This window comes from Acomys russatus, chromosome 26 (genome assembly GCF_903995435.1).
Source record: "Acomys russatus chromosome 26, mAcoRus1.1, whole genome shotgun sequence".
Classification (NCBI taxonomy): Eukaryota; Metazoa; Chordata; class Mammalia; order Rodentia; family Muridae; genus Acomys; species Acomys russatus.
This window is the reverse complement of record NC_067162.1, coordinates 8,868,894-9,013,072: the sequence shown is the minus strand read 5'-3', so window position 1 is coordinate 9,013,072 and position 144,179 is coordinate 8,868,894. Positions and strand designations below refer to the sequence as shown.

Here is a 144,179-nt window from a genome sequence, read left to right as displayed (position 1 = left end):
TCTTCCAGGTCTTTCTATCCCCCAATTTATCCCTAGGACTCCCTGCACTCTGCCCAAAGTGTGGCTGGGAGACTCAGCTTCTGCTTCTATCACCCGCTGGGTGGAGTTTTTCAGAGAACAACTATGGTAGGCTCCCATCCTGTTCCCTCTCTTCAACTGCTTCCAGTGTCTATTCTATTTGCCCTTCTGAATGAGAATTAAGCATCTTTCCTAGGGTCCTCCTTGTTACTTAGCTTCTTTAGGTATGACTATCCTGTATTATATGGCTAATATCTGCTCTGTACACCATTTTTAAGTTGGGTTACTTTGTTAGTTGGTGTTTAATATTTTGAGTTCTTTGTATGTTTTGGATATTAGACCTTTGTTGATGAAGGGTTGGTGAAGAACTTTTCCCAGCCCACAAGGCCTCAACCATACACAAAGAACTAAGAATATATATGCATATATGTATACATATGTGCATATAACAGTGATTAATATATAATGAGGCCATTAATTTTTTTTAAAAAGCAAAGAGGGTTCCATGGGGGGAGGTGGAGGGAGAAAAAGGGAGGGAGAAATTATGTTATTATGTTATAACCTAAAAAAGAAAAAAAAAAAAGAGAGAGAAGATAGTTTTTTAAAAACAATGAATTAGAAGACAAAAATCTCCAATACATATTTAAAAAATAAGAAATGGAGATATGGCTCAGTGATAAACAGCATTTGCTATTTCTAGGACCAGAGTTTGGTTCCCAGTACCATGTTTGGTGGTTTACAATCACCTCTTACTCCATCTCCAGAAGGTTCAGTGACCTCTTCTGGCCTCAGAGGGCATTGGACTCACATGTGCGCGTGCGCACACACACACACACACACACACACACACACACACACACACACACCTATGTATAATTAAAAATAAAAATAAATCTTACTAAAAGAAAATTATTAAGTTATATATTACTTTTATTATTTGATAATAATATGAGTTATATGAATGAATTAACTTAGACAGTATCCACAATATGGCTATGAGCTGAGCTTGCTCAAATGGCAGTACGTTATCACAACACTCCTGATTTGCTTTAAAAAGGAAACAAAACACAACAACAACAACAACAACAAAATCAAGACAATCCACATCTACTGATGTTATGTGAGCATTTAAAAATAGTATCTACCAAATGCCTTTAGGAGATTGTTTTTAAGCAAGTGCCTTTTTTAATTTCACTTTTACAATGACCATCTGTTATTTTTATTCAAATAATGTAGTCATAAGCTTCTTCTGCCTTGTATTCTGGTGGTGAAAAAGTAAAATAGAACAGAAAAGTTAAAAATGACACACATACACTATTCTTCAAAAATACATGTCTCGGTGCAAGTAAGAAGATTTATGAGTGGGCTGGAGAGATGGCTCGGTGGTTAAGAGCACTGTCTGCTCTTCCAAAGGTCCTGAGTTCAATTCCCAGCAACCACATGGTGGCTCACAACCACCTATACTGAGATCTGGTGCCCTCTACTGGCGTGCAAGCTAACATGCAGGCAGAACACTGTATAAATAATAAATAAATAAATCTTAAAAAAAAAAAAGATTTATGAGTAGAAGGGGTGTGTGTCTGCATCTGCGTACGTGTGTTAAGCTTTTCTTTGGAGTGAACAAATAGGCTGAATTTGAATCTGGACTCTGGCCTCGCTGTGTTGACTGACCTTAATGATCAATAATTCTTTCTGTTCTGCACTTCTAAAGCATGGATTAAGATAGTAGTATCTAACAGAATACTCTTCAGTCAGAAGATGCCTTGCTTCTCCACACAGCTCAATGCTTCTCTCTGGTTTTGCTGAGCTTTGCTTAGGGGCGTTCTAGATTATAGTCATTTGGGTCCATGCCCTGAACGTCTGGGATGCCCTTCCCCATCAAGTAAAGGGGTCCAGTTTTGTATTTCTTCCCAAGCAGAGTGTGAACTTCTCTGAAGATCATGAGCATCTTTGGAAGTTTGGCATCTCTAAACCTGGAACCTCATTATTCTCCTTTCAGCAATTTTACCACAAAATTCTCCCTTTGGAATTTTGATAGCTTGGAGTCAGTGTTTCTTCCTTCCTTCCTTCCTTCCTTCCTTCCTTTCTTTCTTTTTTTCCTTTCCTTTCCGTATGCTATATCATTGTTATTACAAATTTGATTAATACATTTGCAATGTGAAGTCTCCCCACCCCCAAGAAATCTGTGACAATCAGATTCCTACAGTCGAAGCTCTTTAGAACTCTAAAGCCAAATCAAGACAGGGTCATCTCCCTGGGGCACCTCTGAACCAAGAAAAACAAACACTTCAGAGACCAAGCCATAAATCTTTAGTGTTTACGTCCAGTCCAAGCCCTGGAGTTGTGTCCTGAAACCTGATTCCACCTTGAACCTCAGCTGAGCTATTGCTGGCTTGAGCAATTCATAAATCTCTCCGGTATTAGTCAGAGCACTGGGCTCACATTCTCTCTGCTGCTGCCTTAGAATTGGTTTACGAGCCCTTGACCTTTATCTGGTTCCGCAGAGCCCCTCCCCCATCCTCCGTACATGCCGCTTCGGCTAGTCATGCTGGAGGTTAAGGAGCACGATTATCTCCAAGCCAGAGCAGCTCTGAGGGAACAGACCCTTCACAGGATAAAATTCCTAAACCAAGAAGCTGTTCATCCGCCATGTTGAATATGAACCTGTAGATGATTTGTCTTTCAAATATGGCTACAGATAAAGATAAAAAGATGACCTCTCAAATCCCGGCCAGCTTACTTCCATATGACAAAATCCCGGCATGGCCAGAGGGTCCACACAGCATTTTTAAAGTTATGAGAAAATCCAGGGAGGGATGGTTTCTTATTTTTCTTTCCACTGACTTTTGATGCGCATCAGTTTGCATGATACATGAAGAAAGGACATGATCGCACACAGAAGGCTCAGGCTGGGCCTTGCAAAGAAGGGGACCTTTAAACAAACATTTGAAGCAGATAAAAGGGTCAGCCAAGCAAAGCCTAAACAAGTCTCAGCTGAGGTACTAGCTTGTCCTTTAACACACATCCACTTTCTCTAAGCCCTTCGCCCCTCGGAAGCCAGCCTGCTTGGCCAAGTTGTCACCATGCCCTAGGCTGGCAGGCTCACGGGGGAACACTCACACAGCATCCCCAGTGGGAATTATCTATAGGTCGAGCAGGTAGACTGCCAGGGTTTAATATAGCTTTCTCCTTCCTGGTCTCACTATCACTTAGTCCTACAGCCCCCCCCCCACCCCTAGTAAAAGATGTATTAAAAACTCAAGTCCAGAAATAGCTCAGCTCCAGTTCAAAGTGGCTGCAAGCTTCAGGGCACAACTCCAGGGCTTGGGTTAGATGTTTACACTGAGATTTATGCTTCAGTCTTTGAAGTGTTTGTTTTCCTTGACAGAGAGTGCACGTACCTGGTTCCCACAACCCTTTCTGGAATGTTTGAAAATGTATTATCCCCAAATACATCATGTCTAAGTTACTCATGGAGAAGAGCCAGGCTACTTTACATGAAAGAGCCTTATGGAGGCTCAGTGGGAGGACCCCTGCTCAGCATTCACAAGGTCTTTGACTCAGTGTCCAACACTACACACGTAAACACACACTCATACAGACATAGAGACACACTCAGGCACACAATGCACAAATAACTCTCATACACAGACACAGATATATATATATATACACATACACACTCAGAGACACACATACTCACACTGACACAGAGATACAAAGATACACACTCAGACACACACGCACACAAACACAGACAGACTCATACACAGAGTACATAGACACTCACTCACAGACACACACACACACAGACACATTCATAAACAGACACAGTGAAACACAGACACACACCCAGAGACACACAGACACCTAGTTATGGTAAAATATGAATTAAAAGTAATGTTTTTCTGGATTTCACCTGCATCTTAAATTCTACCAGCTTGCTTTTTCCAGACTTAAGATTTACTTTTAAAATTGCTTTGGATCCTGCATAATTTGGATAATATTTTCTTTTCTTGGTGATGTTTTAAAATTGTAGTCAGAGATGGCATGTCTGTGTAGGTAGAGGGCCACCAGTGAGGACTGACGAGTGTATTGTTGAAGGTGAGACAGGCCCTTTTGTACTTTACAAAATGGAGGATGTGTGCTTAATGAGCAAATCCTCTACCTTAAAATAATACTGGGATCTATGCAGTGGGAGCTGCAACACAATCAGACAAGTGACGTAACTTTCCTAAGCCTAGCTTTTCTCTTCTGCAAAACAATGACGTTTTCCTTCGGCTTTCTCAGAGGCCGGTTGAGACCCATGCTAGCGTCTTCATGTTGGAACTAGTGAAAAACTCTAGGGGTGGATCCGCATAAGACAAGGAAGTGACAGCTCAGCTCACCCTGGCAAGTCACACATGTGTCCTAGAGCTGTGTCCCACGGGGACATTTCGTAAGATTTCCCCACTGGCCTCCTAGCCTATAGCTTCAGCATCTACTGGGTAGGAAACACGCTGCTGGTGACTGGAACCTACAGGTTGCACTCTTAGATGCAGAAGGAAGGAAACAGGAAGCATGGCGACAGCTTCCACCAGGTTACCACACAGACTGAATGAACTTCCGTGTATCTAGGGCTTCAGAGGACACTGGCTGGGCCCAGGATCTAGCTGAGACCTCCAGTGCATGCTTAGTATGTGAGAGGTACTGAGCTATCTTTACCACTGAACCCCAAAACCAGCACTGCACCTACTCAAGGTGTCTAGCTCTTACCTGAGAGCTACAAATGAAACTTCATATACTTGTTTTGATAAATATCTTGATAGTCACTTGAACAGACTCTCTAAACCTAATTTAAATATTTTTTTTTGCAATGCATTAAATGAATAGTTGCTTTAAAAAAAAAAAACTTTTAGCGACTAAACTCCCAACTTGAATTTCAATGTGTAGTCACAATATTGCCATCTCTCCCGCCTCCCGCTTTGGGTCCTTTCAATAGCCTGGGTGCTTAAGAAAACAAAGCAAAACAGAAAATCCGTGCTTTTGCCACTGTCATATAAAAAAGTCAGTATAAGAGCAAGAAGAGTGAACCGAGTTCTACTCTGCCTCGTATATCAATGAAATTGCCCCCTGAATTCCGGCATGCTGTTATTTTCGGGAGTTTATGACATATGAGTTTGGAATATTGCTGGGTTCCTGGGTTACAGTTCAGTTAATGGCAAATTGTGGCTTGATTTGTAAGGAAAGGTAAGATGACAGGGAAGATATTGATTGGAAAGACCTATCAGCAAGACATTGCTTTAACTGTCCATCTTGGGCTATCAGGAGATTTTAAAGACAACATTTGATCTGTGCCCACCTGACAGGGCTCTAAAAGCAAAGGATAGGCAGGTTTCTTTAGTCAATTGATAAAACTGGAGCTATTAGGGCACCGTGGATTCGTGGCCGTTTATTATTGACATTATGAGGGTTATAGGTAAAGAGGTTACGCACCCAAGAATGGAAAATGTTTGTCTCCTTCATTCACAGGGCAAGCCAAGGTTTCGTAAGAACTTGAGCTTACATAGGCTTCTGTGCTGGGCATATGTCCCAGGGGCACAGTGTGTGGTTATCATGCACCAGGCTTTGAATTCCAAGCCTAGCACCATAAAACTCCAGACCAAACAAAAGTAAAGCAGAAAACACGCTTCCACCGTCTCTTCCTCTTCTCTGATCTAAGCAGTACCAGCCATTTTAGGACTCCCAGCTCATCCTGCTGCACACGCAGCAAAGACTCCTAATGCAATTTGTGGGGCTGGAGTGGAATTTCTCTAAGTCACTAGACAGACTTCAATTAAAAAAAAAAATTTTTTTTTGTAGTTATGGGTGTCCAGTAAGGGTGAAAGACAAACACTTTATCACTGAAGTGCACAAGGTTTTACTCTTCTCCAAGGTTCCCTGCTTTCAGATTAAACGTGTGTGTGTGTGTGTGTGTGTGTGTGTGTGTGTGTGTGTGTGTGTGTGTGAATGTGTGTAACCATGCATGTAGAAACCAAAGGATAGTTTCAGGTGTTCTTCAAACACCATCCATCAATTTTTTTTCCTTTAGAGAGTCTCTTGTTGGCCTGGAACTGGCCAAACAGGCTCAGTTAGCTGTTTAGTGAGTCCAACAGACTTGCCTGCCTTTGCCTATCCAGCTGTCTGCTCACGAGTGCATGCCACCATGCCTTGCTTTTGCATGGTCTCTGGGGGCAGGGGTGTCAAATTCGGGTCTCATGCTTACAAGACGAGCACTGCGCCCACTGAACCATCTCCTTGGTCCTCAGGTTGAGCAGCAACAACACTACCAGGAAAACCTGGACAGTATTAAGTATCCAGTGTTAGAAATGATCTGTTCACACGTTGAGAAACAAGAAGTAACAGAATACAGAAGATGAATCTCCTGGTTTCTGGGGTTTTTATTTTCTTTTTCTCCAGGACTACAACACTGTAGCTGAGACATCGTTTGTCCTCATGCACGTCCAAATGCATGCACTATGCTGGAAACAACTTCAGCATAGAATGCACCAGTTACTGTGTAAAAAACATTTAGGACAATGTTCCTAAATTTGATAGGCCATCTGTTTTGGCACAGCTGTCTTGCTGGGATTAAGGTTATGCAGGATGTTCCAGAAAGGACTCAAAGAGTGACCTCTGTGCTGATCTTAGCATGGGACCATGATGTGACTTATCAGCCCAGGTGAGATGTGTAAAAATTGACGGTCATGTGGGGAAACTACCTCCTGATTATATGCCATTAAAAAGAGACTCAGAACAGGTTGTTAGACTTCTTGAAGGAGAAAAAAGACAAAAATTCAGTGGGAAGGTTATTTACATGAAAATAATCATCATTAAAATTAGATTTGAATGTCAGATGACAAAGCTCTTGAGCATTCAGTAGCCTGGGCCACTCTACAGTGTGAATGCTTCCTCATCTATATGTAATGTAAGGGGCTATCCCAAGGAATGGTGCACCAGGCACTGTGGCTAAAAACAGCACCAGCAAACCACGTGCGCTTTTTAATGCATTGGTTTTAAGCTTGGTAACTATGTAATTGAATACATTTCCCAGCTGTAATTTCTCATGCCAAAGCAGTCTGTGTTTGGTGGCTGAGAGTGAAAAGTTGTCGTAAGGGGATTCAAAAGTCTGGGGGTGTCATGGTCACCTTGACTTTTGGTGACACAAGAGAAAATGGAGCAGCGTAGACATGTGCACATATTACAAGTCAAAAGAGCTTGGTGACTGGTTTTTACCAGTACAGTGGGATAGGGAAGTCACTTGTGGTCCCCTTCTTTTGGGCTGAGCAGGAAACCGTGAGTGAAAGATAAGATACAGTTTCCTGTTATCGAAATGCCGCAGTGCTCCCTGAATCATGATTGGGATGGATAGCATTATTTATGAGATCACTATGTAGGACATAAAACAGTGTAAACAGCCGGCTCTCTTCGGTGTACTTGTGAATAGTTTTATCAATAATAATTAACATAAGTTACTGGCTTAGAGTTTACAGAGTGCTTTTGTGTTTATCACTTCATATGGAATCCCCTTTGTGGCCATAGAAATATGCCAGCATATCTCAAAGTAGGGACCCGCTTAGCTGGCGAATCCATTCGATCCTCGGGTCATGACGTGGGGATCACATTCTCCTGCACGATTTCCATTCTTCAGTCTCAATAAAGCTCTTTAGTATAAATTTACCAAAACAACAGAAAAAAGATGGGCTTCAAAACACCTGTCATTGCCTTTATACCAATCTGTGGATTTCTAGATTAGTGTTCTTTTGCACACAGATTCATGATGGGAAGAAATATGAACTCTTGCTAGTCACAGCACCATGAGGCCTAACCACAGTGCCTAGTTCGTGATAAAAATAAACAAGCTTTTGTAAAGACTAGTGTCTTGGTTACTGTTTTATTGTTGTGAAGAGACACAATGATAAAAACGACTTATAACAGAAAAAAATCAATTGGGGCCTTACCTACAGTTTCCTAGGGTGAGCTCCTGACCATCACGCCAGGGAGAGGGATGGCAGGCACGCAGGCACGCATGCACGCATGCACGCACGCACGCACGCACGCACGCACGCTCACAGGCCGGCAGATGTCCGAGCAATAGCTGAAGGCTTACATTTGATCCCCAAGCATCAGTCAAAGAGAGTGCTAACTGAGGTTGGCATGGGCCTTTCAACCCTCTGACAAAAGACGCAAAACAATACTTAACATAAACATGCAGAATGTTCTCTCCTCATTTTCTGTTATCGTCAGGAACCTAGATGCAAGTATGTCTGCATTTTGCTGGCATGGATTCTATATGGCTACAAGCAGAACAGCAAATGAAGGCAGCTCTGTAGATTTGTCTAAACTGTGAGACAGAGGGGCCACCCAGAAGACTAGGTGTAAGCAAAGTCTTCGTAAGGACCAAGTCTCTAAGGAGACAAATGTGTTTGTGCTTGGGTAGTGGTGGAACATGACTGCTCTACTGATGCTCGTACATATTGAGGCTCTGCTGTTGGGTGTGTTCCTCCAGCTACTGCGGTATGTGTTCTGCATGATGCCTCCCTGCCACCTCCTTTAGAGTTAGAAAGGGTGCAACAACTCCCCGGGCCTTACACACAGTCATCAAAGCTGATGCTCTGTTCCATAGACCATGTGCCCCAGTTGACTGGTCTCAATATGATGCTCAAATTACACTAGATCTTTGATTCTATCTGTACACGTTCCAACAGAAGACAAAGTAACCTCTAGGAGAAAACTTTCTTCTTATTCACGTCATGATTTGGTTACTACCGAGTGAACTCCTCGCACCATTGTCACAAAGCTCTGGATCAACTTTTGTCAGATGCTTGAAGTGTAGACTCTCACTGAAGAAGAAAGCACATATTCTGATGCACTGTTCCAGGCCAATAGTTCATCATTAAATACAACAAAAAGTAAAACCATCAATTATTTAAAAGTTATTTAATTAGAATAGCATTTTATGAAGAATTAAAATGTTAGAATTTTTATGTAAAATTAAGGATATGCCAAACAGGAGGACAGTGAATAACTATTATGTCATGAGGTTTGATATAGATATTTAAAAAAATGGGAATTTCAAAATGATAACACGTTGGACAGTGGTGAAGTAATAAATAGCTGGACAGGGTAGTATAAGCCACTCACAAGATATAGGCATGACAATCACAGGTTCAATGTTTGCCAGTGCCTGCTTGGGCTACTGAACTATTTTGAGGTTAGCCTGGGGAACAGTGCGCCGAATCTGAATGTTACAAGAGGGCTGAGGTTGTAGGTAAGTGATGAAAGGCTTGCCTTGCACTCGTGGGACCTCAGGTTCAGCCTTAAGAGTGTCCCTTCCAAATAAACAAATAGCATACAGATAAAGTCACATAGTATATAAACTATAAATAAATGGGTAGCATGTGCAGTTGACCTACTGAGAAAACAGTAATTAATCTTCCAGAGCTCACATGCTTACCTGCACATTAACTATATCGTGGAAGATTCTGCAAGCACAGAATGCAAAATTACTTGTATTTGTCTCTCATTGAGAGCAGAAACATGAACATGGCATCTTAGCATTATTATGAAATGTTTTAAAAAATTCAAAACTCTTTGGTTGGTTGGTTGGTTTTGGTTTTTTGAGACAGGGTTTCTCTGTGTAGCCTTGGTTGTCCTCGACTTGCTTTGCAGACCAGGCTGGCCTCGAACTCACAGTGATCCTCCTGCCTCTGCCTCCTGAGTGCTGGGAGTGGCATGTGCCACAAAACTCTCCAAGGGATGGAACATAGGAGTCTAAGAACCACTGCTACAGAAATCTATATTTCAGAACTGGGAAGAAGTCTCAGTGGATGAAGGCGCTTGCTGCCAAAACTCATGACAGCAAGTTCTAGACCTAATTCTCACATGACAGAAGGAGACAACTGGCTCTTGAAAGTTGTCTGCTGGTCTCTACACATGCGCCACGGCACGTATTTGCCCACAGTAACCCCACTACATACACAATTAGTTAATTAATTAACAATAAATCATTTTAAAACACTTAAAAATTTAAAACAAATGCCAAGGCTCCACACCTGCATAAAGAGTTACTGGCAGCCAATAGCTGCTAAAAGAAGACTCAGTTCCTCAGGGCTGAACCAATGATGTGTTAAAAATTTACCAGTAGTAAGTAGTTAGCCCTATATGTGTACATATGGACCAAACCAGTTGGGCTTAGAGGTATAATATATTATGAGATATAAATATAACAATATACAAATACATACATTACACACATATATAAAATGGTAATCATAGAAGAAGAGATTATGGATTCGAGGGTTTACAAAGGAGTTGGAAGTAGGAGGGGGTGAAAATAATGCAAATTGTGCTTTCAAAAACTTAAAATGAAAATGAAAACCTGTAAGGGCTGGAGAGATGGCTCAGACGTCAAGCGCTCTGACTGCTTTTCCAGAGGACCTGGTTTCAGTTCCCAGGAGCCACGTGGTGGCTCGCAATTGTCTTCAACTCCAGTCCAAGATGATCCAAGGACCTCTTATGGCCTCTGTGAACACCAGATGTGCATGTCAAGAACTCACAGACATCAAATAAAAACTAATAAAATATCATAAAAATAAAACAAATTAAAAACACTGTATTTTCCCTTGATATTATTTTAATGGCGTTCTTTCATAAAGGCATAGTATAATTATCTCATATAAACATTTATCAGTGATATATTTATTTACTCAGCAGGCCACCTGGATATTTTGCCACTGGTTGATATTTTTTCAGCCAAGAACATTAATCTTCTTTTATAATCAACTTTGTCTAACATACAAGAAGACTTAAAATATATAGAGGGACAAAATGAATATACACACAGAAAAAGGCAACAAAGATGAAAGTGGAGCCAGGCACGGTAGTGCACGCCTTTAATCCAAGCACTTGGGGAGGCAGAGGCAGGCAGATCATTGTGAGTTCGAGGCCAGCCTGGCCTAGGAAATGAGTCCAGGACAGCCAAGGCTACACAGAGAAACCCTGCCTCGAAAAGCACAAAACAAAACAAAACAGAACAAAAAGATAAGAATTGGTAATTGACAAAACTATATAGTAATTTTCTACAAATACATAGTAGATAGGGAAATATAAATTATAATATTTTCAGGAAAGTATATCTAAAACAAGAAAGCACTCATAATACCAAGCTTGATAAAGTTTGCATATTCTCAAACTAAATTTTTAAAATAAATAAAAATTAGTATTATTTATATGTTTTTAAATCTAATTACTCAATTGTAAAATTTTTGTAAAATTCTTAGAGGAAAGCATGGCAGTGTTTCCACTTCCTGGAATTTGTGTGAAATGAACAAATGCAGTGGCTGTTTAAGGAATAAGCTTGTGTGTCTATTCATATATTGATTCTACAGAATATATTCTCTCCACTATTGAAGTATTTTGAAAGAATAATAGTATGTATCAGTTGGGATTTTGATAGTTCTCCCAATAGAACATTATAAATTTTTAGAGAAGATGATACAAGTTATTTCAAGATGAAGACCAGAGGTATTTAAATCATAATAAAATATATTGAAAAAAGCATAAATATTATGACTACTTAAAAACACAGTATGCATGGCTAAGGGTAAAGGCAGGAGTTAAGCAAAAGAAAAGATGCTGAAAAATGTCTGGTAGACAATGACACTGTGAGGTTGCCATTTAGGTTAACTTGAGGCTTGATGATGATGAAGAAAGCACAGGACTACCCCACCCCCAAATCTGAGAACGCCTGGCAGCACTGGGAACAGTGAGCACTTTCACAATTGGGAAATATTATTGGAACCCATAGATAGAGATCAGAAATATTTCTGAACATCTTATCCAGTCTAAAGGGTTGATAGCATCAGGACCTTAAAGTTAGTCAAGCCAGTTCAGTTTTTACAACTGTCTGTTGAGCCGGTAGGATGTGAAATATTTTGCCACTATGGCAGTAAATGTAAGAGTTGAGGCTGCCATAAGAGGGACGATGCATATAATACCTTCTAAAATGAGCTAATGAACTGGCAACAGTGGTCAAGTTGTAGTGATAAAAGGAACGGAAAAGGTGGGTCTTTTAAAAGTGTGTTTTCTCTTTGACCTTTCAATGACACTCATAAGAATTTTTAAGTGAATAAGAAAAGCCCATATATGTATATATACATGTATAAAATTGATTTGATTATTTAATGATTAGTGACAATGGTGAAAAACTGGAAGTAAACAAAGTATTGGTTTGGTAAAATAATGTATGTTCATTCAGTTGATAGATCAACTTGAAGCTTTTAATGTACATACTCCTGAAAAACTTTGATGAGAAAAAAAATGTTTATTGTATAAAGCTAAATGAAAAAAACCCACAAATCTCTGAGAACAGCATGACCTAAATCTTATAGACACATGTGGGGAGAACTTTAGCCAGAAATATAATGAGTTATGAGCGGCTCTCTCCATCTTGTGCATTATAGGCAATTGTAAACATATTTTTCTTTATAGTGTCTGTTCCTTCTAAATCATTGAAAATGACTGCATGTTATTTTTATAGTTAGACAAAAGACAAGATGTATTGATTAGTACAGTCAAGGCCTTTACATTATTAGCAAAGAGGGCAGCGTGAGTGCTTTGCCTTGAGAGGTTTAAATATGAAGCAAGGAATGGACTGTGTGAACCTGGGAAGTTTGTGATTAGTAGTAAAATAATAAAACAGTAAACTACAGAAAGGGTAACACACTCGCCCCATGCTAGATGGTGTTTTCCAACACTATGACATTTCGTGTCACCAGCCATCTTGTACAGTTGATATTACTGAGCTCATCTGAGTGATGACCTTGTCCCAGGTCACCCACCAGGGTAAAAGTACTGCTAAGATCTCATCTAAGATCTGAGTCACATTTTTAGGACTGGCCCTCTCCTTTGCGTGCTCTTTCATGGTGAGACTACAAGAAACTATTTCAGACTCATTATGTCTCAAAGAGAGCCAGAAACTCTCATTTGCTTTTCTCCAGGGCCATAGAGACAGTGCTGAAGGCATAAATTGAATGCCATGGTTCCTCCAAGGATGAGCTCAGTGGAAACCTTATGTGCCCGGTGTGCTGTCCACATAGGATTTTTATAGTTTAGGTACTTTTTCCCTTTAAAGGACATAGCACATATCTTTGCAAACTCAATTGCTTCCATAAGAAGAGATCTCCAACACTGAAGGGGAAGGGATGACGTGTGATGGATGACTGGAGCTCGCTTCCTCCTCAGAGTCTCCTTATCTACAGGTGATAGAAAGTAGAGAGAAAGGCACAAAGTCGTTGTTTTCATCAACGTGCTTTCATTCCTGACAGATCTACGCACAGCAGCCAGCCATTCTGTGCTTTGCTTCAGCCCCTATCACCAGATCTGGCTCTTCATTTTCTGTGACATGATAGAAGAATTCGTTAGAAATAATGGTTCTCATTTAGATAGGGGAGTAAGATCCATCACAGCGAATGGGAGAACGTGGCCTCATCCTTCCTCTCTATTAAGCAAACAAGCATCACTCTGTGTCTTCTGTTGAAAAACGCCCACTAGCAGCCCAAGATTTATTTGTTCATTCACTAACTCCACTATTGAAAGTGTACATTATTTCTTCTGGTTTTTAATTAACAATTTTAACCATACAGAAGATGTGGGGGCCAGAAAAGCTTAAAAGGTAGTTGATGTTTACTTAAGAAAAAATATGGAAATACTTGGTCTTTTTATATGCTTAATATCTTTTTAATAATGCTTTACTTTTTATATACTGAATGTTTATAGTGACTAGTTTTATTAGTTTCAGAGCTAGCATCTTCATTTTTCCTCATAATGCTGCATTATTAAACAACTTCGAGAAAAGATCTATTCTGTAGAGGAGTTTTAATCCAGTAACATGGCTGCTGTAGCAAGGAATCATATCCAAAGACCTTCTAGGGCTATGTGATCTGGCTAGAAGGCTGACATGTCCTCAGCATACCCCTTTACTCCCAAATAATGATGTCTCTTTGAGAGATAAAGTGGCAAATCAGAGAAAAATTTGAGAGAACAAGTCAGAGATAGGATAATCTCTAGTCTCATGAGAAGCCATTTAAGAGCAGCGCAGGGAGAGAGCATAAGTTGCGTGTCAGTTTTGGTCCAGTTCAGTTGAGTAGAGTTCGGTCTGGTGTGATTTCGTTAAGGTCCTTAGTTGAGCTCAGTTCAGTCGAGTGCTGAGTCAGAGCATGCAGTGCAGTTCAGTGAAGCTGAGTTTGTGACTTCATACAGGTCAGCAGTGGCAGTTGAAGCCATGTAATAAGAAGTAGCCAGAAGATTACCAGAGTTAGTTTGAGACCAAGCAGAACAATTCAAGTCAGAAGCCGAGAGAAACCAGATTGAGTCAGTCAGCTTGGAGAGGAGTTTAAGACAGAACAGCTGAATTAAAACAGCCAGCCAGCATTCAGAAAGAACTAGAAAGGGAGAGTTTATTTAGCGATCAGCCTCTGAGATGACAATTACGTCTGGTAAATAAGAAAAAATACTTTTAAACTATTCACTATTAGAAAAGTTGTAATCTAATCTGGAATTTTGCCAATGTTCGGTCTCCTCAAATAAAAGTTGAATTTGTTTCTTATTTTATGAATGATGGTCATTTGAGTGTGAACTGTACTCGCTACCAAGCAAATGATATTCCTTTCACTTCCTTAAATGCAGATGCTGAGGTGCCAATGTTCAAATAAATTATTCAGGTTCATAATGTGGTAATTATTTAAGTGAACCGTATCCCATTGTTTCTATACATATCTTCTATGGTCTTTCATACACAATACTCAATTTTATGTCAAAAATAACTGCTGAAGAGATATAGAAATGCTCAACGTTGCTAATCATTAGAGTAATACAGAATAAAACCATGCTGGTTGTACTTCATATTCGTTAAGAGGACATCATCAGACAAAACTCAGGGAGCAGAAGATAACAGGTGTTAATGATGCAGAATGGATGAAATTCTTGTGCACTGCTAGTGAGAGCAGAAACATTGGGAAACTAAGATGCAGAACTGATGTGTGGTCCAGAAATTTCATTGTGGTGTTCTGATGTTCAGTTTTCCTTTCGTCTCTTTTTTTTCTCTTTTTTCCTCCTCCTCCTCTTTCTCTTTCTCCTCTTTCTCTTCCTCCTTTTCTTCCTCCCTCCTCTTCTTCATCCTCTTCTTCCTCTTCCTCCTCCTCCTATAACCCTGACTAGCCTTGACTCACAGACATCTTCATGACTCAGTCTTTCATGTGTGCCTGATATTTAATCTGGATTTTCCACTTAGTTGAGTGGAGGAGGGGGGGGGAGATCCCTCAGGACCTGGGAAAGCACATTTACGGTGTTTCTGCAAAGATGTTTTCAGTGATGACAGGCATATGGAACAGTAGCCGAGGGAGGAATATGCACCTGCAAAATATTGTAGAGGTGAGGATACCTCCCATTAAGCCTGAGCACTTACATTTGTTCTCCAGAACCTGGGGAAGCAGAGAGAGAGCCAACTTCAGCAAGTTGTCCTCTGAGTTCCACACAGACACCACGGCATGTATGACCTTCCCTCACCAACTGATTGAGTAAACAAACAGATGAATGCATATCTTTAAACATAATTTACCTGGCATACTAGTGGTAGCATCCAAAGATATGTAACTATCAGATTGGAAAAAAAAAACCTGAATAACCTAGCCACTGTGTGAAAGATTCTCCCCCACCCCAAGTATATCTACTACTGTTGGCATCAGACCAACTTTCAAGACCTTTGAACACAGACTCACATCAACAACTCTCCAAGATGTTTTCAGGTCTTCACCCTGGACTGTATCATCAATTCATCTTCTTTAGAGACTGACATTTTCTTGTACTAAGAAACTGTGGTATTTTCTGTCTCCTCAAAGAGAAGATATCCATCTAGATTCCTCCTGGCATGACAATTTTATAAAGCATCTCTTATACAGAGATCGCAGGAAAGGAAATGTTCATCAAGACATAGAACTGAGCCTTTGAAAGTGTCAGAAGAAGGTACTGAGTGACCATGGATTCCACACTTCAACCATATAATGGGGGTCAGAGTATGGCAGTTACATTTACAGATAATCACTTCCACTGGCTTTGTTCCTGGGATTTTATTCCTGGGTGTTCTGGAATAGCTCTAGACTTTGCATACCTGCCCCAGATTATTGGGACAAAGGATATGTTAGAGTGATTTCACTGGAAGTGGTTTAAAAATAAGCTAATATAATGTTAGACTCAAGCACACTTTTTGGCATCTTAGTTAAGTTATACATGACCACTTTCTATTCTAGTGGTTTCTTGTATAGATTACTGGAAAACTCTGAGGTCATGGTGGACATAACACAATACAAAGACAGCCACAGTCATGCTAAGCTGATGGACCTTTCCTGATGTTCTGACACTTAAGTGATTAGATTATTATCACTTAAGGGTCAACATCTCTTCCTCTGAAATAGTTTATTTTGCTTAATTAGTCTCTAATCAACCTCAAAAATTACAAATGAAATACAGATGATATATAGTATGGCAAGATCATTTATATCTTGAGTACAGTTGGTAGAATAAATATTTAAATGGGGACAACCTGTGCTTTCAAGTTAAAAATGTACACCGAATTTGACTGTGTACAAAAACTAAAATTAAACACAAAAATTAAAGATGCAGTTCATTTACTGTGTCTTTTGTGATATTTATGAGATCGCTTTAAATATTTAACTGGGTTTTTCTTCAAAGGGCTTTGATGCACCACATTCACATTAGTGCATTACAGTGACTGTTTGCTTAGTTGACTTGGGTACATGTCCACAATAGTTGGCACATGATGTTGAGTTGTTGAGGGTTGGGTGGGGGAAAGCAAGGCTGTGCTGCAGGAACATGTGCAGTGCATATCTGTTTCCATTAGCAGGTGCTGCAGATCCACACATTGGAAAACATCAGCCTTTAAGGGCCTCTATTTTTTTTCTAAACAGTAGGCAATTTTTATTGGGCTTCACTCATTTTAGTATCCTAGATTCAGAAATTTAGTGTAATGCTCTGCTTTCTTTTCTGATTCCTGTTTATGAGAGCATCTTTGCTGCCTAGAATCTATGGTCCCTGGGTCATGACACTACCTAATGATGGCTTTTTAAAAAATCAACAGTAAAATCAGAAAAATTGTCAATAGGGATGATGGTCATCACTGCTGTTCTATGTATGAACTTGTTAGGCAACTTTGAAATTGTCATAAAGAAATCAAACCTGTCAAATTGTAAATAGAGTTTAAAATATTTTAAAAATGCAATTTACTTAATCTGTCAATAAAATTAATTATGTAATGTAATTTATTTAACAGAAATTGAACACTCATCAGGCACACACAAAAAAGGAAACATAAAAATATAGTCTGGAGAGATGACTTAAGAGGTGTCAAGCCTTTGCCATGCAAATCGGAGGACCTGAGTTTAGATTCCAGCATCCATGTGAAGCCAGATGTGTTAGGGCATAGCTGTAAGCCCAGTGCTCCTTCAGCATCATGGGAGGCAGAGCCAAGGGAAACCTCAAAAGCCTAGTGTCACCAGCAGCATGGCTCTGCCAACCAAATCCAACAAAAGATGTCATCATTATCCTCAGTAAGTTCAAGCAACCATCACTGAGGACAAGTATGATTTCTTGCCATCAACTGGATCCCAACATACTTCCTGGAGGCATAATGACTGGCTTTAGCATCACACATTCTAGCACAATTCTTTTTAGATAAGAAGTCCCTCTAAAAGGATTGCACCTCAGAGCTGTGGCCACATGGGCTTTCTTGTCCTATTTATGATGCAATTTCTTGTCCCATCAGTGACTATGGAGCTTCCTGGAAGGATAAAGTTGACCCTTGCCCATCTGTCAGTGCCATGAACTTGGGCAAAAGAGTACATGTCATTTATAGTTATGATATGTTTCAATAGATAAAGTTTCTGTCAAGATATTTAAAAGCTCACACCGATGACACAAAAAGATACAGTCGTGAGAAATTCCCAGCAGTGGTGGACATAACTTTCATTTAGGATCTAACATATCATTAATATAGAAACTCCAACAATGTACAGTTCATTTATTTATTCATATACGTTACTTCTATATCAGCCTTTGTTCAGTAGCAGTTACTTATGAGTTGTAATACACTGGAGTATCTGGATCACCTGTGCTCACGTGGAGACACACACACACACACCACCTGAAAAAGTGCTGAGTGACTAAGAAGGAGACATATATTGAAATCAAGGGGGGACTTTCCAGAATATCTTACTATTTTAGAGTCTCAGTGTAGAATATTATTATATCTCGCCACACAGGTTTGTGTAGATATTCCTATGGGTCGACCCCTCCATAAAGGTTTTGGGGGAACAGGATGTGCATGACACATCATATTTAAAATATTAAATTGAAGGTTAAATTTTTTATATTTCTGGATGCTGGAGGAGCACTTCAGTGGTCAACAGCACATACTGCTCTTGAAGAGGACCTGGCTTTTGCTCCCAACACTGATGTCTGGAAGTTATACCTGCCTGTAACTCCAGCACCAGGGTATCTGATACCTCTGGCCTCTGCAGGCACCTGCAGTACTCACGTGTACACACCCCATCCCCCGCACCTCTAAATAAAATAATCCCATGCATCATTTATTATAAATCAATTAAAAGTTCAAGCTGTTTCTCCACCCATGTAACTTGCAGGTCATGTCAGGAATCTCAAATGAGCTTCTAACCTGTTGACTTTCGTGCACCCCTGCCCCGCTGAAGATCCTTGCTGCTACCTCTCTTTCCCCTCCTTTCTCCTGGAATTCCATTGTCATCCTCAGCCAACAGCAATGCTTTCTGTTTTTCTAAGAAGAGGAGAGCAAATTCCTCTGTTCATTCACTAACCCCCTAACATGCCTTCTTCCCCCGCCCCCTCTGTTCCTAGCTAAAGCTATTTCCTCTTCTTTAGGTTCAGAGTCCCTCCTGCCTCGCTGTAATTCTCATCGACTACTAAGGAGTAGTTTTCTTGCTTTTTACGACCTCAGTACCATCTCTGTGAAGATGTTGCAATTGTTGTCATTATTTAAGCCTCTCTCAGCTTGACCTCTCTTTGTCCCCTTGAAGCAGAATGATTCTTGAAAGAGTAGTGTGACCTCAAATCATCAATTCATCTCTGGCTCCTCTGACACTCCCTCCCTCCTACCTTTGCATACAGTCACCACTTTACTCAGAGTGTCTTCTTGGTCATGCTGCTGTGCATCCCACACGCCCATTGTGCTGCAGCTTATCCTGAAAGCGATGAGGATGCACATTCTTCCTGGGAGCTCTTTCCATGGTCTGAGAACCGGATGCTCAGGTGGGCAGGAAGCTGTTAGCTTCAGGGATATGACATCACCTTCACCTCTTCTTAGCAGTCTCCTAAACGTAACTCCTGGGGAGATAAATACCACCTCTCCTTTGCTCCCTGGGTAAAATGTGACATTCATCCCCTCATCAGCCCCGATAAGACAGTAAGACCCAGGAGACTCAAATGGTTCTGGTGATAAAGCAGTAGTGGGTGGACATATCATGTATGAAAGACTATATTTGGTAAATCAACCAAACCCAAAACTGTCAGTTCAGTTTCTTAGAAAACATGAGGACTTCAAAGATCCTGACAGTCTGTGACATATGCAGGAAGTTAGAGTTCATTGATTGCACCTCTGTACATTTATAGATCAATAAAAAGAAATGTAAAGAGATTTACTGACTTATAAAATGAACTGCCAACCAACAGAGGTAGAAAATCTTTTACTACAAATTCAAGACTTAGACATTTTTCCATTATTACCGCATGGAATTAAACATATCTTAAGAGAAATATATAAAATATAATGATTAAATTCTGTGTAATATCAACCAGAATGGTTTATATACTATATTGTACCTTCTTGTCAGAAAATAAAAATACAAGGGCAGTATCGCCTCATTAGAAGATTTCAGAAATGCATGGCTGCCTATAATACTCAGAAACTAATCAATGTAATTGACCACAATGTGGTCAATTTAGTGGAGGATAAAAGCCAAATGACGAACTCAGTAAAGCACAGAAAAATCTCATGAAATTCATCTTGATAACAATTCTCAAAACAAAGTAGGAGTAGAAAAGCACTGACTTTATAATGAATATCTTTACGTTATAAATGTAAGTGAGAAGTGGAGGCCTGTGCCTGCCACCTTAACTCAGGAAGTTGAGGAAAGTGGATTTCGATGACTCTGAGGCTAATTTAGTTCTCAACCAACCTAGGTTATTGGGCGCATTCTTCTTCCTTTCTTTCTTTCTTTCATTCACTTTCCTTCACTTTACATCTCTATCTTAGACCCCTTCCCTCCTCTCCTGGTCCCACTTCTGTTCTTCTTCCCCCTCCTCCCTCCCCTACTCCTCAGAAAAGGGGAGCTACCCTCCCCCAAACCCATCCATGCCCATCAAATCACACCAGAACTGAGCGCATCCTCCACTCAGGCCAGGTAAGGCAGCTCCACCAGGAGAAATAATGGAAAAACAGAGTCCCTGTCAGAGACAGCCCTTGCTTCTCTTACTAGGGAACCCACATGAAGACTAATCTGCCTGTCAGCTATAGTAGGGGGCCTAGGTCCAGTCTATGGGTGGTCCTTGGTTGATGCTTCAGCCTCCATAAGCAGCCCTGGGTCCAAGTTTGTTGACTCTGTTGGTCTTCTTGTGGAGCTCTTGTCCTTCTATCCTTTTCCCAACTCTTCCACAAGACTCCCCGAGCTCTGAGCTCCTCCTAATGTTTGGCTGTGAGTATCAGTATCTGTTTCAATCAGCTGCTGGGTGGAGCCTATCAGAAGACCAGCTATGCTAGGCTGTCAACTGCAAGCATATCAGAGTATCATTAATAGTGTCAGGGGTTGGCTCTCTCCCATGGGGTGAGTCTCAAGTTGGGCCAAGTGTTGGTTAACCCTTCTCTCAGTCTCTGCTCTGTCTTCATCCCAGCATATCTTGACAGTAGGGTAAGTTTTGGGTCAAAGTTTTTGTAGACGGGTTAGTGTTTCCCTCCCTCCACTAGGAGGTGTCCTTTTCAGTCTTCAGACAAGTACTACTACAAAATGAAATAATGTAAAGCAATTAAAAAAAAACCCCATAGCTAGTCATAGCTTGATGGTGACATATTGAATAGGTTTGCCCCATTTTAGAAATGAAGAAATTCAAAACTGTTAGATAGTTTATGGGTTATATCAGCCAATGAAATAAGCTGGCAAAGCCAACAAGGACTGACCATGGCAAGTGTTGATGGGAATGTGGCATCACAGACAGTTACCATTTCCCACTGGTGGAAGAATGAGAAACCAAACCATGTTGGGAACCAAAAAGTAACTTTCTTTTTCAGTTAGATATGGCTGCCTTGTATCCCACAATACATCACTTTTACTTTTAAGTGAGTAATAAAACATAAAAACATACATTCAGAAAAACCTATACATAGAAGTTTATAGTGCTTATAATTATAATCTCCCAAACGAAAACACACCATTTTAGCATGGGATTGGCTAACTGATATTGAACCTTAAAAATGCAAAACAAACCTTGGATAATATAAGCCCAAGTGATGTTGGCCATAGTGGGGAGGTGATTTACATGTTACTAGTAAGTAGGTATTTGAAATGTTCTACTTATTTGAGTGACATTTTCATGGATACGTACCTTTGGCAGCTATATATCAAGCAGCATATTTAAAATTTATGAAAATTCTATGTGGCATATGTATACACTAATAATAAAATAAGAGGGAAAAAATAAGAAAGAAGAAGACAAATGGGCAGCATTTGCATATTCTATAGTTTTGGATAATCTATGTGTAAATAAGTGAGTAAAGGGGACAGTGTGTAAGCAGAAGCAGTGTGTGAGGGGAACGTGTTCTGCACTACCTTCTACTGATAATACCCCGTTAACATACATGCTGCTGATGCCGGTATATGAGGAGGAGTTTATTTTCTTAGAAACAATAAAAATTTTGCAGGGGACTCAGAAAATAGGACGGCATAAGAGAGAGAAAAAGAAAGTGGGGATGGGGGTGCCACCTCTCCTGGAACTGAACAATTTACCCGAGTGACTATGAAAGGTGATTTACTTGGGCAGTCATGCATGGCTCTGTGAATGCTACAGTGCGAAGCAAAGATAATTGATTGAGACAAACCAGAGCCTTGGGCCTTGCCTATGATTTTCTTCCCTACTCCCTATCTTTCTGCCAATCATCAGGCTTCAAGGGTTTGTTTTCTCTCTTTTCTGTTGATCTGAGAAGGCTCTCCCTTCATAAAAAATAATGTTTGACCAAGATTATCAAATACGCCTCTTAGGACATAAAGAGTCTAACGAAACTAGCTGGGGAGGCCTTCTCTTTTTAGACAATATCTGGTTTATAAGACTCATCTCCTGATTTTGACCAAGAAGTTGCAGTCTGAACCTTGGACTAGTTGGTACTGACTTTTTGACTTGGCCAGGACAATTGAGAGATGGACTTAAACTCAGTTTGGAAAGCCTGTGGATGCCAGTGAATATGATTTAATGGAGAAATAAAATCAGTTTAATGTTTAAAATAGACATTCTTGTCATATCTACTTTTAACCTGAGCACATATTTTGTTGAGGAGTAGATTTTACTGCCACTTTGCATAGTTTGTTCCAAGAATGATAAAATGTTTGTGCAAGGCCTTAGCTATTTCACCTCTCTGGTTTTCCATTTACCCACAAAGGTAAAGGTTTTAGAATTGATACATATAAGCTTGGGAAAGTCACTTCAGCTCCCTGAGTTTCCTTTTCCTCCCAGGTACAATAGAAGCTGAAGAAAATGCTTTGCTAATCCAATATGCTGCTATTCTGAAATATTTAAATACCTTCAAGCTTCACAAATTTTCACATAGAACAATTCAATATCATGAGATCCAGAAGGGAAACTTTCAGAGACAAATGGTTTTATGGAATACAATTCAAATTAGGCCACAGAGCCACAATATCATAATATGGCTAAGGCAGATTCTACTAGGGATTGAAATAAGGCCCCTATAAAAATAAAGGGTTTTGGAGAATATTGTCTTTCTAAGAAAGCTGGTCCAGGATACCTAACTATCTAGAGCCAAAGCAGCTGATAACTCCAACAAACGCTAGAGCTTCAAATAGACAGGAAGACTGAATGACAGAACACAGGGTGGTACTAAAGCGATCAAGTGAACATTTTGTTCATCATTGATTGTGGCTCATTATTGTACTACTGTGCTTTAGATACAAGTCCTTAATTCTACAGATTCCACAAGTAACTCTTTAGGTTAAACACTGTCAATTCAAACTCTAGATAAGAAAAACAACCCCAAAGAGTACAACTATTAGGGACTGTGGCAGATGGAGGATTCGTGCAGCCTTGAGGCATCATGGAGTGCCCAGGCCCAGTACAGGTGGTGTACACAAGAGGCTGATGTAGCAGCCTTGTATAAACTCTAACATATTTCACGAAGAGATGAGTGTCTATAGTTTGAGATTAACAGACTGTGGGGAGACCAGCTCTGGTGCATACTACTATACCATAGCTCCTTCATCTATGGCTCAGGAAACATCATGGAACAGGGGGCAGAAGGACAGTAAGAACCAAAACACAAGTAAGACTGATGTGAAACAGTCTTTTCTAGAAATGGCTGCATAAACAAGACCAGAACGATAATATCAATCAACATATTAATATGAAAGAAAGAAAATGTCAAATAACTACAGGCAACCAGTAGCTCCTGAGAAATGGAGAATTATCCTCTCACAGGGTGAGCCTCTATTTATTTGTTCAGTAAAGTGAAGTTGTATTTATATGTTTGTACATACATACATATATACATACATATGTATACATGTGTATGTAAAAAGGCTAATCAAAAATCGATTATAAACTTGAGAGTGATGGAACATGGAAGGGATCTCAGAGATAAAGGAGGGTATCTGAGAGGTATGAAGAAGGGGGAAAATTGTGTTATTCTATTTTAATTAAAACATTTTTTGAAAACTGTCACTAAAGACTTACTACAGCATTAAAATGACTGTGATATCAGTGAATACCCTGAATTTTGCCTTTAGAGTGCTCTTAGTTAGTCTTTGAAAATGCTGGCAAGGGCAGACTATTGCTAGGCAGGAGGACTTCATGTAAAAACTCTGTATCCTGAATGTACAACACTCAGCTCTGAGCCAGATAAAGAAGATTCAGGGAATGAAGATGGAGGTCAAACAAATCCACGGTTCATCATTCTGATGCTGAGAGTAACAGTAATTCTTTGCTAAAACATGAGAGGAGTGACCCAAGCAAGCGATTTGGAGTGGATTGATAAGCATGGAAAATCCAGGACCCATCTTAGAAAAACAGCAGACATTGTCACCATGGAGCGTGACATTCTCAAGACAGCCAGGCTTTGTGGAAATCCATCTGGATGTTTGGGGAGTTTTTGTTTGGTTTCTTTTTAAAATTTTGTTTGTCTAGATTCTTTTCAGTTTTATTTAAAACATCCAAAGCTAGATTCCCCTGGGCTGACTTGGAAACTTTTCAGTGTTGTAGAGATACTCACTTTGAATTTATAAGGTGAAGAATTTATTTGATGAAGAAAGCGTCATCAAATCCATGAACCTTGAACTTTTTCTCGGCTATGAGTAAGAAAGTGTTTTCTTTTTATATCCAGTGTATACACATACAAAAGTATGGCAAGCATATCACATCACAATACTCATGGAGCCTTCTAGATGAAGGGCATGTACTTACAACCATCCATCAGTTTCCATGCATCAGAAAAGTGCTGCCAGGGAGTTAAAAAATAGACAAGATTGTATTGTGTGTTCTCAGGATGAGAGGAAGTAGAGTGGGAACATTGATTTTTCTCTCCCATTTCTCCTCAATGCTTCCAGAATAGCTCTGGAAATAACCTAGAAAGCAAAGGTACTCTGAGCCTCTCCTGCTCAGAGAAGTATGCAGGGAGGAGTCCCAGGGCACCTGCTCTAAGACATTCTCACCAACACGTATTCAACTGTGGGCTTAACTGGTGGAAGGTCTCAAGGCCAGCTGCCCACAAGCCTTCCCTTGGCTGTCATGTATTATGAACCACTACATAGCATGTAAAGAGAATTGTAGGAGACTCAGGAGGCTGAAAGTGCATCAGAAACAATTCCTAAAGCAGTGGGAGGAGAAGCCCTGGCTCTATGGCAAGGCAGAAGACACTTCCTACATAGTAACAAATGGAAGTTAAAAGCTACTCATTGTGGATGTGGCATTCTGAGAGCATGGCTTGATACAGACTGTAGGTCAGAGGTCATCTCTTAAAGTGAAGAGCCACAGTATGCATGAAGCCCATAAAATCAATCTTAGGTCAGCAAAGTAGATTAGTGGGTTAAAAAGATATTGTGCAGGATCCCTGCAAACAGTAAGAGCAGTTCAAGGATGCTGTGTTTATGTGTAAACAAACGTATGTCCTGATAGGCTACTTGTCAATCTCAAAGGGAGGAAGAAACTCCTAGAAACAATCCAAGGTCAATGGGCTGGCATAAAATGAATGAACTGGGAGATCCAAGATGGCAGCACCAATCATCCACAGTACAGGATCCATGGAACAGCAACAGCAATGATTCCAGAACAACCAACAGGTCGTCGCTGTGGACCCCCAAACTCCAGGTCTGTGTTCCCAAGGTGAGAGGAATGCCCATGGCGAGGGAAACAGCAGGTCCAAACTTAGGTCACCCAGATAATTCTGGGAAAAGACCCCGAGTTATACCAGAGTGCTTTTTCAGCCATTGGCCACCCACATACTCCCACCTCCCCATGAGTGGGTACCTTTCAGATACCAAGGTGCACAGGCTCCAACCTTGGGCCCCCTGATGCCCAGGATACATGGAGACAGCCCTAGCCACTGCTCCAAACAGCAAACTCACCTCTCCAAGGAGAATAACCAGGTGGGTTCTCCAAGATGGTAGATCCCAGCAAGCACAGTATCTCAGCACAGTGTCTGGGCAGTGGGAGCCTCTTAATCTTGGAGCAAGAGAGTCAGTGGTGGGGCAGATGATTTCTGAACTTCCCATTGCAAGAGAAGGGCCCCCAGACTCCTGAGGAGCCCAGTCAATCCTGAGAATCATACATCTGAGGAGAGCTACAGGCAGTTCCTTGAGAACCACCCTCCAATCAGAGACCATAACCCCCAATCCAAGGAGGTCTCCCACAAGAACATGTAGCTCCTTGTCCAGGGCTCTTCCTGAAACCCTGAGGAACTGCCAGCCAACGGCAGAGACAACCAGATGGCTAAAGGACAGTATAAAGCAAAAATACAATCAACAAAAGCAAGAGCAACATGGGATCTCTAGAACCCAATTATCCACAGGCAAGCAGCCTAGGATGCCATAACACAACTGAAACACAGGAAAATGACATTAAAGCTATGCTAATGAAAATTATGATGGCTTTTAAAGAGGAATCTCTTAAAGAAATACAGGAAGTTATAGTCAAACAGAATGAGGCTTTAAAAGAGGAAATGAATAAATCACTCAATGAAATACAGGAAATTATGAACAAACAGGTTAAGGAAATCGATAAAACTCTTCAAGATCTGAAGACAGAAGTGAAAACAGTAAAGAAAGCACAAACTGAGGAAATCCTAGAGAGGAAGAATTTAGAGAAGAAAACAGGAATTACAGAGGTAAGCCATCACCAACAGAATACAAGAGATGGAGGAAAGAATCTCAGGTATAGAAGACACAATCAAAGAAACTGATGCATTCATCAAAGAAAATGTCTAAAAAATACAGGACACAAAACATCCAAGAAATCAAAGACACTATGAAAAGATGAACCTAAAGCTAATAGGAATAGAAGAAAGAGAAGATTCCTGGCTCCAAGGCCCAGAAAATATATTCAACAAAACCATAGAAGAAAATGTCCCCATTCTTAAAAAAATAAATGCCTATTAGCATACAAGAGGTCTACAGAACACCAAATAGATTAGACCAGAAAAGAAAATACTCCTGCCACATAATAATCAAAATACTAAATGTACAGAACAAAGAAAATATTAAAAGCTGCAAGGGGAAAAGGTCAAGTAACATATAATGACAAGCCTATCAGAACCATACCTGACTTTTCAGCAGAGACCATAAAAGCCAGAAGGACCTGGGAAACCCCCTTGCAAACCCTAAGAGAACACAGATTCCAATCCAGACTACTATATCCAGCAAAACTTTCAATCACCATAGATAGAGAAAATGAGATATTACATGACAGAACCAAATTTAAACAATATCTATGCACAAGCCCAGACCTACAGAAGATACAAGAAGGAAAACTTCCACCTGAGGAGGTTAACTACACCAAAAAACACAGGATATAAATAACTTCACTTCAACAAAACCAAAAGAAGACAATCACACAAACAACCAACATCAAAATAAAAGGAACTAATAGTGACTGTTCATTAATATCTCTCAACATCAATGGTCTCAAGTCTCTAATAAAAAGACACAGACTAACAGAATGGTGCATAAATGGACCCATCATTCTACAGCATACAAAAATATATTGTAGTCATAAAAATAGACATTATCTGAGAGTGAAGGGCTAGAAAAAGGTTTTCCAAGCAAAGGGACACAAGAAGAAAGCTGAGGTAGCCATTTCAATATCTAATAAAATAGACTTTCAACAAAATTTAATCAAAAGAGATAAGGAAGGACACTTCATACTCATCAAAAGAAAAATCCACCAAGATGACATCTAAATTCTGAACATCTATGCCTCAAATGCAAGGGTACCCAAATTTGTGAAAGAAACATTGATAAAATTTAAACTACACATCTATTTCCACACATTAATAGTGGGAGAAATCAACACCCCTGTCTTATCAAGGGACTGATCAACAAAATAGAAAATAAACAGAGAAATAATGACACTAACAGAATTCATGAATCAAATGAATCTAACAGACATCTACAGAACCCTTTGTCCAAACACAAAAGAGCATACTTTCTAGCACCTCATGGAACTTTCTCCAAAGTTGACCATATAGTTGCTCACAAAGCAAGGCTTAATAGATAAAAGAAGATTGAAATAACTCCTTATATCTTATCAGACCACCAAGGATAAAAGCTGGACTTCAACAACAACTGAGATAACAGAAAGTTTACCCATACATGGGAACTGAACAACTCTTTACTCACTATATCTGGGTCAGGGAAGAAAGATAGAAAGAGAGAAAGAAAGAAAGAAAGAAAGAAAGAAAGAAAGAAAGAAAGAAAGAAAGAAATTAAAGACTTCCTAAGTTCAATGAAAAATGAAGTTACAACATATCCAATCTTATGGAACACAATGAAGGCATTGCTAAGAGGAAAGTCAATAACACTAAGTGCCTTCATAAAGAAATTGGAGACATCACATAAAAGCAACATAATGGCACACCCTAACAGCCTAGAAAAAAAGCAGACACACTTCAGAGGGGTAGAGGGCTGGAAATAATCAAACACAGGACTGAAATGAATAAATTAGAAAAAAAGAGAACAATTCAAAGAATCAATGAAACCAAGAGATGGTTCTTTGAGAAAATCAACAAGATAGACAAACTCTTAGCAAAATTAACCAAAAGACAGAGAGACACTATCCAGATCAACAAAATAAAAATTGAAAAGGAGGATATAACAACAGATACGGAGGAAATCTAAAGAATAATTACATCATACTTTTAAAACACATATGCCACAAAATTTGAAAATCTAAATGAAATGGACAATTTTCTTTATAGATTCCACTTACCAAATTTGAATCAAGATCAGATAAACTAAATTAAATAGTCCTGCATCCACTAAGGAAATAGAGGCAGTCATCAAAAGTCTCCCAACCAAAAACAGCACAGGGCCAGATGGATTCAGCACAGAATTCTATCAGACCTTCAAAGAAGAACTAACACTAATACTTTTCAAACTATTACACAAAATAGAAACATAAAGAATATTACTAAACTCTTTCTATGAGGCCACAGTCACATTGATATCTAAAGCACACAAAGACTCAACATATAAAGAGAATTTCAGACCAATTTACAGACTAAGAAAAGGTCTTCATCAATCCTACATCTGACAGAAATTAAACACCAACAAACCAAATAATACAATTAAAAATGGGCTACAGAGCTAAACAGATAATTCTTAATGGAAGAATATCAAATGGCCAAGAATCACTTAAGGAAATGCTCAACATCCTTAGCCATCAGGAAAACACAAATCAAAACAACTCTGAGATTCCATCTTACCTCTATCAGAATGGCTAAGATCAAAATGTCAAGTAATAGCACATGCTGGTGAGGATGTGTAGAAAGAGGAACATCCCTCCATTGCTGGTGGAAATGCAAACTAGTACAACCACTATGAAAATTAAACTGGTGTTTTCTCAGAAAATTGGAAAGAGCTCTACCTCAAGACCCAGATATACTACCCAAAAGATGCTCCACCATACAACAAGGACATTTGCTCAACTATGTTCATAGTGGCATTATTAGTCATAGCCAGAAGCTAGAAACAACCCAGATGTTTCTCAACCAAAGATTAGTACATCTACACAATGGAATACTACTCAGCTATCAAAAACAAGGAGATCATAAAATTTGCAGGCAAATGGACGGATCTGGAAAAGATCGTCCTGAGTGAAGTAACCCAGACCCAGAAGGACACATATGGTAGTATGGTATATAATCACTTATAAGGGATATTAGCCATATAATATAGGATAACTATATTACAATCCACAGACCTAAAGAAGCTAAGTAACAATGAAGACCCTAGGAAGGATGCTTAATTCTCATTCTGAAGGGCAAATAGAACAGACACTGGAAACAGTTGAAGATAAGGAACAGCACGGGAGCCTACCAGAGAGGTCCTCTGAAAGACTCCACTCAGCGGCGGATCAAAGCAGATGCCAAGCTTTGGGCAGACCACAGGGAATACTATGGATGATTGGGACAATAAAAGGATGTGGAGTAGACAGAAGCTTCACAAGAAGACCAACAGAGCCAATAAATCTGGGCCCAGCGAGGCTATCAGAGAGTGATGGACCAGATAAGGAACATGCATGGAGAGGACTTAGGCCTCCAACTCAGATGTAACCCAGAGGCAGCTCAGTAAGAGGAGCAGGAGTTGTCTCTGCCATGGACTCTATTGCCTGCTCTTTGGTCACCTCCCCTTGGCGGAGTGCCTTACCATGTCACAGAGGAAGAGGATGCAGGCAGTCCTGATGAGATTTGCTAGGCTGTGGTCAGTTAGTGGGGAACAAGGGCTCCACCTCTTGGAGGACTAGGGATAGGGAAGGGGGGTAGGGAGGATGGGACCAAGAGGAAACAAGGGAGGGGCAATGATTTGGATGTAAAAACAAATATATTAAAAAAAAATTAAAAATTTTAAAAATGAGTGAACTGCACCTTAAAACTATATATCTCAAGGAGTGCTGAAAGTGGAAGAAATAGTCCTCTCCAGGGAAGAGTGCCCCCAACCAGTTGTCCAATACCAAGTGATCAGCATTGAGATCATATACACACAGGTAACATGACACAGACTGAGCAAGTTGTATGTGTATATTTAGGAATATGTATGTATGTATGTATGAATGTATGCATGCACGTATACATATAATTTGTATATTTAGGAGTGTGTGTGTGTGTGTGCGCGCGCGTGCACGTGCACATAATAGCAAAGAAAGAAAAAGAAGCCATGAATCTGAAAGAGAGCAAGGGAAGTACAAGACACTGATTAGAGGGAATAACAGGAAGTGAGAAATAATGTAGTTACATTATAATTTTTAAAAACATCAGAAATACCTACTTAAAATTAGAGTAAAATATAAAAACATTTGGAAATAAATAAAAAGCGTAGATATCCAAATTTTGGACTATAGAACATTTCTTAATATGAAACTGAACATTTTATCTATAATCTCAGCCTAACTCCTCCATCTAGCTTCATGGTTGCCTTCTTGTGTTTGTGCTGGAAAATACAATCATGACTGATTAATTTATAGATCAGACCAACTCATCCTTCATGATCGATCTGGAGGAGGAAAGCTCCAACACCGAGTCACCAGTAAATTCTGCTTCTAAGATGCCCTTATATGTCAGAGGCAAAAGGAGAAAGACCATTCCTTGCTCCTCCCCCAGGCCTCTTTTATGAGACATTGGTCTCATTTATGAAGGGAGAACATTCACAGGCCCCACCGCAGAAGGACCACACACTTCATTCAGCTGCACAGGAGATCAGGCTCCAGCGTTAGTTTGAAAGGAGACACAAACATTGGAGCATGGCAACAGGGCTTTGCAGAGAGCAATGGGGTGGGCCATAAAGAAAGAGACACTTGGTGTTCTCTGCACATCTGGGAACTGTAGGACAGAATTTCCAGCACACTTACGGATTTCTTCATTGAACCATTAGCTCACTGATAAGCAAATTGTTAAAATGACTTCATATGCCTATGTCAGAAATTATTAGTTGAGCCATGTTATATTTGCCATTAAATCTTCTTTCAAATTTGGCTTGCGTGTTTACAAATCCAGGTACCTTTTGTGGTGTATGATCTGTAGCATTGGCCTTATGTATGTGGTAAATTGGTAGTGAAAAGCAATGTTTAGATGAGTGTAGTAAGGAGGTCCCTATATGAATCAAGCTAACACAAGAATAATTTCTTTACATCTATGTTAGTTTTCATGTATAACTACGATATGCACTCTTTCTATAGTCAGACAAAACAATGTTTTCCTATTACACAAATGTCATTTTTAAATGAACACATTTTTAAAAGGACCCTTCTCTTACAGAACAGAGTAAGCAGTCTACATTATATGCCTATTACAAATACCAATCGTTATATTTCAGTAAAAAAAAAAAAAACTGCAAATATCTGTTCAAGTAATGGTGTTTTCTGAAATAATAGGCAGTGTACTTAAGATAAAAAGATTTTGACAAGAGTTTTAAAAAGATTAAGTATTATAGTAAAAATTTTTATTACACTTTTTTTTCTGGTAGAAAAAAAATTGAGGTTTAGTAGTTGTTTTAAAGTCCATCTGTTGTGTGCTTGTAATGGAATCAATAACAGAAAAAAGAGGGAAGAGATAGTTCTAGAGCACATTAGTCATAGAAGCAGAAAAACATCAATGAAAAATACCTCTATTAGTTTTCAAAATTGGAGTCTATATCAAGACGCCCACTTGGTACCAAGAATAGAGTAATAATACACATAATATCAGCACTCCAAGAGTACCTCAGAGATCTTCAGGTTATCCACATAGCAATTGGTACTGCCATTAGTTCTGGTCTTATTTATGTAGCCATTTCTAGGTGAGGCTGTTTGACAGTAGACTCCCTCTTATTTTGGCTTTGACAATCTTTCCACCCCACTTTCCAGATGTTTCTTGAGTCACACATACAGGATCTGTGACGTAGATGGAATGGTTAGTGTTAGCTGTCAGCTTGAGAAAACCTAGAATCATCTGGGAATGGAGTTCAGGCCATGTCTATGAGTGTTACACTCAGTGAGGTGGGGGGTTTTCGCCCACTGTGAGAGGCACCATTCCTTAGGTAGTGGATCCTATACCATGTAAGAGTGGAAAGAGCAAGCTGAAGCCTAGCATGCATGCATTTACTTACTATTCTGTGCTCTTGACTATGGGTGTAAGGTATTAACAGCTTCAAGTGCTTTCACCTTAATTCCACTACAAAAGGACTGTAACCTGAGCCAAATAAACTCTTTCTTCTTTAAATTGTCTTTTTTTTTTTTTCAGGAGATTTTATCACAGCAACAGAATAAGACTCTAAAATGGAAAAAGTGTATTATTTCCTAACAGTTCCACTAAAAATTATTTGCTGTAGTAGTGGCTTAGAAGTAAGTACCAGAACCCGAACTGAATTTAAAACAATGAAAGGAAAACGGAAAAGGTAAAGAGGAGAAGTAGGCTTTGATAGTTACCACCTAAAGATTATCTGCAAAGAGGAAGTCCAGGTCACATGGCTCCAAACATGACATTTCTATTCATTTGGACCCAGAAAAGATTATATTGAGTGACATAACCCAGACTTAGACCAATGGAGTAAACTAGAAGACTTAAACGTGAGTGTTCATAACTACTGCCATGTAATGTTTGATGAAGAGGCAAAAACGTACCTGTTGTTTCTCAGCAACAAATGGTGCTGAGAAAACTAGACTTCAAATACAGAAGAATGAAATTAGACCAATATCTATCACTCTGCACAAACATTGTATACAAATGGATTGAATATCTCAGTGTAAGCCCCAAACACTAGTCCTTTATTGTAGAAACCTAAAGGAGGCAGTAAAACGTCATTGTTACACAGATACCTTAACTCGCTCCATGCCTGAAGGCATAGGCCATACAGGAAGACCCTTCTGTTTCTACGTAACATTGCTGTCACTTGCAGGTAGGTGAGCCATAAGGATTAAAAGGATCAGTAATATCTTAATGATATTATCTGTGATATAAATAAAGTTAATAATGCAAAAAAAAAATTGGAAATATTGAAAAGTTCCATGACTTCTATGACTGGAGATAAATAAAATTCCAGTTACTATTCTTACACCCGTTTGTGTTTCTTGTCGGGGCTGTTGATATATTAACTATAGTAAGTTTTTTACATTTTAGTTTAGTTTGTATGGGGGTGGTAGTTAAACTCATTTTGAGCCAGCCTGAACTTAGAACCACCTACTAGGAACACCTTTAGTGTGCCTGTGAGGGCATTGCCAGCAGGTTTAACTGAGCTCAGTACCTTGGAAACAGTTATGCCTTATCTGACAATAATAAGTTGTTTTAGAAGTATGCATTGAACAGGACTGTGTCAATGGAAAAAATATATATTATGTGACACTGATAAGATAGATGTAGAATTAAACAAGCAAACATGGCTTCTAGATTTGTGAGCGTGTCCTTGTGTGAGAAACAGAGGACCTTCAAATAGGGTGACAGCATGTGGAAAATTCCATTAAAGTGTCATGGAAAATGAGGGTCGTGTGCTTTGATCTTCACGTCTACTGTTCGCTTGCCGCCTATAGGCTCCACAGATGAAAGAACTTCAGGTGAGAGATTGGCAGCAGTAACCTTAGAACTACAAGTGACTCTGGATGAGGCTACTGTGAGGGTACTTTTGGTGATCCATCTATAGTCACGCAAACAGCCCACAAGATTCTGACAGATTCACAATGTTTATCAAGATCAGGGGTTGCGAAATTTATGACCATTGCCCAATGGACTCACAGATGAGTCTTAATCTCATTGATCTAAAATTTCTATGTATTTCAATGTATTTTCTTATAGTACATACCTTCTTAAAAATTTCACACAAATATCTGTATGACATATACGTGCCAAACATATGTGTGTACATTTTGTTTTATAGTATACACTGTACACTGCATGGAATATAATCATTGTGGTCTCTAGGGGCTGCCATATTATTTTTAGCTTCTGGGATTTTGAATTCATAGCTCCCACTTCCTTGGATGAATTCTTTCATCTCTACTATTTTTTTTTTTTTTTTTTTTAAAGAGTATAGGTTATCTATGCTCCAGTAAAAAAGCTTCTCCTAGGATGCTGGGTGAGTCTGCTTTCACCATATCTTCTGTTTATAAAAATTCTATCCTGACTTTATCTCTCTTAATACTTCTAAGATCACATCATAAAATACCGATTACTTCCAAACACGTTGAGGGAGCCATGTTCTCTTTGTCCTGGAAACACGGGTGCAGAGAAAGACCTCAATAAGCATTTTTGAATGACTATTATTTTATTAAAAAGTGTGGGGCTGGAGAGATGGCTCAGTGGTTGAGAGCACTGCCTGCTCTTCCAAAGGTCCGGAGTTCAATTCCCAGCAACCACATGGTGGCTCATAACCATCTGTAATGTGATAGGGTGCCCTCTTCTGGCTGGCAGGAGTACATGCAAACACAGCACTGTATACATAATAATAAATAAATAAATCTTTTTAAAAAAAGTGTTTATGACCAGTTTGAATGCATTAATAATAATCTCTGACAGAGACAATTTGCTGCCTGAATGATCACCCAAAACTCTCTATAATGTTGGAGCATCTTCTTCAGCCCTCTGGCCCAGTATATCTGACAGACAGTGAGGCAGAAATTATTGAGGGCTTACTTACCCTGCCTTGGCAGAGTTTGGTCGTTGACTACCGGCATCCAAGCTTGCCCAGGTTAGGCAGAATTCTGTCTGTAGCCAAAATGAGGACATTTTTCCCAGTGGTTTGTTTGCCACATTTGAAGCCATCTCCATAAGGAGGTTCTTTGAGTTAACCTGTCTTATAATTAAAGAATCCTATACTGTCTCTGTCATTTTTTTTTTTTTTTTTTTTTTTTTTTTTTTTTTTTTTTTACCTTGGAAGCTGCTAACCTGCACTCTTGTTTACTCAGGTAATTAATTTTCTTCCTTTTAAAATTTCTGATGGGGTTGAAGACCAGAGCTTAAGCTTAGTTGTTTAGGAGTTAAGAAGTTTTTAGGTCTAGATAGATATTTTAACTTGATAGAGATGAGATATGATCGATATTGATTTACATTCAGAATTTTAGACTCACCAAGATAGGAAAGATGCTTTCTACAAGGTTGCCAAATACAAATAACCAAAATACTATGAATGTAACATTAATATAATTCGTGGTTGTTTCATGGTTCCTTTTGTTGTATGTAGCTTATTTTATATATGTATAATAATATAAATGTATATGTAAAAAATAAGACATATTAAAAGAGAAAAAATAATAATCTCTGAGTCACCAATAGTGCATTGGTATAGCATTAAAGGCACAAATCAACAAAGCACTTCCTCTTGGTGTCATCTGACCAAGAGATAGCCAAGAGTTGAACTGGCCAGTAGTTGTCTCTGTCTGTGTCTTCTGTCCTCTGTCTATTGTGTAAGTCTAAATCAGTCCTAACATGAATGATATCTTGTGACCCTGCCTGTGTCTACATATGTATGTCCCCGCCAAAGGGCTTTGACCTGTATTTATTGAACAGTACACAAAGTATCACACAGGGAAGGATCAGGGTGCTTTATAGATGTCTTTAACCATGTCTCACAAAGGATTAAGTCACAGTCTCCCATTGACGTCAGCTGCCTCAGATAACAAACAGTATTACAAATGTCATTGTTTCTCAAGGAATACCCATATGCCATAGTCAACATTTACTGTGGATTTTTATTTCATAACTTTGCTTCCAGCCTGCAGTTGCTGTTTTCATATCATAACGAACATGATCATTTATCAACTACGCTCGTATCAGGAGAAGAGAAAAGCACATGACTTAAGATGACTTCTATGCATTAGCTTAGGTTGTAAATGTTGATTGAATGGGAAACTCAACCAAGTAAAGTTGGTTATTACACCGCTATCTTAAAAGCAGCTTAAATAGACAGGCTGACTACACAGAAAAATAACAGTCCTAAGTGACCTAAACATTTATTATTAACATTAGCTGTGAGCTCCAGCAAAAGTTCCAGTCTCTTAGAAGATAAGAGATCATTTTATCACAATGCATTGCCCAAAGGGTTGGTAAATACCCATTGTTAGATGTAGTTCTTAGGGACTTTCTGAAGGTAATGAGTAGAACAAAGGAAACTGAGACAGATCCTCTAAGCACTAAGCCCACTGACCCAGCTCAGTAGAGTCTTGACACAGCATTCAAAGAAGTCCAAGCCTCTAGTAAGTGTCATTTGGATTACTGACAAAAATAACTGCAACTCAATCCACTATAGCATCCTGGGGCAAGTGTGCTTCTTTAGCATTAAATACTGTTAAGTGGGTCTCTACTATTGGCTTGCTCAATGCCCAGCGTCAAAGTCTGAAACTTGAGATGTGCAAAGGAATAAGAGGCAAGTCACAGGAACCAGGGCCAGAGGTGACTCAAAGCTTGGTATGCCTCTCACAGGTTCTGGAAAGCAAGGTGAGACGTTCTTGGAAGGCTCTTGTTGTTTTTCCTAAGGATAGAGAATTTCCTCAGAGAGAGAGATGGATTATGAGAGACAAATGGAAATGCTGAAAATAAAAAATGTATAATAAAAAGAAGAAACTCTTCAGTAGACTTGTTTGCAGGGAAGCAAAGCACATCACATGAGCCAGAAATCATGTGGTTGATGAATTTGAAAAATATTTTAAAAAGATACACAGCATCTCCACTGATGTAAGGGTATTGAATTCTAAATGAAGAACAATAAAATATAGGGAATATTATAAGATATTTTAAAACAATGAGAATAATCCACTGGTCAAAGAAGCTGCAAAGATAACCAGACCTCAGCTCGGGTTAGAAGGTAATGAAAACAGCATACAAGAATAATGCAACAAACCGTCCTTTGAGAAAATGTATGTGTTTTGTGTTTATAATACAAAAAGAAAAAGTATAAAAATCTATGCTTCATGTTACCCAAAGAAGGCTCCAAGGAGTTAGCAGGTTGGGGGTTCAAAACACCTCTGATTGATGTGGTAAGAGCATCGATGTCTCTCTTGTCTTTTCTAATTGTGACAGAACAGACAAGCCCGTGTCATGCATTCAAACTTCACAGTTTGACTAAACCTTAAAGGTAATGGTGGCGACACTGAATTGGCCTCTGGTGAGGGTGTTGTGGTGCACACATCACCATGGCAGAATCACAGTGGGAGAAAATAGCATGGAGACGGTCCCTCAAGATCAGCATCATGCCCTGATGGGTGCTCCTCAAACCCAACTGTCATGTGGCAGACCCATTTCTCTTCCATAAGCAGAATTACACGGAGAAAGCAACATCATTTTCTAAAATGGTCTTTCCTCCCCTGAACATGACCACACTGGGGAATATATAATTTATGCCTTTGGGAGACAAACACTAGTGTGCTTAAATATTGTAACTCATAGTAGGTTTTAATGAGAAAAGTAGCTAAAAACATGGTAGTGATGGATGATACAAGTAGAAGGAAACCAATCCTAGGAATGCAAACCACAGAAGTGAAGAGTTTGGGGAAGGTGCTTCTCAGTTGGCCAGACACAAAGAAAACATCAGTGAGGTGGAAGAAGTGTCAGTGGAAGCTTCTCAACACAAAGAAATGGGGGGGAAACAGTTTAGGAGGGGAACTGAGTATCCTAGAACGGTGGAACAGTAATGAAAACATGATCTCTGACAGAAACTATTCAGGACCTGGCAAGCTGTCCAACAGGCCAATGCATCAAAGAGTCCCAGCAAGCCTTGTCTGCCTCCTCCCCAAGCAATAGTTAACTGTTTCCATGACCTTGGGGAAGGTCCCTCATTAATCTCATAAGTTTCATGTTTTTTCGTTTTGCTTTGTTTTGTTTTGTTTTTTTCTTTTTAACTTCCCAAGTGTCATGTGTTTCCCAGCCCCCTCCTTCCTCATGAGAGTCTTTCAGTACTGAGAAAATTCCTCTACAATAGATGTGGAGAGAAATCAGCAGCCCTCAGGCTCGTGATTAACTTCATGTTTTTAGTGGACATGAGCCTCTGGCTGAAAACGCTGCAGTGGTTCCTGGTTCCCCTACACCTTTCATTTGGATAGGAACTAATGAAGGCCTGGACTATGGAGTTTACTCACTCTAGCTTGGTTGGACTCTGACAAGACCTTTATCTGCGCCTTTTCTTTTTTTTAAGATTTATTTTATTATTATGTATACAGTGTTGTCTGCTTGTTTACCTGCAGGCCAGAAGAGAGCACCAGGTTATATTTTGGATGGTTGTGATCCACCATGTGGTTGCTGGGAATTGAACTCAGGACCTTTGGAAGAGCAGGTGGTGCTCTTAACCACTGAGCCATCTCTCCAGCCCCGAGTCTTTTCTTAAGAGAAGGAATTCATTAAGGCACACATCATGCCCTGGCCATATTCACAGATACCACTTCACTTCCCTTACCTGGCATGGGAGGAGATTTTCCTGTGTTCTCTACGTTGAGAATTTAGTTAAGTTTCTGTAGCTAAAACTCTTGATCTCCTCCTTAATTGATATCCAGCAACCCATCAACTCCTCTTTAGATGCTGTCCGTTTCCCATTTCTGTTCCTGATAAAATGTGATCCCATGTCCTCCTGTCTACCCAGTCAAAGGAACTCATCTTTTGACGTCAACTTGTGATGGTTGTTAAGACCTTTAGTTTGGCCAGTCATTTTCTTGTGACAGCTGAGAACTAATTAGCATGTTGGAATAGCTTCATAAAGTCTATCCTAAGCTGTGCTTATAGCATAAATCCTTACCTTGTGTAAACACTATCTCCATCCAGTTCAAAGACAAGTTTGCACAATGTCTAATATAGGAAATCATCAACTTGACAGGTTTCTCTTCATCCTTACCTGGAAGATTCAGGCAGCCTAAGTATGAACTATATTATAACCATTTCAGGAATGGTGTCCACTGAGGCCCTGCTACTGTTCCTCACAAGACCAGAGGCCATAAAACCAAATCAAATATCCTTATGTTGAGGGTGTTTCTTGTGCTATGAAGAACAATGGGTTTGGCCTGGAGAGCTGGAACACTGGCTGCCCTTATAGAGGACCCAAATATCTGCTTGGTGCATATCTGCTCCCAGTAGCCACTTGGTGGTTCGTAACAATCTGTCACTCTAGTTTCAAGATAACCAACACTTTCTCTCGATCTTTGTGGGCACTAGGTACACATGTGGTACACATACATTTATGCAGGCAAAACCACTCACACAGAAAATAAAAATATATCAAAAAAAAAAAAAAAAAAAAAAGAATGGGTTTTGCTTCTGACTTAGAAGTCTGAAATCTGCCAGAATCTGAGAAACTATTCTAGCCAAGCTTCTTTGATTGTTAAATAAGGAAACCTCCCTGATTTCTCCACCCTACACACACAGACACACAGACACACACACACAGACACACACACACAGACACACAGACACACACACACAGACACACACACACAGACACACACACACAGACACACACACAGACACACACACACAGACACACACACACAGACACACAGACACACACACAGACACACACACACAGACACACACACAGACACACACACACAGACACACACACACAGACACACACACAGACACACACACACAGACACACACACACACACACACACACACACACACACACAGACATACACACACAGACACACACACATGCACAGACACACACACACACACACACAGAGAAAGAAAGAGAGGCTTATTTTAGAATGATTGTTTCTTATTTCTTCTTGTAGCTAAATTCCTAATAACAGCTACGAGGAAACATAATACCCGACAACTGGTGAGCAGATAAACCAACTCTGGACTTACTGAACTGGGACACTTCTCAGACATGTAAGGAACATGTGCAATGACCATGGGACAGTGCTCTAAGGTATTCAAACTGAATGGAGGAGGCAGAGAAAGGCAAATCCTGTGTGCTTTTATTCATGTGAGACTCTGCAGGCATCATAATTAGTCAGGGTTACAGAAATCACAACAGTATGGGCAGAAATGTTGGTAGAAAGGCTGCTTTGGTGAGAAGATTTTTATACCAGAGTCCAAACTAAACTGAATATGTCAAGGTGTCTGTAATTAACTACTATAGAAATTAGACTTTCACACATAAGCAAAAACTAAAATGTAACTACTAAAGGAATAAAATTTGATATAAAGTTTCCAAACTTGAAAAAAAAAAAAAAACCTAACTGAAGTCAACAATATAAAATAAAGGAGTATGTAAAAGAAAACAATGAAAATATATGTAAATAGCACAAAGCAGAGGCTTGAATAGTCCAAACACACCAATAACATATTAATTATATGGTTGAAACAGACATTTTCAAATTATGTAAATAGCAACATAAATGCAAATATTAGAATCCCAGCTGTTAATGCTATGCAATAGACACACTGTGAAGTCAAAAGGAGGAAAACAATATACTAGGAAAATATCTTACTAAAAGAAATGCTTCCTGGTAATTTCAGAAAACACATATTTCCAGTCAGACAAAATAAATGCAATATGACAGTTTTATATATTGTTATACGGCACAGTAAACCAATGTGCCTGTTATTCATGACTGACACCATGGTTTTAAAGTAAGAAAGAAAAACCATTAAGAATGTAAGAAACACGGGACAAAGAATGTACACTTGTCATTTGATAATTTAGCACACAGAATAAAGAAACAATGTTTCTGGCTTATTCTGTTAACATTAGACATTTTTTAAAAAGTTCTTCTACTGTTAATTAAAAAGCTGAAAAGTTCACAAATAAAATTTCAATTATGTCCAAAAAATTGTGTAGAGAAACTATCAAGATTCTATAGTTTTGATTAAATAAATAATAATAACCACTTAGTAAGACAATGTGGTTGATTCTAGCAAGATGCACTGTTTGTATATATTTTCCAATGTGTTTTGCTTCTAGGAAAGTATGTAACACATGCATGGATTATGAGAGTATTACATGGAGTGTCAATGTAATGAACATTTTGAAATAATTTATTAAGACTTATTATTAATTCATTGGGTCATGCCTGTCATAGCAGCACTTGGGAGAGTGATGTCTGAGGCCAGCCTAGGCTTCATAGTGAGTTTGAGGCCATTCTAGACTAGAGAGTGAGATTCTGCCCCCCGAACCAAAGCAAACGGAACAAGCAAAAGACACAGGGTACACACATTAGTATGTGTAAGGCCAGGAATCAATGAAAAGGACTTATGTACCTGCAAAGCACAGGCTTCCCAGCACGGGCCTGAGGGGCAGGCACAGCGGTGCCTATCTGTCCTCCCAGGACTTGAGAGGCTGAAGCAAGAGCTTTGGCTCCAGAGTAAGGCCCTATCTGGGGAAGGAAATGAACAACAAAGCAAAACAGACAAACAAACAGACACAACCAGCCACACACAACTGAGAAGTGAATAGAAACCACTTGCTTCTTGCCTCACCCCCTGCAGAATCACAGAGACAAAATGACCCTAGAGGGCAAATGTCCTGGAGCTTAGTCTAGTGCAAAGGGCACCCCACCCAGTAGGCAGGAGTCACTTCTAAGGAGGAATGGCATTCGGATGGTAGAGGATGTTTGCTCAAGAGGCACTTGCCTACTTTCTATTTAGTATTAGTTTGAGGCACTTGCCAAGACATATTGTCATGTATCAAATGCTTAAAATTATACAGTAATCTAAATCACCAACGTTATCATTTTTTTTAAGACATCCTGATTTACAGGTTAATAAGGAAAGGCAAAATAAAACTGTAAAATTTTAATTTAACTTAAAATGTATTTTTAAAGCAGTAGTTTTGAGTTTACAGTATAATGTTTTATAGGGATGGAGAGGCGGCTCAGTGGTTGAGAGTACTTGTTGCTTTTGCAGAGGATAGAGGATGTTCAGTTGCCAGCATCCACATGGCAGCTCACACCATCCATCCGGACCGCTGGCCTCTGCAGGCACCAGAGACACATTGCGCACATACAAGCATGCAAGCCAAACGTTCACAAACATAAAATAAAAATAAATAAACATCTTAAATGTTATTAAGGAACACTTATTATTAGCTTAAAATATTACTCGGGGTCTGGAGAGATGGCTCAGTGATTAAAAGTGCATCTACGCAACCATTATGGACCGAGTTCAGACACAAGACAAACCAGGCAATGCCACCTCTAATTCCAGCACCGTAGGGAGTGGAGGAATGGTGACAACAGGAGGGTCCTTAGGGCTTGCTAGTTGTCAAACTAATGAAAAAAAAAAAATAAGCTTTAGGTCCATGAAGAGACCCAACCTCAAAAGATCAGGGTAGAGGTTCATGGAAGATGCTTGGTACCGTCCTTTGGCCTCTGGGGGGTGTCTACACATCTGAGCATTTACCACATACAATATGTAGCACGCCATCACACACACTCACAGCAAGGTAAGACTGAACTTGTAGACAGTCAGCCAAGATATGTGCTAAATTATTTTGAATTTTGACCCACTTGAGATAGTTACAGACAGGAATTAAAGCCAATGAAGCGGATGAGTCCTTTAATAATGACCAGATGAAGAGTAGGCTAAAACCTCTACAATGACGACTCTTGGTACAGCTCAGGGGTACAGCACTTTTAAAGACACGAAAGAGTTCAAAAGAGTAGTTACATCCTTGTTCAGTTGGGCTGGGGTAACCGTGTAACATTTGTCCTTTTGCAAGGCTTAGAGAGCGTCACAGAATTTTGCAGACATAATGCGGAAATTACTTTTGTTATTTGCACTTCCTCCATTTATTTAAGTTTTATATTTTAGCTGCACAAATATTTAATTAGTTTGGTTAATACAGCTGGGTGTGGACAGATGTCAAGGCCAGTCTCAAAAGTGTGGCCAAGGCAGACGTTGCTACTGAGATGGGTGGAAAGCTGAGAGTCATCTAGAAAGACACAAAATGGAGTCGGGATGAGATGGCAGCACCTTGGGCACAACAGTTTAATAAAGCTCTAAGGCTTAGAAAAAGTGGAGAGTAATTAGTAACAATGGCATGCACACATGGCACACCACATTGAGTTGCTGGCAACAGGAGCTTAAGATTCCCGGTAGGAATATAGATTGCATTTTCTCAAGGCATTTAGATTTCAGAACCAAGTGGCAGATCAAACAAGCAAATAAACAAACAATGACAAACATGGCGACTTTTTAGGCATGAGTGAATTGTCTACTGCTGAGCTGACTAAGTGTGGACAGAACAAGCTTAAACCCACAAAGGCTTAGATATATGTCATGGCTACAATTTTAAATATAGTCATGATTTTTGCAAGGTTGAAATGTCTGTAAAATTTGCCTTTAATGTGTTCCGGGTTTCTTCTGTGTTCATAAGCCCTGACTATGTTCAAAGGCAACAACCCTTGCATGAAACAACACAACAACAATAACAACAACAACAAAACCAAACTAACCAACCGAACAAAAAAGCCTACACTGGGCCAATGGTTCCCAGTTTGGGTGTGTATATGGGGCTGAGGGAATGTCAAACTTACTATGCGCTCTTGCTGGCCTGAAGTCCGCTCTACTGTAGTGCAGAATAGAATGAAATGCGTTATGTAGCCCAGGATGGTGGCACACTAAGTTACTCTGGTCCTCCTACCTGCTGGAACTTTCAGCATGCACCACTATGTTTGGTTGATCAACGGTTCTCCTTTTTTGTTGTTGTTGCTGTTGCTGTTCTCACATACATTATTATTATTATTATTATTATCATTATTATTATTATTATATTGTTGTTATTGTTATTATTACTATTATTATTATTATTATTATTATTATTTATTCACCTTACATTCCTGTTGTTATCCTCTCTCTTTTATTTTTCTATTCCCACCCTCCCTCCCTCTTCTGCCCTTTTCCCCTCCCCTAGACCTCTGATAATGAGGCCCTCCTCTCTCACAGCCTATCAGGTCTCATCTGGATAGCCTGCATCCCCTTCCTCTGTGGGCCCACAGGCCTCCCTGACAAGGGGAAGTGATCAGATAGCCAGCTCCAGAGTTCATGTCAGAGGCAGTTCCTCACTCCCCTCACAGCCTTGGAGAATGACCTGTCCATTGGCTATATCTGAACAGGGGGGCTAGGTCTCTGCATGCATAGTCCTCGCTTGGTGCATTAATTTGTGCAGGCCCTCCTGGATTCAGATCCACAGGCCAGCCTTGATGGTCTTCTGTGGGGCTCCTGTACCCTCTGGGTCCTTCAATCACACCCTCTCCTCCACTCTTTTATACCACTCTCATCACTCCTCCCAGAGTCCGGCTGGGAGTCCCAGCATCTGTCCTGATCCCCCACTGGGTGGCATCTCTCAGAGGACATCTATGTTTTTCACATATTTAATATCTTAGTAAGTTGGTCTTGGCTCCTCAAGAAATAAAACAAGATACTTACAGCTCATTTGTTTGTTTGTTTTTGCTTTGTTTCCTTTGTACCTGTATGTATTTTTATTGTATGGATATTTGGCCTTCATGTATATCTTTTGGCTTTGTATGTACCTAGTCCCTATGGAGGTCAGAAGGCACATCAAATCCTCTGGAACCAGACTTACAGGTGGCCATGAGACACTGTATGGGTGCTAAGAATCAAACCCAGCAGGTCCTTGGCAGGATCAGTTACTGATCTTAATGACTGAGCCATGTTCTCAGCCCTGACAGCTCATTTTTGAAGGAGTTGTGTTCAAATACTTTAATAATTAGCGGTGTCTTCAAAACTCAGTGTCCATTTGAAGAAAAGAATACAAACGATTTGAGGCAGAAATCCTAAAGTTTCATTTCTGAAGGACCACAGAGAGTTCTCAGTGACGTGGGTCTACTAAACCCCTGTATCAGATAGAAACCTGCTTCCTGTGCCATCCTGTTCTATTGGTTATCTGCAGTACCATCTTAGCATCTCAACCTTGGGAGCTCAACCATCTTTACACGTGCAATGGTGTCCTCTAATGGCTTTTAACATCATCTGGAACAGAAAATACCCTGAACCAGTATTTCACACAATCTGAGAGATGCCAGATATGAGCATGCTTCTTGGATGCTTTTGAATAGACCTCTCACCCACCTCTGTGAGTCTACAACAATAGCCCAGGCACATTGGCTCACAGTGTGGGAGCAAGAGGGCTATATGAGTTTGTTCACTGGTAGGCCAACCATGACATTTTGAGTGAGGATTCTTGCACAAGAAATTATCCCCTGTAGCGAGTAGATTTGAAGAATCATGGCTCTCTTACATTCTGTGTTTGTCAGAAGAGGCAGGCATGCAAAATCCCAGCATGAGTAGTGGGCGAGGCTCGTGAACTCCTACTGATAATTGAGAAGCTAAAGCCAGTTGCTGGTTACTGGGAAGGGGAGTAAATTTTTTTAATGGAGGCAGCTCTGGTAGGTTTCCCTTGTGTCTGTGGTTGTTTCTACACCCACACATGTACTGGGGGAACAAAGTCAACTCTGTGGATTAAAAATGTTTACCTTAGGTTGGGAGGGAGAAATGGTATGGGGCGGGGTACTGACAGAAGTAGAGGGGCAGGAGTAAGGGTTGGATTCAGTCAAAACCACATTGTATAATTGTATGGTACTCCCAAACACTAAAAAATATTTAGAAAATATTGAAAATCAACATAGAGAAAAGCAAGTGATTTGAAGTTTGGCACACGTGTATATCTACTGCCAAGAGTCAGAGATCAGTAAGACATGTACGTTCCCCGAGCCTCATTTTATCACACCTAAAATTCAGCAAGTGTTACCCATATCTTACTGTAGAGATGAAGGATAAGAATATGAACGCACATTATAAATAGATGCTTAGCATATTCCAATAAACATTTTCTATTAAAATTATGTATTTTTGCCATGCATTGAGTCTGAAGAAAAAGGTTTTTTATGTTTAAAGTGATATATCTATAATCTATATCCAAAACCATCCATATCTATATCTGTATCTATCTATATAAATATATATATATATATATATATATATCAAACAAAGCAAAAAGGTTGTAATATCAAGCATATCACTATGTTAAATTAGGACATTGAGACTTAAATGTTATGGAACCAACTCAAATAGTTCGTTGTCATTTCTGAGGTTTTCATGTTGTTAAATACTATAGGCCATGCTTTTAAAAAGAAATAGACATTAGCTTTTGCTTATTGTACACAATTGTAACCCCTAAACAGATTCCGTTTTACTCTAAGTGTTTCCAGTAGTAGAGTATGGCCCTAGGAAATTAGGAACTATACTGACACAATGAGAACTTTCATAAAACATCTCTTTTAAAATTCATTTTTATTGTTTGAGGCAGAGTCTCCTTATGCAGCACAGGATGACCCAAAACTTGCTGACAATCTCTTGTATCTGCTACCCAAGGTCTGGTATTACAGATGTGAATCACCACGCCTGGATTAAACACTATACAAAATCCATTGCATCGAAGCAGCTAAGTTATTTACATACAAGATTGCACTTGATAAAATTATATTTAACACAACATTTTTCTAACTTACGTAAAGAATAAAACCTTTTCTTGAATCTTCCATATTTCCCCACTTCTTGCAGGTTCTGGTGCTTTCCTCCTGAGGTATGCCAATTTTTCTTTCATCTCTCTGAGTGAAATAGCTCTCTAAAACTGCAGTGTCCCTTTGTTCCTTGACAAGCACATCATCCCCTGGGAGACAGAAGGACTAGGAGGGGCCAGGGAATCAAAGACTGAAATGTTCCGCATACATATCCTTGAGTGAAAGAAAATGCTGGGAGTTTGCTTCACTCTTATCAGTGGGTGGAGCTCATGTAATTGTGCCCTGTTTCAGTAAGTGATGTAAATGTTAACCCCAAAACCTTAGACCATCACAACCGTGCGAGCTTCACCTCTGCCTGAAGGAGTAAGGCTGGTGTCCAGTTTGCCTGCCTCTCGGCTGAGCAATGGGAATTTAGCACACACGGTTGCTTGACTGAAGTTGTTTCCAGGGTCTTTGGCTTCCACGATTGGAGGACAGGGCAGCTGTGGGACTGAGCAGCGCACTCCAGCCGTCTGCAGTGGCCGGAGAACACTCTCTGAAATCGACTCCTTCGAAAACGAGATGGAGGTGAATACAGTGGATGCTTAAGACTCCATGAGGAATGCCAAAAGGGATTTTGAATGTGTAAGACAGAGTTATAAATCCTGTTATAAATTATGAAATCTGAGGAAGTTGATAGAAATTCTCTAAGTCATAGAAGGAGCCCAAGTGGACATATGAGTGGTATAGCTATCCACTGTCTTACTGTCTCAGGATACGTTTGGTAACTTACTCTGCCTGTCTATCTGTCCCTCTCTCTGTCTCTCTCATATTCAGCGTCAGGTATCATTCCTCAAGTCCTATAAACATCCCTCCTCCCTCCTTTTTTTTTTTTTTTTTTTTTTTGGTTTTCCAAGACAGGACTTCTCTGTGTAGTGTGGGTTGTCCTAGACTTGCTTTGTAGACCAGGCTGGCCTCGAACTCACAGGGATCTGCCTGCCTCAGCCTCCCCAAGGGCTGGGATTACAGGCATGTGCCACCATGCCTGACTCACATTTCCCTTTTATTGTAATGCTTTGTATTAACTGTATAGGAGTGTGATGCAGTGACTATACTCTCACGCCTCTCACTCCTGCCATCATGTCTACTCTCCCACTTCTCACAAAACTTTGAAATTACTATTTTTCACTCTCTTCATTCTCCAACAAGCCCAGTTTGTATCACCCAGTGAGGCTTGGGATCAGGTCTGCTCTGGTATGCCTACCCAGCCTACCTGAGGTCACATCATTAAAAACCAAAAACCAAAGCCTACTTGTCCTCTTCCAGAAGCCAGTAAATCCTAATAGCTTCTCAGTCATGGTGGGATTTTGTGGTGATACACTTTCCTGAAAATATCTCTTGGCCCTAAAGAGACAAGATGTTTGCTGGACCCTGCAGCCAAATTAGTAATATGCCTTGAGATGATTTGAAACTATGTACCCAGCCCCCCATCCTACTTTTGGTTGGCTTAAGTTTAACCTGTCTTTAAGCCTTATCTAAATGCAGAGCTTTGATCTTAAGTTCACACCCCAGACCCAGAATAGTGCTTAGTGCATGTGTGCATGTGTGGATGTGTTCGTGCCTGGTGTGTGTGTGTGTGTGTGTGTGTGTGTGTGTGTGTGTGTGTTGTGGCAGTCATTTGCTAAAAGCAAGTAATGGGTTGGAAGCAACCTTAAACAAAATAAATATTCCATACATGTTGTAAGCAACGTGTGGATATAGTTTGATAACATCTAGAGATACAGAGCAAAGCCCTTTGTTAGGGACAGGCTGCAGGGAGAGACAGATCAGACACACTTGACAGACAAGCTGGCAACCACACACTGCAGGGCAGATGGAACGCACGGGAGAAGTGGAGGTTCTGACGACTCTCTCTCTGAAAAGACACCAAAAGATGCTTCTCAGGAAGAACGTGCTGTAGGAGCACATGCTTCATGAAGAGCCTAGAAGGAAGGTCTGGGACATGGAAAGAAATGAGGCACAAAGGAGACTAAGTGAGGAGGGCGCTACGTAACTTCCGGCCTGGGAGTGTAGAATTGTATTACATAGTTACTTAATACATTTTACATATTATATACATTCATGTGCATGTCAAATGATTCACAAGCTTGAAAGCCAATCAAATTCACCTAATGATCTCAGCAGGAAAAAATTTTAGCATAAAAATATTGTATCATAGTTACACAGGCTAAAAAAATGTTGCAGTTTTTAATCTCAGTTGGATCATAACTAATCTCTTTAAAGTTAAGAATCTTGCTGGAAAGTGATTATTTCTTTCATATAAAGAATATTGTTTTTCTAATTCACAGCTGGAGTACTTAAGGATAAAACACCAGGATCATGTATGTATGTGTGTGTATATATAAATAAATAAATAAATATATATCTTATGGGAAAATTTAAAATAAATGAAAAGACTGTGGGGCATTGTCTTTGTAAAGAAAGACTGCTTCCAATCTACTGCTTGCTTTTAGCAAATGACTTCCACAATACACACACACACACACACACACACACACACACACACACACACACACACACACCCCAGGCATGAACACACCCACACATGCACACACACACTTTGCACTATTACCCTCCTCTATAGTCTTGGCTAGACCCTGCAGATACAGAGGCAGCAATAAGGAAGGGGGGAAGAACGCTATGATACCTTCCGTTGAGGTTTGTCCAAAGCCTACTTTGATTCTACAGATCTTCTCAAATACGTTTCATTGTAAATGCAAATGCAGGTAGATTTAAAGGGGAGGCCTGTGTGGAGAGACGTGCAAACAATGCACCAACACCGCTTTACTTCCTGTTTACACACGTTGGAATGTTTGTGTATGGATGGAGGTGTCTTCAAATACAAGGCATGGGTTTTTCTGGTACTTTTTATGATTTTTTGCTATGTTTGAACACAAAGGCCAACTTTGTGAACATAAGATTTCTTTTTTATGCTCAGTACTCTCATTTCTTATTCATGTTGCGAGCGCAATAAAAATGTCAGGCCTCCACTGTGAAAGCCACTGTTCATGGAAATGGCCATTTAGTGTGTGTGTGAATGCCTCCTTCTATACAACAACAGTAAAGATTTTAATGTTTTATTTTATTTTCTTCGAAAGTAGCAGATTTTCTATTTTGGGGCGGGTAAGAACTTGACTGTTGTATCACCTACCTCCTCCAATTTAACCTGCTTCTGAATGGATCTTTAATTTTTTTAGTCCACGAACATATGTTACAACAAAGCAATGCTATTTTATGTCTTTATTTCCACAGTACTTAATATCTATCTTATTAATTAAGGATTGTGTTTTTATTATCATTGGTGGTGCCTTCTCATGACAGTGCCACCCCGTACACCCCATGTAGAACACAGTGGCCTGAAGGTCAACATCTCTCAGACTTTAACTCGCAAATGCTGAAACCCCAAGCAGGGGTTTAATTGATATGCACAGATTATACACACCAACGATGTGTTGTACTAATTACCTTTCTGTTCCTGTGATAAAAATACCACCGTCAGAAGCAACCGGCGGACAAAGGGTTCACTTCAGCTTATGGATCCTGAATGACAGGACCCGTGGTGGTGCAGAAGGCATGGCGTGGCTGCAGGAGCAAGAGTTGCCTGATGACGTGTCACCTGCCCACAAGAAGGGGGGGTGGCGTGGGGAGCAATGCACAAAGCCCTCACAGCTCACCCGGTGGCGTACGTACTCCAGTAAGGCTCCACTTCCTAAAAATCCATAACCTCTCAAAACTTCGCCCCCAAGTAGGGAGTAAGTGTTCAAATATGCAAGCCCAGGGGGCATTTCTCAGGCAAACCGTCCCAGGTGTATTATGTGATGCTTGCTATACAAATTATAATGTTGAATTTAAACATATCTGCCTCCTCAGACCACCACCATGTCTTCATGGCAAAACCATTCAAAGTCATCTATTTTAGTCTTTCAGTGCGCATAATGATATATGTGTTGTCGTCACCTACAGTCCTCCCCTTATAAGGACCATCAGAAAGCCTGCCTTCCCTCAAACTAACTTAGCATCCGTGATCACCTTTTCCTTGTGCTGCTTTCATCCCCCCAACTTCTCATAACCACCCCTTTAGTTTCTATTTCTCCGTGAGCTTCTTGGATTTCTCATATGACTGGCGTCAAGCAATGTTGGTCCTTCTTTGTCTGGCTCATTCCAGAGAGCAAAACAGATTCTGCTTCTATTCACGTTGTAGCTAATGGCAAGGTTTCATACCTGTCAGAAGGGTGACTGTTTATCCTTGGTGTCTGCACAACATCTTTTTTTTTATATAATCAATGCATTATTACTTTACTTCCATTTCTTAGTAGTGTCAATAGTGAGGTGAGGAGTCTAAGTGCAGACACCTTTTTCTCTGGTGGACTCTATTCCCAAGACTTGGAGGTTGGTCTGGTGCTAGGTTTTGTAATGCTAATTCATGCCCCTCCCCCTCCCCCCACTTCCCCATCCCCCCACCTCCAACTCCCACTCCCGAGATCTGGTCCCTGCTCAGAGGAACACAACACATTCTCACACACACCTGTCCATGTTGTGCACAGCTGGCTCCACCTAATTTAAAGTTGATTGGTTAATAGAAACTGCTGAAGCCTGGGATTTGGGAGAAGAGAAGGGAGGGGGATGGTTTTGGGATTGGGAGGCTGGAGATGGGTTGGGGATCAGGAGGAGATGGTGTTGTGATGGTGGTGGGAGGAGAATGGATGGAGTCCAGAGTAGATAATAACACGAGAACCTGGGACCTTGCATGGGAGGAAGATACATTGATAGCAGATCAGTTAGTGTGTTCTCCTCTGTGCTTCATCTTGGATGAGCCATAGTCTCAATATGTGGTTACTTAGGGAAATTATTGACTAATGAATAAATAAGGTTTTACTAAATATATGATCGAGTATTAATTATTAGCACTCATCAAAACCCAACAGTGTGCAAAGTTCTCTGTTTACTCACACACTTATGTGCAATTATTATCTTTTGTCTTTTTAACAATATGTGTTCTTATTGACATTATGTTTATTTTCACTGTGGCTTTGATTTGTGTTTTACTGATTTTTAGAGATATAAAGCTTTTTTTTTTCCCCTCATGTACTTCTTGCCAATATATGTCTTCTTTGAAAAAAAAAAAGTCTACTTCCATTACACATGTATTCAAAACTAGGAATTTTTATTTCTGGTTTATTGATGTTGAATTCCCCATACAATTTGGGTCTGGACCCCTTTGTGTAGTGTGCAGGTGTTTCCTCCATATCTGTGGGTTATCTCTTTACTGTACTGACTCTCCTTTTCTATGCAGAAGATTTTGAGCTTAATGAAATCCATTTGCGTATGTTTGCTTCTGTTTTCGGTGATCTGGGGATTCACCCCAAATTTGTTTCACCTTGAAGAGTTTCTCTCCTGACTTTTTAAATACGTCATTGTGACGGTCCACGCTGGTTGTCAACCTGACCAGACCCGGAGCTGACGGGTAGGCGAGCCTCTGGGTGCTCCTATTCCTTGGTGAGTCCGGTGGCTCCTCTTGATCATCGACTTGACTGCATCTACAGTTAGCTAAAGGCTAAGCACCTAGCGCGTCTCCGAGGGACTGTTTCTGGTTTTTTTTTTTAATTTTTAAATCTTATTTAAATTATTTATTCATATTACATCTCAATTGTTATTCCCTCACTTATATCTTCCCATTACCCCTCCCTGCATCTTTCACCCTATTCTCCTCCCCTAGTCCTGTGACAGAAGGGGACCTCCTCGCCCACCATATGATCACAGCCTATCAGGTTTTATTCGGCTAGCCTGCTTACCCTTCCTCTGAGTGCCACCTGGCTTCCCCACCAAGGGGAAGTAATCAAATAGGGGCGCCAGAGTTTATGTCAGTCAGTCTCCACTCTCTACACAACTATGGAGAATGTGCTATTAGAGACAGAGAAATCTTGAAATTTGCAGGCAGATGGATGGAACTGGAGATGATCATCCTGAGTGACATAACCCAGACCCAGAAAGATACACATTGTATATTCTCACTTATCATTGAATACTAGACCAATAGGGATGTCCTCTGAGATGCTGGAACTTGCTTTTTGGACTCCAGGTGAGAGATGTATGGGAGAATGAGGAAATAAAAGGACACAGAGTGTCCTGGATCCCTAGAAGAAGACCATCAAGACTGGCAGATCCGAACGCAGGGGTGCCTGCACAAACTACTGGACCAACCAAGGACAATGCATGCAGTAAACCTAGACCCCCTATTGAGATCTAGAGTTTTGTTTTTGATTAAATCTTTTGAGATGGAGAGACACGTCTTAAATCGGCCACACCATCTGCCAGCAGCTAATGTATGCACACAGAAGGGGAAGCTCTCGCTCTGGGCCTGCTTGCCTTTTACTCTCACTGGCACGCCCATTCCTTCACCAGCATTGGACCTACTTCTTTGGGGTGCTGACATGTTCTGAAATCCAACTGAGACATTCAGACAAGAAACAAAAGCTAGGGCTCAGGTGATTCTGACTAAGACACTCAAGGTATTTTAAGTAGAAGGAGCCATCTTCCGGTATGAGGGAAAAGTCTTGCTTTCCTTCTGTGTTGCTTTCTAGGTGCTCTGGCAAACTCATCCGCCCTATCGCTGCTGCCGCCGCCACCGCCGCTGCTGCCGCCACGGCTGCTGCTGCTGTTCATTACTGACTTAAGCACTTAGCTTCTTTGGCCTTTCAACGTGGACTAAAGACAAGTGGCGCCCCAGGATCTTCCAGGGCTTCTGTGTCAGGCGGGGCTTGCATTCAGATCAGGAGAATGGGCAGCTACTAGCACCTCTGCCTCTTTGCTGTGAAAACAGCCACTGTTGGCATCTTCACTTGTGTAAGACAAGCTAATAAATCCTCTTTAAATATATATTCAATTCTTTCTACCCCACTAGAACAGCGGTTCTCAACCTGTGGGTTGTGACCCCTTTTGACAAACCTCTAATTCCAATATTATCTATGCCATGATTCATAACAGTAGCAAAATTACACTTACAACATGGCAACGAAAGTAAATTTATGGCTAGGAATCACCAAACAGGAGGAACTTTATTAAAGGGTCCTGGCATTAGGTGAGGGTCAAAAGAGTCCTGATTAATATGCATTGCTCGGTTTCATAGTTTTAAAATCTATACTTACACCTTTGATGTATTTCAAGTGGAGTTTTCAATAAGAAGGGAGGGGAGGGAATGTAAGTCCCAAGGCATTCCTGTGAGCTTCCTGCTGAGCACAGTGTTGACGGGGGCGGGCAAACTGTGGCACTGAGCTGTGCTCTTCTTCTGAGTCCCACATGTGTACCTGGTATGTACTCATCATTCACAACAAATACATGCAAGAAAATGAGTCATACAATAATTGTATGTATGTTTATCATTGTCGGCAGGTATACGCGATACAGAGTATTGAAATAAATATCAGCAATATCAATTCATACTATGTACCTCTTTATACTGTCAAGTGGTAAGGCTCTGCGGGGCAATGTATGTGCTGAGAAGGTCAGCTTTAGAAGCCTGTTCAGAATAGGTGTGTTACCAAATGAATTCTCCTCCTCCTCTTCTTCTTTTCCTTCTTCCTCTTCCTCCTCCTCCTCCTCCTTCTTTTTCTTCTTTTTTAATTTAAATCACCTCTCCCTCCTGGGTAACAATTTGTTTAAGTTTCCATGTACTTTGAGATACATAAAATGTGGTTTTTTGTTTATCCCGTCTACCTTGCACCACATGCCATCTCTCCCTTCGCCATGGATACACCCAGATAATACACTTTAACACAATTGCCCGTCTTTATTAAGAACTAGCAGCAACCTGTCTGCCATTGACTTTGTGGTTTTAACTTTCCAACAGCTCTCTGGCAGCCTGCTGTCAATCACTTCACCCAAATGGCCAATCACTTCACCATTTTTTAGCCAGGGCTGCCTGCAATACTGGAGACACTTTCATTCCAGAAACACAAAGAGCTCAGCAGGCAGAGATTCAAGGCAAAGGACAACAGGCATCAGCCCTCCTACTGGCTAAACTCCTTGAGAGATCCTACCCTAGAAGCCCTGGATAATCCTCTCCAGGCTATTTTAGTAGCAGTGGGCTGAAGCTATCAAGCTAGAAGCAGAGAGTACAGGTCAGGGATTTGAAGCCAGACTGCCTAAGTTCAAGACCTTCTGTAAAAACAAAAAACAAAACAAACAAACAAACAAACAAACAAACAGAAAACCAAAAAAACTAACCCTACCCCACAAACAACAATGACACACAGGAAGAGAGAAACAATAGAATAATCCCCCACAGGCCTGGTTTATCATTTAATGAAGGGGGTGATGCTATCTTACACACCACAGAGAGCAGCTGCCTGCTGTGAGCGCAAGTGTATTCACATCTGTGCTTATGTGTGTGACTGCACAGAATTTCACAGGTGTATGTACCCCACGAGGGAGTGAAATCGAGCTAAAAATAATTGAAAATAACATGGGACCAGAGACGCCCCGTAAGATCTACAGAAGCAGTAGCTAGCACAGCTCAGGTCTCCCAGCCCCCAAGATGCTTGAAAACTTAACCAGTCTTGACAAGCAAGGAAGGAAGGGATGGAGGGAGGGAGAGACGGGTGGATTGGTGGAGAGCATAAAAGGGGAGGGAGGATCATTGCATCTTTTAGGTCTGCACATTTTCAGCATACTTTTTTCAATCATTCATTCATTCATTTTTATATCCCAACACCAGCTTCCCCTCCCTCCACTCCTCCCAGTCCCTCCCTCTTACCTCCTCCCCGCCCCCTCCCTTTCTCCTCAGAGAAGGGAGGCCTCTCCTGGGTATCAAAGCATCATGGCATATCAAGTTGCAGTAAGGACTGGGTGCAACCTCTCCTATTGGGGCTAGACAAGGTAGCCTACAAGGGGAAAGGAATCCAAAGGCCGGCAGCAGAGTTAGAGACAGCCCCTGCTCTTTCTGTTAGGGGTCTCACATGAAGACCAAGCTGCACCTCTGTTACATGTGTGCAGAGGGCATAGGTCCAGTCCATGCATGTTCTCTGGTTGGTGATGGTTCAGTCTCAGTGAGCTACTATGGGCCCAGGTTAGTTGATTCTGTAGGTTTTCTTGTGGTGTCCTTGATCTCTCCGCCTCCTTCAATTTTTTCCTCCCCACTTCTTAGACAAGATTCTCTGAGGGCTGCCTAACGTTTGGCTGTGGGTCTCTGCATCTGTTTCCATTAGATGCTGGATGAAGCCTCTCAGGTGACAATTATGCTGGACTCCTGCCTGCAAGCACAGCTGAGTGTCATTAATAGTGTCAGGGGTTGGCTCTCTTCAGCATGCCTTCAGGGAAACTTGAGATGGGACAAGCCACTTTCCAAAGACCAGAGACCAATAGATCCCTGCTCTGTAATGTACCCTTAAGGGGACTATAAATGAGGTCACTGCTATGGACTGCATTCATTAAATCATATATGATCCTTTCATAATTTCTAGCTCAAGATTTAAAATTTCCTTTTGTTTGTCTTTTTCTTAAAATGTCTCTCATTGTGCTAGATTCATGTATCTCCAGTCTTCTGGATAGACATCTTTCATGATGTGTACTGATGCTGAAAATCAAGATCAGGTAAGCCTTCTCTCTTCTGCTCTACAGGAGATTTCAGTCCTCTGCATGTAACTGTTCCACAGACGTCAAAAACTTCCATAAGGCTTCTGCCTTTCCTAAGCTTACCTCAAAGAGTATTCACGCTTTTAACATAATGTTCTTGGCCCAAATCCCTGGTAAGCTATATGCCTACTGCCTTTTCCTACAATGTGTATGACTAACACTGTGTATTTTACTGCCGATTTCAAACAATGATGAGCTAACATGTCTAAAATTTATCTCCCTTTATGAACTTAAAAGGGTTCTTGTAAACTACAGGAAATCTACCACTTAGGTCAAATGGAATCCAGACAAGAACTGCCAATCCAGAGTCTAAGTTTCCTACCTTTCACCTATTTCAGTGGGTGGGATTTCTCCCCATTCAGTGGTTCTGGGATCCCTTCCCTAACTACCTTACTGCCACCTTTCTGCACCTAACACTAGCTGAAGTCCCCCTTTCTAGTTGGTGTAAATGCTTCCCTTTGTCCGAGAGACAGTCAACACCTCTTTGGTTCACTGGGAACAGAGGTACCCAACCCCAGCCTGCATCACCGTAGCTGTTCCTTCTCACTGACCTACAACTAGGACTTTTCCCACTGGATGAGAGCACCAACACAGCTCTCTGCTGAGCTACGCCCTTTTGGTTGCTCACCAGAACTGACAAGTCACCGAGACAGTCTGTACCTGTCTTTTGAGTCACAATCCATTTCTGAGGATGACCTCATGGATTACTGACTTCACCTCCCCATGAGAAACAGTCTATTCGCCACCTTTCCAGGCTCCTCTGGGGTGTCTTCTGGAGAATTTCAAATACCCATGCCCATTTTACGGGATGCTAAGCATACACACCTCCGCAACCAAACATGGACAGATTCAAAACTAAACCTTATTAATTACTGCCAGCAATAGAGTAAAATGGGAGGAAGTTCCCATGATCAAACTTTTTCTTTGCACTCCAAAATGTTTCAAGCATTGTCTCTTTTTTTCTTTTCAAGCTTTTTCTCTTTGCAATCCCAAGAGTTTCTCCCTAACCTACTAACTTTGTCTTCTGCCCACATATATGCTCCAGTATCCTGCCAGACTTCCTACATCAAAGCAGCTACCCCCAAGTACTCCAATCCAGCCTCAAGGATCATGTCAGGTGGACCTGCATGGCCCCTCCTAGCCACAGATGCTCTCAGACCCTGGGCAGTGAATTCAACCGGCCTACTCTTCTGGTACCACTGTCAGCAGGAAACAGTCAAAGACTGATTACTTCACCTGTTATCCATTTACAAAAGGCTGAAGTGGTGTGCTCCAGACCTGGGACAAACAGCTCTAGGTTCCCCCAGCACTGGTTGGTCCCTACCTGCTGCAGAGCATGGCTGACATAGCCTGCTTCTACCCTGAGCTTTCAGGGCAGAGCTTTTCCGTCCCCTTCATCATATAATCTGGACGTTTCATTGCTCTTGCTTCTCTCTCTCTCTCTCTCTCTCTCTCTCTCTCTCTCTCCCTCCCCTCCTCTCTCTCTCTCCTCTCTCTCATCTCTCCTCTCCTCTCGCTCTCTCTCTCTCTCTCTCTCTCTCTCCTCCCTTACCTACATTTATATACTTTAACTTACCTTATATGAAAACAATCTAACATCCTCATTTTTTTTAATTATAGGAAAAGGTAGGAATGTTAGGATCCTGCTCCAGTCTGCCTATCTGTGAGGTCATAGCCTACCTGCCACTGGGTGTGGTTCTGCTCAGTATGTAAAAGATCAGGCCCCCCTCACCCCTTCCTTTCCCTCCCTCTCCCACCTCACCCCTCCCTTTCTCTCCTTTTCCTATCTCACCCCTCCCTTGTCCTCCCTCTCCCACCTCACCCCTCCCTTTCCCTCCCTCTTCTACCTCACCCCTCCCTTTCCCTCCCTCTCCCACCTCACCCCTCCCTTTCCCTCCCTCTCCCACCTCACCCCTCCCTTTCCCTCCCTCTCCTACCTCACCCCTCCCTTTCCCACCTCACCCCTCCCTTTCCCTCCCTCTCCCACCTCACCCCTCCCTTTCTCTCCCTCTCCCTCTTACTTTTTACCTCTTCTTTCCCACCTCCTCTCTTTTCTTCTCTTTCTTTTTTCTCTGCCCCTCTGTTTCTCTCTGGGGTACCCCTCCCCACTTTTCCTTCTCTCCTTATGCTTATTTAATAAATTCCTCCATATAATATCTGTTGCCTGGCATCTTATTTTTTTAAATCATTAAAATATGAGTTAATGTTTAAGTTCTTTGGTTCAAACATCTATTGAAACAATATTAAGTCCTTTCATTTTTCTTTTTCTTTTCTTTCTTTTTCTTTTCTTCTTCTTTTTTTATTTTTTATTTTTTTGAGGCAGAGTCTCAAAAAACTAAAACAAGCCAGTTTTGTCTTGAACTCCTGGCTTTAGAATCCTAACTACCAGCAGGTGGCTATGAGCTACCACACCCATCTAGTAATTTATTTTAAAGACAGCAAAGTTAATCTTTGGAAAACAATCAGATATTTTATTTAACTTATTAAACTCTGATTTCCTTGTTCATTCTTTGGAAATTGCTGTCATGGCCGCTCCAGGGAGCTGTAGTTAGCTGGTTTTCAGTCCTTCTAGCATTGTAATTGCCAAAGCTCTCTTAAGGCAATTTCAAGATTGTTTCATCAATCTTGGTCTTTTCTTTTAATTTATGTGGTGGAATTTACTTGTTCATTGATGTGAATAATTTTCAATATCTTGCCAAACAGCCTGTGGCAAGTGAAAGTACAAGTTGCATATATTAAAATTTTCTGTTTGAGTGGAATGCAACACAAACAAATTATGCTGCAAAGTGAATGTCACTCGATTGCAGGGACTCGTAAGTAATTCAGAAATTCCCTTTATATCTGTAATTAAGAAAACAAATTTGCCCTAGATGTTTGAGCGGCAACAGTGGAATGCAATGGGTCCTGCGGCTACAATGCTTCATTTGATTTTAATGTTATTGGTGTTATTTTTATGGAAAATCTGCACAAATGCTTCGTACATCATTCAGCATCTTACTCTGCAACCTACTGTATATATCTGAAGTGGAATCCGTAATTATTGGGCAATTTCGTTGTTTTTTAATGTGCTCAGATTACTCTTTGAAGTTCGGCTCATGAGAAAAGCACTCACCGGTTTCCACAAGGTATTATGAAGATTCTCTAGGAGCTCAGAACATTTATCGCAGGGTGCTGGCTGCCATGGTTTAAAAGTGTCGTCTCAGGTAGGGACGTCTGACAAGTCCTGGGGATAGCCAGCATGGTAATTTAGACCCTACGGCTGGTGAACTTCTGCTATAAGCAACTGCCTCAGTAGATCACATGGACAGAAGGGCACAACTTGGAATGCATTGTCTCTTCTGGCAGCAGCAACAGCTGGCCCTGGGAGGAGGTACTGGGTGTAATCCATGACGTATCTTTTGTTGGCCACGTGAGTCCTCTACCAGCTGCCCGGCACACAGAAGAAAGACATAAGGAGATCAGGGGCGGTGTGAGAGAAAATCACCTCTCAAGAATACCCAGAGCTTTGCAGAAGTCTAAGTTGAGACTTGAGGTACAGACCTGCTTGTTCACCTCTGGAACTCGTGTGCTGGGGGTGCTCACTGCTTTTACATCACTGTGACGGACGTCGGTCTAGCTTTAGCTTCTTACAGCGCATGCTCAGTGGGCAAAGCTGAGCCTCCACTGAAGATGGAAACGCGATTGGATTTGAAACTCACTGGCGTTATTCAAGAAAACTCATATTCTTACGTACAAAAAGAATGATTCTACCATTCTGACTTTAAAAGAAAAACGTGTGTGTGTGTGTGTGTGTGTGTGTGTGTGTGTGTGTGTGTGTGTGTGTGTGTGTGTGTAATGCAGGTCCCTCAGGAGGCCAGGGCTGTTGGATCATCTGGAGCAGGGGCTGCAGTCTGGCTCTGAAAATGGTACTCCTGTCCTCTGCAAGAGCACAGGGACTGCTCTTTAACGCCGAACTCTGAGCTGCACTCTGAACTGCTGAGCCATGTCTTCATTTAGAGTCTTACCTTTCTTTAAATATATTTTATAATGGAAGTAAAAATTTTAAATGGTTATAAAAATACACATGCTTTCGCTTCTGTTGACTATACATTTGGAGTGATTGTTACCGAAATGTCTATTAGCTACTGTTTCAAATTCTAAAACTTGAAGTGGCACAAGATAAGTTCGTGAAAGCAAACTTCTCACAAAAATAATTTTATGTGGAATGTCATGCACATGTTTATATTTAACAATTCGAACGTTCCAGTTTTACTACTTTTCATGTGTTACAAAAAGAACACAGTTGCGTCTTAAACTAGACTCAAAGGGTCTCCTCGTTTCTCCTCGTTTCCTTAAAAGCTTTGGGAAACACAAGCCACCGGTGTGTTTCAGTGATTCACTTGGCGTGCGCTGTTCCAAGAGGTGTTCTCAAGGCTGGGATCTAGGGTTCTCTAGCATGGACTTGTAGTTGAATCCTCGTTGGTACAGTCGATCCTAACGTCCAACTTAAAGATATTCCCTTAACCATACCTTGTTTCCCATCAAAAGGCATGTGCATGTTTTACATTCAATTACAAATTAGGCATTTAGTGGAAGTTCACCGTCCCCTGAAGGTCCCTAGGCATCTTCTAGTAAGAGTCCAGAAACTTCCCTTTTCCACACTAGTAAACGGGTCAAGGGTTGCTCTGGAGGACCGCCCATTTCAGACCCATCATCCTTTTCAGTTTCTTCCTGGTGCAACCTACTTCCAGGTCTCTCGGCTTTTCGGAGGAAGCCTCCCTGCCTCCCTGCAAGGCCAATTGCTGTAGATGCAAGGCACCTGTGAACTCACGCCAGCTCCTTGAGACTTCACAGACTGCAAAGACATTCCAGGACACACAGAGACTGTGGCCAACTGCCCACGGGGCGGAGACTGCTTGCTCCCAGTTGTCCTTCAGGTTCTGTGCCCCGGGGGCCTGGCAGTGGCGGGATCCTTTGGGCACCTGGTGTGTGCTGGCCCTTCCGGGAGCCCGTGTCCCTCCCGCAGCCTCCCCCCCCCCCCTCGCGGGGGGGGGGTGTTGTTGATCTCCGCCTCAGCTTGGGCTCTTTCTCTTTCACTTTTCTTTTAGCTGGGGTTGGGGCTCCCTGGCTGGAAAGCGCACCGGGGAGACCAGGGAAAACCCCCGGCTGATTTCGCCCCTAGTGCCTCGATTGCTCACGTTGGCTGCCGCTCTGCATCCTGCAGCCAGAACTCTATGGAGGTACAGAATGGGAGGTGGTAGTGCTGGTGGTGGTGGATCAACAATGGAATTTTTCCCGAAAGCCTACGCCCCGGGCCCCTCCCAGCTCTGGCTCTGCTCAGGCACCCTTTTCCCCACCAGCTGCGGGCCTGGCCGCCCCGCCCTCTTGACCGAGACTTCAATTCTCAGTGGCGCTATGTGCAGAGAGTTTTCTTCCCTTCTGTCCAGACATTCTTCTCCGGGGTTCTCCTCTACATCCTCCCCTTGCAGAGTAGGGCAGCTTGCGGGTCCTCCGGCAAGTCTCTCCAGCCCGCTGCGCCCAGCGGCTTGCGGTGCACATCGCTCTGCGCTTGCAGGGACCTTGACAGGGCAGGACTGGGGGGAAGCAACGCGTGTCTGGCTGCCCCCGCCCAGTTGCAGAGTTGGACGACGACGAGATCCTGCTGCTTGGAAGGCTGAATTCCACATCTAACCAAGCTCAGAGAGGTCAGGAAAGGTACCAGCGCTGCTTCTCTCCTTACCCCATGCCTCTTCCAAACTTCTGCTGGCCCTAGCGAAAGGATGCGTGCTCAGGACTCTCTCTCTCTCTCTCTCTCTCTCTCTCTCTCTCTCTCTCTCTCTCTCTCTCTCTCTCTCTCTCTCTCTCTCTCTCTCTCTCTCTCTCTCTCTCTCTCTCTCTCTCTCTCTCTCTCTCTCCCTCCCCCCTCCTTATAGTCTATATTAGCGACAAGTTAGCTGAAGTCATATAAGGCTTATCAGCGCAGTCGTGTGTCTGAAATGCCAGGTTGAAGGGACTCACCTCAGGGAAAGGGACCTGAAAAAAAAACCAAGTGGGCTTTGGATGAAAACCAAGCTAACTTTTTCAAATGGGTTTGAGACTGCAGAGCTGCCAAGAATACAAACCATAGAAGGGTTTTTATAACCCCCTGCATTTAGGGTTGTGATAGCTCCCAGGGATATGTAAACCAAACACTGTAAGCAATACAGGTTCCAGACTCTTGGAAGAGTCATCCGGGCAGAAGCCGAAATGGAAATGAAGTGTTTGGCAGCAAGTACTTTCCAGTGGTGAATTTTAAGTTGATTCCAGATACTCGCATTGGTGGCAGGTCTCTGCCTTATTTCTGGAGCCAGGGAGGCTCCACTGACCTGGCCGGGTTCTCCAGTTTGAGTTGGTAAATAAACAGATCACTGAGATTACTGCATCTTTCTGTGTAGAGCCTGCAAGTTAGATCCTTATCAACATTGGATAGTCACCAAAAATTTAAAGGATTCCTTGAAGAAAGCTTAGTGGACCGTCAGTAGAATGAAAGGATCACAGACAAAGCGGTGGTTACTTCAGACTTTTAGAGTGAAAAAAATCAAATCAAATCAAATCGGGAGTTTTGCTTAAAACACGGAAGCACCAGAAGTGCTTCTGGCTGGTTGTAAGTGTGTCTGCGCATCCGGATCTTTAGCTTTTTCTCTTTCCTGGAGTCTGAGAGTGTGCAGTCCGACTGATGGCTCCTCCTGTCTTTGTGACACAATAGGGAGTCAGGTTTTCCCTAGCTCCCATGCTTGCCAGCTTCCCATAGTTGGGACATTTACTGCTGGCTGCTGATTGGCAGACAGGGGAAGCTCCACGGTGTGAATAGGAAGCTAGTTCTGGTTGGAATTTTCCTGCTGGTGGGTTAAAGGAAAACTACTATAGTGCTTTCTTGTTTAAGTCTTGTTTCAATGGCCCCGGGGCGATGGTGGCGCACCCCTTTAATCCCAGCACTCGGGAGGCAGAGGCAGGCAGATCACTGTGAGTTCGAGGCCAGCCTGATCTTCAAAGCAAGTCTAGGACAGCCAAGGCTACACAGGGAAACCCTGTCTCAAAACAAAAACAAAAACAAAAACAAAAACAAAAAAACCAACCAACCAACCAACCAACCAACCAAATCTTGTTTCGAGGATAGGAAATGGCAGTAGCTATATTGCATGATATGACATCTGCTGATGACAGTTTTTTTATGAACTATTTTTGAAGATGAAAAAAAAAATAGTTTAAGATTATTGAAACAGACTTTGGAAGCTGAAGGCTTTTGACCTTGGGAAGCACTCTAGCTAAGGTGTGCTGCCTCCCTGCAGTTTCAGGAAAGCTGAAAAAGGAACTCAGGGTTTTCCCAAGGGAGATTGCTGTGACACCAAGCAGCCCTGCCAAGTGACTATTTGACTCAAGGTGTTTGAAACTTTTTACAATGTGGTTTCTCCCAGATTTTTCTGCTTTTGTTTTGGGCCTAACAGTTCTTCTGTATACTGGTTGGTGATAGCATAGGAAATACTGTCTTCATTCCATGGCCAGAACTTTGGGTAGTTACAGGAATAACAGACATCAACTTAAATCCTAAGCCCCCGATATTGTTCCGAGTATACAGGATTTTAGAACGTGTCATAGTAGAGATATGTAGTACCCAGTAAATGTAAATATTTACATATTATTATAAATGTATACTTTATATATTTATGTATTATTTATTATAAATAATATTATATTATTTACTGATGTAAACATGGTACATCTGTGGGTAAAGTAACTCACTGCCTTCTGAAAGGAAACAGGACATGGGAGGGCTGACCTCTTCCAACCCAGACAGACCTAAGATTGCAATGCTGATAAAATGAATTATTTCCCATTGAACTATTTCTCCACAGTTTAGCAGTAACAATTATTATTTTGGGACCAATCTCACTTTGGACCAACAGTGCTAGAGTTTTGTTTTCAAGTTATTTCTGAAGCTGACATTATTAACTATATATTTAAAAATTATAATGACATAATATCTGTATGTGTTTGACCCTTTAGAGAAATTCATGCTCTCTGAATGAAAATATCTGCCTAATATATATATATATGTATGTGTGTGTGTGTGTGAGAGTGTGTGTGTGTGTATAAATTAAAAAAAAAAAATGACTCATAATGGACAAATCTGGGTTGACTTCTGTACCTGAATCTCGCAACTTGCTGTTCCACCCATCCAAGTAGGAAGCTAGGAGTCAACGTGAGATGGTTGAAGAATCTCTTGTCACATCCTGACTGAGGAGGTGACAGTCATGCTTTGAGATGGCTTCTTCAGAAAGCCTAATGTTATAGGGCTGGCAAGGAGCCAAATTCCATCTCTCTGCAGGAGGTAACTGCAAGTCAACATTGAATGAGGCTGTGCATTCCTCTGCGCCGGTGGGAAGATTAATTCTATCAGGGTGTTGAGTGGAAATGAGTGGTTTTAGGGATACATGGCATGCACTTAGTTAATAATAGTTACTAATCATTGTTTTGTTATGTTTCGGTCAACTAATTCAAAATTACACATGCATATGTACATATATTTATATATCCTGTAGATTTGCAGATATATACGTGTGGGTGTTAGTAGCTGTCTGCAGACAGAAGGGCTCTTTTAAATTGTTTTCAGACTTTGGTGAATGGAAGAGCAAGGTTAGCCTAGAAATCCTGACTGAGATCTGAAGTACAAGTGATGTAACCTAGCATGTAACCTAACATGAGCCTGAAGGTTGCTGACGAGAAGGCTCTGCTGCCTCAGGCTCCACACTGGCACGTCACAGGCACAGCCCCATGGAATTCTGATGCCATTCCATGTTTATTCCTACCGTACCAAAAGGAAAAGAGTAAAAGGTGGCACCGTCATGGCCTCCCACGTGGAACAGCATCCAGCTAGCGAGACATTGTCCATGTGGAGTAGGGCACACGGCTGAGGTTGAGCTCTTTTTGTGGGAGTCATGCTGTTTATATGCAGTAAAGTGAGAGCCAAAACACACACACACACACACACACACACACACACACACACACACACACACGAGATCTGAGCCAGGAAGCAGACATTGGCCATCGTTTGAGTAATTATTTTGCTTTATTTTAAACAATGTTATCTCTTTCCAAAGTGTTATTCTGGGCCAGGGAAGTGGCATGTCAAGTAATGGAGCTGGCCATGTCAGACTGGTGACCAGAGATCAAACCCTGGAGCCCACGCGAAGGTGGAAAGAGAGCCCACCCCATGGAGCTGTCCTCTGCCCTCCCTCACACAGGTGCCATGGCACATGAGCTCCCCACCCCCATCACGTAGACACACACCATGATAATAAAAGTTAAGTTAAAAAGTAAGGTAGTCAGTGGTGGGTCAGAACGAGGAAAGTGGGGTTCTTTAAGCCATTTCAGGTCTCAGTGTTTGTACACATTCTCTCTCGGGAGGCAGAGTGTTTGGGTGCATGTGTCTTCAAGTGTTTTTTGTTTTTTTTTTTTTAATCACACTACAGGGTAGAGGTTATAGAGAGACAGTGTGATGGTGATTTCTGTACCTGAGTGTAAACATGTGTGTTTTCTCCCAGTGTCTATCTCTTTTGTGTCCTAAGAGGTCACAGACCACATTAGGAGGAGGATAGAAATTATTTTGCCTAATGAAGAAATAGAAACTGAAAACGATCAAGGGTGGAGCTGGGGGAAGAGATGACCGCAGGGTTGGTGGGGGAAGGGAGCTGACCTCATTGTTGTGACACGGAGAGGGGCCCCGGGAAGGTTATCGGTGCCTAATAACATTGAGTCATATTTCTCGATGCACAGTTGGCTCTTGTGCTTTCCCCTTAAAATGTACAAGACAAAGCAGCCTTTGAGAACTCGTGACCAAGCTCTGAGGTGATCAAGGGACTGTCCCATCGCTGAAAACCTTCATAGTTAAAAGTATGTCTTTCCAGTTTTGTTCTGTGCTTATGTTGGGAAAGGGTTATAGGTAGTGGTGTGTGTGTGTGTGTGTGTGTGTATGTGTGTGTATATGTGTGTGTATGTGTGTGTATGTGTGTTGGTGTCATTCCTCAGGCATCGATCATTTATTTTTCTCTTAGGACAGTGTTGCTCATTAGCATGCAACTCATCAGTAGGGCTGGGCTGGCCAGCCAGTAAGCTGTGGAGATCTGCCTGCATCTGCCTCCCCAGCATTAACCTGTAATCTCAGGTCCACATGCCTCACTCTTTTGGGATGTGTGCTCTGGTGATTTAGGCTCGGGTCCTCAAGACTCTAAATCAAATACTCAACAACTGAGCTTTGCTTCCTCCAGCCCCACGGTCTCCAACTCTCCTTCTTACCTCGCTACAACAAAAGGCATTTTATTAGACGATTCTTGTTTGTGCTATTTTGAATACACAACTCAAATAACCTGTAAATTTTTAATAAGTAAGAACTATCCATAAAGCTAAGGCCATACTGGAAGTATGTATCAGAGAAGTGGACAAGACATTGATGCCAACGCTTTGAGTAAAGGCTTCTTTTATATGAACATTTTCCCTGCAGGTAGCACCCTGGAGGAGCACAGTATGTGGTGAGACTCTGGGTTGGGGGAGTTTGTGTCTTTCTTCCCAAAATTGGAGAAGGGTAATCATGAAAAAGGAAGAGGGAAAGGAGAGTTCAGGTCATCTGTCAAAGCTCCTCTACACACAGTGAGTGTGGACTTGTAGGCCCTTTAGGACCCATAACACCTTTGGCTAGTGACAGGGTATTCAGGGAGGTCCCTGATCTGGTTCTGCCTTATCTTTATGCTTCCCCTGGGCTTCTGGGTAACCATTGTTATCTGAGCAGAGAAGAGGCTTTAAAGAACCTAGTGTGGCTGCTGTGAAGGGTCCCCCTGGTTATCAGTGGAACTGAGTGTCTGAATGGTTTAAATGAGCCATGCTTTCCTCATGACTTCTAGACCCAGTTCCTGCCACAGTGCCTCTGCTCCAATTTCTCCTTTTATGAAAACTATAGACCAATTTTTTTGTTATATCCACCATATAGAAAACTTTCAAACTTACCTGAGATTTGCTATTCTTAGACTCTTTTGAACAAACCAGAATTTCATGCTGTTGTGTGAGAAGGCTTGTGTTGGGGAGATGCAACATCGTGCGTGCATGTGTGCGCACGCACGCACACACACACACACACACACACACACACACACACACACACACACACCCCTACTAAGCCCATATATGAAGCCCACAACCTCCAAACTAGGGATACCACCAAAGTCCAACTTTTAAAAATTGGATTACTTACAGAAATATGAGTGAGAGCTACTTATAGGAGCAAAAATGACTCAAAGGCAGCTGCATCACCAGAGCACTCTTCAGCATGGGTGACAGCTCACAAAACCGGGAAACGTAGAGCACACTGCATAGCCTGCACTGCTGGAGAGGTTAAAGAGTGCCCTTTCCAGGTGATTCAGGTAGCCTGAGCCTCTTCCAGACAGCGTGTCTGGTTTCTGTTCTTCTAGGTAGCTGGTCTGATCTCGGAATCCTCTGTTTTTACAGCTTGGCTTTTCTGAGAGTGACTCTCAGCAGCCTTGATTGTTTACTCTGGGGGAGGGGCGGCAGGGGGCTAGTAAATCTGGTGAGCTTCAGGGACTTCCTAGAGCTCTTTTTAGTTGTTTTCTTCTTCTTCTCTTCTCCTTCTTCTTCTTCTTCTTCTTCTTCTTCTTCTTCTTCTTCTTCTTCTTCTTCTTCTTCTTCTTCCTCCTCTTCTTCTCCTCCTCCTCCACCTTCTCCTCTTCCTCCTCCTTCTTTTTTTTTTTTTGATTTTTGAGACAGGGTTTCTCTGTGTAGCCTTGGCCTTCCTGGACTTGCTTTATAGACCAGGCTGACCTCGAACTCAGAGCGATCCACCTGCCTCTGCCTCCCGAGTGCTGGGATTAAAGGTGTGTGTGCCAGCATGCCGGGCTCTGAGTTGTTTACTTTCTTTTAAGGAGCTTCTCTGGAAGTTAGCAGGATTGGATCTGGGAGGAAACTGCCGCACAGCGCATGCCCACTTCCCCTCTGAACTTCTTTTGTGAGAGATTCAAAACATCTAGTCGTGATTAACACCACAGGCTGGGTCTTGCTTCTCCTCCCATCTGTCCTTCCTTACTCAGTCCCCACCTTTACCTCTCTATTACCTCACCAGCAACTATCTCATTCTTTTACTAGTTGTTTATTTCTCTAAACCTGAGATTCCTCTCCTGGTGATCTCATCCTGATAGATTTTAATGTTTCATAAATGTATATCTCTAGTCATGGCCTCCTGCATGAACTCCAGACTCATAGTCTAAAGTTCGTCTATCATCCCTGATTGTATGTTTAGAATACTGAGGTCTCAACGTTACCCCATAATCCACCTGCCCCAGAATCCTTCCTATGCTATTTGGTGACAATTCTATTTTTTAAGTTGTGTAAATAACCAGTGAGTAAGTCGACGTAAGTTATTGTTAATTTGTTTTTCTCGCTGACTTAGCCATGCCTTGGAATGGTATTCAGTATCTAAACTATAGCAGTGATGGACTTTGCCACTCTTTGCCACTTCTTGCCCCGTAGCTTATCATATCACTGTCTGTAGTTCAGACGTGACGTTCTTAAGTTAGATCTTTAAATTATGGGCACAATTTTTCTGGTCCCTTTTGTTTCCTGAGTGCTGAGATCTCTGGCCTGAAAAGACAGCCAGCTTCTCCTGCCCCCAGTGTACACTGGTATGACATCTATACAATAATTCCAATAGACAGTGCCATTTAAAAGTGAGAAAAAGAAAGGCTGTGATAGCCACTAGTCCTTAGCAGTTCCACACCCAGTCTGGCTGGTGTCATTAGTTCTCTCTGCCCTCAAAGCAGAAAGTGTGCTGGGAAAAAAAAAAAAAAAAAAACTCAAATTTGTTCCACGAGTGTCAGAACACAGTCCAAAAATGAGGTCCTGTGAGGGGAGTTCTGAGCGCGTGTGAGAAAACTCCTAGAAAACAAGACACGGAGCTTAGGACCTCAGTTTCTTCCAAACACAGAATTATTCTCAAAATGTGTTTCGTTCTCCTCCCATGTGCAACAGAAAGGGGCTTTACTTCAGCTGGTGTTATTCATGTGCCTCTGTGGAAAAACATGGTTTGTTTTGTTGTTTTTTTCCCCCCACATGTGACTTGTCCCTGTGATTGTGCACTTTACTCACGTGACTCTTCTTAACCCTCAGACTGTAAGTTGTCTGATGCTCTGAGTCAAGGTGTCTACTGGCTGTGTCTTTAATCCACCTCATTGTTAGGCCCTGCTGTCCCAGGCTCACACGGCCAACTAGAGTTGTGAACACTGGAGAATAGTTTTTTGTTTGTTTGTTTGTTTTTGGCTTTTTGTCTTGACCTTTTGGATATTTGGCTCCTGCTTGGAACTTTCCTATTCTTGCCATGAGAAATAACACATTTTCAACTAAGGTGTCTACTTGCTCCTTTTAGAGTTAGGGATTGTTTGAACACTCTTTTATATAGGTGTTATTTTGGATTTTGGTTTTTTTTTTTTTAAGTTTAAATGCCTTTAAAACTTTAGGACTTCCTTGAGTTTTATTGAGATTCATTCCATGAAGAAGAAGAAGGAGAAGAAGAAGAAGAAGAAGAAGAAGAAGAAGAAGAAGAAGAAGAAGAAGAAAAAAAAAAAAAAAAACTATTTCTACAGCTCCCAAGACTGGCTTCTCTTTACATTGTGAATGCAAATACTTTCGAAGAAGTTGTGAGGTGTTTGAGCCTTCAGACTAGCTGGCCAGATCTGCAAGGCTTGCCCTTAAAACTTCCTTAGGTTTTAATGATAGATTCTGATGCACAGGTCATTTGATCTTTAACCTGACAGTATGTTGTTCTAATGAACCCTGGATTTATCTTTGCTCCAAGACCATGTGTTCCCTTTGAAAATATGTTGATGCCTAGACAAGCAAGGTGGAAAATCAGTTTTATTTCTAACTGGACAGTATTTTGTTTTCTGAGATAAAGTGTCCTGTAACCCATAGTGTCTTGGAACTGGCTGTGTAGCTAGTCTGGTCTTGATTTGTGCTTCATGGGTTCTGCTTTTCCAGTGCTGTATGGCCCGTCACAGCCAGCTTGACATTCCTTTATTTCTCTGGTACTATAGTTAATCTTAGCAGCTAAATGCATCCAATTGTCACCTTCAGAAGTCCACTTTGTTCCTATAACAATATTGCAGGCCACCGTGCTCAGTGCCGTGTAGCATGAGCTGACCTCTCTTTAGATGCCAATAACATGACACCACCTGGCTTTACTGATATCATCTTTGCCTTTTTTCAGCTGTCCACTGCCTGATTCTGTATCCTTTTCAATCTAGTTAGTTTTTAGGTAATGAACTACCCTAAACTTAGTGTCAGAAAAATTAAAAAAAAAAATTTTTTTTCTTAATTTAGGTTAAGGATTTGAATCAGGGACAAGGGTGATGCTTTTTCTCTTCTCTCTCAATGCCAGCATCCTCTCAGGAGGAGTGTAAGTCCATTAAGGCTCAAGGCATTGATGGACCCAGGAGCATCTGTAAGGCACTTCATATCTGTTTCCTGTCCTGTTGCCGGGGTAACTGAGTTGTCATTCACAGGCTTTCCTCTTGGCTAGGGGTACCTTCCTTATAGCATGAGGATTTAAGGATTTCAGGGTTATCAGACTCTTTTGTTTGGTTTTAATTGAAAAATCAATCATACAGCATATTTTTATCCTGGTTCCCCCTCCCCTGACTCCTCTCAGAGTCATCCCACCTCCCTTCACAACCAACTCCACACCCTTTCTTTCCTCACAAAGCAAACAGACAGGCAAGCAAACAAACAGAACCAGTACAAACCCATTTTTTAAAAAAAATAAAAACACAAGACACAAGACCCATAAAAACACAATATCAGAAACCATAGTTTACAAACAAAAGACCACTAAGACAAAAATAGCACAACAGGAAACAAAAAGGTCTGCAAATATGCCACTAGTTCATTTTGTGTTGGCTGTCTACTGGTCGGCATGTGGCCCACTGTTTAGCATGGTAAGTATACCTATTGAGGAAACGACTTTTTCTTCAGTGGGAAGCAATTGCAGATTGCTTCTGTGTTAGGGGCCACACTTTATGTAACACTCAACTCCTGTATGACAGGAAGTAGAAGCTGCCAGCCTAAACGAGGCAAAACTTAATTCTGACTGCCACACTTGTAATCATTCCTCTGGGAAAAAAGAACTCATCAGGCCATCCTCTGCTCAAGATTAGAGGACACAGACATCACTTCTTGATGAGCAGACTGGATATCCACAGGCTGGAAGCTGTTACTTTATGGTAGCTATTTCCGGAAATTAGATTCCACAGAGGATGGCATTGTAAAGAAACGACGTGGGTCACACTACTATTCTCTTCAGAGCCTTCCTCTGCTTTGTCCTCTAACTCTGTGTTAAAAAAAAAAAGTTTAATTGCAGTGGCTGGTGACTGGCGTCCTTAGTTTGTCTCATCTATTCCCCCCCTTTTTTCTTAGTTCACTGATTCATTAACATGGACAGTTTTTCTACTTATCAAAAACAATTTTATGTTGTTTCCCAAAGAACCTTTAAACTTGCTGTTACTTTTTGCCTAGACGTCTCTTATCTAAGTTCTGTCCACTCTCCTTTCCCTCCCTTAGGCTTCAGTCAAGCGCTTCATTCACACTGGAGCATGCCCACCAGTAGTCCCCACTTCACACCTTCTCGTTCACACTGGAGCATGCCCACCAGTAGTCCCCACTTCACACCTTCTCGTTCACACTGGAGTATGCCCACCAGTAGTCCCCACTTCACACCTTCTCGTTCACACTGGAGCATACCCACCAGTAGTCCCTACTTCACACCTTCTCGTTCACACTGGAGCATGCCCACCAGTAGTCCCCACTTCACACCTTCTCATTCACACTGGAGCATGCCCACCAGTAGTCCCCACTTTATACCTTCTCATTCACACTGGAGCATGCCCAGCAGTAGTCCCCACTTCACACCTCATTCACACTGGAGCATGCCCACCAGTAGTCCCCACTTCACACCTTCTCGTTCACACTGGAGCATGCCCACCAGTAGTCCCCACTTCACACCTTCTCGTTCACACTGGAGCATGCCCACCAGTAGTCCCCACTTCACACCTTCTCGTTCACACTGGAGCATGCCCACCAATAGTCCCCACTTCACACCTTCTCTAATGCAACCCAGCTTGGAGTACTTCATCTGAAAGTCAGAGAGTCAAATGTGACTGCAAACACGGGACTAGTTTCCACGATTTTAAAAGTTAAATAATATCTGATGGTGCAGGTGGCAACAATAAAGTTTCTCCAGATACCAGTTCAAAAGTGAACTAAATGCAATTATAAAGAGAGCTTTTTAAAAATCTATTCAATTCATGTTTTAATAACTGATAAAGTAAGAGAAAATTTCAGTTTTTGTAGCTTTTTTTTATGATCATAAAAAGGGACTCTGGGCTTGTGTATGTATTTTTTAATGACTTGTTAACAATTCTCTTCTTGTGCTACGACATAAACTACAGTGGAACATGCATGTTTATTATTTTCTTCATTGACACAGCCCTGTCATTTGCTCTTCTTGGCATATGGTAGTTTCTATTATAAACTCAATGAATGAACAAATGAATGATAGATATATTGCTACTAAGAAATACAACACTCTTTTAAAAAATAGGAAAGGCTGGGCGTGGTTGCCCATACCTGGTAACTCTAGACTTCAATACACAGAGGCAGGAAGATGCGGTTGAAGGCCAGTCTGGGCTACGTTGTAAATTCTTGTTTTAAAAGAAGCAACCAACCAACCAACCAAACCAACCAACAACCAAATAACCAAGAAAACAACTACTGGAAAAAAAAAAAAGAAGCTATTTTCAGAGAGAATCTAATTATTAACATATTTTATTTATCCATTGGACTGTTCACTTCAGTCACAAGTTCAGAAATGTTGAGTGCCTAGAATATATAAGCTGTATTCTAAACGCTTGACAACTTTTGAGTCAGTGGGAGGCATGAGAGAAGAGTTGGGGGGGGGGTGGAGGAAAATTAAGAAAGGGATAGAAAAATTAAAGGGGCTAGGGACAGATACTGGCTATAAATAAAACAAGAAAAGGATAAACTAAGTCTGGAATCTAAAGACTGTGATAAAAGTGGGTCATATAATTGAGAATATTAGTCATTTGGAGCACTGACCTGGAGATCTGATGACCTAGAACATAGAAATTAGCAAGTAAAAAAATGTCAGTTGCAGCCTGTTCTCCAGGAGGCAGAGAGATGTATAGATGCAGGTCACATACATAATAGATTGTCCCAGAGCTAATGACCCTGGGAGAAGCATGCTCAGTGAAGTGTTAGGAAAGCCTTGGTCTTTTCTGAGGCCTTCAAGAGAGAGGGCTAAGGTTCATATATTCTTGCTTGCCTGTCAAACTTCCTCTGCCTGCTGTCTTCTAAAACACTTTTCTGTCTACCCTATACCCATTTTTACATGTCTATCTTTAAAGACTCACTTCCTATATGAGTTTTTCCATCAAAAGTCAAGCTTCAAGCCAATTTCCTGTCTTGATCCTGGAAATTTGTCTATATTCTATCTTTGTGAACTTACCAAGAAATTCTAGCACTTGATAATGCTGAGTTCAAGGTCAGCCTGAGCCACCTTGATAAGGCCATGTCTCTCAAGACAGCCAGTCAACTAACTAAACAGACAGACAGACAGACAGACAGACAGACACAACCAAAGAACCAATCAACCAGACTGACACAGGCATCGCAAACAAAAATAACTGGGAAAAGAAAGAAGAGCTATTTTTAGGAGAACAGATTTATTAATACATATTATTTACTTGTTGAATTGTTTGCTTTAGAACTATGTGTATAGGAAAAAGCTTCAGCAGTGCTCAGTTTAGTGGAAACAAATTCATGAAGCTTCTCAGGCATATAGGATAGTCAGAGCTGCGACCATGGAGTTGGAAGAGCCGGCACTGGGGAAGCAGTGGCCCTTATTCCTGCCACCTTGCCAGCAAGAGACTGGAGCTTTGCAAATGGCATTTGTATTGCCTCTGAGCCAGCCCTTGTTGCGGAGTGTTAAGGAAACTGTCTGCGAGAACATGTTTGGCTAGATCTGATTCAGTGCAAATTAGCCCGTGGTCAGGTCATACGGCTTTTGACAATTCCTCCCAGTTACTCCTCATTTTTAGGGTCAAGGCAGGAACTGAAGTTCCCTAAGACCCTGATTTGACCCAGGATGCAGACAGAATACTTGGATTCGTTATTTAAAATACAATTATTTTAGAATTCGGGAAACGTAATAGAACCAACCCAGGGCTATGGAATATTTCGTGCCATTTTTTTTTTTTTTTTGAAATAATAGAGTGGGTAATTTTGCAATTCAAAGAAAATGCTTTCCTAAATGAAAGAAAATTGAAATATGGCACACCCTTAATCTCTAAATTCATTCAAACAGGAGTCCTTTTGTTTTCTTAATTCTAGTTGCCAAGTATTTTAGAAACAATTTAGCACAAGAGGATAAGTGAAGTTTACAAAAATAGATGTACTGTTGGCATGGAACTTATCTAGTGCCTCTTCTCCCAAGAGTACAAAAGATCAAGTGTGCCATCTTAATATCACAGTGTGAGTCCAACGATCAGGTTTACAAATCTGTATTTATACTTTTAGAGGCTACTCTTGTAAAGCCATGTCCTAGCGCTTGCTTGTGAAGAAATTTGAGACGCGATTTTTGCTGAAGGCTTGTTTGACTTGGCCTGAATGCACTTATGTTATTAACCTTGGCCTTCCTTAACCCCAGCCCGTTATTGACCAAATAGTCCTCCCAAGCCAAGGGCTTTTGTTCCGAAAGACTAACAGCAGGGCGCCGTAGTGCCTGCTTACTGCCACTCTCTGCTCTGCCCGGGCATGTGAGAGATGGACAGACGTGACCATGAAACTCTCCAGAGATATGGTACCCAATGCAGCAGTTAATAGCTGTGTATCTAAAGTTGAGTGCTCTGTGTGTGAATGGCTGACAGGCATCCAGTCATGCTCCCCTTGTTGGACATGTACTGTTTGTTCCAACAGCTCCTTCTCCCGATGTGTGTCTGGGGTTTGTTGCTGACATTTACCTGATCCAGTGGTCTTTAGGCTTCCTAGGGGAAAAGTTCCGTTAACCTCCAAGACTGGGTGATATAACTTTCATCCTTAACTCCATTTGGTAAACGTTTCTATACATCTCTTCCTCCTCCATAAGGCTAAAGACTGTAACTTAATCAACTCTCCCAACTCCTGAGGCTAATTTTGTATTCATGCACTGAAGTGCCATGACTCAGATGACCCGCTCTGCACTTTCAGTTAGAAAGTGGTAGAAGTGGGGTTTGAACTGGGGTCTCCATTTAGATTCTGCATTCTTCATATGAAGAGTATTATTTGCTAGTCTGCATTCTTCGTATGAAGATTATTATTATCATCACTGGGAACAGCCAGTAACAAATATGTAAGGATGTAAATCAGAAAATACAAAATTCTATAATTTATATTAAAGCTGTGTAAAACAACAAATTACTAAAACATATTAGAGAGTTCAGCAAGTTTGCTAGTAGGATGTAAAAATATGACATTTTTCAATAGTAAGTTTCCTATTAGCTAGCATAATACATTAGTAAACAATCCATACTACCTCCCACAGCAGGGACACAACAGTTCTCTGCAACAAGTCATGGTTTACTTGCTGGTTGAATAGATGACTCAGAACAAGACAACCTATAAGTACATTCTTAGTAGTGAAAAAAGAGCTAATATCAAGATCCAAAGGGAGCAAGAATGAATTCAATACTTCAAACCTGGAGAACTGTATGCATAGAGAAACGTTAGTGTTGAATTTAATACAGAAATGTGAAACAATATTCCTGGCACATGATGAGGAATAGAACGTTGACTTTACCTTAAAGAGAGTGCTGAGGACAATAACAGCACACTTACACTTACACGGTGGGCCAAGTCGCACAAAACTGAGAGCACAGTGGCTTTAGCAAACGTGTCAAGGGGGAAGGGTAATCACAGAGCTATAGTGAGAATAAGGAGAATTACTCTGGAGTAGTGTCTGGTACAAATAATACATCGGATTCACGGCAGTGTAGTAGCATTTTGATTGATAGAAGTGATGATGTAGGAAAGTTAATTCTAAGTTGTAAAACAAAAAATTCAAAATCTACTACTAACTACCCTTTCATATATAACCGATGCACATGGAGTTGCAAAGTTAGCCCATAATAATCCTATTTAGTTAGGACAAGTTGCATCCGTCATGGAATTAGTTATGAAAGGTAATATGGGCAACTGGCGTCGCACTCACATACTCTTGGTAGCCAAGTAAACTCCTAGTGGATAGCTAGTGTGTGTGTGTGTGTGTGTGTGTGTGTGTGTGTGTGTGTGTGTGTGTGTGTGTGTGTGTGTATGTGCGTGCAGGGGCAGTTCCAAGACTCATTGTTGAGCCCAAACTTTATCTCACCGTGTAAATCTAGAGAGTGAACTTAATTTCTGTGTATTTTTCTCTTCTGAAAAATTAAGATGATTATACCAAATTCTGGGGCTGTTGAATCTGATATTCTGAAGAAAGAAAAAGAAATCGATGTGATAGTCAACTGTGTCCTTATATGTGGTATTTTGACACTGAATTAGAATCACCTCCAGTAGAACTTCCTTATTTCAAAGATAAGTTGTCTAAGGTCATGAAACTATCTGAAGACAGAACCAAGGTATGCATTCATGTTTCTTGCCTTCCCATCTACCTCATGGTTCTGCTAAAGTTGGTGTAGATCCAGATTTTATCAATAATTCTTCAGCTTCAGTGTGATACGAACTACTGTTGCTTTAGTAATCTCATGGGAACATGGTTAGCATGCATGTAGAACATAATAGAAGAAAATGAATCCTCCACCATTGCTCAGACAACAGTCCAAAGACAGAGAGGATCCACCTCTGTGGAAACAAAGTCTTGTCCGCAAGTGTTAGGGCCACCCTGAATGGCGCTCACTTACAAAACTATGGCCTGTGGCTGCATGGGGGCGACATACGTTTTGTTTCTACGTGGGATATTTATCTATAAGACCGCAGTATACTTTTTATTGTTGGTGTTAATATGACAAAACAGTGGAGGAGGAACGAAGGAAGAGTTTCCTTTGAGTAACATTTCGGGTTAAAGGCCATGGTTGGATGGCCGCAGCATTTCTCAGCCTGTGGTGAGGCAGTACACAACAGAGGCGAGTGGGAGAGCAGAGCTGAACACCATGGCTGCTGGGGGGGGGGGGGGGGGGGGGGGGGGGGCAGGAGGCACCAAATGATCTTTGAAAGGCATTCCCTCAATCGCTCACCTCCCCCAACTAGGACCCAGTTTCCAGAACTCCATCCCCTCCGCACAACATATTCAAATATTGATACCAATAGAATAATCCATTTCTGAAGCCAGGGCCTCCAAGATCCAAGTACTTCCTGTACCTCTGCCTCCAAACAACACTTGCACAAGGGACGCCCCCTACCCCCCTGGATCATATGATCCTTTTAAGACGCTTTTAAGTCTTAAGTTATAGCAGAACCTTTTCCATTGTCTTTGGACCCAACCTGTGTCTGTTAAAGAATCTGCTTTTTCAGTAGTTTAGCTGTGCAGCTCTGCACCCTTCCACACGTAGCGACGGTCCTGATGCAAGAAGCAAGTCATCCACGTCTGTCTGCTAGATCCTCCAGTTGCTCTCTCAACAAAACAAGTCAAACCTCAGAATGTAGCAGACTTGATTCCACAAGGAATGAGGCCGTGTTGGCTGATGTCCAGGAAACCCGTTTTCTTTACACAGAATCTGAAACATGGAAGTGAGAGAAGTGATAGAGAACTGACAGGAAACAGAGAAGATTTTTTTTTTTTTTTAATTAACAGGATATATATGGGCACCATTATTACTATTTGGCCTGCTGATAACTACTTGAACAAGAGTGGCTAATGAGGCCAATGGAATGAAGATATAATTATAAATTAAGTCCCCCTTTATGGAGGCCAGTGCACTGCTGACTTTCCCCCCACATAGTTACATACAACCCATATAGACAGCAAAATAATGACATATGACAGTATGGACACCATCTGCTGCCCAGGCCAGGGAGAGGAAAAACAGTAGGAAAATTTATCACACAGGAGCTCAGCAGTTTGTTATGCCAACTGGCAAATACATTTGGTTAATAGAAGCAGCCTGGCTCTTATCAGTTTAGTGAGCTGCTGGCCCTGCTGCGAGAAGCTTTGTTCCTTCGTCAGGAAGGGTCCAGGAAGCAGTGCTGTAGACGTACGGTGCCTGGGACCTCTCCAGGAAACGGTGGCTACTCTGTCGATTCAGATATACAGTGCAAACCAACCTCTGCGTTGCACGAAAGGCCAAGTATTCCAAGTGAGCGGTGTCTGAGGCCTCATCAGGAAAAAATAATTAGAGCGCAGAATGGTGGCTGGTGCTGGTGAGGCTGAGGACAGAATAGGCACCGAGGGATTCAGTGGTCAAAAGTACATCAGTGTTTAAGAAAGGAACAACGTTGTCCTAGATTGCTTTGTTTGGCCATGTGATTTCTGAGAACTGCGGTAATCATGCTGACACGCTTCGGCAAGGAGGCAATTAGGAGCATTTGGATCTGGTTATTTGCCAGAAGGAGCTGCTCTGCTGTGTCATTAAGCTGTCGCTTCTCTTGACGAGATGCTATCAGCAGGTGATAGCAAGTCCGCGTCATTACTGTTGTCATGCAATGTTTTCCTGAGACAAACAGATGAGGCGTGTCTTCTATGGCACTGCTCCGTGATCATGCTGAGATGGGTTATCAGTGGGACGGCTATAAGTCACAGCGTACACTTTCATAGTTAAACAATTATCTCTAGAGGCAGTACTGGAAAATTGTTTAGTGACGATTTGCTGATTTTTTTTTTTTTTTTATAATGAAGAGTACATTTCGTATGGATCTTCTAATGTGAGTGCCACCAGGAATCAAAAGCAGAGACTAAAATTTAAATGCACACCTGGGAGCCCTTTGTGTTTATTATGTTTGTTTGAGCATAATAAACACAAAGGGCAGAGCCCTAAAGTCCAAGAATCAGCTTCCCACATCTGTCGCTACAGTTTGAAGCAGTGTACATGTACAATCATTTTATCATAGGAAGGCAGTATGTGGAAGGAATGGAGGAGCTCAGAAGTGACCGCTATTACGGTCAACCCTTCCTAGATTATTTTAGTGCTATAATCTACAGATAAACAAAGCACGGCTTGGCCTGTGGGACGGAAGGACGATACGTATTCTTGAGGAGCACACACTACTGAGTTTCTCTCCACCCATCTCTTACCACCACCTTGACGTGCGTGGTCCCTCTAACAGTCTTCTGTAGTTTCCTCCTTCCACTACTACAGCACTTACGTTATTTGAAACCTATCTCAAACTCTCCACCTTTGAACACCTCACCCTTGAGTTCCTCTGGGCCTTTCTTTGCCCATCCCCTTGTGATCTACGGTAGCCCTTTTGAGAATTTGAAAGTCCTGTCTAGGGGAGTGTGACCTCAATTAGACCATTGTCATCCCAGGGACAAACCTCCTTGTTACCTATTCTTAGATCTGATAAAAACAGTTTACATAAGAGTCAACCAGTCACCATTAACATTAAAAAAAAAATCAAATATAAAAAACTGTAATAGTTTTGAGCCTTTTCTGTGTGCCAAGCCTGTTTTTTTGTTTTTGTTTTTTTGTTTTTTGTTTGTTTGTTTTGTTTGAGCTGCTGAATTGCACAATCTTCCTGTGAGGTGAGTATTACCAGTTTCCCAGTTCTACTGGTGAAAATACCTTGAACTGTCTCACCCTGTGGTCTTGCTAGCTAGGGTCTAAGTTAGGTTTCAAAACTGCATCTGTCTCAGTTTTTCAGCATTGGGGATGCAGTTGGCTCCAGTGAGGAAGTGCATTTCTGGTTTCATTTTATTTTACTTCATTCTCTTTCAGATAGTCACGTAGGGCTGGCTGCTGTGCCAAGCTTGACAGCACAGCACTGGGTACTTCCAAGACGTGGATGGGGCAGGAAAACCAATAGCTCTGGGTACTCCCAAGACATGGATCAGTAGGTTAGGGGCAGGAAAACCAGGCACAGAAAATACATCCAGAGAAAGCAATAGTTATCCACCATTTCTAGAGTTTTTCTAACTAAAAACAAAGGGTCTTAACTTTGCTATTGTAAGGAGCAATGGGTCTCACTTAGAGGTAGGTTTTTTAGAGTGCTAAGTGACTGGGATGTGTTCTCTCCACTCACAAAGCATAAGTATGTTTATACAGGATAACACAGATATATTGTATAAGTGCTTAATAAATGTTTAACCAAAGTATCTAAACCTCTCCAGTCTAATGCTTTTCTACTGTTTGCCATTATTTTCTCACACTTAATGCTTGAATACATAGATATATTTGCTGTGAGTTCGAGGCCAGCAAGTCTACAGAGTGAGTCCAGGACAGCCAAGGCTAACACAGAGAGACCCTATCTCAAACCAACCCCCGCTTCCCCCCGCCCCAAAAAACATAGATGCATTCAAATTGCAATGTTAAACCTCAAAAGGTACAGAGAGTTTTCCAGTTCTTTTTTGAGGATATACAAAGGGCTTTGTTGTCTATTTTCCCCTATTATTTATTTTTATTATTTTCTCTTATTTCCTATTTAGTAACTGAGTGACTGTATTTAATTATCTAGTCCCATCCTGATAGTCTTATGCCCAAGTCACCTCAGTTCAAGCTGGACCTGTAGATCAGTGGAAGAAACAGTATGGCCCATGTAGCATGCTGCTACTCTCCTTCTGGCTCTAATTGCTTCAAGCTGGACATTGAGAAGATGACAAAGGGCGATGGGGCTGGAAGCCTCCTAATTGGCTTCTAGAGGCAGCTGTTTCTCTTTGAAGCTAAAAAGGCTTAAAGACTTCCGGGTTGGGGGGGGGGGACCTTGGTTAGGGGTGCTGCTCCTCCTGGACAGGTGTGGGTTCTCCTGAATGGTGTAAGTTTCCGCCCTGGTCTCCAGTGGGTGGCAGGGTGAATGTCTGTCTCACTCTCAATGTCTTCTCTTGTTTTTGCAGCTCCTCATTAGATCTGATTATGTTGTACTTGGTTAGAGTTTTGTCAACTTGACACAAGCCAGGATCATCTGGGAATAGAGAACCTCTGTTGAGAAAATGCCCTACTGGATTCTTGAGTAATGATTGATGTGGGTGGTACCACCCTGGGCACGTGGTCTGAGTTGAATTAAAAAAAAAAAAAAAAATCCAGGTGAGCAAGGCATGGAGATCAGGCTGGTAAGCACTTTCCCTCCATGGCCTCTGTTGAGTTTAAGTTGCTGCCTTGACTCCTCTTCACGGTGTACTCTAAACAGAGGGCTGAAATAAACTCTTTCCAATCCAAGCTGCCTTAGTCACGTCCCTCTCACAGCAATAGGAACCTGGTAGGACTCAGGGGAATGCATGGGGTTTTGCTGAGTAGCACGTGGCAGCCACGCCTTCGTTTCTTTGTTATTTTTGTCCGCTCTGCAGGCAAGCTTAGGGGCAAATCAACTATCCAGGCTGAGGGGGGATATGGTATAATTTCGATGAGTCAGATGTTCCAGACAGTGGGTGGTTTAAACAGTAAGAATTTGTTTCCTATAGTTCTGAAGGCTGGGGATTTTAGGAAAAAGAAACTAGGTGATTTGTTTTCTGGTGAGAGATGCTTTCAACCGCCCCCCCCCCCCCCAGAGATGGCCTATGGGCTTACCATGTCTTTACATGGTAGAGGAGGAAGGAGAAAGAAAGAAAAAGGAGGGGGAGGGGAGAGAAGGAGAGGGATAGGCCGCTTCTTGTGAGAGCACCAATCCTCTCACAGGGTTGTCCTTGAATGGGGACTCCAGGCTTTGCCCGCCTCTCTCCTCCCTGCTGTTTGGTATTTTATATGTGGCCTAGAGGTGAGGTCTTAGGCTGCTGGTGTTAAATGCTAAATAGGAGAGCTTTCCTATCTTTGAGTTAGCCTTAGAGGCAGCATCTGAACCCTTACAAAACTCACTTGAGAATTTTGGGCAACATAACACTTCTTATTAAAACAACAACAACAACAACAAAAAACGTTTACTACCTCAGTAATAACCAGAACAGCTTATGTCAGCTAATATTAAAACCATAAGTAGAATATCCTTCATATTGTTGGTCCTTATACAATGTATCTAAAATGTTTCTTTATTATTTTAAAAGTTAGAAATTATTATTTTACTCTTTTAAAAAGCATAAAATGTGTGATTTTGAAAAACAAAATCAGAGGTAGGCTACTTTAATCTTCCCCAGACCCCTTAAAAGCAGATATACTTACTTTATAAATCATGTGTATTTTATATATGCATATATATTATATTTCTAATTACCTGGGTGGAAAATCTTAGGACAGGTGCATACAACTAACTTTCATCCTCTTGCTTAAGTTTAGCAATCCCACAATCCCTTTTGACATCCTGTTTGCTTTGAGTTATTATTAGAGTCACAGTCAATTATCTTATGGGAATCTTTGGACGCTTTAGGGAAGATTTGTAAAAAGCAGTTCAGACCTAGACTTCCAAGTTTTCTCTACATGAGTCTTTAACCGAATGGCCAGGTCCATAGTTACCCATAACTTTGAGGAAAAAAAAAAAGAGGGTCAGTCAGTATGTAAATTTATCTCTTTAAGTCCTGCCTCTTGCTCCTACAGAACCCACTCCAATGCATGGCCTTCTGGCTCTTCGAAGCAATGTCTCTTCACAGTCCATGTTAGTGAAGTCCTTTAGTGCACAGAAGCCCATGTCAGCAGATAACTAGCCTACAGGAGGCGAAGTAAGCAAACTGTAAGAATTGACCATGCAGTGTTGAAAAACAGCAGATAAGACACGGTGAGCAAGATGCTGTCGTTTACACGTAAGGTTGAAGAAAATGAGCATGCTGGTGGAAAAGGACATGCCAGGGCTTAGAAATATTTGAGAGGACAGAGAAGGTGCCACACAGCAGAATCACATAGTTTTCTGTCACCCAGAGTCAGTTCAGAGGGATCTTTGGCTAGCTGATTCACAGTTCTTCGTCCAGGCTGGTTGTCTCCTGTCACACAGGTGGACAGGACCCCCGGTCATTGGTGAATGAGACTGGCTCCCACAGGGCTTCATTTACAAAATCAGGTGGCGAATGAGATTTGGCCGGTGAGAAGTGTTGTCTCTATTCTGGCATCCGTGTTGAGTCACATTCTTCCCTGATAGGAGCTAATCTGAAGGCATGGGATGCTTCAGGCTTCATACAACGGTAGTCAATTCCACTCACCCTTGCTTCAGCGAGTACCCTGGTGCAAGCAGATTAGAACATGGCAGAGGTCTGGTTGATGAATAATTGCAACTTTTGTGAACTCTTTGAGAACAATGTCCGGCCAAGTAAGATGTGACGAACTAAATAAAACAAGCAAAAACATAAAAACCCATGTTCTGGAGCCTTGTTGGTAAATACATGTCTCTCGTTTTTATTCTCAGTTGTAATTTCGGTATCGCCTTCAAGGCAGAATTCTGTAGAGTATGGTCAGATCAAGATTGATGGTGCAAAAGGCAAGGGAGATTGTGGGCGTGAACGCCTTTGCAGCAATCCAGAGAGGAAGGGCAACTGCTGTCTTGCTTTGCCATTTTTGTTGTTGGAAAATCACAAAGATAATAACTGAAAAAGTGTGAAGAACACATCCTGGACACTAACTGTAAACAGAGGTGTACTCAGTAACCTCCCATGGTTCCTTCAAGGGAATATCTGTTCTCAGAAATCTTGTCGCAAATTCCCTGCACTCAGAACCAACTTACGCTTAGTGTTTTAGATGCACACACATTTCAGGGGTTGCTGCCATGGGGCCTCAAAGAACAGGGAGGGCAATATCCTGGATGTTAATGTTATAGAATTTGGGACATTTTTAGCAAAAAACACTGTAGCTCTGAATTACCTTATCACTGACAGATAGTGATAAAAATAAGTAACCATCATATTTTTAAAAAAAAATTCCATTGTGGTAACTATAGAGCTAATAAGCTATGGTGGAGAAATTTTCTTTGAATCCAAATGCCCTTGAAGGGTGTAAGAGACTTAAACAGGACACACCCTGCCCTGTAGTGGCAAAGTAACATGTCTCTCGAAGACACAAGTGTCATGTGCTTTGTGAATTTATGATTTTCAATTATTTTGGATTCCCTAAATACTTTCATTCTGGCTTCCTTTTCAGCAGGGGGTAGAACTAGGGTCCTGTAACAATCTCTTTGAATTTGCATCTAAAACACAGGCAATTAGATACATTTTGTTGTTTAGTGACCCTCGCTCTTAGCTATGGCAAGGACCCAAGAAGAACAATTTGCCACCAAAGAAGCTTTTCTTTTGGAAACTTCACAGAGAAGCTTCATAGACCCTAGAGGACAGAACCCTGGGATGTAGTGATGGTCTTGTTGGCCAAGTTTCACCTGCAGCCTTTTTCGTGCTCTTTACTTCTTCCACTCTGAAAATAAATGTTTGCATAATGAAGAGTTTGCTTCTGTGATATGTTACTGCGGTCTCTTGTGCATGTATGTCTTTTATATTTCAGCTGGGACCACAGTCTACAGGCTCTGGTGGCCCCAATACCCATGTTAAACTCTATTTGGTTGAAGCTTTCAATTATATTTCTTATTATCTTTCTGATTATCAAAATAATGTGTTCACTATAGTAAGAGTGAAGCCTAGGAAGAAGTGTGAAGTCTACAGAGAAGTGGGAAGTAGGAGACATATTACCAGCTATGTAATGACTAAGAGGTAATTTATTGCATGATTCTTTCTAGAGTTCATTGTCTACATGGTCTATATTAAAAGAAAAGAATGAAAAAATTTGCTTTGTGGCTTTATATGGCATTTTGTTACAGAAGTAAATATTATTGTAATGCACACAACAGTGCACTTTAAAACTTATTTAACTCCTTAGTTAACTGTCTTAATTTGGGTAGATATTGCAAATACTCAATGCATTGCATTTCTTTTGTGTGTGTCTAAATCAGTTTTGTCAGTAATATTTCTTTGGAGGTTGGGCATATTACTCAGGCTTTTCCAGAGAAACAGACCCCAAAGCATATGACTTATTGGGCTGACTCAGAGGATCCTAGAGGCTTGCGCTCTAGACAGCTAAATCTGTCCAAACTGAAAAAGCTGGGAGCTTCAGAATTATAGAAGGGCCAAAGGGCAGCCCCAGGCTAAGACCAGAGGAGACCTGTCTGTCCCTACAGAGCCACTGGTGCAAGTCCATGGTCAATAATTAAGAAATTTGGAGTCTTATGTCCACAGGCAACAGCAACAAATAAGTGATCTTGGCCAGGAAAGGAGAGCCTGACCAAAGGCTAGCTTCCCACTTCTGCTTTTGTGTTCCATTTTGCCATGGCCACTCCCACTCCAGGGGGTTTTTATCTGCCCTGCTCATTCACCCAGGAAGCAGTCTTACCCAAATTCCCCTCCATGGACACCCCCTCAAAGGATGGATTACTAGTTTACTGGGTATCTTCTCAATTCAACCAAGCTCACAGCCAGAGTAGCCGTCACAGACTTCTGAAGTTATGAGTCTGTTGTGCTCATGAAATTGTCGTGAAAATAGACTTTCATCATCTCTGTGAGTCTTCCTAACTTTGCCACCTCACCAGAGCCGAAATTCCTGAGAATTCTTTGGGTGCCACAAGGAGGATGGCAAAAGTTGATGCCAAATGTAATTATCTTCGTGGAAAACAGAGAGAGAACAGAAAGATTGGACCTCATGGCAGGAGTTGGCAGGAGCTAATTCTCTAGCAAAGCTCAAGGAATGTTAAAGATACTATGAAATCCAAACTGTGATGTTTGTAGGCCAAGTGACTGAGCCTGGCAATCCTTATGTGGAACCTCACCTGGGAGGTGAGGATGGGGACATGGAGGAAACCCAGCAATATCAGTGAACCGCTGTCAGTTGAGTATTCATTCCAAGAAGCTGCATCCCCTGCTGAGTGAGAGGTAAACCCATGTACATACACATGCTAGAGGAAACAGAGAGGGGTGTGCACGCTCTGGGCAGCAGATCTCCCGAGCTCATCTACAAAGAGATAAAGGAAGGAAATGACAGGTCTCTTGGTGGCTGGAGTTGACAGAACTGGTACCCAAGTGCCAGTAAACGTCACTGCATAAGTACAAGCAGGCAGATTCAGGCACCTGTCTGCATTGCTTCCCTTTCCTCATCGAAACGTAAGATGCTGCCCCTGAGTTCTGACGCACGAGGAAGAAGTTACCAGAACTTTATTCCTCTTTCTTTGTCTGTGAGTGACTCCTTGCAGTGCAATGTGCCTGGCTGCCTGCACTGGAAATGGTCAGCTCTGCAGATCTTCCCTGAACCGACTTCCTCATTTCCTCCTATTTTCCCAGTTCACAATCTCTCTCTTTCCTGGAAACTCTTCTTATGCAAATGCTCCCATGTTTAAAGATGACACCATACTGTTCTCAATTGCTCTTCTGGTGTCTCTTAGGACTTCTGCCTTGGTCCACAGATTATTTAAACCCACAGTGCTTTGTTTTCAAGCAATTGAAAAGTTCTCAGATCATTTTTTCTTAGTTTTTTTTTTCACAGCCAGGATTTCTGCCAATTTAATTTTGTAATGACTTTCTTGATGACCCAACTTTTGCTGGATTTTGATACTGATCCATGAGAACTTGGAAATGGCATGAGCTGTCCCACTATTGACGAGCTGTCCCATTATCCATGAGCTGGGCTGTTGTTGATGAACTGTCCTGTTATTGAGTGCAGTGCACCAAACAAATCAGCTGGACCAACTGTAGAAATTGTTCTTAAACATACACCACATGTGCTGAAATTTTTCTTACCTGTTTATTACATTGAATTTTAAAAGAAATGTTTAGGAGGGTGTTCATGGTTAGGGTGTATTTGTCTATCTCTCCTTTCTACCTTAAGGCTGTGATTCTTAGAACACATACTTTGTATTGTATTGTCTTCCTTGATAGACTGACCTTCTCAAGCCAATGAAATGCTATTTCTGTCTTCCTAATAAGGCTATTTGAGTTAATGTTGGTCCATATTAATATTGTGGTAGATACTCCAGCTTATTCATTTATAAACATAAGTTCAAAACACCTTAGTATATTAAAAAGAACCTAGTTGTTCATTGAAAGAATTATATGTTATGGTCAAATAAGATTTGCTCTAGATATCAAAGCATATTGTCTAAAAAATAATGCATCATAGCCTTAGAGCCAAAGGAAAGTCATATGCAAGTGTCAATAGATGGAAAAATTTCCATTGAAAAATAATCAATAGTCTTTGCAGATGTTTAAAAACTAATGAGAACTTGGAGCTGGTAAGAAGGTTCAGTAGGTAAGGTTCCTGATGCACAAGTGTGAGTCTATCTTTGCATACCTAGCACCATTTAAAGCTGGGTTCAGTGGAAACTCCGGCACTGGAGTGAGGGCAAAGGCAGAAGAATCCTCAGTGCTCATTAACCACTCAGCCTTGATGAATCAATAAGCCCCAGGTTCAGTGAGTTCCTGTCTTTAAAAGTATAAGGTGGAGAACCATCAAAGGAAATGCCAGATGTTGACACTTGTATGTGCAGCCACATGCCCACATGTGTGCACACCCACGTGTACGGACACCAGATCCACACATGCTCATATGCCTACACAGTAATGATGACTCAACAAAGTAGGAGACAGACATAAACGTGACATTTGCGTGCATATGTGCACACCTTTAGCCCAAAGATAGTGTTATAGTTAGTTACACGTGGCAATTCTGATAAAGGTACCAGCAAGCTGGCACTGCTCAAACCTGGAGCTCCTGGTGATGCTGGGCCAGAGTGGCTAACAGGGCAGACAAGAGGAAGAGCTAGGACTCAGAAACAAACAGGCTGAAGTAAAGTTGTTACATTTTGATGACTTCTTACATAGAAATCCCAAAAGTTTCTCTCTGGAAATGTTCATCTCTTACTAATTCCAACATCTAAAACAGGCATTTAAAAACCCCATAAATCTGACTCATTGGGGGCAAAAAATCCCCTTGGTTGAGAAAAAGAACAATCTAGAGAAATTGAAAATGAAAATGATGAACTGGTGTTGGAGGAGGCAGGTAGGAATTTTTTTTTCTCTAATAGAAATTGTGAGGGATGTGACTAGGGAAAGATGGGTACAAGGCCACCGAGTGTGAGAAAAGAACAGGAATAGACATTTTATATAACAAGAAATATAAATAGCCTTGCAGCTCAGTAAGGTGTATCCAAGCCTCTTAAATGCTATAAAATGCTACTTGTCATTTAATATTGATAAAAGAAATGAGGTGTTGAAAGTCTATGTTCTAAACTTGCTTGTACTCTATTGGGAGATTTTTGGGGATGGACAGGAAACCAGGGAAGAGCTGCCCAGAGACCCAGGAAGGGAGGCAGAATTGCTGGGTAGGACTTGGAGGACAGGTTTTGTGGGTATCTATTGTTTCACAGGGTGCCTCTTGTTTCTTCTTCTCCCCCTTTGACCTCGTGCAGTGCAGAGGGAAAAATGCTCTGGATGGTTCAGATACACTTCCTATTTAAAGAGGCTGGCCATGGACCCTGGTCTTCCTGCCTGTACCTCCTCCTCCTATGTGAACGGTTTAGAGGTGGGAGCCTTTGCACCTCCCCTGCTTCTTCCTCAGGCACTGCTGTATGTTGCCTTTATAGAAAACTCAAGTGGAAGGCAAATTTGTAATGTTAAAAAAATTGCATTTATTTATTTGAGGTGGGGGTGGGGTCACACACACAGAGAACAGTTTTCAGGAATTCTTTCTCCCTTTTCACCGCGTGGATTCCCAGCATGGAACTCAAGCCATCGGTCCTGGCTGGTTGGCAAGCCCCTTTACCTATTGCTTCTCAGAGCTTTAGTTTCGAACAACTCTGGAATTGTAAAAATTGCATCACTCTTGAAATCTGTAGAGAATTGAGTTCCATAGGGTCTTCAGTTACTGTTTCTTTTATCGTGGCTTGGAACTATCGGCTCAATTTTTTAAATAATTAGAAATATTTATGTTCTTAATTTTTTATATCAATTCCTATATTAAGGAGCTATATTTTAATATATTTATTTTACTTTATCAAGGTCATTAATCTTATAATTTTACTATGTATTAACTTGTAGAATTTAATGCAAGTATGTCGTCAAATCTGCCATTCTTCCTCGTTTGAATAAAAAATATCAACTTTATATCACTAGCCAGAAATCAGATACATTTTCTCTGGATAGCTTTGTTTTAAAAGTCTGCAGTTGAGACTGCGCTTTCCCTGAAAGAGTGGATGAACTGTGTCATGGGCTCTGCTAAGCGGTTCCTCTAACCTGCTGCCTTAGATGCAGACTCAGAAGGTTTCACAGACAGAAGCATTTCTGTGCTGATCAACCATATTTTTCTCACCAACCAGTTGATTTTAATCTCTCTTGCGTCTGCTTCCTTTTTATTCCTTTACCATTTAAATAGCATCCGTGCCAGTGGATTATTTTCTACATGAACTTAGGAACACAGTGTCAAATTTTACTTCCTTAATCAGCTCTTGTGTGCCAACGTCGCTTTCAATTTCATTTCCTAGGAAATATTTTTGGGACAAGTGAATATTTTTGTAGTGCGTGGTACTTGCGTTCAAGGATTACGTCTGCACTTGAACTTACTTAACTGTGTGTCTGTTTTCCAATCCACTCTTGCTTTCTTATGCGATGTCAATCTGGTCGTTATGGCGATCATTCCTGAGAGTGTATAATCCAGTAGCTCCTGGGAGTTAGATATTCCTTCTGCATAGAGCTGGGCTATGGAAGACCATGTCAGAGAGCAGGAGTTCCTATTGGTCGCTTAGTTTTTATTTATCATGGACATTTCCCCCAGCCATTTGTAGACTTTGACACTTTAGTCTTTGTGGCATCTCAGGTGTTTGCTGAGCTTCGTTGATTTGCATAACTGTAGAAGCCATGGCTATTGCACTTTCTCCTTTCAAGCCTCTATCTATCTAGTCCTCACAAAATTGAGCTGGGTGGAATCTAGATCCCAGATCTGCCCCTTTAGTAGTTGAAAATTAGTATGAAAACCTCACCCAAGCCTCCTGTGCTCTTATTGTCATTGGTAAAGTGAAGGCTATCATCACATGTGCCCCACAGATGTCCTAGGCATGTGATGGATCCATAGTCCTCAACACAGCTTGCATGGCACTTGACTTGTAGCAGATGCTTAAAACTACCCTATTGCATGCATTGTCGTCTGCTGAGGTGATGCTGTGCTTACCTATGGCTGTGGGGTGACGTGAAATTAATGAAGAGTATGAGTGAGCCCGCCTGGGACTTCTGCAGTGGCGCACTGTGAGGAAAACATCTGTCTGTCCACCTGGGGTTCGAATCACTTCTGCTTTTTTCACTGTCACACGCCGCTTACCTTTAAAAAAAAAAAAAAAAAAGATGCGTTTTGTCCAGTCAGAGAAATGAAGAAACAAGATGGGTATCATCTTCTTTCAAAGGCTCTGTTTCTTTCTTTTGAAGGAAGGAAGGGTAGAGTTGAGTCAAATGCTGATTTGATCTGCCATTTTGTTAAATTCTCTGAGAGCGCTTGATAATGTGTGTTTATTTTTCTCTTATTTTTCAAGTGCACGGAATACATTGTTAGAACACTCTGGGTGTTACTCAGGTCTGGGTAGATATGTGAGAATGATCTCCATTATCGCCATCAGCTGTTAATGAGCTTATTTATTTAATCTCACTTTAATTTTCTGGTACAATAGGTTATTTTAATATTCTGTACTCTGGCATTGTTAACATTTTTATTATGGCACATTAAGCTTTGTCTGCTGTCACAGCTAGTAAAGCTCACTTTACCAGAAATGTAATTTGAGCACTGAAAGGTTGGGGAGTGAACAGTTTCTCTTTATTAATACACATTATATAATTGTATTTACACCATTTTGTAATTTTATTAAGGTGTTAAATAATTGCTTCTGCATTAGTGCCACATGTACCTAGAACGCATGCACACAGTGGTTTTCAGGAGCGAGGTCATTTTGAGAGAGCTCACTGGTGTTCTCCTGAGCCCGCCACCTGTCTCCCAGGCTGTGAGGCTACATTCTCTCTGACATGCCAGGTTTGGCTTCCTTTAGGCTGTCTTGCCTCTGATGCTCCAGTGCTCTCCTCAGCTACCTTTCAAGTTCCCTGTGAGTTTTGACAGAAACTTCTGTATTTTTTCCAGACAAGAGGCTTGTGTGTGTGTTAACTCAGTCCTTCTTTCTGTCTGACTACACTGTCACACTGGGTGGCTTCAGCACTGGGATGGTTTTCTTGTTGGATGTATAGTACTAAGCTAAGCTCACCACCACTGACCCTCAGCCACTGACACCCATGGGCGTCAGATCGAGGATGGAAAATTAGTCCATGCATGGAGGTATTTACTTTGCTTTTCTTCACTGTCCCACTTTCCTGGAAGGATACCAGAATATAGGACATCACAGTCCATCACTGAGGGAAGTCAGGACAGGAACTCAAACAGGGCAGAACCCAGAAGGCAGGAGCTGAGGCAGAGACCATGGAGGAGTTCTGCTTACTGGCTTGCTCATCATGGCTTGCTCAGTCTGGTTTCTTACAGGATGCCGGACCACCACCATGGGGCTCCCCACCTACAATGGGTCAGCCCCTCCTACATCAATCATTCATTAAGAAGATGCCCTGTAAGATTGCCTACAGTCATATCTTATGGAGGTGTTTTCTCAATGGAGGATCCCTCCTCTCAGATGTCCCCAGTTTGTGTCAAATTGACACAAACCTGGCCAGCATATATGTTAATGCAAGACTACCCAGATCACAGCAGCACCAGAACACAATGTCATTAAAGCCTCTTTTTAGAATTAAGCCAGTGTCATCTCCAATGTCAACAGTCCCCACTATGTAGGTTTCCCAAGGATGCAGCCCTGAAGTTGAAGTTTGGTCTAAATCTGGTTTCTCCATATAAATAGGAGAAATCCTGTCGGTGAAGACAACCTATTCAAAGTGAAGGGGGCACAAATGTCTTCCTGTTGGAAACTAAATGGAAAGTGAAGTTGGAAATACAGACAAACTACTGAACAGGACTTTGAAAGTGCATTAGAATGCAGGGATCAGTAAGAGGACTCGACATGCCATGACTTGGCTAAGTGGTGCCGTCTAAACCCCACCATCAGGAGTGCACAGTGCAATCAGCCAGAGACAGTTGCAGGGATCCAATCACAAGATGCACCCAGCTCAGGCTGTGTAGCTTCCAGTGTCATGGCGACAAGGCAGAGTGGAGAGGGTAATCTGCGACCTGTTGGCTTTAGGAGAAATGGAGAGTTGCAAGAACAGGGTTTCATATCTGAGAAGGTATTTTCATTTTAGATTTATTATGCTTGGGCTAATAGTGGTTTATCCAGTTAGAAATATCCCAAAGTCATGAATTGACAAACCCTTTGGAAGTAAGGGGCCAGAGAGTGCTATTTTAGTATTTGTAGATATGTGCTTTGTGTTTTGATTCTCATTTTTATATAAATATTGACATCAATAATACATTTTAAGTTATTAGCATAATTATATATTTAAATGTAAAATATAGCATATGTGGGATATATTAAATATTATAAATATATTACATATTTAAAATATAAACATATATAATGTTAAAAACAAAAGTATGTAGTATATAATTTCAAATGTAATATAAACTATATAAAGTTAAAATGTAATTTATATTTATGTGTAATTTGGAAAAAAACGTAGAACAAAACAAGGTAAAAAATCTCTGGCCTGATTTAGCCCAGGAAACTATAATTTGTCATCTTCTACGGTGGCTACCTCAGGAGAACAGGTGCTTGCTTGAGATAGGACTTGTCAGGACCTAGATTAATCTCTGCACAGAGGTGAATTAAAAAGTTTACATATCTGGTCATTTCATTTACTGCCATGGGAAGACAATGTGAGGGCTGGTTTGACTGCTCTGCTGGAGGCGGGTGCTTCTGATGTCAGGAGCAAGATTCAGTCAGTAAAGGCCCCATTCCCATGTCCTGCCCTTTCTCCACCCATCCCCTCCTCTCCCCAATGCAGTGTTCTTCCTAAATAGATCATAGAAGCTAAAGATATTCTCACCTCTTTTTTTATTCCTCAGTGCAAGTCAAAGCAACTAGAAACACCTCCCAGTTTCCCCATTCCACTGTCTTCCTGGAGTTGGCCTTAGAGAAGTCCTCTTCCCTGCTTTACTGCATAAGAAATCATAGAGCCTCATTTCAGCAAGAGTCTCAACAGGAAGATTGCTGCTCAGAGGGGCCAAGAAGCCATGGGGCACACAGATCTGATTAGGTTTCATTCAGTATGTTGGCAACTTATACGTAGTTCTTGTTTTTCAGTCTTGCTTATGCAAAGAAATCTCATTTAAAAATACCCATAGAGACAGGGGTTCAGAGACCTTTCTAGAACGTGTTGAGACTGCAGAATTGTTCTCATTCCAGGAGTTTGCACAGCTCAGTTACACAGGGACAGAAGCTCTAGGTTCTGGCTCATTCCAGACCTTACCGTATGTATCTAGTCATCTAAAGGGTTGTTTGGTCTTTAAAATATCCTTCTCAATGAACTAGTAAATATGTTTCCTGGCATTCTGAGTGCTGCTGTAGCAAATCAGCTTGGCTGATTAGGGATGCTGGAACTCTAAAGTGTAGGCAGGTCTCCAGGAACGCCAGAGGGCCAGACTTGTCTACGGTGTCAGAAGTTGGGTATGACCGTGGAACTGAATCACCAACACATCAGCTCTGACATTGTCTCAAGTAGGCAGCCTCAGAAGTATACTGGGTTGCCAGTCACTCCACTGGTGTCCCCTGTGGGATTGCTTGGTTGCATGATGGGGAAAAGAAACACCTGTATGTTTGGGATCTGTTTTGTAAGCACACGTTAACAGACTCTGAATTTGAGTATTGAAATGTTAAAATTAAACATTATCACTAAAGTATATAAATATTTAAGTTGAAAGAAAATGTAATTTATTTGACAATTACAATCATGCATATGATTTGTTGTGATCATATTAATCTCCCATTACACCCTTTCTGCTCCCATTCTCAACCAGGCACACTCCTGCTTTCATGTCTCTCTTGTGCAGATTGCCACGGACAACATGTGTGCATGATTGCGGCAGCCAGGACACGTCCAAAAGACAATGTTCTCAGGACTCCTCCCCTTCCTCTGGCCCTTACAACCTTGCCTTCCTCTCTTGGGTACCATTCCCTGGGCCTCAGTGGAGGTTTAATGTAGATGTCCCATTTAGCGCTGAGCAGTCAACAGCCACTAGTGGCTTCTTCGGCTAAGGCTATCTGGAAGTAGACTATAGGTCATTCTTTCCTCTTTCTGGCACCGTGAACCATCTCTTAATAGTGTCTATCAACTATAGAAGTGGGTTCAACAAAATTGATCCAGAGGTTTTAATTCTGTTAGTTCTCTTAATTTTAACAGAACTGTATCAGAAAATTCCTGATTTTATAGGCCCATGGAACTAATGTTTGATTTCCTGGGTGTTGTGGGAACAAAGCACGATACCTTTGATTTACAAGAGTTCTTTAGTATGAGAAAGAATTACACAGGCTGCAGGAAACAGAGTTTGGCACCATGAGTTTGAGGGGAACTATGAGAAGGGATGGTGTTAGAGCCGTTTAAATACTGACCAAAGAAGATGCATCTTAGGTGGTATTTGAATAAAAACAATCTGAGTTCTGGAATGCTGTCCATTCTAATGAAGTTGTTTCTTAAACTATCCATGAATAACAAGTCTATTTATTTCCTTAAGTTATACACATATTAGAGACTGGGTATATTTTAGTAATATAATTGTACTGATCGTAAGATTAGCCAAGCTATATGGCCTTTGCAAGAGATTTCTATGTTGGTGAAAATGTCCCCAAATACAACCTAAATAATTTAAAATAGAAATTTTAGGATAATAAAATATTAGGATAATATTTTATTTCAGATACATTTCTAAAATGTATAGTACGTCACTTTTGTACATATAGATGCTCACTTTAGGTCATAGAGAGTAGTCTTAGATGTACTGTAGTTTTGTAGTTTGATTCCATGATTTATTCTTCTTACTTGGGTTTATTGTAGAAATTTTCATTTCCATCTGGGCTCATGGAGGTGGCAGGTATGACCTTTGTACTGTTTCAAGCTTCATTGTCCCAGCTGAGTTCTCTTGTGTGCCAGTAGAAGCATTTTGACGGGAACAGAAAGGAGAGGACTTTTAAGTCCGAGCCTTGGCACACACACATCTTTTCGGTCATAACTTGTAATGCCTGGGCATGCTTGAGCTGATTTGAGGAGAGAAGTAGAAAGCCCACCTTGGTAAAGGGACTTGGGGAAGGGCACACGAAATAGATGGGATTGTTGTGACTCTCTTAGCCCACATAGGGGGTGAGTTTTAATTTCCCATGTAGTAAAGGATAAATTTATTTTCTATTTATGATGGCTGGCAATCTTATTTCTTTATGCCATAACCATATGTAGCAAGTAAACATAAGAAAAGCAGGCCACCAAGTTTCAGTTCAGCCTGGATGCAGTTCCTGTTGACTTGTGTTTTTCACTGATGTGTCACACAGGAAGGATTTATGCCTGTGAGTAAGTCTAGCAGTCTGGGAGTCTCAAAGTCCTGATCCTTACACCATTTTCCATGTTAGTGGGTGCTAGTGAATGTTGTCTCTCAATTTGCCATCACTTTCAGACCTCTATGCCGAGATCAACGGATAGCTCAGGTGTGCTCATTTCCATGAATAACCAAGAGTCAGTCAGGGAGCAGAGGGGAGGGGTGGGGGCGCTGCGCTCTGCTCCTTCCTCTGGTTTTTATTTTTAGCAGTGGCCACGGGAACCCAAGACTTTGAACATGCTAGGTTGGTGCTCTGACCACTAGAGATACTTGTGGCTCCACTTTTCCTTTTAAACAAGTATTTTGGACATAATTTTTAATTAGATAATATCACTTTTTGAGCTCTTCATGACAGAAGGTTGCTTGGCTATCCTGATGTATCTTTCCTGTTTGTAGTTTTAGTGGCTTTATAACTTGCAGCTCTTGAGGCACGTGTGACAAAAGAAGAAGCACAAAGTTGTCCATTTGATAAAAAATGGGATCCAAACCATTTGTCTGCGAAGGTGACAATGAACAAAACATTCTAGTGTCTGTCTTATTCTGTATGCCAACCTTAGTCTGTAGCTACATGAAATACCGTTTTTGTATCCTTTGACCTGGATATGTGTCCAGTTCAGCTTGAAAGTGTCTCGGTGAGTGTCTTCTTGCCCTGAAGGTCTCAGCTCCACTTACATTGCTTTTTCCAGAAAGCCTTCCCCAGCCCAAGAACTTCCTCAGCATTTTTGCTCACCCTCTTCCTCTAATGCACACCGTTGTTGTGCAGGGCTGGGCTCGCCTGTCTTCCCCAGAGTGTGCACTCAGGCAAAACAAATATGACATTGCCTTTGCTCATAGCTATGTCAGTTCCTCTCTTGACGGTGAGAATATTGCAGTGGGTAAGTGCTGTTTTATTTTTTCAAATTTTTAACCTTTTAATTAATTTATTCAGATTACATCTTACTTGTTTTCCTTTCACTTGTACCCAGCCGTTCCTCCCTCCCTCCCACTTTCAGCCTATTCCCCTCCCCTAGGTCTAAAACCGAGGGGGACCTCCTCCCCCATTATTTGGTCATAGGCTATCTATCAAGTCTCATCTTGGTAGCCTGCTTATTCTTTCTCTGGGTGCCACCAGGCCTCTCCACCAAGGAGAAGTGGTCAAATATGGGGCACCAGAGTTCATGTCTGAGTCACTCCCTACTCTCCACATAACTGTCCTGCCCATTGGCTAGATCTGAGTAGGGGTTCAGTGTTTACTGCATGTATTGTCCTTGGTTAGTGCAGATGTTTGAGCAGACCACCCTGGGTCCATATCCGCCCATCATGATGTTCTACTTATAGGTTTCTAGGACCCTCTGGGTCCTTCTATTTTCCCATTCTCTCATACTTCTCTCATATAGGGTCCCAAAAGGCTGTCCTCACATCTATACCAATCTCCTGGTGAATGAAGACTTTCATGGGACATCCCTTTTGAGCTTGTGTCCAATTGTAAGGGACTATATACCATGTGAGTCTTTCTGCTTCTGGATTAACTCACTCAGTATCATCATTTCTAGTTCCATCCATTTGTCCACAAATTTCTGGATTTCCTTGTTTTTAATAGCTGAGTAGTAGTCCATAGTGTAAATGTACCATAGTTTCTTTATCTGTTCTTTGACTGAGGGACATCTAGGTTGTTTCCAGGTTCTGGATATTATGAATAAGGCTTCTATGAACATGGTTGAGTATATGTCCTTGTTGTGTGGTGGAGCATCTTCTGGGTATATTCCAAGGAGTGGAATAGTTGGGTCTTGAGGTAGCCCTACTGCCAGTTTTTTGAGAAAGTGCCAGATACATTTCCAAAGTGGTTGTACAAACTTGCATTCCCACCAGCAATGAATGAGTGTTCCCCTTTCTCCACATCCTTGCCAGCATATGCTGTCATTTGAGTTTTTGGTTTTAGCCATTCTGATAGATATAAGATGGAATCTCAGAGTCATTTTGATTTGCATTTATCGGATGACTAAGGACGTTGAGCACTTTAAGTATTTCTTAGCCATTAGCCATTCCTCTGATGAGAATTCTCAGTTTAATTCTGAACCCCATTTCTTAATTGGGTTGTTTGGTTTGGTGGTGTTTACTTTCTTGAGTCCTTTATATATTTTGGATATTAGACCTTTGTCAGATGTAGGGTTGGTAAAGATCTTTTCCCAGTCTGCAGGCTGTCACTTTGTTCTGTTGACAGTGTCTCCTGCCTTACAGAAGCTTCTCAGCCTCATGAGGTCCTGTATATTAATTGTTGACCTTAAGGCCTGGGCTGTTGGAGTTCTATTCAGGAAGTTGTCTCTTGTGCCAATGAATCCCAGGCTCTTCCCCACTTTTTCTTCTAACTAATTTAGTGTTTCTGGTTTTGTGTTGAGGTTTTTTAATCCACTTGGACTTGAGTTGTGTGCATGGCGATAAATATGGGTCTAATTGCATTTTTCTACATGTAGACATCCAGTTAGACCAGCACCATTTGTTGAAGATGCTATCCTTCTTCCATTGAATAGATTTGGCTTCTTTGTCAAAAATCAAGTGACCATATGTGTGTGGATTCATTTCTGGGTCTTCAATTTGATTCCATTGTTGAACCAGCCTGTTGCTGTGCCAGTACCACGCTGTCTTAATCACTGTTGCTCTATAGTACAGTTTGAGATCAAGTATGGGGATTCCTCCAGAGGATCTTTTATTGTACAGGATTGTTTTAGCTATTCTGGGTTTTTTGTTTTTCTATATAAAGTTGAGAATTGGTCTTTCAATGTCTTTAAAAATTGTGTAAGTATTTTGACAGGGATTGCATTGAATCTGTAAATTGCTTTTGGTAAGATAGCCATTTTTACTATGTTAATTGTCCCAATTCATGAACAAGGGAGCTCATTCCATCTTCTGGTGTGATGTTTTATTTTATCTGGAATAAATTGTAGTAAAATTACCCTTTTTCTTTTACAAATTTACATCCAGGTAAAAATTCAGTAGAATCCCTCTTTTTGGGTCAGTACTAATGCCTTTGGGCATTGAAAACAAGAGGCATGCAATGAGATTGTGTGTGTGTGTGTGTGTGTGTGTGTGTGTGTGTGTGTGTGTATGTGTGTTATTGCAATTTATAACATGTTATACCTCATAATATTTAACATATATAACATTGCCTTATGGAGAGCAATACTCACAAGATCACTTCTCTGGTTGTAACTGCATAACCAATGAAACAATTTGTCATGAATATGTATATATGTATACATACATACATTACATTTCCCTAGACTATCAAGCAACCACAGTTATCCAAGTTAGATACTTTGCTTATGTCTTTGGTATCTTACCTCATCACCGTACTCCCTGCTTTGATCATAGCTGTCTGCTTCCTACAGCCTTTCTCCGGCTTTCTTTTACCCTTCAGTATAATTACAACCCAGTGTCCTACAGCAGTCGACACTTTCCTGCATTGGATAGCTATTCTTTGGCTAAATGCCTCTTATAACACACAGAGGAGATCCTGAGTTTGTTTACCTTTCACACCAGTTCATTCTGTAGTTCCTCATCATTTCCTTCGGTCTGCCCATGCATTGAGCACCCGAGATTTCACACTCTGAGCTTCGTCTGTAGTTCATCCCTACCAAAGACAGAGAGTCAGTGTCCTGATTATGCTCGCTATAGTCTAGGGGAGTTAATGATCAACTTTTCCCCCCGACCTACATTTCATATTTTTTTTTGTAGCTGTGAATTATGATCCAGCCAGACAAGTAAGCAAAATGAATCATCACAAAGCATTTGATCCCTCAGCTGCGTTCTGTCTATAGACGCAAAATGTAGACATTGTAGATGATTCATATTAGATTTGTAGATCTTGGGTAACTCTTCAGCTGAGATATTTGTGTCTGCCATTTCGTTATATAGTTATCCCAATATTTTATAAGGGTCTTTTCTTGGGTTTGCTTGTTGTGATATGCTTCTTATACTTAACTGAAGTGTATTGTAGGTAGGATGCAAATTCATATGACAGAGAAAAGTCTATAAAAATTTAATGAGTATTTTTGTGGAGTTATTTGATTATATTATTGTGGATCTCATTTGGATCCTTATTTTTAGTCACAGAAATGATAGCATACTTTGAATATGGAGTGTCCAGACATATGAAATACATCAATATTTTTCTTCAGAAATGCTTATTTGTAACATAAGTCAGAAATTCTAAATTTGCGTACACCATTTAAAGTTTCTATAATCACGTTTTAGAGTCTTACTGTGTACTTGGGTATATTTACAAAACATTCCCATATCTAAGACTCCAGGAACATTCTGGAAGAGTGGGCAGAAAGACTGTAAAAACCTGGAGGATCAAGGAGTTTCCTGTGAGACTGGGCCTCCTAGTGACGGCAAAACTATACCCATGAAATGTCACTGACACAACTGTCCTGAGATGAGCTGAACAAGGACAGCAGTAGGCATGCCAGTGTGGAAGGTGAAACCATGGGACCTCAGCCCTACACAAAGAACTGCAGACAACCAAGCAATGCTGAGAGTAGCAGCCATCCTCAAAGAGCAGCCCAGCAGTTGTGTGTATGTGTGTGTGTGTGTGTGTGTGTACTGAAAAAGGTTATATATACACACTATCCATATATATATATATATATATATATTATATATTTATCAGCTTGAAATCTCTGGTGTTGTTTCGGAATGTATATATGTATATATGTATATATGCATGCAATGACAATTAGTGAAAAAGAAGTCATTAATTTGAAAGAGAGCAAGCAAGAATACATGGAAGGGTTGAGGGGGAACAGGGAAGGGATAAATGATGTAACTGAAATATAATCTCAAAAATAAAAGAAAAAAAAAACTGTAAGATAACTATTACCCAAAAAGCCTGCTCTAGATTCATTACATATGTAGTCTCATTACTTCTTATTGAAACCATTTAAGATGTCTATATATTAAGTATTTATAACTATAAATACATATGTATATGTAAAAGTAGATAAATATAGTAAATAGCCTTTCTGTATCTCTATTCAGCAACACTGGCAGTGAAACATATTGCCCTATAAATTACCTTTCTATTGCTGAACATTTCAATAGCACCACAGTTACATGGGTGTCAAGTTTGACTGAATATTCTCCCTAGAGTCTCTGGAGGTAGAAAGCAAGGTGTTTGCCTGACGAGCTCTTATCTGGAGATGCTGGAAGGCGTCCATTGCCTGGCTCGTTACAGTTTGTTGACAGAATTCAGTCTTGGTAGGTTGGGAGTGAGGGTGATATTTCCTCACTGTTTATCAGCAAAAGGTGCTCACCATGATGGATGCTTTGAGGTAGTATTTCACGCCACTCATCCATCTCATATCATCAGTGTTTTATATAAAATGCATAATTTTATTTCTATTTTTTCCTCAAATTTGTTGTCTCTTTGTTCGTCCCCTTTCACAATGATAGAAAAAGTCTTCCTTTCTTCTTTCCTTTCTTTCCTTCCTTTTTTCTTCCTCCCTCCCTCCCTCCCTCCCTCCCTCCCTCCCTCCCTCCCTTCCTTCCTGTTCTTCATGAATAATGTGATTATATTTAATGTCCATACTTGGCAATATCTCTGGTAAACCATTCAGTATGACAGTATGTAGTCAAAAGTGACCCGCCACATGCTCAGGGATGGATGGCTTCTCATCAGAAGTCCACCTCCTGTCATTCTCCCACTTGCTGGGAAAAGTATAAATCTATGAAGCACAAGGAATTGGCAGAATTAATGACAGCAAGCCTGCAGCAGACTATACTCCAGGGCGTTGTCCTTACAACACATCTATTGCAGGGCTGGCTGGATTTACACTGACGGGTCTGATGGAAAGCAGCCACATTATTGTACAGCCAGTCTGTGTGGGTCCCAAACACTGCTGTTAAAAGGACCACCTCAGAGGGCTCCAGGGCAAGCTCTCATTCGCTCGTCCCATAAAACAGCAGGCCCAGATGGTCAAGCATCACATAAATGATATTTCGTTATGCTCTACATATTTTTTGATTTGTGTTTGTTTGCGTTTGCTAGTGTAATCTGCCCTATTTTATCACCCGCCTTGACACTGCCTCTCCCCCCTCTGTCTCTTGAACACACTGAAGAAATGTAGTTAACTAGTGTCATGTCCAAATACCCATGGAAATTACAGGTTTTTCTATGTACTTGTGCATTTCTCTGTTAATTGTGTTAGATGACTGTGCCTCTCGTAATAAGGCACCAAGGGAGAGCAAAAGATGCAACACCAGTTGAGAAAGTCAGCCAGGCGTGGTGCCTCATGCCTGTAACCCAAGCACTTGGGTGCCTGAGACAGGAGGATTGCTCTAAGTTTAAACTTAGTGAGTTACAGGTCAGTAACTGGCTATAGAGTGAGACCCTGTTCAAACACACACACACACACACACACACACACACACACACGAGAAAAGAAAGATAAACTAGAAAAGGAAAATCATACTCATGATAATTAAATACACACAAATAATTAAGTAGAGGTCACGGAAGTTTACATGAACAAAAATGATCTAATGTCACCACAATGGGAGAAATTGGTATAAGGGTTGGTCCCACTGATATTAAATAGCCTGGGCTGTAGGGTATAAGACTTTTTGATAGAACCATTGTTTAGTTGATGCTGTTGTTGACAGCTTGTTTCTCTATACTGAATACCAAGGCAGGTGTCTTTTTCCCAGGCATTCAGGAGGCCAGAGCTCAACTCAGAATCACCTGGAAGACTGTCATCACTTCCAGTGTGTTTTGAGCAGAGTGGATTATGGGTAAACAGGTCAAACCTAATCTACTTGCTGACTGGTTAGGGACAGGTCACTAGACACCAGTGGGCTGCAGCATTCACACTTCAAAATACGCATGGTTCCAAAATTACAGGTGAAATGAGTATTTGTGCTTGAGTCAGGGCTTGGCTAATGAGAAATCTTTCCCCTGGATTTTGTAAAGAAGGGGACGAATGATTCGAGGTGTGTGTGCTTGTGTCGAGGTTCAAGCTAAGCCTGGTGGGAAGTGTGTGGAACTAGGTGTGTTGGAAGCTTCAGGGGGGATTTCTACCTTTGGACATAAGAGGCTTTTCTTACTGTATTTTCAAGTACATGTTTCTTTATTCTTTTGGGCCAGGAATATGTTTATCTCGAATGCTGCCTTTATTTTTCAATTTCTACTTGATTGCATTCCAAGATAGATTATTAAACTACTACACGAATGCCAACCAGTGTGTTACAGAGTACAATTAGTGTGGACACACATTGTCTTTATAACAGTTGGGCTTGCCTTTTCCTCTGTAGTATATTATGAGACACATTGGTGCTGTCATTTTGATGAGTTCTGCTTGAAATGGATGGCTCAGTTTTGACAAGTCAAAGCAGTCACAGAACACTTTAAAGTGTTAAAGGAAATTAAATGAACAGTAAAATTATAAACTGGGGCTAACCTATAACTTCTCTCCCTGGAAAAAAGAGGATATTATGGGTAACATGCATATAGGGAAAGATTTTTTTCCTGGTAATAAAATTAGGACAATAACAACCAACACAGAATGAATCTATTTGCATTGCCATTTGGCATAAAAAGAACAAAAGACGCCTTCTCCATGCAGGCACCTACGCTGCGATCTATCTGCAGTGCTGCCATAGTGCAAGGGAGACAGCTGCTTAGGTTTTCATTTTGGTTTTATTTTCCGTTTCCATTGCCGTTCTGTCAGTGCGTGGCTTCATAAAGCTGTAGGATCCTGTGAGGGAGACCACTGAGGCCATGTGCCTTGGAAGCCAGTGTGTTGATTTGTCTTGATAGGATGCCTTTTTGTAGCTGGAGGGGGAAGTATGACCATATGTGTGGAGGACCGAGAGCACGCCCATCAGTGTGCTCTCCCCAGGCTCAGGCGCTGCTTTCTGTGGGATAAATATTATGTCACTGGTTGCATTTCTTTGGTTCAAATATCTGAGACGTTTGAGGTGGCTGCTTCTCTCAGACACTTGATGAGAACCATTGTTGTAAAGCAGCTTCCAGGAGATGGCTTTATGTGTTGGTTATAAAGTAAGCATCCATAAAATGTGATCAGAAAGTGTCTTTATGTGTTGCCACCCTGTTTGTTACTAACAAACTAACGAAGTGCCTGGGGTTACTTAGTTTACTTAGTTCAACTTGGGTATTTGGACATTTCCTTCACCATTGTACTGACTCTTCTCTCGGAGAGCAGGTTTTCTAGGAGCCTCCTGTAGGGAGGGCTACACGGTTGACCCAACTTGCCTCCTAGTGCGTGGAAACCAAGCCTTTGGGTGTCGTCCATGGACATGTGAAGTGACAAGGACAAAATACCATTTAACAGCTCCCCCATGTCATATTCCAGACCTCGCTGCTGAGACATGCTTCGTGTGAGAGAGACAATCTTCCTCATCCACTGGGCAGTTTGAAGATTACTTCACTGTAGCAAATATTCTTCCATTTCACTCCTGCCTCGTTGCGAATTCTTGTTCCAACTTCCTTTTCGCTTTAAAAAAAATACCTTTGCCTTTTCTTTCACCACACGGGTCCAGATGACTAAACTCAGGCCCCCAGGCTTGGTTGCAAGTACCTTTACACCCTGATTTACCCCACAGGCTCCCCTTTACCTCTCATGGCCATGGATTTGTACATTTACATGTTGACATTTGTGATATCGGGTGGAACCAGTTCCCACCTGACATGTCCTATGTTGAGTTATGTATGGCAGAGTACCTATATCCCATTGAAGCATTACTTCTTTCTCTCTCTCTCCCTCCCTTCCTTCTCCCTCCCTCCCCCATCTCTCCTCCCTCCCTCCCTCCCTCCCTCCATTCTTTCCTTCCCCTCTTCCTTCAAACTCCTTTGGATTGTTGCTTTGAAAATTCTGTGAGATGTCCTGAAAATTTTTATTCCTTTCAGTTTCTCATAGGCGTTGGCATGTTTGATTAATTTCCACAAAAAGGAGCAGAGATTCTTTAAAGGAAAATAAGTTTAGTAGCCTTTCACTTGGTGTCCTTTCATTTAGTTCTGGGTACCCTTTCTGGAATATAACATCATGACCAAAAGCAACTCGGGCGGGGAGGGGGGGGGAAGGGCTTATTTGGCTCACATATCCTGAGCCACAGTCCAGTGGAGGAAGCTAAGGCAGGAGCTTAAAAACAGGCAGGAACCTGGCAGCAAGCACTGATGCAGAAGCCATGGAGGAGTGCTGTTATGGCTTGCTCAGCCTGCTTTCTCATAAGACCCAGGCTCTCCAGCCCACAAAGGGCTGGGTCCTCCCCCATCAATTACTAATTGAGAAAATGCCCTACAGGCTTGCCTACATTCCGATCTTAGGGAGGCATTTTCTCAGGTGACGTTCCCTCCTCTCTAATGACTCTAGCTTATGATAAGTTGACATAAAACTATCCGGGACAGTTGGTGTTTAAAAGAAAACTAAACAACAAAGGCATTTCTTCATATTGCTCTTTAATAATAGGAAAATAAATCAGAGTGATTAGTGATCCCAAGAAGCCGTTTACTTGTGTATTTATGCCATTGGTAGTCCAGATGCCAAAATGCTACCTATGAGTGGGAAACACACTTTCTTTTCTGCCCCTGTCACTTGCTTGCTAAGATTTCAATCGAGCAGTCTTGAGTGGCTGAAGGAGCTATAGTGAGGCAACTAGAGTCTTAACACACCGTTCACCCCTTTATCCGTTGTGTGTTCTGTTTCTACTGAAAACTGAGAAAACACTTCTCTCAAGAGAAGCACTTGACTGGTTCCTAGCTGTGCAAGAAAACTCCTTTTCAGGTAGCCTTGTGCAGTATTTCTGTGAGTGCTCCAGCTGCGTCATTTGCGGCTCGACTAAGGGCTTTTCCTGCAGGGAGTTTTCTCCTTAGGATCCGTACTGTTCCCAGATAATGATCCATTGTGTGGATGCTGAGGCCAAGTAGATTGTTCTCTGCTGGCAGTATACTGTGCACAGACTATAATTAAATGTACACATTTATTGAAATAATGCCAGATGACATGTGAGTCTTGTAGACAAATTTTTTTTTCAAATTCTAAATAGTCACCACTGGGACAACAAAACTACTCTTCTGTAGGAAGAGGTTATTAATGTGAGACTTCGCTCTTGTGTGTACTTTCCCCTTTCAAAATCATTTTGCTGAGCTGCAATTTTTTTTCTGAATTCCTGTTCAGATACCAACAAAAAACAAGATTATTACCATCACATACAAGTTATTAATAAACCAACACCCAAGTTTGCTGCCTGCTTATGCACTTCTGAAATTATTATAGTTTCCATCATGGTTGCGGGGAGGCTGTTAACAGTGCTTCCTGTTCTTACAGAATACTCAAATTTGGTTCCCAACAACCAGGTTAGTTGCCTTACAGCCACTTGCAACTTACGTCTGGGGGGATTTGATGCCATCTTCTGGCCTCTCTAGGCATTGCACTCATGTGCACATGTACATAATTAAAGCTAAAATAAGGAATTTAAATTATAATGTGATTTTAAAAGAAAATGTAAAATCTAGGAAGTATTTAATTTAATTTTCTAATCTTCTCAGGGAAATATAACCGTGGGAAGTATCCATAATTGGCTTCTTCGCAGAAAATTTTCTATCCAGAATCATACGTTTCCCCCGCAGAACATTTGAGCAAAGCCATTCTATTCATACGTTTCTGGCTAGAATATATTTATGGGAAGTCCCTCTTCTGAATTGGTGGGTCAGAAACAACAAGATGACTGCTTTCACTCCTTTCTTCTGCACAGTGTCCCTTTCTGAGTGGGGAGCCAATCTCAGAAAGTCCTGAGAAGTTAGGGGGTGGTAGATAATGCGGTGTAATAAAGTATTGTAGGAGTGGAATGCAGACTATCTCTCCTCTTGGCTGTTCATCCCTGAAGGAAGCTGGAACAACTTATTCAAGTACTTAAAAAAACCTCTGGCTCACTTCCTGCTTGCTGTAGAAAGTCGACCCTTACAACACTGTGATTCAATAACCACAGATCAAATAGATTTGGGGGACACATCTGACTGTGCGCAGATTTTTCTCCTTCTTCTCATTATTTCTTGGACATTTTAGTGTATTCATTTCTATATCATGTAGACTGCATTCAGTATTATGGGTAATCTAGAGGTATTTTAAAATATCATTTTATACAAGAAACTTGAGTATCTGTAGGGTTTGGTAATAAGAGTGAGGCATCTTGAAATCAATCTGCAAGAATAGGAAAGGACAGGACCCCACTCCTGGTTCTCCTTGTTTGGTTCTTAGAATAACATTTCTATAAAAACGAGAAGGGAATGCTAGCGAGACAGAAGAGAGCTCTGGGTGGAGGAGAGATTTATGATACATTTCAAGACTAATCTTTTCTAGTTTTATCTTTACTGTGATTTCTGAAGGCAACATGAGCCGGAAATACTGAGGATGGATCTGTAGAAAGGTTAATAGCTAGCTTCAGCATGGACCGCAAAAAAAAAAAAAAAAAAAAAAAAAAAAGCAGAAAAATAGGATGCAGCGGATATTTGAAAATTTAGATATGGAGGCAGCAACCAAAAGTCATCCTGATAGAAGCTTCTGTGGATCCTATGTGTTGGGAGTTAACCGTTAGCATGTAACCTCACATACAGTCAGCTAAACTCTCATGGTTTCATTACCGACAGCACCAGCCCCGCCCCGCCCATACAGAATGATCATGGATAACCAGGAGTTGTAAAACAACTCATTCAAGTAGAAGGGCTGTTTATTACCCAAGAGCCATAGTTTATCTGATAAGTAAACTTCTGGTCTGGGGTTTTATCGTCGCTGAATTTTTAAACTGCTACGCTGAATTCCCATCACATGTAACTGGTATGCAACATCATTGTCTGAGGGACCCTAGACTAGTTCCTACTGGCTAACACAATTCAATCAGATTCTTCAGTTTGGTTATAAAGGCCACAGACAACCTGGTGCCATTTTTCCTGTCCACACTTGAATCTCTTGACTTCCTGCAGTGCTTCTTCAGACAGTGGCATCATTAAAGAAAATGGTACAGTGGTTTCATACACTGGCCTTTTTCTCTCTATCCAGACTTTATCCATCCTCTACGTCCAGCCTTCAGTGCGACTTTTGTCCAGAGTATCCTCTATTTTGAAAAACGTGCATTCAATATTACTTATTACTCATGTGTCCATGTACAGTTGCTTCTCCCTCTGCCCACAACATTACATTGCATGCATATTCATAGCTAATTTATATATTGTATGAAGTTTACCATTCTCTTTATGAAAAAATTGAACCAGCTGTGATAGCAATTGTGCCTCTCCCTGCCCCCTCCCCCCACACACATACACACAAAAGGAACAGGGAAGACCAGATCAGACAGAGAGTTGGGAGACAGGTCTTCACTCAGGGTTGCTTGGTAACACACCTCAGTATTAGCATGTGAGGATCAGGCTCACAGACCTAAACTTCTGCAGTGTTTGGGCTCTGTCTTCATCTGGTTTCTCTACAGAACAGAACCGACAGGATGACTCACGATTACAAAGGGGAGTTGTCAGCTTGGCTTATACAGTTAAGACTAGGGAGTTTAATGGACCCTGAACACTGGAGAGATGACTGCTCAGACCACATGTCTTTGATAATGAAGTGCCAATCTGATAATGACGGTCTGGACGGTTCCTTTTCAGTCCATGTTGGAAGACGGGAGAAGCTGGGTCCAATGTCACCGAAGGCTGACAGCAGCAGGGTAGATGTATTCCCCAGCAGAGAGAAGGCACTCAGCTAAAAAACAGCTCTCCCTCAGACCACCACAGGGAGGTATCACCTACTCTGGGGTCGGGGGAGTCTACCCTCCTTAGTATTCCTTAACAGAACTAACCTTCCAGACCTTTCCATAGGTCTTTCTCTTCATTGCTTACAGGTTAATCAAGTTGACAACTAAGAGTGAACTGCACAGGCTCCTCAGGAAAGAGAATCCCAAGTTAAGATCGAAATTGGAAAGTTAGAGCACTTTCATACATTTTTTAGAGAGAGAGAGAGAGAGAGATGATCACAAAGCCAAGAAGTAAAAGCCTGGGAAATGCCCATCCACACAGAACTGTATTACCTTTCATTTCTTGATCGATCTTTATAATATTCCCTGGCCAGCTACTGTAAATATTTATTATTATTTTTAGACTACACATATACTATATGTTATATGGAATATGGTGTGTGTGTGTGTGTGTGTGTGTGTGTGTGTGTGTGATATGTACACATGAGTGCAGGTGCTTGTGGACAGAAGAGAGCACTGGGTCCCTTGGAGCTGGAGTTACAAATGTCTGTGAATTGCCCACTATAGGTGCTGGGAACCAAATGTGGGTCCTCTACAAAAAGAAAGTACTTTTAATCTTTGAGCCATCTTTCTAGCCGCCCCCAATCCCATCGTTTTAAAATTCATATACTTAGTTCTCATCAATATGTTTCTTCTAATGGCTGATGGCTTTAGGAAGTAAACCATATTACTAGGAACGCCACGTTTCTGACTTCCTCCCCATGTCTGGCTCAGGCAGTCTGCTAAAGCAAGAGGAAAACCGCGAGCCTTCAGGTCACAGCAGTCCTCTCCCTTAGAGTCCTCAGTTTCCACCACTGAGTAGGGTCTTGCTGTGAGATGTGGCAGAAGGGCGTGAGGGTAGCGAGGACTTGGGCAGTAATGTCTTTAGGGTTACAAGACAGTTCAGACCCTCCCAGAAGTGAACTGGGGTCAGGCTGTCACTGGACAGTGGAGGGAGGGACTGAAATGTTGACAGTAAGCTTGCTACTAACTCAGGATGGCTTTGGGGTAAAATAGGGGCACCAGGCTGGGCAATCTGTACACATCTGCAGCAGACCTGAGTGGGAAGCTGCTGCAGCCACCACACCCAGATGTGGTGGGGAATCTGCCCTGTCTGAGGTGCACAGTAAACAGACACTCCTCGCTTTACCCTTTCATTGCCAGAGTGTTTTTAAATCAATCCCAAGAACCGATTGGAAAGGTCTTCTTTTAGCATCCAGACTTTTGTCCAGGAGTAGTTCCATGTCTACTTTACTTCAGTCCTCTGCCTCAACATTTGTTTAAAGGGGAGCTTTATGTCTTACCCAAGTGAGTGTATGTTTCATCCGTCACCATCACATTAGGATCAAATTGCCTTGATGAAGGGTGCCTATTTCTTCCTTTCCTGAATGGAGCCGTGTGGCTGTTTCCCGCAAGAGTAATGAACATTTTATACCAATCGTTGGGACTTTGGCTTGCTAATCTCAAGGCAATAGCCAAAGATGCCACACTCCTGTTTCCCAAGAAGACACACCCTTCTCACTGCACTCCTTCCTCCAACTCACCTAGAGGGGGAGTGAGGGAAGAGAGAGGCTACTTATAAAAGTTTTGACCTCCATCTCCTGAAGAGGAAGAATATTCAAGGGTCCTCTCAGCTTTGGACTGCTACAAAAACCTCTCAAGAGTGGCTGTATTCCTTTGCCCGATTTAGTTATCTTCCCTCCCTGCTCCTCCCCCCCCCACCCGCCCAAGAACTGTCCTGAATGCATGTCCCATTGGACTGCATGTGAAAAAAAAAAAAAAAGTGTGCGCCAGAGACCTGAAATGACATCCATTTTGTAAAAAGCCCAAACAAATCTCTTTAATAATAGCTTTTCTGGGAATGAGGGTGTAGGTCATTTAGAATATGCGACCCTGTTTCAGACAACATCCAAACCAGAGTACATTTAAGAAAGCAGGTTTTCAGTGTGGACACAAGTGCTGTAATTGCCTGCTGTACAGTCGTGTCAGCTGTGACCAACAAGCCAAGGCAGTTCAGACCCTTCACCGAAACACTTATGTAAGCCCGCCATTTCCCCGTTACATGTCCCCCCGGTTTTGTCTTTTGAACCTGTGGTTCTAGGCCACTGTGTTATGTTTTTAATCCTTCCACCGCTAAGCTTTTGCTACATAGTCATGTCTGCCAGTCCTGTTTTTCTGTGTCTTACTGCCCTTCTTCAGAGCAATTTTGACTGTCCTTTTCAGGAATTTATGTTAACTTACCAAGTGCTTTCTTTACCCACAAAGGCAAATTACACGGCTTTTCTTCTTTCTTCTATGAATGTGTCTGATCACATGAGTTGTTCTTGGGTCCAGATCTTCCTCATTTTGAGCATAAAGTCTATTTAGTCCTTTAACGTTATTTTCTTGACATTCTCCTGGGTGAAATTTGTTATATTTTACTATGGGAATTTCCATCTATTTCAGTAGAATGTAATAGTTTTCTTCAGGGGAGATACTATATCATGATTTTTGGCACCAGGTTTTGATGCTCCTGAGTTAGGGTAATCTTAGATGACCGCAGTAATACACAAATTTCTTGAAGTTTTGGGGGGAAAACACGTATTAAGGATTCAGAGACTTTCTATTTCATATAGGTTATCTAGATTTTAGTGCATTCTGAGGATGTTATCTTAATTAGATTTACTTCACTACCATGGGAGACTACTTTGTATTTACTTAGACTATTATTTCTCAGACAAATTTTCATGAATGTATAACTTATTCAAATTATATTCATGATATCCATTTTTATTTTTAATAGGTGTATACTTGAATTTTCATTTTCATTTTCATCACACTTGCTTTCAAAGAACCATCTGTCTTAATAATCACTTTTCCTGCATCATTGACGTGCTAGTATCTTATTAATACTTTATTTCACTTTTCCATGCATTCAGTGGATATTTAGCTTCTTGTAACTAATGAGTAATAAAATAGATTTAATGTATATCCTATGAAAGCATGCAATACTTTTCATAATTATGCTCTAGTCATATTTTACAGGTATTTTAATTAATCCATATTAACTTCTTTTTTCATGCCAAGACAGCTAAATAATCATTTTGTAGTTATAACACTATTTATGTCATTTTTATTTGCTATTGATTTATAATTTGATATTCCTGAAAACAGTAGAATTAAATATTATTCAGTTTATTAGCTCAACTTTATTGACTGATACTCATAGTTTATCAGATATAATTAGAAATTTTTTTCCTAATTGTTGAGACGGTATGTTGAGACTGTAATAAAGACATCTAGGTCTAGCCAGGTGTGGTGGCGCACGCCTTTAATCCCAGCACTCAGGAGGCAGAGGCAGGCTGATCGCTGTGAGTTCAAGGCCAACCTGGTCTACAAAGTGAGTCCAGGACAGCCAGGGCTACACAGAGAAACCTTGTCTCAAAAAAACAAAAACAAAAACAAAAACAAAAAACAAAACAAAACAAAACAAAACAAAACAAAACCAACCAACCAAACAAACAAACAAAGCCATCTAGGTCCAAGTCCTACACCAGCTTTATGAATGTTGTTTGTGTTTACTATGTGTTGAAGTTACTTTTATAAAAGCGTTTGTTTCTCTTAGTTTCTCTCTTAATCTGGCTATCACAAAAAATAATTGAGACTCCTTAACATTTGCTTATAAGGCTTTAAAACACAACCTGAGCAGTTTAAGTCTGTTCTTAACTTTCTGTGTTATCCTGGCTCCATCTTTGCCAAAATCTCCAAGTTTCTTGCTTTTTAGTTCTTCCTTTGCTTCAGCCAAATCTCTTTCATCTCTGCTGCACCCCTGCCTCTGCCTGAAGCCCCTGCCTGTACCCTTTCCTTTCTCTTCTAGTTTCTCCTCCCCTGGCTGGCAGGAAATCCAGCCATGTTCTCCCTCCTGCTCAGCAATTGGCTATAAGCTGCTTTATTGACCCATCAGGAACACAATTGGAGAGCAGTGTTTACACAACATTAAAACAGGAGAGTATCGTAATAAGGGTTGCATATTCTAAATGACCTACGCCTTCATTCCCAGAAAAGCATAAGATTTCTCATCATAGAAGTGTCACATTTTCAGCAAAAGATACAAAGATAAACTTACCATTCTTTACTGTATTTCACTTTCTTTTTAAAAGCTTGGGTGACATTTTTTTCTTATTGTCATGGAATACATTTTTATATTGTTTTGTGGGCACTATGGGTCCTTGCATTTTCAGTATTTTAGATTTATTTATTTTTCGTGTGTGTGTGTGTGTGTGTGTGTGTGTGTGTGTGTGTGTGCGCGCGCGTGCGCGCACATGCACCACATCTATAAAGATATGCATGGAGACCAGAAGAGGGTTTTAGATTGCCTGGAACTGGAGTTATACGTAGCTGAGAATTGCCCAGTATGAGTGCTGAGAACTGAACTCGCATCCTCTGCAAAGAACAGCCAGTGCTCTTAACCTCTTCAGCCATCTCCACAGCCCCAGTTCTTGTGTGTTCTAAGGTCTAATACAAGAGAGCTTTGTTTGCCTCTTCTCCATCTGATAAGGACAGCTTAAAGTACCCTCCATAGCATCGTGAGGGTAAGTTTCCTAGTTTTCCCCCACAATCAGGTCTTTCTAATTCTTGCCTTTACTTTAGACAACTTGCTTAGTTTTTACTTACCCTCAATTTTTAAAAAATATCCAATCAGTGTGAAAACTTGTGTTTCTTTTTATTTCCTCCTTGATGCTTTCTTTTAAGTTTTTTTTTGTTATTGTTATTTAATCAGTTGCTTTCTCTTTTCTGCCATAATTTTCAACTTCCTTCCTATGCAGAATACCTTGGCAAAATCTCCTTTTCCTTCCTAAGTGTTTGAAGAAAGTGCTTTAAGAATGGCTCTAGAGGAACAGGCCTGACCGATTGTCCCTGGACAGAAGGTTACATTTCATTGCTGTGTTTTCCAAAGATTGTCTCCAGGAAGTCCGCCCACAGAATTGGCCTACTTGAGATTTTTCAAGAACTTTTATGAAAACAGTTCTCAAAAATAGTTCTACTAAATGTCAAAAAAGGAAAAAAATCCTAGAAAAATCCATCTAACGTGGGCACCCTGTGTGTACGCATGCCCCTTATCAACTCTAAAGTGTGTTAAAGTCTATACAAAGTGTTCTGTATTTATTTTTATGTCATTTTAAGTTAATTTTTGTTTAGTTAATTTATCTTGGATAGTGTTCATTACTTAGTGGGCCCAAACCTTATGCTTGCTATCAGTCGGTGTAGACATGTTTACATGGGTGCTGCTTACTTTGGGAATAACTGTGTTAACTGAGCAACTGTCATTTTAATCATCCCCAAACATTACTTTATTTCATTAATGTGTGTGTATGTGTGCATGCATGAGTGCATATGTGTGTGTGTGTTTGCTCATATATCTTTATAAAGGTGATATTTAAAAACCATGAAACATCTTAACTAATCAGTTATTTTTGTTGTTTTATCATGAGCTGTAAGATTTAGAGACATGTGCCAATCTATTTCCTGTCTTCGTTACTATATCCGTAGAAAGAGGTGTATTCAACTCACTGTTTTGGAGCTGAAAGTGCAACACTGAGTGGCTTTATCAATTTGGCCCTTGGTGACAAGTGCCACTTGGGGTGTATGTGGCTTCACCGTGGAAATAGCACATGGTGAAACAGTAAGGCGGGCTGGCGTTTTCATAACAAAGTGTTCTAGTGGCAAGTGGGCGGCCTTCTTGTAAAGTGCCACTAACCCCTTCCAAGGGCAGCTTGAGAATAAATAGTGAAAAACTGTCAGTATAAGGTGCAAGGCATCTAAAGATAGGACACTCTCAGCTGTGTTTAAATGAGGTCGCAGCAAGGGATTCATAGGAGCCAGAGGCCATCAGGAAAACAAATATTTGTTTGTCAAAAGAGATGGTGACTCCTTTGACAACCTATTTTGATGATAAAGCTGAGTCAGGTTGCAGCCAACCCCGTTCCTTATCTGCAGCCACTTTCAAGCTGTGGTGCATATTGATGTAAGTATGAGAAAAACTATACAACTTTCAAAGTATGAACTACTTATTACCTGGCCCTTGGTAGAAAGTGATTCTGTCTTCCTAAGTCCCCCTGAGCCTGGGTTAGTTGACTCTTCTTGTGGAAGTCTTCTTCCCTCTGTGTCCTTTTATCTTCCCCAACTTTTCCACAAGGCTCCACTTGCTCTGTCTGATTTTTGGCTGTGAGTCTTAGTATCTGTTTTGATCAGCTGCTGGGTGAAGCTAGGCTAGGCTCCTGTCTGCAAACATAACAAAGTATCCTTAATAGCATCGGGTGTTGGCTCTCTCCCACCGGGTGGTTCTGAGGTTGGACCAGGCATTGGTTGGACATCCCTTCAATCTCTGCTCCATCTTCATCCCTGCACATCTTGTAGACAGGATGAATTTTAATGTGATGGAGTGGGTCTGCTTTTCTGAGGAGTAGGGAGGGGAGATGAGAGGAAGAGGGATGGAGGGTGGCACCGGAAGGGAGGGGGCTACAATTGGGATATAAAGTGAGTAAAAAGAAAGAAAGAAAATGATCCTATTTTGTAGACTAGTGACAATGTTCTCACTGATCTCCTACTTTCACTCCGTTAAGAACATGACTCAATCCCATAAGTGCATGACTTGGGTGGACATGTCCTTGCTTCGGTGCTTCCCTCGACTTCACACTATTTCATTCCTCATTGCTAATATCTGCCCCCCCCCCCTTGTCAAGTGTTAAAATAACACTTTGCTATGAAGATTTGAACTATAGAAAGAAAGCACCCCATGCATACTGTTCCACTGGCCATAATACTTTCAAGTTCCCCACTCCTCTCTGGTCTGTACTTAACCTTTCACGCACAGCTTTAAATCCATTTGTCCGCCTGTTGCAGCTTGTCTGTCACTTGCAGGTTACCATGCCTGGAGCCTACACACATACATATATAATCTAATTGTTACTGGTGAACTGGAAAGTCATGATCATTTGTAAAAAAAGACTCCAGTAAGGACCCTTTGCCAGACAAAGAACAAAAGGAGGCCCGAGGGAATGGTAATCAAGGAAGTGAAAGTAACTAAGGGCAAACTTTACAGAGATCAGTGTAGGTTGACTGGAAAAACCTGATTGACTCTCCAGTCACTGCTGCTTATGCCTTCCATTGCAGGTTCAGGTAGGACTTAGGTGCAAACCTCAGCCCTACGCAATACACAAGGACTAGCCTTTCTGGTCCTTACACATACAAGCTTAATATGTGAGCTGCCGCTGGGAGGGCAGGTCTAACGCTAGCTCCACATGGAACATGGGTCAAGACTTCATGGAAGCACTACATTGTCCACACACGCTTAGTGCCTTGTTTTATACTCTGATAAATAGTAGGATTTTTCTCTTTTTAGAATGATAAACTATACACTGTGTAGGGTCCACAGGAGGACAAGGTTACTCAGTAGGTAATGGCACTCGCTGACAAACCTGATGCTCCAAGTTTGATCCCAGAAACCCGCATGGTGGAAGGAGAGAAGAGATTCGTAGAATTTGTTCTCTGACTTACATACATGTACCATGGCATGTACATGGACACACACTCACATATACATGCACACACCATACACACACACACACATGTGAAAATAAAAATAATGCCTTGCACATAGTTTACAGCAAACATTTGCACATCAGGAACCATCTGAAATGTGTATGATATCAAGATAATTGATTGAGATAAATTGTATTAGTAAAGCAACAGATCTTGATATTTTCATTGGTAAGGTCAACTAATATGTATCATTTTTAAGGATAGCAAGACTGTCCATATTTGACATATTTTGAGCTTGAACATTTTAATGAAATGGTGTTGAATGAGAGTGTTTAACCATCACACGTTCCCCTACTTTGATTTAGAAAAAAAAAAAATACAATTTTGTTACTTAGGAAATTCACAGATTGTGTTCCAATTACAAATTACTTTAAAGAGAAAGCCTAAGACATCTACATGAAGCCTGCAGATGTAGCTGTTGCTAAGAGACTATCACTTGGTGGCTATGTGAGTCTGTGTATCTGGATGCCTCTTAGTCTAACTGATATGGCCCTGGAATCCGTTAGATCTGGGATGCAGTGTGAAAGAATGGCTTTGGTCTTTGCACTCAGACAAACCTGTCCTTTAGTCCTGGCAGTATGTGATTTCTGTGTAGCCAGATCAGATTTTCCAAATGATGCTCCCAGGAGCGCTAAATGTGATGCATGTGTTAAGGCACATACGGAGGAACCTTTGGGAAGCGGACGGTCCATAAACACCGTGCCCCTCCCTGTCTGCTCCCGATTTGCCTGCTTGTGGTTCTGATCGGTACCCTCTGCCCTGGTTGTGTTCCAGGAGGCGTTCTGGATGGATGGCAGCTGGAAGCCCATCGCCGTAGCCAGCTCTTCTTCAACACTTGAGCATTTACCTGGGAATTAAGTAATGAAAATTTTGGTAAGGAAAGAAGCAGACAAAGATAGCATGTTGCTTTTCTTAGAAGGTCACCTTAATCTCAGCTCTATTTTGTATTAAGTGGCATGATTTCCTCTAAATGTTTCTGGCTGTGACAGACCTATGTTTTCCCAAGATTTGTCTTTATTTTAAAAGTAGTAACATGGGCTTTTGAGAACAAGACTAATAGTCTGCCTGCACTCTTTGTGCCACTGATAATGCATTATTTCACTTAGCCCCTTCTCAAAATGTCTATCTACCCCATAAATTGTGTCTCTGGGGGCAAGGTCTGGTGTTATGTGTCTTTTTAGAGTGTACCTGAGCAAGCACAGACTCCTGCTGGATGAGGTGTTGGCTGACACTGCTCTCTGTAACTATAAAAGCTTTGACAACACTGAAGAGTCAGGTCAAAAAAAAAAAAAAAAAAAAAAAATCAAAACCGGGTCTGTCTCACACAAATAATGTTCTATATAACCAAGAAAAGTTGTTATGTAGGGGTTGTTAGAATGGGAAAGGATACACTTTTTTTTTTTTTTTTTTTTTTTTTTTAGACAGAGTCTCATCTCTTTGTAGCCCTGGGTGGCCTGGAACTCACTGTAGAGGACAGGCTAGTCCTGAGCTCACAGAATTTCAAGTGAAACTTGTTTCTTTAGTACTAGAGTTGGGAACACACACTACCTGGCCTAAATACCTTTACTGGTTAAATTTTTATTCAGTTTCTCTCTCCCCATGTGATAATATGTATTTTAATTTCCATATGCTTTCATGAAATTAGTGTACAATTCATGTGCTTGCTATTATTTTACATTACTAATCCATGCTGAATATAATGTGTAGTCTATTAAAAAGGGGAGAAGGGTGAGAGGAATTGATGATGACAAAAAGAGCTCAGTAGCTCCAAGGGTAGGCGTGCCCATCACTAAGAATGTCAGTTTATCAACGGCCTTCAACTGGAGAAGTGTCTACTGGACATTTTGTACATAGAGACAGTTGGAGACTAGAGTAAAACAAAACAGAAGAGTCACTGACATTTCACCATTTCTGATGAAGAATATTGATTGCGGAATGAACGACACCTTTACGACTTTGAACCTAAAATACAATAAAATGTGGTCTTATGTGTATTTTTTTTTTAAACTAAAGGCATCTCACCATATTGTCTACCCGATTGTGTTTTCCAGAAACTGTACACGAGCAATGTGTCCATCTCATGCTACCTGTGTTTCCTTCTGAACAGTCATTTTTTAACTGATGCTGCCATCCATGTCTTCATTTTGGGGTAATTTCATTTGCAGTCCTAACTGTTATCATAATTGTTTGTCCTTGAATGTCTTGCTGTTGAAACTGCGTTGCGTTTGGCTTGGCAGTGTGTAGGTTGTTAGAAGGGGTCGTCAGGTTGTGTATCAGGTGACCTTTGGTGAATACCTTGCTGAGGATTTCTGCACCTTGGCAGTATCCCATAGCGTATGAGCTTTCTTCTCTAAGTGTTCGAAGTACTGATTTCCTGCATGTAAATTGTCCTTCATGGACTGATTGTCATTGGCTGACATGCTTTCTTCACTATCCTCCTGAAAAATCATTGTTTCTCCTGAGGCTCAAAGAATCATTCCACAGTCACGTGACCAATGTGTCTTTTATTCTGGACATTAAATTTGAGTTCTAGCCAGAGTCAATGAATTCGTGATCCTCCATCTTGTATTTAGCCAGATCTTCAGCGGCTAGGAAACTGTCCTAGCCTCAGGATAGTGTAAGCACATTAAAAGGGGACATTTACTCCCACAGTCACAGTCATCACACAGAAAAGATTGGACTTTGTGATTTTACACTTAGTAGACCTAAAAGTTTCATGGACCTGTACTTGAAGAAAACTAATAATCAGTTCGAGAGCATTCCCACACCGTAGGTGCTATTCCAGTTGCATTGTGATAAACTGAATATGGTTACTTACAGACTGTCCAATTAGCATTTCTCTCATCTTCAAGGTTGGACAGCCCTCCTCAAATTACAACACAGTTGTACCATATATTTGTTATTTCTGTTGACCCACTGTGCTGCTGGATGTATGGAGGCAGGATGTTTTCTCTGGCGAGAGCCTAGATGATCTTGCTTGATCTTTGGCTTACGGACCCTGCCAGACAATAGCACCTTCTTCCACAGTGCTCAGCTTTTGTTTTCTTTCAGCTGTGTCAGTGTGGGCCTCCCTAAAACAGAAGCCAACTGGAACGATGTAAGACTCGACTTGAAGGAAATCGAAAAACATATTCAAGTGAGTACTTGTTTTTCATTTTTCTCCTTTTTGTTTAAAGTTCATATTTGATGTAATTTAGTTTTTAATTATAATTTTTATTCTCGAGGATTTCATATATGCATATAGTAAAATATGATCATATCTACTTCTCATTTCCATCCTCCTTAGGTCTCTCTTCTATCTCCCCACTGTGTCTGCTCCTAACTTCATATTTGCTTTTTATTTCTTGTTTTTTGTTTGTTTGTTTGTTTTTGGACAAGCTACTATTGCCAGTATATACATGGCCATATTGCCATCCACTGGAACACACACACACACACACACACACACACACACACTAGAGTGGGGACACCATCAAAAGAGAATAATTTCTCCTCCCCCGTAGCTATCAAGTGCCAACATTTCTTATGGGGAACAGAGCCAGGAGAACACCTCCCCCTTTGCACTGTCATTTTGGCAGACTAGATCTGTGCAGGTGAAAACGTGCCATGGATTCATGCATGTGATAGCCACGTCACATCAAGAAGACAGTATTTCACTGCACTTCTCCCTACCCTCTGCCTTTTAAATTTTTGTTCTGCTTCTTTTTCATCAGCCTTGGCAGGACAGGGAGCAGGGTTGATAAAGATGCCCAGCAGTCAATCTCTTCTTCGTAGCACATTGATCAGCTACGCCTCAGCATAGATTGCTTCCCTTGAAAAAAAAATAAGTTTCTCTGACCAAGGTTGATAGGCTCCCAGGGCAATGGACACAACCATTAAGAAAATATCAGTAGCAGGCTCTATCTTAGGGCATAGGACCCTCCCAGCCATGGCCTTTTGATCCGGATTAGAATTCCAGGCATGACATTTCTTTTTATTGAGCAGGTCTCAAATACAGTCTAAAAGCAGTTAGTAAGCCACATCTTGCATGGTAAATTGGTATTGTGGCATATGGGGGGCCAGTTCTGGGTCAGATCATTGATGTTGATCCCCCCCCCCAAAACATATAATGGCTATGAAGCATGCATCTCTTATGTTTTTCTGTAAGCTCCCATGAAATACCATTGAAGATAATAATGTTTATGAAGAAGCATATGAACTTTACAAAGCCCCATAAGACATTGTTTTCAAATTTTAATTATTGTTAAGGTTTACACCTTTATCAGAACTAAGAACCTGTGGCTAGACAGGTCCTAGGCTCTAATGGAAAACTTACTATTATTTTTTTCTGCTAAATATATAGCATGAAAATTACTCCTAAAGGCTTGCCATTGTGCCCATAGATTAATGCCTCTCCAAGCCTCATCAGAGAAGCTCCTTTTTGCATTAGATGATGATTAACACAGACCCACAATCAGTCAAGGTGAAGAGAATGAGGGAATTCTGAGTGCTCGGGCCTAAAGGGGACCTCTGTATCACATGCATATGCCCTCTTCAAGACTTGAGGATCAATGAAGAAGTGGTCCTGGAAAACTTGTAAGGGTCTGAAGCACTTGTAGATGCCTGCAAGGAAACAGTGTCTTCTCAACACAGTAGGGCACCTCACAGCAGTTGTGACAGCCGACTCAAGACACACACACACACACACACACACACAATCTCAAGCCAAATAAAACCCCAACACAAAGTGAAGAGGTTGGCATACAGTTCACATCCAGCTGAGGAAATGTTGACTATTAATAGTTGCTGGGGGAAGAGGGTCACCTAACTCTAGTCAATGGACACCCAGCTAACAAAAGAATATGAGCAGCAGTTATCACACTTCATGGGTTTAAGAAGAAAGTGAAGAAGACACAAAGTTGGGTGGGTGAGGGAGGGATGTGGACATGGGAGGAGTTACTATAAGAAGAGTAAATATCAAACAAGTGTACAAAATTTTCAAGGAACTACCAAAAGGATAACACAAAAATTGAATTTCTAGGTAAGGTAGCCTAAGGAACTCTATTCCACACAAGTCAGAAACTCATTTTCCTTATCTGGAAAAATAGGTTACATGAAGGGGACCCAGTGTAACATTAGCCCTTAAACTGAGATCTTTTCTGGGGATCGCAGATCATCTTCTGCTGCCTAGAGATACCAGATGACCTAGTAGCAGGGTCTGCTGAATCTCATCAAGAGTGATTAGGCATCCCATACTAAATGACGATCCTGAAAGCTATATTTTGTCCCCATGGACCAAGTAATCTGATCTGAAGAAGTGACTCTTATTACAGTAACTGAAAACTACAACGGAAGGTCCATAGAGGTTCTGAAAACTAAACATAAGAGGTCCTAGAATACAGAGCATGGTGTTAAGTCTGCCAGCATGCATAACATCTGAACAGGTGATTGACTACCTACTAAAGCAGAGCTCTTAAGCAAGGCAAGATTCTCCCACCATAATAGCTATCATCCCTAGATACAAGACAGAATCACGAATCATACCAGGATGGAAGTCACAACCAAGACCATGCTTGCTTAGTTTTATGTTAGTATCAGGTAAAGCCGATATGATGGATAATGCAAGTACTGATGCCAAGGGCAACATTAGTGGCAAAAGAAAATTCGTGAAGAAGAAACATTGATTCTTAATATATATGCACCAAGCAACAGAGTCTCAAAATTCATGGCATGAAAGTTGAACAGCTCAGAGGAGAAGCAGACAAATTTATCATGGCAGTTGGGAATTTCAGCATCTCCTGCCCAATCACTAACTAAACCGTTATGTAAAAAATTCCAATGGATAGGGACCAGGACAAAACCAGCCAATAGGATTTGGCTTTATGCATGAAGCTTTATCCCCAACGGCATCAGAGCAAACTTTTTAAAATTCCCAGAGAATAGTCACCAAGACTAAATACAGCCTGAGCCATAAAGTAAGGATCAAAAAGTTTACCAGAATTTTGACCATGCAGAAAGTATAATTAGAATACAATGGACCTAAGCTGGAAAATATACAACAGGAAAGCCCCTCAAATTTACAAAGTAACCAATATATTTCTAAATAATTCATAGGTCAAAGACTAATTCTCAAATATATGAAAAAATTCATAAAACTGAATAAAATGAAAACCAATCTGTTATGATGTGAACTGCTAAGGATGAGGGAACTTTAAAATTAAATCAGTGTATTAGAAAAGAGGAAAAGTGCCAAGCATCAAACCAACAACTGAAGTTGCATTTCCCCAAATTAGAAGAATCACAAAATAAATTCAACACCAGTAGAAGGAGGGAGAGAAATTAATGAAGCTGAAATCAGGAAAGCAGTGGGCAAATCAATGAAACATAAAGGACTAATCAGAAAAGGTCAATGATATAATAAACATTTAATAATAAAATTGATACAAAAACCACAGCACCATGGATGGGACCTATTGGCACAGTGTCTGTGGGGACACAATTTGTTACAGTTTTTCTTAGTTTCTGGTTGGAACTGCAGATTCCACACCAGTGACGTACAACAAATGGGCAAATTCTTCCAAGACCACAAACTCCCAAAACACAACAATGATAAAATCAGTGGTTCAAGTACTACTATACTCACTGACATGTTCAGTTCTCCACGCAGGAAATCCTAGAAGAAACCGCAGGAGCAGCTGGCTTCGCTCCAGCACCCTGAAACTTACTGAAAGCATTGCTGCTGCTGAGCACGGGAGGAAGAAAATCCCTTTGACCCAGTTTAGGAGATTAATCTTGCCCTGATGTGAAAACTTGATAAAGATGCTTTAAAATATGAAACAAAAGTTAAGCAGCTCTTATGTACTTAGTATAAAATTTCTCAATGCAATATTACCAGTTCGATTTATCAGTATATTATATAAAAGAAATTATATATCATCATCATATGGAATTTATTCTAGGTATGAAAATATTTTCATTATTTGAAGATCAATTAATCAATTAGGTCTGACATAACAAGGGCCTAAAAAGAAAATCATATCAATTGATTTAGAAAGACATGATAAATTTAGCTTCTCTTATACAGGATAGATTTTCTTTTTTAATGACTGCCCATACCCCATTATGTGATTGTGTTTGATAAAGGATTGTTAAAGAGCCATTTAAGTTAAAATTGGCTCATTAGGATGTTTCTAATTCAATATGGTCAATGTCCTTAGAAAGACAAGAAATCATGCTACATGGAGGGTACTGACAGGAGGAAGATATCCCAAGGAGACAGAGAAGATAGGACGGGCATTGAGAAGGCATGGGAGACCATTGCTGGCACATCTCTCTGATACTGATTGCCTTTAGAATGCAAGAAAAGTACATGTCTCTATGCAAGCAACCCAGTGAATATGAAGTTGTTACAGCAGCTTCAGCAAACTGCTGTAGAACTATCTCAAGACAGAAATTTCTCAGCGAACTCGGAACAGTGGGCATGTTCTTCAACTTAATATAAAATATGTACTGGATCCTAAACTATAACGGTTGCCAGTGAGTGAGGGACAGCTTCTCCCCTGGGACTGAAAACAAATTTCCCATCACTTTTATTCACCATGGTCTTCATTTTGGTGCATCCATACAGTAGATCGGTAGAAACAGGTGGCCAGGCTGGGTGTGGTAATGCATGCCTGCAATCCCAGCACTGAGGAGGCAGAGGCAGGGGGAATCGCTGTGAGTTCAAGGCCAGCTTGGTCTATAGAGTGAGTCTAGGACAGCAAGGGCTACACAGAGAAACCTGTCTCAAAACAAACGAACAAACAAACAAACAAACACCATAAACAAATGTGGCCACATCATGGAAAGAAACAAATACCTTGAAAGCATACCATACAGTGAAAGAACCCAGTCTAAGATGGCTTCAAGTTGTGTGAGTCCAACGATTTGTCCTTGTGGAGAAGATAAAATTACAGAACAAGAACAAATATAGATGGTCGGCAGGATTAGAAAGAGGAAAGGTGCGGAGGGAGAGTATGATGCTCGTTAACACAGTGCAACTGCAGTGTGTGGCATTAGAATGGTGGATACTTGCATTGTAGATATATTTTAAACCCATATAACATCTATTATATATAGTTATTATAGATAATATATAATTATATTTACATAATCTATAATTATATATTTAAATATATTTAATTTAACTAACACAATATAATTATGTTATTGATATTATATATTATATAAATAATACAATATGATTATATATAATACATGCAAATCATATATAATATTATAATATAAATTATGTATTATATGTTACAAATATATAAATTTATGAATTACTTGTTATATATAACATAATAGTATATAATAGAAAAATAGAAAAACTGAACGCTAATATCTTGTAACTTTTGTCTGTCACAATGTGTATTTATTAGCTTCCCACTACTATGACAAAATATCTGAGGTAACTAATTTTAAAAGCGAAAGTGTTTATTTTGACTGAGGGCTTTAGCGGTCCCAGCCTATGACTGGGAAAATCACTGATTTGGAGTCTCTTGTGGAGGTTCCAGCTTCTAAAGGCAAAGCACACTTGCTCATATTTTGTCAGGAAAGAAAAATGAAGAGATGAAAATCTTACAGTGTCCTTCAAAGTCAAATCCTAGTGACCTGTTGCCCTCTCTTAGGTCCTTTTGCCAGAGGTTGCACCATTTCCATCCTGGAACCAAGAGTTTGGGGCATTAAATGCCCAAACCATAGCCGTGTGCAAATGCCCCCTCACTGGGTATAACAAATGCACATAATGCATGAATAACATTAACAGTGGAGAGGACTGGCATCAGATAAAGGGGCAGAAGAGGACACAACACACCTGCTGTTCTTTTTTGTATAACATAACTGCCCAAAATGTTTAAAAACCAAACCTTTTAAAATTAATTAATTATTCACTTTACATCTGGATCATAGTCCCCTCCTACTTTTCCTCCCGGTCTCAGCCTCCCTCCCTCTTCTCCCTAACCCCCCTCCTCCTCAGGAAAAGGGAGCCTCCAAGGGAGCCCCCCACAACCCACCCCAGCTCACCAAGTTGCATCTCTTCCCCAGTGGCCTGGTGAGGCAGCCTGGCCTGAGAGAAGTGCCCAAAAACCAGGCAACAGAGGCCATGTCAGAGACTGCTCCTGATCTCCTTACTAGAGGACCCACATGAAGCCTGAGCTGCCCATCAGCTACAACTGTGTAGAGGACCTAGGTCCATCCATGCGTGGTCCTTGATTGGTGCCTCAGTCTCCACAAGCCTCCCCTTGGCCCTGGTTAGTTGGCTCTTCTTGTGGAGCTCTTGTCACCTCTAAGTCCTTAAAAAGCTAATCTTAAAAAGTTGCATTCTATATAATTCTACTTGTTTTATATTCTTGAAATGTTAAAGGTATATAGGATTGGACAAGGGGGTAAAAACTGGTAAAAAAAAAAAAACGGCAAAAGGAGAAACATTACGTCAATATGAGTTTCTTTGTTAGAAAGTTGTGTGTGGCTAAGCAAGTACCAGTGGAGCAACTCAGAGAAGAGATCAGAGCATCTTTTGCTATGTTCTCTTACAATTGCAGGAGCCTAGAATTATTGCAAAATTCAAAATTAATATAAAGGAATAAATTTATTGTTTATAGGAAGTTGTTCCTATCGTACCTAAATTTTTCATATTACCTCATTTTCTCCTTTTCAGTCTATTCATATTGACACTACTTTATACACTGACAGTGACTTTCATGTGAGTATAGATTTTTTTTAAATTGCTGTTTTCTAGCTTTTTAGCCATACATATTCTCATAATGTGACTGAAATAGTTATAGTTTTAAAATCTCACTTTTGGTGGGTTCTCCCAGTGTTTGACCCATAATATTTCTAAGGAATCATTGAGGACAAAGAGCTACATAAATGCTACTTTTGTAATGGTTCCAAATCAAAATGTAAAAAAGAAAAAAAAAAAAAAAAAGGGAAAGAAAAGAAAGAAAGAAACTTACTCCAATGCTCCAATGTCAAGCAAAATTTTTCTCTTTTAAAAAAGTTATTTATTGATTGATTTACTTATTTATCCATCTATCTATCTATCTATCTATCTATCTATCTATCTATCTATTTATTTACTTTACATCCTGGTCATAGTCCCCTCCTTCCTATCCTCCCAGTCCCTCCTCCCTCTCCCATTCTTACTCCCCTATTCTTTGGAAAAGGGTAGGTAGTTACCGGATCTACCAATCCCAGCTCAGTACTGAGCACATCCTATTCCCCTGTGGCTGGGAAAGGCAGTACAACCAAAAGGAAGTGATCAAAAGCAGGCAACAGAATCCATGTCTAAGACAGCCCTGCTCCCTTTACTAGAGGAACCACATGAAGTCTGAGCTACCCATAGGTGGCCTAGGTCCAGTCTATGCATGGCCCTTGGTTGGTGCTTCAGTCTCTACAAGCCCCCATGGGCCCTGGCTAGTTGGTTCTGTTGGTCTTCTTGTGGAGCTGCTATCACACCCATATCCCTTTCTCCATCCTCCCCCCACCCCCACTTTTCCACAAGATCCCTAAGCTTTGCCCAATGTTTGGCTGTGAGTCTCAGAATCTTTCGATGTGCTGCTGGCTGGAGCCTCTCAGAGGAGCTATGCTAGGTTCCTGCCTGCGCGCACAGCAGAGTGTCATGACTAGTGTCAAGGTTGGCTCTCTTTCATGGGGTTGGGCCAGACATTGGTTGGACATTCCATCAATTTCTACTCTATCTGTTTTATCTTTATTCCTGCACATCTTGTAGGCAAGGTAAATATTGGGTTGAAGCTTTTGTGGGTGGGTCGATGTCCGCCTGCCTCTACTAGGAGTCTTCTCTAAGTGGACGGTGTTCTCTTCAGTCTCCATGTCCACTGATACTAGGAGTCTAAACTAAAGTCCCCCTTATATACTCCCAGAAGCCTACCCTGTCTTAGGTCTCTAGCTTGTCACAGAGACACCGCTGCCCACAGTTTCTCTTTTCTCTGCAGGCCCTCTCTCCTCCTGCCCCCACTCTCCCCAGGTCTGATATCCACCCTCATAAGGCTGCTATGAGCATAGTTGAGCAAATGCCCTTGTTGCACGGTGGAGTACTTTTGGGGTTTATGCCCAGGAGTGATAATAGCTGAGTCTTGAGGTAGAGCTACTCCTAATTTTCTGAAAAAGCACCAAACTGATTTTTCCAAAGTGGTTGTACAAGTTTTCACTCCCACCATCAATGGAGGAGTATTCTACTTTCTCCACATCCTTGTCAGAGTGTGCTGTCACTTGAAGGTTTTTTTGTTGTTGTTGTTGTTTTGTTTTGTTTTTTGTCTTAGCCATTCTGATAGGTGTAAAATGGAATCTCAGGGTCATTTTGATTTGCATTTTCCTGATAACTAAGGATGTTGAGCATTTCTTTAACTGTCTCTCAGACATTTGATATTCCTCTGTTGAGAATTCTCTGCTTAGCTCTGTACCCCTCTCTGCTCTTTACCGTGGGTCTGACCAGCTGTCTTAAGTTCTGCCATCTTAACTTCCCTGCAAGGATGGACTCTACCTTAGACCTATGAGCAAAGCAGACATCCTTTCTCCTTGGAGTTGCTCTTCGTCAGAGTGTTTTATCACAGCGACAGAGATAGAAATGAAACTAGAACCAAAACCAAACTGCACATTGTTTGCCCCTTGGAACTTTTCCGAGTTGGAAGGTTTGTGTCCTCTGCTCTTGGTTGGTTGAGTGGAAGGTGGAGCCTGAAACTCAGACACACAGATGCCCACGAAACACATGGGTGAGGTTTAGACACACCTGCTCTGGTTTTAGCATATTTTCATTTTTTTCTGCTTTTTTTCCCAGTCAGAAAGCCCTCCCGTGCAGGTAGATAGCCTTGGAACTTCAGAGCAGAGCAGTGGAAAGAAGCTGACATTGAAATACAGATGTGAATGGATACCATAGACTCATGGATGGATTGTTTCCCATTTAATGTTTTCTTTTGTTCTTTGTTATTTTTTTTTTTTTTAAGTTTAGGTTTTGTAACATAACTCTTACAAGATATACATTTTCTTGTTCACAGTTCCTGTCTGATTTGGTCAGCCCATGAGGGCCACTGCTTTTGCTCTGATTCCTCTCTCAAATTTCTTAGAATTCTTTCTTCTGGGAACAGTAGGGACAGTATGACTTGCCATTATCACTCCGTAGATGTGAACATATAGTCTGACCTTAAAAATTTTCACAAATGTTGTCACTTCTAGATTGCTCTATCATCCAAACAATGGAAGAGGCGTGCTCAGTGAGAAATGGTGGCTTTTTACATCCAAGTTTCCTTCTGAGCATCAATGGTGTCCTTTTTCGTTGTTGTTGGTTTTAGTTTTGATTTCAGAATCAAGTGGAAAAGAAATCCCACTTCCTACATAAATAAAATCCCCTAGCAGTATACAGATAAAATGTAATTTAAGGGAAAAGGTGTTTATTTGGCTTAGAATTCCAAGTTATAGTCCATAATTAAGGGGAGTCAGGACAGAAACTTAAAGTATCTTAATTAACAGTCAAGAACACAGAGAGAAAAGTATCTTTGCTTGCTTGCTTGCTTGCTTGCTTGCTTTCAGCTAGCTCTCTTCTGTCTTTACTGTTCAGGACACTCTGCCTAGGGAATGGTGCCACCCACAGTGGTTTGGCTCTTTATCCATGAATTAGTAATGAAGACAGGCTTCTAGGGACATGCCTACAGGTTAACCTGATAGACAATTCCTCAGTAAGGCTATCTTCTAGGTTATGTCAAGGTGACAATTAAAACTAAGCTGTATGAGCATTACCTTTCTTTGTAAGAAATAAATGGTATTGAATAATGTTTAAAAAAAAATCAAAGTCTTCAAAGTCTTATCATTATGAAAATGAATAATGGGAAAAGTGTTTTGTTTTGTTTTTTAAACTGGCTCTTTGTAACTCTTATTTTTAGCCCAGTTGCAAAGTTACTGCAATGAACTGCTTTCTCCTGGAATTGCAGGTTATTTTTCATGAATACGAGTACAGTAACACAGAATTAAGCCAAACAGTGAAAAACGCAATAATCGTTGGAAACAGCACCCTGTTTTCTAACCAGGTAAGTGAGCTGTATCTGATGTTTTTGGCTTGCATGGGGTAAGGTATTCATATGTCAACAGTCTCCTCTGGGGCACGCAGGAGAGAGTTTGATTTCAGTGGAGCTGTGTTCAAAAGTGATGCCAGTGCTCGCATGCACAGAATCCTAAACTCACTGATATCTTTGTAAATAGACATTTCTGAATAATACCAACCACTGTGTGTTAGAGTCATATCAGAAAACTAGGCAAGTGGCTGCAGTGGACAGACTAGTGTAATCAAGTGTTTAACCTCAGAGATGGTAGCTCACATTGGGTTAGTCCTTAGTGTCACACACTGCTCTTTAAACTCTAGATTAATAGGGTACTAAGACCTCAAAATCAGTCTTAGGGACTGATCTCCTTTCTCTTTTCACAGCCAAGCCAACTGTCTTTCTTTCTGTTTCTATGTTGCTGCACTGGGGACACCCAAGGCTAACCTCATGCCCCACTGGGATACCCAGGGCTATCCACATGCCCCACTGGGACACCCAGGGCTATCCACATACCCCACAGGGACACCCAGGCTAACAACATGCCCCACTGGGACACCCAGGGCTAAGCACATGCCCCACTGGGACACCCAGGGCTAACCACATGCCCCACTGGGACACCCAGGGCCAACCACATGCCCCACTGGGACACCCAGGGCCAACCACATGCCCCACTGGGAAGCCCAGGACTAACATGCCCCACTGGGACACCCAGGGCTAAGCACATGCTCCACTGGGACACCCAGGGCTAACCAGATACCCCATTGGGACACCCAGGGCTAACCACATGCCCCACTGTGACACCCAGGGCTAACCACATGCCCCACTGGGACACCCAGGGCTAACCACATGCCCCACTGGGACACCCAGGGCTAACCACATGCCCCACTGGGACACCCAGGGCTAACCACATGCCCCACTGGGACAGCCAGGGCTAACCACATGCCCCACTGGGACACCCAGGGCTAACCACATGCCCCACTTCGTGCCGCCAGTGCCACAAAAGCTCTGCTTCTGTTTACTTTCTGTCCTCCCACCTTCTAAAAATTTAAGTAATGAAGCACTTATAATAATCAAAAGTGTTACTGATGGGACACCACGGACAACAGGAGTAGGACAGGGTTACAAGAAGACAAATACTAGTAAGCCTTGTAGTTGGTGGAGGGATGAGTGGCACAAATGCCCGGAAAGTGCAAGGAATTGTAGATCTAACCGCACAACCATAAGTGAGTGAAACAAGGTGGGGCCAAAGGAACTTTATCAACAGAGGAGGCCCAGTACAATTACTGCATTTAATAAGTACTTCAGTGTAAGGTGTTAAGAAGCACCCGCGGAGCCTGCTCTAACAGTGGAAATGTGAATTAGCCGAGCAACAAAAGAGTGAGGCAGAAAATTAGTCATTAGACATGGTGGCAATAGAGGAAGTATGTGTGTATGGGGAAAGTGGAGTTCTTTCTAGTGTGGAAAAGGGTTGGACAGTAAGCTGGCATACTGAGTGCCAGGGACACTCAGGGAGTGCCTGTAGGCAGACAACAGGAAGTGCAATGACCGTGAGACGCTTTGGCTTCCTTATCCCAAATACCAGACTGCCTTGGGTTTCTGCTTAGCTGTCGCCTTCTCAGCGAAGACACTGGTTTATATTTACCATGCTTTTCCCACGTCATCACTATCTGTCCCCTTCTCTACGTGCCCCACACTCTGATAATCATGTACCAGATTTTGTAGCAGTAATGGCCTTTTTGTCACCATTAGAAAGTCAGCCTCAGACCACCTACATATTAGAGTTCTATTCAATGTTTTGTTATGATTCCTGGAATATATACTTCTTGCATGTATTCACTTGGGATACTTACCAAGCGAATCTGCTCATGATTAAGTTACTTCTGTAATATGTTATGTTATTATTGTCATTTATTAGTGGTGAGAAATGTAACAGATAACTCATGACAGTATCAATATTGAGCTTTAGGATGCACGTGGTGCTACCCGCAAGGTGACAGTCTGGCATAAAATACTGGAAAAGTGGACAGGACTGTGTGTTTGGGAGACCTGGGGAGAATTTCAGTTTGCTGTCACAGGCTATGAGCCACTTTTATCTATGCCCTCCTCTCTGACCAAGCACAGAACAGTATGAGCATTGTGACAATGTCCGGCACGCAGTGTGTGCCTAATGCATATTGGGGAATCTGAATTCCAAGTGCCTAATGGAGGTGAAACCTAATTTTGATTTTTTTTTTTCTGGCACAGCCTTCAGGGCTCAGGTCCTCTCTAAAATGTTTATTCATGATTGCTGCACTTGAAATATTCTAGTTGTCCCCGAAGCAATGTTTATGGTGTTTGCCTAGGTGGTTCAGAGCAACCAATAACATGCAGGTAGCTACTGTGTGCTAGGCCTTGTGCTTAATGCTGGGAAACAAAAGATATATAGTTATGCTTCCCTGAAATGAATATGTAGACAATAGTAGTGTAAATAAGTTAAAAGTATATATGTGTGTGACACGTACATATAATACATGCATATATGTATGTATGTGTGTATGTATGTTATGATTCCTACATATATGTAGAACAGAGCGGTGAATGCTATGGGAAAGATGAAACAGGTAAAGACACCTCACAGAGGACATGGAATGTTCGGGAAGTATGGACTTCAAGACAGATACAAAGAACCCACCAATGGGCTTTGAGCAGGAAGAATACAGTCTAACATGCATGGCCTGTGCATTTGCAAAGATTTTAATCTGATGCAATAAAAACCAACCCTGATACATCTTTTGATTCTTTCTCATTATTTTTATTGACATGATATTAATTTGCCAGTGTTTTCATGTCTGAAGACCCCACCAGGTGTTTTAAGTAGTATTATATAACCCCAGCGAAGAAATGCATTCAGATCGCAGATCTAATTTTTTCCTTTTTTCCTTGGCAGAACATAACAGAATCTGGCTGCAAGAAGTGTGAGGAGCTGGAGGAGAAAAGCTTCACGGAGTTCTTGCAGAGTTTCCTGCGTATCGTGCAAATGTTCATCAACACGTCTTGATTGTCGTCGATCCTCTTCGGTGTTTCTATTATTAAGACATCGCCTCCTGCCGCTCGGAGGCAGCTCAGCTCTGTGCACTGGAGATCTGCTGGGGAACCAAGGCTTTCTCACAGGAAGCTGTCGCGCACCCCTTGCAGCAGCTGGACTCTTGAAAATGAAGGGCGAAATGGAGCTCTTATCAGACTTATTCTTTTCTTGCTTATTTTTAATTTATTACTGCACTTGTACATATTTGTAATATAACAGAAGATGTCGAATAAAGTTGTGTGTGTGTTTTATCACTTGAAATTTAACTCTTACTTTACCTTTTTTTGTCCTTCCTTTCATTCTTTTTTTATATTTTATTAACTTATTCATATTACATCTCACTGGTTATCCCCTCCCTTGTATCCTCCCATTCCTCCCTCCCTCCCACTTTTCCCCTACTCCCCTCCCCTATGACTGTGACTGAGGGAGACCTCCTCCCCCTGTATATGCTCATAGGGTATCTGGTCTCTTCTTGGTAGCCTGCTATCCTTCCTCTGAGTGCCACCAGGTCTCCCCATCCATGTGACATGGCCAAATATGGGGCACCAGACTTCTTGTGAAAGTCAGACCCCACTCCCCACTCAACTGTGGAGAATGTCCTGTCCATTGGCTAGATCTGGGTAGGAGTTTGAAGCTTACTGCACATATCGTCCTTGGCTGGTGCCATAGTTTGAGCAGGACCCCTGGGACTCTAGCTGAGAGAAGCATGGAAGAATGGGGAAACTTTACCTTTTTAAAATTGATTTGTGTTTGGCTTTGTGCGATGTTTGTTTGTCTCCATGTGCGGTGCAGTACACAGATGTGCAAGTGTGCTGAGGCCAGAGGCTGAGCTTGGGTGCTTTGCTCAATAGTTTTCTATTTTGTTTGTTTGTGTTGTGTTGTTTTTAAGGCCATGTCTCTTCCTTAACCCAGTGAGACTAACTGGCGAGTGAACCCTAGGTGTCCTCCTGTCTCTGCCTACCCAGATGTGAGACTCCAAGCACTTGCTACATTCCTGGCATTTTCTATGGGTGCTGAGGACCTGAATCCAAGTCCTCAAGCTCCCGTGGGAAGCATTTTCCCCACTGAGCCGTCTTCCCACTCTCTAATTCATCTCTTATAAAAAATGAGGGGCATTTTTTTTGTTCGAGGGTGACAGTCCTTCAAGCATAAGCATACACAGAAAACTGATGTTTGCCTTAGTCTTTCCTATTTCCTCAAACAGTGCTATTTCATTCTCACAGTTTTTAATGTCATACTTGTTGACTTTAATGGGACTGATTTGTTGGACTCTGTTTGCTTTAGCAAAAAATACAATTGTTATTGGTGCTGGTAAATGGCTGAGGCATGAGACTATTTCCTACACAAGCATGGGCATCCACGTTTGCTTCCCCAGCATCCTTGGAGAGCCGTGCCTTCCCTGTGCTTCGTGGAGGGACAGGAGGGTTACTGGAGCTTCTTCAGTGAGGGGCATTGTCTTGAGAGAAAGCAGAGGTGACTGGTAGAGCAGGGTATTCCACACACATATATACCCACATGCATTCAACACCCAAATGCAACTTAAAATAACTATTAATACATGTTTATAGTTCTTACTAATATTTTTTATTATACTGTGTACACTTTCTAGCATTCCTATTGCTAAAGTGAGGGAAATGTACTTTAACTCTAAATTTAATTTAACTTTGATTTTCCAATGTTAGTCATATCACTGATGGTATTTGATAGTGACTAGTAACCCACTTGCATAAACAAACACAGGATGGTTTTAAAATTTGGAATCTATCAATGTGTTAAGCCTAAAGTGTATATTCTTGTGATTAAAAATAGACTATTAATGGACATGACTACTATTTGACCAGCTAACAATTAACTTGTATTACCTAATCATCCTAAGCAGCCTGCAATAGCACCTTCAAAGTATTTTAAGTAAACCTTGTATTATAATTGTGTTGTATGGGTGCACTACTTCATATTAGAGTAGAAATACACATAATGTATATGAAGAATAATCTTAAATTTGAATTCTATACCATTGTATCAAAATTCAACTTATTTTGCATCTATATGCAAAATTATATACCAGTGAATTAAAAATACCTTATGAGTAACAATTAAGGCATTGAGTAGAACTAATAATATACTTTTTGTCCTATCATCCCTATATATTTCTATATTCCTCCTTCTTTCTTTTCAAAGCTACAAAGGAAACATAAAGGAAAAGAGAGACATTCCTGAGTCCAACCTTGTTTTCTCTCTGAATAAGACCAACAATAATTTATAACCAACTCCCCATGAAAATTAATATCTATAGCCGAAGAACGTCTTAAAGTCAAAGCTTTAAATCTATTTTCTTTCTTTTTTCTTTTTTTTTTTACATTTTTTAATTAATTTATTCATATTACATCTCGATTGTTAGCCCTTCCCCTGTTTCCTCCCATTCTTCCCTCCCTCCCACTTCCCCCCTTCTCCCCTCCCCTATGTCTGTGATTGAGGGAGACCTCCTCCCCTATATATGCTCTTAGAATATTGAGTCTCTTCTTGGTAACTTGCTATCTTTCCTCTGAGTGCTGCCAGGCCTTTCCGTCCAGGGGACATGGTCAGAGAAGGGGCACCAGGGTTCGTGTGAGAGTCAGATCTCACTCTCCACTCAACGGGTCCTGGAAACCTACAAGAAGAACTTTATGACAGGCAGATCTGGGTCCTGGGGTCATCCTCAAACTAAGGCACCAGCCAAGGAGAATATAGGCATTAAACTTTGAACTCCTACCAAGACCTAGCCAACGAACATGATAAATCTATTTTCAAGACCCACACTTTCTGCACTCTTTCATTGGCCAGCCCAGTGTTATTTTTCTGGGGAAACTGTGTTTACATCTCACCTACTGCCCTATTTATTAAAAATATTTGCCATATACTTCCTGTAATGAAAGAAGCACAAAGTCATATATCTAATGATAAGTGGACAAGACAATCCAAAGAATAATTAGATTGATAGCCCAACATGCGGTTGATGGATAGATTCTTGAATTTTCATTTCAAGTACAGAAAAGCTGTCTGAGAGGATATTATCTGCATGCTCTCTCTGGTAATAAAGTAAAAGGACTATGAGGTGGCGACATGGAAACATAAGCAGAACTAATACATAATTTGTGAGCCAAGAGAATTTTATAACCCAATTACAAGTCTTGTTTTCTATAATCTCATTCTTTATCTGAGACGAGTGAATCAATAGAATTATCTTCTTCTGCTGTTGTTGCTGCAGTTGTAAAGAGGGAATTACATGTTTTGATGTTGTAGTTTATGGCCGACAAATTCAATAACTTATAAAATCAAACCAACATATACAAAATGAAAATCAAGTAATGTGATTGTCCCCTCCTTTCTGTCCCCGAGCAACAAGAAATTCTAGAGAGTGTATTCCTGTTCCTTGTCTTGTGTGACTGCATAACACCTCATAAGCCATCTACACTCACAGGCAAATCATGCTTAGCATATGAAAGCAGTGGATAAATATTTTGCCAAGAGGAAATCCCATTTCTGAGAAGATTTGGTTCAGTCTTCCTGAGTCTGTCTAGTGACTGAATTGTTTTCTCAATAAGAATGTGTTAAGGAAGGTGCTTAGCCTTATGAAGAGTCCCTTGGTTCTAATTGTCCACTCTACCTAACACAAGACAGAAGGAAAGTAATGAAGCAGAGACATGCTTTTATCCTATGATTTACTTCTTCAGCCCTGAATTTTGAAATAAGAATTAAAGAAGCCAAAGAGATAGTTGTAGCAATGGAAGCACATTTGAAAGCTGCTACATTGAGCCTTTGGAAATAGTGTCAGACTTTGTGGACTGTTGTCGTGGAATGAAGAATTCATACCCAAGTCATTTATCTTTGTTGTCACGATCACTTTTTCTTTTCATTAAGAATTCGTTATGACAGTCATCCTGGAACCATAGATATTGGCAATTGACTCTGTGCGAACATTTTAACAGATGCTAGGGGAAGGTCATAGTGTCTGTCTTCATGGGCTTCGTGGTCCATCAGAAGCATCTTGTCAAGCTCATCATCGGAGGTCTTGTTTGGCGTCCATCAGTTCTATGAAGGGCATAGGGAGGGGCCAGGTTCATTCAAGGTGGGTGTGTTCAATGAACACCTCTTGGTGGAAGTGACAGGTGGGCTGAGTTACCGATGAATAGGAATTAGGTTAGAGGCAGAATGAAGAGTGACAGATGACACTTCAGTCAGTGAGGACAAGACCTTTCCTAGGGCAAAAGAAAGTCCAGAATGGCCAGGTTGTGGAAAGATGGAAAGGAAAGCGTGGTAACGAAAGAGTTAACTGCCTCAGCGTGCTGCACTAAAGGCTTTCCTGTCTGTCCTAGAGAGAGAAGACTCATATTGTAACATGAAAATATTTTGAAGAGAAGACTTTAAGTCAAAGTCTCCTTACAGATACATATCAGATTAGTAAAAATTCATCACCATCTGGGAGTGCTGTCCCCACCGTTTGCTGATGCCTTAGAATAGTGAATGGACAAAAGTATCAGCATGTGACCATTCACTGCGGCAGCCCTGCATCTAGCATGTGGGGCTTGCAAGGCCTGAAGGCAGGGGCGCCTATGCAAGTGAAGCACTGCACTCTGCAGAGTCAGAGAAGGTCCGTGGCCGACTCTCAGCACAAAGGAGGCTTTTTGAAAGGAGGGCTTTCTAACTCCGTGTCACCGAGAGCTGTTAGAGGTAAGGGAAGTGAATTATTCTCATTGAGATAAAGAAAGTTGAGGAAGGCCCATGAAGTGGCAGCTAGGAAAAGTTAAAATGAGAAGTGGGAAGAGGTGAGATGTGGCTGGACAGAGAGAGAATAACTAGAATCCTATAACGCTGGAGGCAGATACAGCAAGGCTTAGTAGAAATGGAAGCTGATGGGTTGAAGGGCAGCAGAGGAAGAAAAAACAAATCTCTCAATACGTGACAGTAAAGAGCCTACAGGAGAAACAAGGATGCCGGTGCAGATTTGGTTCTGTATGCCGGGTACCATCCTTTTCAAAGGATTTAAAGATCATAGGTCTTCAGCCAAGTTCACTTTCCTGAGATGAGTGAATAAAGTGGAATCCCCCAGTGTGTCTGTAAGCCCTCCTCCCAAGACGCACCAGGATGACAATAATAATAATAGCTCTTTTTACATGTATGAGTCAAGTGCTCAAAGCACGTTCATCTGTGTTATTTTCTTTAGTAAGAATGTTTGCCTCTCCTGGGCACTGATTCAAAGAGAAACAGCCTTAGAAATATTTGAATGCTGTCAGTGATGTGTAAAAAAAAAATCTAGCAAGAAACTACCTGAGATTTTTGTCAGAACTCAGCTGTGCGTGTATTTATACCCTATTGCCCCTTGTATTTCTTTTAAAATAAACATGAGTTTAACACATGGGGTGGAAAATTGTGTCTTATTCAAGAGATCAAAGTAACATTTAAGTACATATTTTGGTTCATATTTTCATATTATTTTATACAATTCTATTCTTTTTTTTTCTTTGCTCTTCCCACATAGCAAATACACCAGTAACTTTATCCAGCCTGAATTAATTACCTTTACATAGTAAAAGAGAATCCTCTCCTCTTGACAAGGAAGATGTTTGAACTATATTTATGAGTAAATAAAGGCAGCTGCTAGACACAGCATTTTTAATAGCATGGCTTCAAACATTTCATCTGAAAGATTTTCACTTTTTTTTTCCCCCACAAGAACATCAGCCGTTGGTGTCCCTGGGGTTGTTAAGGTGTGAAAACCTCGGAGTAGCAATACTTCTGTGAATCAGTCAGTTCAGAACAGCAAGCACAAGGCATTAGACTTAATGGCCGCTCTCTTTGTGGGTCACTTAGCCTGGCTCTCCACGGTTCTCCCTGTGGAGAGTAGGCCAGCAAAACAGCTTTCCTCACTAACATGTTGGCAGCCAAAAGCATTGGTCTAAATGGCTACAATGATCATCTACTTGCCCGTTCTTCAGCTGAATGGCTTTCTGCTAGAAGAGACTCTTCGCTTGGGTCAGACGGCATATTTGCCAGACAGAGCACTCCTTGTTAGCAAAGACTGCTAACTGCAGATCCAAGAAAAGGCTCACCTTCTGGTGATGATGTCATAGTCCCTGGAAGCCTGGATTGGCGTTTGGACTCCCCGTTTTGAAGGGGGTTATCATCTCTGGTCCCTGGGTGTTCACTTCATGTCCTAATCATGTTTACTTCACTTCTAAAAACAAACATAGAATGTGCTCCATTGAACTAATATTTGCAAGTAATAGGAACAAGGCCCAGTGACTGAGGCCCAGGTACAGGATGCAGGGAGGCACACTGTGCAGAATTTAGAAACAGTGATAAAACTGACTAAAAGTCCATCTGTCTTTCTGATGGCTGTATACCAACTCTCATTATGTGGAAAAAATCCTAGTACTAAGATACCTACACACACACACACACACACACACACACACACACACACACACACACAACTTTCCTAAAATTTAACCAACTACACAGACTGGCATTTAAAAAAAAAAAAAAGGTTTCATGTAATATACTTTCCATGCTGGTTTCAGTCCTCTGTTACCTTCATCATTTCTCAGGAAACATGTTAGCATGGAGGCAACATGGCTAGATTGACCATGCGTAGGATTCAGGGGTCTCCTCCTCTCAGATAGCAATGCAACTGTGTATAGCAATGTGTAGAAGTCCATAAAGTCCTTTTCAGAAATATGTCCATACCCTCAACAGACACTTTGAGCAGGAAAGGTGTCGTAACATTTGACATCAAAGAGCATTTACATCTGAGCTGCTCCAGGAAGCCGTTGCCATGGCGAGATAGATAGCACTCAGAGAGGCAGGGAAATACATGTGCTCTTAGTCGCCTTATACTGGCTCAATCATGTAAGCACCTAGACGCATCTGTTTTAAAGATGTCGCAGAGTGCTATGATATTATTGACTACTGAAAACGGTGTGAGTTAAATTGGATGCCCATTTGTCCCCTCTAGCTCTTAGTAGGTGGCTTCCTTCCCAACAATGTCCTTGACTCTTCTTCCTAGTTCCTCTTGCTGTAGCATAGTGTTTCTGTAGGACTCAGACTCTTGCCCTTCTAAAGCTAGACTCAGGTTAAACACAAGCACACTGCCATTGTGTCTAGAGTTTCCCTGGAGAAATCATCTTTGTTTTGGTACTTCCTAGTTCCAGTGGTCACTGGTCGCCTTCTGAAATAGATAACTAAGCGCAAATCTTTTTTGTATATTTGCTGGTTACCTCGTAGAATACTGACTTTAAGCTAACCTAGCTCCTGGTCCTTCTCTCACCTATTCCTTCTTCAGTATTTACTTGCACTAGATAGTATCGATCGTTATCATCTACAGTGAATACAATAGTCTCCCATTCCTGCTCTCCCAACCCGTTTTTAAAAGCTATTCTGCACACAAGAGTTTGTCCATCTCCTTTTAGTGAGAGCTGCAATAGCTTTCCCCTGCTACCAGTGCAGAATTTAACTGCTTTTTATAGTCCATACCAATTATTGATCAGATGTATGACCCTGGGCATTTTTTAAAAAATTTCATTGTGACCTCCCATTGGTCAAAAGTCAAATGTACGAGGGCTGCATTGCATTCAAATATAACCCAAGTAGCACTCTTTGCCTTAGAGCGTGGTAAGTGTCAGGAAAGCAGGAAGACTGGATGCTTTGGAATATGTCATGGCTGAGGTCGTTTCTTCTTTCAGTTTATGTTACTGTGCTGGCTAATGAAAGAGTCAATGTTCTTATCACTGAGTCACAAAGGCTGGGCCGTTTGCTACCCGTTGTTTTTAATTAAGAAGATACTAAGGCCACAGCTAGTGTGGGACATTAATTTGACTCTACTACCACATTTTCGTCATTGACAAAGTCTAAGCAGATGATAGCAGACGAATGAGATAGAAAATAGCGGTGCCGATTTATAAATTTCAATTCTTGACGTTGCCACTTGAATACATGAATAGATCACGATGTTCAAAAGAAATAGAAAGAAAGAGATGGCTATGTTTTTTTTTTCAACACTATTAGGCTCAAGGTTACCGGCTAAGCATAACTCTTGTTTAATTCTCCCATTACCATCTAATCCTGCTTATGTCAGGAACACCTTTAATAGGATGTCACTCCAAATCACAGAGCTACAGAGACAGGGGCTCCAATTTCCGTTAACTACAAAATGACTACTCTTCCCTGAGCACTCCGGCGCTTACAAGTATATCAAGAGATGATGTGTGTAGCCCCCAAGCTCTCCTAGGAAGTCATAGCTAAGTCTTGGTGGGAACCAGGCAAAGCACGCAGCTTCCTTCATGTGCTTGTGGGTGACCATGGGAAATAAAGTAGAAGTTGGGTGTGGTGGTGCACACCTTTAATCCCAGCACCTGGGGAAGCAGAGGCAGCTGGATCGCTGTGAGTTTGAGGCCAGCATGGTCTACAGAGCAAGTTCAAGACAGCCAGGGCTTCACAGAGAAACCCTGTCTCAAAACACACACACACACACACACACACACACACACAGAGGGAGAGAGAGAAAGAGAGAGAGAGAGAGAGAGAGAGAGAGAGAGAGAGAGAGAGAGAGAGAGAGAGAGAGAGAGAGGACAAACAACAGCTTAAAAACCATCTAGAGAACACGTTTCCAGAAGCACATTTTCTATAGTAAACAATCACTATTTGTGTTACGATAAGTATGGCATTGATAAAGCAGGGACACAAGTGTGTACTGAGCCATTATACAGCAATGCTGAAGCCAAGGACTGCTCATAGGTCATACACTGGGACATCAGAGAAAGCTTTGATTCCGGAAATAACTGAAGTCTATAGAAACCATGGTTAGGATAACTAACAATTTACTGCATTTGCAACAAATTCAGATGATAAATTTACCACGTTAGGGGTAACGCACCATGAGCAATGCTTTGCAAGTGGAAAAGAACATACTTCCCCCTCTTTAAATATGATGTGCACTTTAAATAATGTGCTAGAGATCAAGAACAAGGTGGAAGTGAGGCAGGAGAGGCATACGTGAAGGGTGCACCTAATAAGAGGACTGAAGGGCGCTATGGAGATAGCACAGGAGTAGGCCACTCCCCTTACACCAGCTTCTCCCGTTATAAACTCACCTAGCTCTATGGTGGCGGCTCAAGACTCCTAGCACAGACTGCATGCATCAGGCCGAGTCACTTTGCAGTTGGATTGCTGAGTTCCAGGCTCAGAAGAGGCTGTAAAGGCTCTAAAGAGGATTTCTGCCTCCAGTCATCGGATGCCCTGGTCGGTCTTAAACTTGTTTGGAATGGTTTCCTCCTGGGAGCTCATCACTCGGTTGTCAGTGTCTGCCCTGTTTTATAACTGTCCTCCCTGAAGCAGAAAAATCACTCCATGACACCACCAACTCTTTTCTCCAGGGTCATGTGCAATTGATTATAATATCTAGCCTTATAGAGTGGTATATAATATCACACTGGTAGATCTATGTTCACAGACATGTTAGAGAGACCATAATGACAGAGTGTCGCTCCCGAAGGAGACCACACAAAGTGGATGAAGAGTTTTATTCAGTGAATTTTACTTTGAGCTCTGGAATTTTCTTTTTAACGATTACTCTGTGTCCTCATTTTCCCTTCCTGGGCACTGTTTACATCTCCCTCACCCCCTCACACATCGGAGTAGGAAAATACAAGCACCCTGCTCAGTGCTTAGCGTTCTCATGTTAGGTCCACTCTAGAAAGGGAAAAAAATGCAATCTTTGACCTGAAGTACTCACAAACTCAACTCCTTTCTCCAAGAGAAACAAAACTATGTATTATTTCCCCCATCACCACTTTCCTTAAAACTTAGTAATTTGATTTTTTCTGTGTAGTGTTTCTACAAATAGCTTAATAACAAAATTGTTCCTTCAGGTGACTTTCCCTTAGGGCTCCAGGAATCACACACTGAAGAGCTAATCATGGATGATGGCTGCTGTCTAAAAAGGAAGGCAGTGTCCACATAAATTGGTCCTCAACAATCTTCCAGGGAATTCTTTTGTCTTACCCAAGGTGAAAGCTGTTATGTTCTGAAAGGAATTACCAAGGGGGCATGACCATGGGCATTTCAGGTAGTCTGTGAGTGGCTTAGATTCTTTATGACATTGCACACATATTTCTGAAAAGTTCGACTGACATTTTGAGGTCACAGTGGTGTTTTATAAACTACTCAACTTCACCCAGTGTTTTTTTATTTTAAGTCAAGAGGAAAAGACCTCTGTGCCCACAGACCTTTCTGGCCCGACACAGTCGCTCTAGTTCTTGAAGCCGTTTTCTGGTACAACTGCAGATTCTGTTACCTACATTTCCCTTAAAGGGTCATGTCAGAAATCCTGGATTTGCCACACAAATGCCAGCTAGTGCCCTCTTTCCCCAAAAGGTTTCTGAGAAAGATGTCAGTACAAGGAAGAGAGGGACAGTGACACTGTATAAACAGATCTTCTAGCATGTACCTGGATCCTCAAGACCCTGGATGGAACTTTGGGAGCTGTCCTGAGCCTCGGTGTGCTATGCTGTGTGGCTTTTCTTGACTTGTATGTTCTAAGTCGTTCTCTGATTCTTAGGCAGTGTCAAAGCCAACAGAGGGACGAAAGCCCTCAGTAAAGACAAAAGACATGGCAAAGTGTTTCCTTAAGCCACGAAGTACAAAGAGAATTGACTTGAAAGGTCCATGAAGCCTTGGAGAGTCTACATAGTATGTATATTATCAGCCCAAAGAAAAGAGAAGGGTCTAGAAGAAAAAGAGAGTACACACGCACACACACACACACACACACACACACACACACACACACACACACACACAAACATCTTTGAATGGAGGCACACTTTACCTTGTGGCTTCTGGAATACTGTTGTGTATCTAGGAAAGGATGTTTGAGCATAATTTACACAATTCTTATTAGCACTTCTGGAAGGTGATTTATGTTACCTTTATTATCGATGGCAGAAATGCCCTCTGAGCTACCTTGTTACCTAAGCTGTAAGGATGACCCAGTCATTTAAAGCAGGCATAATTTGTTTCCAAACACACTGAGGTTTTAGGAAGTTGGTCTCAGGGAAGTCTCCCTTTGGCATCCTCAGGGTACTAGCTGAGACACTTCACAAGAACAGTATATAGAAAGTGATGACAGCCACCCACCACCCAGCCTTCAAGTCACAGAGGAGAGAAGTTCACACACTATACATGTGCTCCAGCCCTGTACTGGAGATCAGGCAGCAGCCTTAAACTTTC

The 144,179-nt window shown here is 41.2% G+C and overlaps 1 protein-coding gene across 1 annotated transcript; it reads left to right on the top strand.

Moving 5' to 3' along the window:
* The first annotated feature begins 61,747 nt into the window (after positions 1-61,747).
* Il15 (interleukin 15) lies at positions 61,748-133,183 on the top strand. The gene is made up of 7 exons (XM_051168576.1): positions 61,748-62,424; positions 117,555-117,653; positions 118,832-118,929; positions 119,832-119,916; positions 126,460-126,504; positions 129,698-129,841; positions 132,780-133,183. Exons 2-7 carry the CDS (start codon positions 117,642-117,644, stop codon positions 132,888-132,890), a joined length of 495 nt encoding a protein of 164 aa, XP_051024533.1. The 5' UTR covers positions 61,748-62,424; positions 117,555-117,641; the 3' UTR covers positions 132,891-133,183.
* The last annotated feature ends 10,996 nt before the right edge of the window (positions 133,184-144,179 follow it).

Coding starts and splice junctions, on each gene's coding strand:
- Il15 (XM_051168576.1), top strand. Junction 126,505..129,697: donor ACACTGACAGTGACTTTCAT/GTGAGTATAGAT, acceptor TCTTATTTTTAG/CCCAGTTGCAAAGTTACTGC. Junction 129,842..132,779: donor GCACCCTGTTTTCTAACCAG/GTAAGTGAGCTG, acceptor TTTCCTTGGCAG/AACATAACAGAATCTGGCTG.